The sequence below is a fragment of the Hemicordylus capensis genome, chromosome 2, assembly GCF_027244095.1.
Source record: "Hemicordylus capensis ecotype Gifberg chromosome 2, rHemCap1.1.pri, whole genome shotgun sequence".
In the NCBI taxonomy this organism is placed as follows: Eukaryota; Metazoa; Chordata; class Lepidosauria; order Squamata; family Cordylidae; genus Hemicordylus; species Hemicordylus capensis.
Genome location: NC_069658.1, coordinates 144,787,007 through 144,931,185, shown reverse-complemented (window position 1 = coordinate 144,931,185; position 144,179 = coordinate 144,787,007). Strand labels below are relative to the sequence as shown.

Genomic DNA, 144,179 nt, shown 5'->3' with positions numbered 1-144,179 from the left:
TCACATTATGAAAGGCGGTGATATTGAACAATGGCTAACAACCGGGAAAACTCATCTCATCATGAAAGACCCAGCCAAAGGTGTAGTTCCAAGTAATTATAGACCGATAACCTGCCTGCCAACCATGTTCAAATTATTAACTGGAATAATAGCAGATGAAGTCATGCAACACTTATTAACTAACAAACAGCTTCCAGTTGAACAGAAAGGAAATTGCCCGAACACCAGAGGCACAAAAGACCAGCTGCTGATTGACAAAATGATTTTAGAAAACTGCAAGAAAAGAAAAACCAATCTAAGTGTTGCATGGATTGACTACAAGAAAGCCTTTGATTCATTGCCTCACACATGGATACTAAAATGTTTAGAAACAACTGGTGTCAGCAAAAACATTCAGATATTTATTTAAAAAGCAATGAGCATGTGGAGTACACAGTTAACAATCAATGGCGAGGCACTTGGACAGGTTAGCATTAGAAGAGGCATTTTCCAAGGGGACTCACTATCCCCTCTGTTGTTTGTAATCACCATGACCCTACTTTCACAAATTCTAAACAAAACAGGTGTCAGATACCAAACATCTAAAACATCAAGTCAAATCAACCATCTGCTGTACATGGACGATCTGAAGTTGTGTGGAAAGTCCCAGTCAGAAATCGAATCACTGCTAAACACTGTCCGTATATTTAGTAGTGATATAGCAATGGAGTTTCGACTAAACAAGTGTGCTGCATTAATAATGAACAGAGGGAAAATAAGAAAAACAGAAGGAATAGAACTGCCCAATGGAAGCAAGCTCAAGAACCTGGAAGAGAAAGAACCTTACAAATACTTGGGCATTCTACAGGCTGATAACATCGCACACACTGAAGTTAAAAGAAAAATTGGAAGTGAATACATCAGGAGAGTTAGAAAAATCCTCAAGTCCAAACTCAATGGCGGGAACACCATACAAGCCATAAACACCTGGGCTATACCTGTTATCAGATACACTGCAGAAATAATAGACTGGACCCAGGCAGAGCTAGAGACGCTAGATTGTAAGACCAGCAAAATCATGACCATCAATCATGCTCTGCACCCCCGCAGTGATGTAGATAGGCTATACCTCCCTCGCAGCTCAGGTGGAAGAGGAATGCTGCAAGTCCATCAAACAGTAGAGGAGGAGAAAAGAGGCCTTGAAGAATATATCAAGGACAGTGAAGAAGATGCACTCAAAACTGTCAAGAATGAGAAACTATTCAACACCAATGAAAGAAAGAGGCCTACAAGAAAGAACAAGTCAAGAACCGAGCAGAAAAATGGAGAAATAAGCCCCTGCATGGTCAATATTTGCACAATATAAGTGGAAAATCAGACATCACCAAGACCTGGCAATGGCTTAAGAATGGCAACTTGAAGAAAGAAACAGAGGGTTTAATACTGGCTGCACAAGAACAGGCACTAAGAACAAATGCAATAAGAGCAAAAGTCGAAAAATCCACCACAAACAGCAAGTGCCGCCTTTGTAAAGAAGCAGATGAAACAGTGGACCTCCTGATCAGCTGTTGTAAAAAGATCGCACAGACTGACTACAAACAAAGGCATGAGAAAGTAGCAGGGATGATACACTGGAACATCTGCAAAAAATACAAGCTACCTGTAGGCAAACACTAGTGGGACCATAAAATTGAAAATGTTGAAGGAAATGAAGATGTAAAAATATTATGGGACTTCCGACTACAAACAGACAAACATCTGCCACACAATACACCAGATATAACTGTAGTGGAGAAGAAAGAAAAACAAGTTAAAATAATCGACATAGCAATACCAGGAGATAGCAGAATAGAAGAAAAAGAAATAGAAAAAATCACCAAATACAAAGATCTACAAATTGAAATTGAAAGGCTGTGGCAGAAAAAGACCAAAATAATCCCAGTGGTAATTGGTGCCCTGGGTGCAGTTCCAAAAGACCTTGAAGAGCACCTCAACACCATAGGGGCCACAGAAATCACCATCAGCCAATTACAAAAAGCAGCTTTACTGGGAACAGCCTATATTCTGCGACGATATCTGTAACAATTGACAATAAAATTCAGCCATCCCAGGTCCTTGGGAAGGACTCAATGTCTGGATAAAACAAACCAGTCAATAACACCTATCTGACTGTGTAAACAAGAAATAATAATAATAACAGTAGTAGTAGTAGTTCAGGAGCTGCACACACTCCTCTTGAGTTAAAAATGAGGTTGGAGGCACCAGCAGTGATTGTGTGGTAAGCAGCAACTGGGTCGGGGAGCTCCCTCCCACCTTGTTAAAGACCTGGGTACAGCTGCTGGGTAGGAGGGAGCCCTTCGACCTAGCTGCTGCTTAGCACATGGTCTCTGCTGGTGCCTCTGACCTTGTTTTTAACTCACAATCAGAAAACAAAAGTGCGCCCAGCTCCCAAGCTAGGCATCTCCTACCCTAAAAATAATAGTGTGGATGAACCTAGTTTATGTAAAGAACACTCCAAAGTACTATATAAATGTTAAGTATTATTTTTAATGCCTTAAATAGGGTGCCTTTTACTCACCAAAGGAACTGAATGTATTTTGAAAATGGTGAGGCCTTTGTACCAGGAGATGCTGATGCTTCTCTAGAATGGATTTGGGGGAGGCTTCTTAAAGTTTTTCCTACCCACCAAGTCTGCCGGTTTTGACTGTGTGATGCCTTGTGACAAGGGCAGTCCAAGACATTTTGCCAAAGTGAAGGACAATATGACCTGCTCCCTACATCTCTGGGACAGTGCTCACCATGCTCACGCCATGCTGCCAAGGTGGCAACAGCAAGATGAGCACATACAGAGTGTGACACCAAACCAGGCAATAGTGGCCAGAGCATTCCTAGCTCAAGTCAGGAGAAGGAGAGGAGAGTTGCACTCCAGCAGGACAAGGAGGTGAAAATGAATAACAAGTCCCTGGTGGACAAAGAAGAATGGTTGCAATGAAGGTTGGGGTGGTGCTCATGGTGGCAGGTGCCCAGCACTTGCCGGCCATGGTGATGGTCTTGTGGTAGCAAGCATGACTTGTCCCCTTAGCTAAGCAGGGTCTGCCCTGGTTGCATATGAATGGGAGACTTGATATGTGAGACCTGTAAGATATTCCCCTCAGGGAATGGAGCCACTCTGGGAAGAGCATCTAGATTCCAAGTTCCTTCCCTGGCGGCATCTCCAAGATAGGGCTGAGAGAGATTCCTGCCTGCAACCTTGGAGAAGCCACTGCCAATCTGTATGAAGACAATACTGAGCTAAATAGACCAATGGTCTGACTCAGTATACGGCAGATTCCTATGTTCCTCTCCCACCCTCATGCCTGAGGTGACCGGCTCGCCTTGCCTCATGGAAGGGCTATGCCTGCCTTGTCAACATGTGCTGAGGTAACATTTTCCCTTTGTGATGAAATACTGTGGGTAAATACAGGAGGACCTCAGTATTTGTGGTGGTTCTGTTCTCAGCAAGTACCAAGGATACCGAAACAGTGAAACAGTGAACAGAGGCACCAGAGCAGTGTAAATCTGGGGGTTAGGTTCCTAATGGGCAAAAATGGGGGGGGGACAAAATAAGCCAAGTAAAGTGCCCTACCGTGCTCGGTCGCTCCCCAGCAGTTCAGCAATGCCCCTCCCCCATGATTCAATTCAATTTTTTGGCCAAAAAAGAAAAAAGGCAGTTTTTGTTTTGTTTTATTCTTTTAAAACAAGCCACAAAATGGCTCCTGAGCAGTGTTCCCTCTAACAGGGATTCCAGATATTGTTGACTACAACTCCCAGCATCCTCAGTGGCAATAAATTGAGGATTATGGGAGTTTTATTCAACAACATCTGGGAATCCCTTTTAGAGGGAACACTGCTCCTGAGCAAAAATGGCAACCGGATATTACCTCCAAAGTCATTTCTGGCCACCCCTGATCCACGGATACACAAATTTAAGCCTCCCCCACCCCCTTTTTCACATATACCGAGGCCGGGTGTCAATTACCCAACTACAGATCTGCAAAACTATGGATGCTGGATCCACAAGTAATGAGGTCCTCCTGTATATGTGAAAAGCAATTCAGAATACTGTATAGAATTTGCACAGCTTTTTAATGAATGGCCCAAAACAAGAGCCACAGAACAGATTCCTGCCTGCCTACTTAGCTTATAGATCTTACCTCATAATTCACAGCTTTGCATTCAGACCTAACAAAAAGGGCATATGTTGTGCTGAACTGGCCCCGTAACATTGCCTTAATTGTTGGCATTAAAATCTCATATCTAACAGCCAGACAATGCTAGTTAATAAAAGATGGGAGCTGTCAGAAAGCTGTGCTAAACATGCTTAATGTTCAGATGTGCATCTCAGTGTTTCCTCCGTAACAGTATTTCTTCCAACCTGATGTCACTTAGGAATGAGAAAACAAGAAAATGGTATAATAGTCAAATGAAAATCATGTCCCTAGCAGTGCCCTTCATTTGAAGGTAACAGATGAGGTATTGCCTGTGAAGGTAATAGATTGGTCCACCAGAAAACAAACAAAAAGAGACAAAGCATCTTTTGGAAGCTGCCCAACTACAATTAGCAGAATCACCTAATATAGCTTTTGTAGGACTGTGTACTGTGTACATCAGGCTACAGGTGTGTGTGGGGATGGTCGTATGTCTGAATTAACTCACTTTTTAAAAAAAACAAACCCAGTGCACATAGGAAACTAGCATGTCAGGGAGAAGATGAGGACACACCCTTTTCCTTGATGTGCTAGTTTTCTCTATGCAGGGAGTTGTTTCATCTGTAATAAGAAGGAGCATTTAAGCATGTGATCTAAGTATCTGTAATCTGAAGTGGTATAGGACAGAAAGGACTGCACTCAGGGGTGTAACTCTAATAGGGCAAGGGGAGACAGTTGTCTGGGGGCCCACTGCCTTAGGGCCCCCCCGAGGCAAGTCACATGACTGACTCCCCCAGCCGCACACCCGCCCGGGCTTCCTTCGGTTGTATTCATCCTCCAAAATGGATGTGAGTGTTAAAACCTGGAACTACAAGAACAGCATGTCTTTCTCTAGTACCATTAAATGACTTGCATTGTCCACAATTTACAAAACCTTTTTGAAAATAATTTAGGATGATGTTCTATTGTGGCACATAGTTTATATATATATATATATATATATATATATATATATATATATATATATATATATATATAACTATGCTTTTTGTTACCACTATTCAGCCTCATTTAAGATTTCTTTACTTCATGAGCTGAGCTTCAGTGGTTAGGGGGGCCCATTTTAAAATATTGTCTCTGGGCCCACTCCAACCTTGCTACGCCCCTGACTGCACTATGAGATTGTTCTGTTTTGTGTCATTTTCTCAGAGTGGTGTTAAAAAGCAAGCAGAAGTCTGCACATTTTTTGGAGAGTCCCAGTCTGAGTGAGCCACTTCCATATGGATTTTGGTCCTTGTGTGCTGAGACTGAGAGTATAGACAAGAACTGGGTGCTTGGAGAATGTGCTGATAACTGAGTTAACATGGAAACCTTGGAGGCTATGAAGTAACTGTCTGGATTGCTGATTAGTATGTGGCATAATACTGTCTGCTTTCAAATTGCCTGTTTTTGAGATGGCTTTAGTATTAGAAAAGGTGTTGCCAGAACTGATGTCATTATGTCATTTTGTGGACCCTGGGCAAGAGAGCAGTGCCTACTCCTTGGGACAGCCAGGTGCAGGAACTGCTGAGGACAGTGGATCCCACTTTAATTCAGAACCCGCCATGTTCTGTGATCTCTGAGAACATGAAAATTGTGGCAGACAATAGCCCTATGCAGCTGTTACTGTAAAGATGCTGTATGAAAGTACTGTGTCTAAAATTGAGGTCCTGTCCCAGCCCCATCAGTCATTCATGGCAATGTGCCATTCACGATTAGAGCGGCATTCATCTGAAGAGGCAAACGATGCATCCGTAATGGCAGGCACTTTTGTGACTGAAACGCTTATGACTTTCAAAGCAGCCCCCATGCTTTGCCAACATGTGAGCCAATCAGAAGCAGTGTCAAAATAAAACAAGCAACATTCTAAACCATGAGTTGATGGTCCAACCCAGAGAGAGCACCTACATGTAAAGGAAGGCTAGCAGTTTGAGAAACAAATATGTGTTTTACATAACATGCTCTCTCAAGAACTACCAGTACCAAATTTCTTTAATTGCTGCTGGCATTTCTTGTCAGAGGCAGCCCTTACATGAGGCAGGGTGAGGCAGTCACCTCAGGTGGCAGATTACTGGGGCACCAGCAGAGTGACAAGATGCCCCCTGCTGTTGCCATTGGAGCAGCTCTTAGGACTGATTTGACTCTTACAAACTTTGCAAGGAACACCTTTCCGCACATTCCTGGCAAAGATTGCAAGAAGGATGAGGAGAGAAGAGGAGGCTGCTGGTAACCTTCCCAGCTTCCCATGCACTTTCAAAGCCTGAAAGGGTTGGTTTTGAAAGGGGCCTGACCCCCCACCAGGGGTGAGTGGGGGAAGGCAGCCTTTTTCACCTTGCCTCAGGAGCCACAATACCTTGGGCTCCGCCTGTTTCTTGTGCATGGGCAAGGGGAGCCAACAGTCCCTGGTAGCAGGAGGGAGAGACAAGCACCATAATATCTGTGGCATTCCCAGGTACAGTGGGAGCCAATGCTGATGATGACAGGTTCTGTAGATCTAGAAGATGGTTTTGTAGATTTAGGAGATATGTGAGTATATGTGATAGGTTTCTAGTCTCCATAAAAGAACTAACACTAGAACCCAGAGGCAAGGAAAAGCTTCTAATTATATACAACGGACAAATGCTGTAATCTACTTACATGATATATTGCCATGCCTGGCTAGTAAAACAAGTCAGGCAGCGAAAAATACAAGGAGCTTAGACAAAGGGACATCAAGAAGCTAAAGGACTCAATCAATCCTCTGTTTTTTCAAAACATATGTGGCCTTTTGTTGGTAGCAGGGGTGGGAGCATGGGGGACAGAACCCATGTTACAAATTTGTATGGGGGCCAGAGAGATGATGCCGAGGCTCTGGCAGATTCTCAACTTTGCCAACCTCTAATGTTTGAGCTAGTTACTGCTAATCTCTGTAGCATATTTAACCAATAAAGTTCAGTGAAACCCAATCTTATGCATGCTTGCTTAGAAGTGTCAAAGGTTATGATCAATTGGACTAATATTCGCACAAGTTTGAACAGGATTGCAGCCTTGAAATTCATATTCCGACCAGTTGTCAGCTCAACATTCCTTGTGAGGGAGCTTGCTGCTGGTCGTGTTTTATAGATGGGAGCTTGATGTTGAAGGAGAGTGGCTTGCTCAAGATCATATAGTGAGCCCATTACTGGGTAACACCATTGGCTTTGACATGGTAAAGAGATCTGTCAGAAGCCATAGCAGGACTTTGTATTACTGACGAACACTAGACCTACACAGTTGGTGACACATCAGACTAAACATAGCCCACCAGCCAGTTATGGCATCCCACCAAGGAGTTGATGAACTCCCTACTTTCCCTGCCATATATCTCTGGGACTGAAAACATGGTGGTTGTCAATAACCTTGCAGGCCACAACATGAGGCTAGTGGGCTGCTTTTGGTTAGGCAGTCACAAGCTGAACAGATCTGATGTACCTCAGTGTACACGGCACATTGCTTGGTAACATAAGCAAAATCCTTGCCCTGTAGAGCTTAGGGTTAGAAGTAGGTGGAACAAGAGAGACAAGGCACAAAGGACAAGGCGATAGTAAGAAGGAAAAAATATGAGCAAATGCAAATTATTTGTAGGAATATAGGAAACTGCCTTATACGGAGTCAGACCACTGGTCCATCTAACTCAGTATTGTCTACACTGACTGGTAGTGGCTCTCCCAGCCCTACCTGGGCATGCCAGGGATTGAACCTGGGACCTTCTGCATGCAAGCAAATGCTCTACTCCACTGAGCTACCGCTCAGTAGATATCCCTTAAGGGGAATATCTTACAGCAGACCACACATGTAGCACTCAAATGCAAACCTTGCTTAGCAAAGGGGACAATTCATGCTCACTAGGACAAGAAGAATTCTCCCCTCCCTTAGAATGTCTTGGGTTTCCTTTCAGTTGAGGATGAGGATGGAGTCATTCCAGGGACTATAAAGGGGGGTGGGGGGTGGGGATTTTTACCAACAAAATGGGTGCTCTTTCAGAATATAATAGAGAGCAGAATAGAAACAAAGGAAAAAACACCTTCAAACAAAGCAAGACACAAGGTTTGTTCAAATGGTAGTTAGAAGAGAGAAAGTGTTATGTGGAGAAATTGCTGCAGAAATTATACATGCATAAAGTAGTTCAGACAAAAGATGTGGTGGGGGTGGGGGGAACTGAGGAAGTTGGTAATGAGATAAGGCGCCTTTCACCTCTGGGTCACTGCCTTGAGCACAATCCTGAGTGGGAGAATTGATACAGAGCAGATGCTCAGTGACCTCTACGTCATTAGCTTGTGGCCTTAAGCCATGACCTTGCATTACAGAAGTCAATAGATCTGCTGTTGACCTCCATGACCAAAAGAAAAGACTCCAGTGGGGCCAACATCCACATCATGAACATGGCCATCATTTGCACTTGTGCAGATAGTTAATTTATATAATCCCTGTATGTGTGGCATACATTAACATTGTTTTGAAAAGCTGGATCTGCAGTGTGGTAAACCCATACAGCTTCTTTCAGACTAAACTATACTGATCCATCTCAGTCTTGGACAACCTCTTCAATGGAGCATCACTGTAGCCATATTCAGAAATTATGCTGCACCTGCGTTCAGCTGTCTCTGCACAGGTACCTGTTTTTGTGTGAATGAGGGGCCATGAGGGGTGGGGCCATGAACAGGGCCTGAGATGATGAGTGGAGGGCCCTGGGGTCCGACAGGTACCCCAGCCCCAAGCCATGGAGAGCTTTAAAGGCCAAGACCAGCACCTTGAATCCAGCCTGGAAATGAACTGGCCACCAATGAAGCTGCCACAGGATGGGTGTGACACTCGTGAAGCAACTTGTGCCCATGAGCATCCTTGCAGCAGCATTCTGGATCAGCTGAAGTCTCCGAACCGTCTTCAAGGGCAGCCCCACTTTTGCATTAGTGGGGTAGACTTTTGTGTTAGTCTACCATTTCTGGTATTAAATATAGTATTTTCTGACAAACAAAGGCCATGAGTTCTGGCACTCGATGTTTGTGCCCACGAACTTACTTATACCAAGTTCATTTAGCCTAGTGGGGTCTGCTCTGTTTAGCAGCTACTCACCAAGATCTCAGGCAGAGGAGCTTCTCCGTCTCTGCTACATGAGATCCTTTGCTCAGCTGGAGATGACAGCCAGGAGCTGAAAACTGGACTTACTGTGTTCAAAACATGTGCACTTTCTCTTTCGCCAACATGCAAATGGCTGGTGCGGTCGCTGGCCCTGCTGCTCTTATGCCTAACAGCCAGACTACTGAAATTGTCGTCAGGCATCGTTTTCCAAGGTGCATACTCATTATTTTGTCCCAATCTAAACAGAAGAAGCTGCAAAACCAGTTTGCTGGAGGTGAATGTGTATGCGCTACAAGCAATGATCCCTTTTGCAAACCACCTTCACCTCTCTGGGGGGGAAAAACCTGCCATCTGGTTTCAGCCTGAGTTGGTAAAGCTACAAAGGATGATAGATAGATAGATAGATAGATAGAGAGAGAGAGAGAGAGAGAGAGAGAGAGAGAGAGAGAGGGAGATGCTCCTTTCGACAAGATCTTTCCTATTTACTTCAATGGAGGAGGCAACTCCTTGCATGCATCCTTTGCTGCATGTAGATCTGCCCTCTCCATTAAGGAGAATACAGAAGCCCACACTCTCATGAGCCCCATACATTCATCTGGACTGGGATATCATAATGTACAAGTTTAAGTCAAGGATGGCTTCCCGATGCCACCAGGGACAAGTTTGCTTAGTTAAATCTATGCTGTCTTCCTCCTCCCCTCCCCATACCAGGTTGGAGTGACTGGGCTGGCACGTGCTACTCCTCAAGCAGCTCTTCTAAGGCCTCTGAAGAGTGGCACAGCACCATAGGATAAGGTGAGGGACATGTTTCTGGGCCATGGGGGTGCAGGGGCCACCAGGATGCCCCCTCAACCCTCCAGGGCACCACCTCTGCCCGCCCCCCAGCGCACACCCCATTGCCATCACATGCTGCCGTGTGCACCCCACAAGGCATGCTATGGCAGCCATGCCCCTTCCACCTGCATCAGCATGTCGGTGCAGGGAACACTGCCTGCGCTGGACATGGATGCTTGAGACATCTAGCCAATGAGCACTTTCTTTGCCAGCCTGGCTGTGCTTCTTTCCTTTCCCTTGCAAGCTGGGTTGATGAACGCAGTGCTTGCTTGTTAGGCAAGGTGCACATCCATGCCTGGTACAGGCAACACCCTTTTTGTTGATGTGCTGACACAGGCAGAAGGGATGTGGCCAGTGCAGGGTAGTATGCCCAGCAGGGTGTGTGCAGAGGTGCGTGGAGGGGCGGGGTGGGGCGGGGCGGGGGGGAGGTGCTCACCCTCCCTTCCTGTCCCAGATCCACCCCTAGCTTCCCTGCACCCCTGCCTCTCATTTTTTTATCTGGCAACTACCAAATCAAAGCAGAGCCTCATATCCTGCTTTAGGTTGTGGGGTAGAGTGCCTCCAAGTGAAAAGCCTTCTTAACAAATGCTTGGCCATAGCAGCCCAACAAATATATACAAATGTCTACCCTAAATGTTTCTGAAGGAGAGGGACAGATGGGTACCTGGAACTGATAATAAGATCACATAGATATAGTTTTTGCAGAGTATGTATCAACCTGCTCTTTGGTGTACTGTAGATCACTGAACTCTGCTCATTTCATCTTGTTCACACTGTTGTTATTTCAATAATCCCTCTTGCATTCCAGGTTATCTTTTAAAAGAGGCTCTAAATCTGAAAAGCCATTTAGTGGCAATGGTGTCTTTGACCTGTTTAGTGCTGAGGCTCTAGCGGTACAATTCAGAGCTCATTAACCAAGGCATTAAAATAGCATTAATAAGTGCAATAACTGACTCTTGGATTTTCTCAGTGACTGACTATTCTATTATAGGATTCCTATATTATTCAATGAGAATAGAACCACTGTCTTTAATGGTTCACTTTATGCTAGAAATGGACTAGTATTCCAAGATGCATTTAATTTTTACTGAGTGCTAGAAACATACTAGAGACAGCAGGAATCAGCAGTAGTTAGAATGCTCTTACAGCTTCCTGGGTTTCCCAAAATTTGTGGTTTGAAAGAGACACATCATGTAGGCACAGCATGATGCTTTCACAAAGCCTGCCATGGAATCAGTGAAGCTTTGGCGTCATCCACAGATCTTGGAAGCAATTGGGCCAGCATGGGGACTACATTTTTTCTAACATGGTGGTGATACTACTATTGTACCCAGCCTCCTAATGGTTCAGACTCCCATGCCTGTTTTTATGATGGTTGTTATCATTTCTTGATTAGATTTTTTTTAAACTGTGGGTTGCCTTGCACAATTTTTGAAAGGCAGGAGAGAAATGTATTTAATACATTCATAAATATACGTAAATAATTTTATTTCATGAATTTTATTTAATTAATTTGTGAAAACATAAGAATTGCCTGGCTGGATCAGAGATGCAGGGCTAGTTCATAACTCACCTGATATAGGAATCCTTTAATAGAATAGTCAGTCACTGGGAAAATCCAAGAGTCAGTTATTGCACTTATTAATGCTATTTTAATGCCTTGGTTAATGAGCTCTGAATTGTACCGCTAGAGCCTCAGCACTAAACAGGTCAAATACACCATTGCCACTAAATGGCTTTCCAGATTTAGTGCCTCTTTTTAAAGAAAAATCAGAATGCAAGAAGGTTTATGATCCCCCTTAGTGTGCTAAAGGTGTGGCTTAATGTTTAATCCCCCCTTAGTGTGGTAGAGGAGTGAGCATGTGCATCCCCCTTCAATATACACACAAGTTAACGTATATTTTCAGGGCCTTGCATACATGTGTGTACATGTGTAAACCCCATTCAGCAAACAAAAAGGTGGCGGGCAGGGTGGGGGAGATTGTGCAAATTGGACCTACTCATGTATAGTGTAAAGCACAAAACCCTGATTTTGGTTTATTTATTATTTATTTATATTTGTATACAATCCTTTCTCTCGGGACAAGGATTGTATACAAGAGGGACAATATCATTCCTTGTAGGACTCCACAGGCCAATGGCCACAGCTTGAGCAATAGTCCCCCAATAATGCCTTCTGGATCTGATCCTCCAAGTAGGACTGGAATCAGTCCAAAACCAACCTAACCAGGTGCAGCTTGGAGAGGTGGACCATAGAGATACCATGGTTGGTGGTATTGAAAGCTGCTGAGAAGTCCAGCAAGACCAACAGAGACACATTTCCCAATCTAGTTCCTGATGTAGATTCTCTACTAAGGTGACCAGGGTAGTTTCAGTCCCATTGCCAGGTCAGAAACCAGACTCATCTTATGTATGTGGTGGAAGGGAGCATACACATTGGGGCATAAACTTTGTGGGGTGGGTAGGTGGGGCTCAAGCCCCCGCTGGGATTTCCCGGAAGGGGCAGGCCCCTGCTGGGCTGCCAGGTGGGGACGGCAGGGCTCAAGACCTCCTCCAGATTCCCTGGGGGAGGCAATTCCCCCCCCCACCGGCAAGTAGCATCAGCAAGCTCTCTCATGCTCAAGTTCATCAGTCACTGATGTTCATCAGTGTTCATCAACACTGACTGTGTTGTTCGTCAGTCCTGTGTTGTCTTTGTAGCAACTCAGCAAGTTCTTAGGAGGCATGGCTGCCTCTCAGGGCCCTTTCACTCTATGAGGCTCTCCACAAGAGCAGTGCAGAGAGCCAAGGAGGGTTCTGAGGAGAGAGTGGGCTTGACCCACTCTCCCTACAAACGATCCTGAACCTAGCCTTGGGCAGCTGGATCGGCCGCCCACATGATTACCGGCTCCACCACGGAGCCAGTAGGGCAGTGGAGATCAGGGCCTGCCCGGCCCCCAGAAGTACACAGGGCATTCTGGGGGGACCCCCAACACCAGGAGGATTTTTGCACCTCCTGGTTGGGGGTCCACCTGTGTGTCGCTGCACTGTGGTGCAGAGCCATGCTGCAGCAGCACACTATCACAAAAACGGGGTTAGCGGAGTGCTTGCTCCACTAACCTCATTTAACAGGGGGTCAATTAGGTAAGCTAGCTGCCGGGAGATGCATGGCTGGGCTCCCTTAGCCCAGTTTCAACCGTGCGTGTGAATAGCCTCTATGATTCTCTGATTAGAAGTAGTATAACAAGTAGAAAAACTAGGGGTGCTCTATGCATGCAGGTGCTCTGCCCAGAATGAGCTCATCCCTTAAGGGGAATATCTTACAGTGCTTACATGTAGTATCCCATTCAAATGCAAACCAGGGTCAACCCTCTTGGCAAAGAGGGAAGAATTCATGCTTGCGACCACAAGACCTCGTGTAGCCACCTAATGGAGCAGCAGGAAATGACTTGATTATCAAGCCAGAGGTTGCCGGTTTGAATCCCCTCTGGTCTGTTTCCCAGACTGTGGGAAACACCTATATCAGGCAGCAGCACTATAGGAAGATGCTAAAAGGCATCATCTCATACTGCGTGGGAAATGGCAGTGGTAAACCCCTCCTGTATTCTACCAAAGATGACCACAGCCAGGAGTCGACACCGATTTGATGGCACACTTTACTTTACCACAAGACCTCTCCTCCCATGTGCCCCATGCCCTGCGCCAGGAAAGTGAGAAGTCTATGCCCCTGCATACACATCCTACTCCACCATGCAGTGATGGCTAGGTAACTGTATACCGTCTCACAGTTGGAAAGGAAGAACAAGAAATGAAATGAATGCGGGGGAGAGGAGCATGTGGATGTTTGTGCTGGAGGCAGGGAAGAACTGTGTGTGAGATCTTTCTGGCAGCCCCAGACTCTTCATGTGGTACATTGCGGGAGTGAATCTTGGACTTGCACACTCACCTCTCCTGTGTGCAGAACTGTGAATTTGAATAGGATCTGCACACACAAACACCTATATGAGTAGGCTCTGCTAATGTGGTCTGTTAACCATGGAAAAGGTGTAAACATATCCTCTAAGTAGGTGGGAAAACATCTATTTTGGGCAGCAGCGATACAGGAAGATGTTGAAGGACATCATCTCATACTGCATGGGAGATGGCAATAGTAAACCCCTCCCGTATTCTACCAAAGACAACCACAGGGCTCTGTGGTCACCAGGACTTGACACCGACTCAACGGCACACTTTACCTTTAGGTTCTACTCACAATATCATTTGCATACAAAGGTTGTGGCTTACTGTAAAGGATCCTGGATACACAAGCTCAAGACTGGGTGTGAACTGTCCCTGGGTATCTATGAGGGAGTGAAAGGAGGTCAGGTAATAGGGTAGACAATGAGATCTTGGCAGTGGCTAGCTAGAGACCTATACCAGGCTTTATGTTGCATTATATAATCCTACGTTTCACTTTTGAGATAATACAGCTCAAGGTAAATTGGCCAAAGTTGGATACAAAATGGAAGGTGGCATAGGATGGGTGACTCAGACACAGAATTTGTCAGAGGTGACATACAGCTGAAGTTATTGGGGTTTGTGATTATTTAGCAAAGCGCCAAGGAAGCTACCACTCCAGTTACAGAGTGCAGAGTTTAATTGTTGCAGCTATTTAAGTAACATGCATGGAGATCGCTGTAGAGTCTAAACTAAATTGATTTATTGATGAACTACATTTGAGATAGGAAAGACCTATCCTATCTACATAATGAATAGGTAGGGGGAGAGAGAGATGTTTCCATCTTTTCTCTAAGAGGAAAGGAAGAGGACTGACTCACTACAGGAAGTACCTGAGGAGTCAAAGCAGGGGTCATAGAGCAGAGGCAGGCAGGGACAGGTAAGGAGACCCTCACTAACTACCTCTACTCCCAATGCCCCAAGTGGTCATTAGACTAGTTGGTGCAAAAGGTTGATGCACTGGAACTCAATCTCCAACAGAAGTAGTCAGAGATGGTACACAGGTAAAGCCAAGACAAACACTGGTTAATCTGATATTAATTTTGCCAAGCAAGTTGCAAATGGTAAAATATTTGGTACTTTGGTATCTGAAGAGCTCTTGTGTCAAAAGATATTAGTGACTTGTCTGGAAGAGAGCAACTTTTTGTAGAGATTTGAAACAACAACCAGAGAGCATTTCCATTTCTTCACAGGAGAATCTGACTAGGAGGCACTTCACACGACTGGTGTGAAGCACTAGAGGGGGTTCTGCAGGGAGAGTGGGCTTAGCCCGCTCTCCCTGCAGATGATCAAGAGACAGCCCTGGGCAGCCGGATCGGCTGCCCACAAGACTGCCAGTTCCATCACGGAGCTGGCAGGGGCTGCAGAAATTGGGGGCCATGCAGCCCCTGTAAGTTCCAGGATGCCCCACGCAAGCGCGCGGAGCATCCTGGAGAGACCCCTGAGCCTGGGAGGCTGTTTGCAGCCTCCCGGTTAGGGGTCTACTTGTGTGTCGCTGTGCGTGTGTTACTGCTTGCTCCATTAACCTCGTCTAAGGGGAGAGGTAATTAGTTGGGCTAGCCACCTTGGGAGCACCAGGCGGTGCCTGCGAGCCCGGTGCCTGCGAGCCCGGTGGTTCCCACGATCCCTGGGAAGTGGGCTAAGCTCTCCTAGCCCGCTTTTCCATGATCATGAGAAGAGCTTCTAGAGCTAGCTTTATGAGGCTCCTTTTTCTCTTCAGCTTGGTCAGCTGAACTGAGAAGCAGCTCATTTCCCTTTTTAGTGGAAACTTACTGTACTTTATCTGCGTTCAGAGCCATCGGAACCCTTTTTATTCACTTATTGATAAGCTGATTCTAACTAGAGCTGGAATTTTTAATTGGCTTAAATGGTAGATTAATCAGCTAAAACTTTAGTTGATTAATTTGGTGGAAGAGCATTTTTATGCAGCATGGGCAAACTTTCATTGGTGGTGCTGAAAGTTAAGGGCAACTCTTTAATTTTGGGGGTTATTTTGGATCTGATGTATTACTGTAATGAGAGGTCACTTTTGTTTAAGTTTAAATTGTAAATCATCTCGTATCTCCTTAGTAATATGCCATCCATTACCTCTGTAGGCTCAGAGTATTCTAAATTAAGTAGTCTGACAAATTATGATACTTACTGTAGCTTATGTGATTTATTTCCTCAATTGTGCCCACATTCTCATGACCAGAATGATCACAGTTAAAGAGTTAACCACAATCAGTGGGCCCTGTGTGCTTCTGCAGAGCTTGTGGTAAACCCAGAATTTCTAGGCAATCCCAGTTAAATCACTGTGGTTAATCAGCATTTAACCAGGATCGCTAACCAGATCTTGGTTAAATTTATTATTTATTTATTATTTATTATTAAAACTTTTATACTGCCCTTCCAAAAGGCTCAGGGCGGTTTACATTAAAACACCTTTAAAATCAGTTAATAATTAAAACAAAAATTATAAAGCATAAAACAATGATTAACCATTAAAAACATCATAAAACAACAATTAAATAATCAGAACAATTTAAAAACAAGTATTAAAAAGCTGAGAAAGCCTGGTTGAAGAGATGTGTTTTCAGGTGTTTTCTGAAAATTGCCAGAGATGGGGAGGATCGTATCTCAGCAGGGAGCGCATTCCACAATCTCGGGGCAGCAGCCGAGAAGGCCTGTCTCTGTGTAGCCACCAAACGAGTTGGTGGCAATTGGAGACGGACCTCCTCAAGTGACCTCAACGGCCGGTGGGGCTCATAGCGAAGAAGACGCTCTCTTAAATACCCAGGGCCTAAGCCGTTTAGGGCTTTAAAAGTTATAACTAGCACTTTGTATTTTGCCCGGAAACCTATTGGCAGCCAGTGTAACTCCATCAACAAAGGAGTAATGTGGTCTCTCCGAGATGACCCAGAGACCAACCTGGCTGCTGCATTCTGAACCAACTGAAGTTTCCAGACTACATACAAAGGCAGCCCCATGTAGAGCGCATTACAGAAGTCAAGTCTGGAGGTTACCAACAAATGTACCACTGTTTTGAGGTCATTGATCTCAAGAAACGGGCACAGCTGGCGTATCAGCTGGAGCTGATAGAAAGCACCCCTGGCCACCGCCTCAACCTGAGAAACCAAGGAGAGACGTTGATCCAGAAGTACTCCCAGACTGCGAACGTGTTCCTTTTGGGGAAGTGTGACCCCATCTAGAACAGGTAGATCAAAATCATCTCTAGAGTTCTGACCCCACACAATAAGTACCTCCATCTTATCTGGATTCAGCTTCAGTTTATTCTCCCTCATCCAGCCCATTACTGCTTCCAGGCAGGCATTTAGGAAGGATATGCCAACTCCTGAAGAAGATGACATGGAGAAGTAGATCTGGGTGTCATCAGCATACTAGTAACACCCAGCTCCAAATCCCCTGATGATCTCTCCCAGCGGTTTCATGTAGATGTTAAAAAGCATTGGAGAGAGTATGGAGCCTTGAGGAACACCATACTTAAGCTCAAATTTTGAAGAGCAACAATCTCCAATCGACACCATCTGGAATCTGTCCGAGAGGTAGGAGCGGAACCACTGTAAAACAGTGCCTCCCACCCCCAACCCCCTCAGACGTTCCAGAAGGATACTATGGTCGATAGTATCGAAAGCCAATGAGAGATCCAAGAGGACCAACAGAGTCACACTTCCTCTGTCAATTCCCAGTTGGAGATAATCCATCAGGCCGACCAAGGCAGTCTCCACCCCATAGCCCGCCCGAAAACCAGTTTGAAATGGGTCTAGATAATCAGTTTCCTCCAAGACTGCCTGGAGCTGAGAGGCCACCATCCTCTCAATTACCTTGCCCAGCCATGGGAGATTGGAAACTGGCCTATAATTGCTCAACTCTGAGGGATCTAATGCAGGCTTCTTTAGAAGAGGTCTAATAATTGCCTCCTTAAGACAAGGAGGCATCCTGCCCTCCCTCAGAGAAGCATTTATGATTTCTACCAGGCCACCTACAATAGCCTCCCTGCTAGATAGAATAAGCCATGTTGGACAAGGATCAAGAGGACAAGTGGTAGGCCTCGCCGCTCCAAGCAGCTTGTCCACATCATCAGGAGTCACAAACTGAAATTGATCCAGTCGAATCGTATAAGAGGAGTTGTCGGACACCTCCAGTTCAGACATCAAATTAATTGTGGAGTCTCCATCTAGGTCGGCCTGAATCCGAGAGATTTTGTCTGCGAAAAATTAATTAAACACAACACAGCTGGTAACTGATGCCTCCAAATTCTGGTTCAAGGGAGAGGGAGCAGATACTAGTCCCCTCACAACCCTGAACAACTCCGCCGGACATGAACTCGCAGAGGCAATATGGGCAGAAAAGAACCGCTTCTTTGCCACACATATCGCCTGAGCATAGATCTTTAAATGTGCTCCATGTTGTAATCTGTCGGATTCGAGTTGAGTTTTTCTCCACTTGCGCTCCAGTCGCCTACCTTGCCGCTTCAACCCCCGTAGATCTTCTGTATACCAAGGGGCCAATTCTGAAGCAGGTCGGAGGGGACGCTTAGGAGCAATCGTGTCTACTGCCCTGGTGAGCAAGTTGTTCCAGTTCTCAATCATGGCATCAAGAGGATCACCAGCAGAGCCAACATTAAATCCCTCCAAGGCTTCTTGGAATCCTACCGGATCCAGTAACCTCTTTGGGCGGACCATTCTAATAGGCCCCTCGCCCCTGCGAAAATGGAAAGTGGTTCTAAGTCCAACCTTAACCAGATGGTGGTCCGTCCATGACAACGGGGAGATCGTAGGATTCCCCACCCATGGAACACCACCCTGATCAGAATAAAAGACCAAATCAAGCATGTGACCTGCAATATGTGTCAATCCAGAGACCGGTTGGGATAGGCCCATAGTCGTCATGGCCGCTATGAACTCCTGAGCTGCCCCAGATAAATTGGTCCCAAAATGAACACTGAAGTCCCCCAGCACCAAAAGTCTGGGAGACTCCAATGCAAGTTCCGCGACCAAGTCCGTGAGCTCAGTAAGGGATTCCGCTGGGCAGCAGGGCGATCAGTACACCAACAGAAGTCCCAATCTATCCCTGGTCCCCAAACACAAGTACACACATTCGATATGGTCTGATACCCTAACAGGGACCCTGGTAAGGGAGATGTTATCCTTATAGACCACAGCCACTCCACCTCCCCACCCACATCCCCATTAACTGGTTATGTGTGATTATTCTGGTCCTGAGAACATTGCCTGTTTTATTTTATAGTTTGATGTGTCTTTTTAACAATAATTAAAAAAATTTACATGGCTCTGAGAATTCTTTTACTGAAAGTTGGGTTATAAATTTCACTGAATATTTATTTTATTTGGCAAATGGACCAGCCTGTTACCTGGGAACACCGATCTGAATCCAAGGATGAAGAAAGCTGAAGATCACTATCAAACATTCTGTATTACCTGTCTTACAGGAGTGTTTGTGTGTGCATGCATTACATTGAGAAAATATCTGGCAAGCAAGTTTATACAGCTGACTAGTTCATGAGTCATCCACTTTTAAAGAGCTGCCTATACATTACAAAATGAAATAATAATGTACCCCACAATTCACTGCAACTATGACATACATACTTCCTTCTATACTGGTGAGGTGTACTTATCCTGCTGATCATCTCTAAAGTCCTAACTCATCACACCTACCCATACTTGAAACACTGGATGAAAAAAATTCATATAATATGGAGCTGTTTTCGGGGGGTGGGGAAGCAAAACTACAAAATTACAATTAATCAACAATCAATGTTATAATGCATGCAGAGATTTGGTGTTGTAGCCTTTAAGGTATACTTGGTTAACAGATGCTAATATTGAAGAGAGACGGAGCAGGCAAAAGGCTGACACTGGCTGATCTTACAGAAATCTTACAGAGGAGCAGCACAGGCAGAATGGGCAAGGGAAGAGCTGGAGCCTAGGAAACGAGCAAGTCTTCTAGATCTGAATGGGTCTACTCTTAACCCTAAGCAAAGGTGCAATCCACTGAGAAGATCTCCTGCATAAGCCTTATTATGCAGGCATAAACCCCTCTCTTGTTCTCTTGCCCAGCTCCTATGCATCTCAACGGGGCTTACAGAAGAAAATGTGTAAACCCAATACAGATCCTGAAAGGACATGACATTACAAAGAGGCCGAGAACAGAGACAATGGTAGCATTAAAATGTACAGCCATATATCTATATCTATCTATCTATCTATCTCCAGAATATTCTTAATAACAGTTTGTTACTGTGACCTATCTAGATACACATTACTTCCAGAACACTGGTAGATGAGGTTCTGCAAATCCTGTGGGACATGCAACATATTTCCCTTATTCCCTGTGGTTTACCTGTGCACATTTTCATGCAGAAAAGGCAACCCTGAACACTCCTTTAGCCTACATATCTTCCCAACAACTAGATGTTATGAGGGAAACACAGGGTTTCCAGCCCATATTTCTCTTGTAACACTAATGTTGGAGCTAGGGGCATTTGCAGGGGAGAAATGGCAGGCACAAAGTGGTGTGTAACCCCCTTGCTAACTGATTATCCCGCCCCCCTCCAGCTGGGCTTCAAAACCAGTTGAATCTGGTTGGGAGAAAAACAGCCCGAAGGGTTTTTTTGCAGGGGAGAGTCAGGTGGTGCAGGGTTGGGTTAACCCTCCCATCAACCTGTCCTTCCCTGTGAGTCCTTCCTCCCCATCTTTGGATCTGTATTATTTTAAGAAAAAGAGGGATTGGGACTGTGTATTTGCCAACATCATGCCCAGTGTGGCCCAAGAGCAGCTGCAGGTGATATTGAGTTCAGCTGTTCAATGACAATACACCTCTTTTAGACTTGATCTCTCACAATACTGGTGGGACTTGACCTTATTCTTTTGGAAATATTCCATATTCTCATATTTGATTAAAAAGGAAATATTGCTTTTCTAACATATAATGATAGCTGGTTCCTATTAAATTAGAAGCAGGAGTGGCCTAAGATATTTGGGCACCTGAGGGGAGAAGCAAACCAAATGGCCACCTCACTTTGTCCCCTCCCCAGCCCCACCTCCTAACGCATTACAATGGGGCACATTAAGATGAGGAAAGAAGGCTGCTTGCTTGCAGCCTCTTCTTGTCACCCTGACCACCTTTCAAGGGGCGTTGAGAAGAAGCTGGCGGCAAGCAGCCTCTTCTCCTTAACCCAACATCCAGAGCTATCCCTCTCCCCTGGAATTTAAGGTAGCCCCCAGATTTTGGCTCCTCTACCCAGCTGCTAAATTCCACCCGGATTTACCCAGGGCTAGGAGCAACATGAGGTGGAGGGAAGGAGGGAGGGAGAAGGAAGGATGGATAAATGGACAGCATGAGGGACGGAGGCTGCAATGCAGCAGCAGCAACTTGGGCACATGGAGCCCTTATAAAGCCTTGCAGGGGTTGGATGGAAAGCTCCCAGTCTGAGTCTTGCAAGGCTCTGAAAGGGTACTGCATGAGCAGGAGGAGGAGTTGCCAGCATTGCAATCCCTCCTTGTGGCACCTTTGAAAGGGTCCAATCAGGAGCTTACAAAAAAAAACAACCCTGAAAGATTGATCTCGAAGGCAAAGTGAACTCCCCTTACCTGGTGATGGCAGCCACCCCAGCTCTTTCTCCTCTTCTTCAGTGTGTCCAGCCCATTGCCTGTTCCGAAGCAGAGGGCGGGAAATTTAGAGAGGCAGGAAGTGTATTAAATCACTTCCTGCCACTTGAACAGGTAGAAGACTGGGTGTGACAGGGAGGAAAGAGAAATAGATACTGTGGTGGCTGTTGTGCTGCACGAAAAAAATGTCCTGGGGTTAGTCATGGTTCTGGGTAGGGTGATACAGGTGGAGATGGGGGCAAGTTTGTAGAGGTGACCAATCTTCAAGTGACCAACTTATTTCACCTTATTAGTGGAGTGCCCCAAATTCTCTCACAATTAAGTGATACTTTAGCTGTATTCAGACATTATATTGTACATGTGTCCAGGCATCTGTACACATGTACATGTTTTTGTGTGAATGACTATATTGTGCATTCATTTTAAAAGGGAACCTATCAAATGCAGGGTGCAGACAGGGAGGGTCCTGCCGTATGTGCATTGAACATAATCTGCATTGAATAGGGCTTCCTTCAAAAATCTTAAAATAGTTTCTGTATTGAGACGGATTACACTGGTTAACTGGTTAAAAGTCAGAAAGTAAATGTATTCTTGTCTAGTTAAATCTCACTAAAATGTACTCAGCTAATGAATTCATAGGTTTGACTAAATATGCACCACCAAGAGAAAACAAATGTTAATGTCAGAGAATGTTACATCTTCCAGTATTAAGGCAGTATTCTGGCAGCAGATCAGGGTAATTTAGCAGTCTGTCTCAGCCTAGCCAAACATTTCAGTGTTATGTTCCTAAGCAAAATTAACTGTTTATTCTTCAAGACACCTTTTCTGATTGATTTTGACAGCAGAACAGGACATTGCTGCACTAATTAAACATCTGGGATTATTAACTGAAAATTAATCTTCATGCTCAGACTCTGTATTGGTTGAATGTCTATCCTCAAGAGACCCCAAAGAAACCTCAGTGGACATTCCAAGGATTAGAAATCCCAGGCTCTGAAGGCAACTAATTTGCCTGACAGTCATGACAGTATCTGAAGAATAATCCTAACCAATTAAACAAGCCTAATTTCCAAGGGAAAATAAAAATAGCATAGTTCTCAGTGTCTGGTTCCAAAATCTGCCCCCATAAGCATGCACTGAGAAGCAGCCTCTATATTCAAATTCCCTTACAAACAATCCCTTTGTAGAATGGCAATAATCAACCATCTTGTTTGGCACATCTCCATTTTTCACAATAGTCCTGTGAGGTAGGGAAGGCACATGTTTAGAACTGGGGTGTAACTTTCCTTGATTTTAATGTGGTTTATTTCCAAGCAATCATGCTTAAGAACACTGCAACCTTCCAGTCCCAGTTAGTGAGCTGCACAACTGCCTGGGGATTTGAACTTGGTATGGTATTCCTAAAAGTATTTATATACAGCCCAGTCATGATTATCCATGTTTACTCAGACATAAGTGCTGCTGAGTTCACTGGGACTAACTCTGAGGTAATTGTGCACATGATTGAAGCCATAAGCCCCAATTATTTCAATGGCACTTACTTTAGTACATGTGCTTGACTCTCCCAGATTTGCATATCCAGACACCATTCAGCCCACTGTACCATGTTTCCAGATCCCAAAATTGGTGCAATCAAGGACAAATAATTAACTTTACTTTCGGGGAAAATAGGCAGGATGGGCCCTCCTTTTCAGTGCTTGTCGTCGGCGTGGTGACGGGTTCCTCTGAGCCGACAGCGTGGTTGCCAGAGGTTTCTGGCTTTATAGGGTTGTCCAAAGCATGACAGCCCACGCAGCACAATATATTTTATTCTTTCCCGCTGCCTCGCCCTTCCCTTTTCTTCCGAGGCCTCCCGAGTGCCCCTCATTTTTGTGTGTATTGGATTTCGCAACCCCGGTCTGAAGAGACATAGCAGACTAATGATCGTGCCCCAGCTGAGCTGAGAGCTCAGAGGCACACACACAATGCAACTAACAAGCGGTTCGCCTTGAGAGCAGAAGAGCGATTGCTTGCAATAGATGGCAGAGCTGCTGCTCTTATTATTAGTCTAAGTTGTTGGATGTGAAGCAGAAGCCCAGACAAGATCATGACAGCAGCAAAGGCAAGCTGTGGCCACAACTCCCGCCGTCTCTGAAGCTGCTGCGCGTTGGTAAATAATTGATACCGCGCTCTCTTTCTCTCTCCCCTCTCGCACCGCCTTCATCAGTCAGTCCCCAGCTTTGTCCGGCAGCCCTTTATCCCCCCCCCCCCACTCCTCCCCCGGCCCCGTCCTAACCAGTCCTCAACGCATGATGGATGGAGAGCCAGCCCAAGAGCTCAGCCATCAGCCTCGTGCAATCGCCCAGCCACCCAATCGATCGCCGCACCTCCGAAGAAAGCATTCTCTGGCTTTCGCAGCGGCGCAACCCACAAAACAAAACAAAACGAAACGAAATATGGCTGCACCAAAGAGAAACGTCACACACGCTTTTTCGTCCCTTGAAAAGAAAGGATCTCTTTCGCACCAGACAAAAGAAAGAAAACAAGTTAATGTTCTTTCCACCCATTGTAGGGGGGGACTGCAACTGCAACAAAATATTCTCTCTTCTTCTTGGGAGACAGCTTGCTATAATTCTCTCCCTCAGATCAGAGACCTTGCTTAAGGGGTTGCTTTCCTGGGAGACGCGTAAAGGAGGCCAAAATCGGCAGGAAATGCTTAAAAGACCTCCTAGTAGTTTATGTCCCCTTTCCTCCCCCTCTTCCTGAACTGCCAGGAACAAAGCGGGGGGGAGCGTACAAGGGGAGCGGGGAAGAAATGAGGATGATTCCGTGGTTGGCTTATCTGGTCTGCCCAAGGCAGCGCTTTCCAGTGCTGTTGATCTCTGCACACATTTCACCCCGTGGTCGTCGTAGCCGAGAGAGGTTTCCTGTCTCTGTGGAAACTCGCTCTCTGGATCCCATGTGTCAGACTCAGAGGTGCTCATCCGGGAAAACATTTCTTCCCACCAAAATATCTTAGCCAGGGAAAGACGAGGTCACTGCTCTGTTTTCCAACCGCCTATGAACTAATTGCATACTGGGATAATTTATCGTAAACATGAACGCATATAAAAACACGTGTGCAGTGTATCCATAACTTGACACTCCCCCCCGCCCCCCAGTTATTAGAAACGCAGAGATACAGTTTAAGGGAGCCTTCTCTGTATTCTGCCTCATCTTCAGAGCTGAAATGAAAGGTACGCTTTGCCCTCTTCACGAGTCCGAGAACAGGACGACGACAGTGATCCTCATTTTTGAAATTGTGATCATGCCACTCTGTTGCACCCACACAAGGAGGGAATGTGGGAGTACGAGGCGGACTCTTTTCTTCAGTTTGTGGCTTCCCTTCCTTCTCGCTCCTCCTCGCAACCGAGGAGCATGAAAAAGAGACGAGCTCTTCTGTTCTGTGGTACTTGATAACACAACTCACAGTGCTATAATCTGCATTAATGAATCCGGAACCAGTACTGCCCCTGGTTCCGTTTACACAATCATTAATACGGATAAACATCTTCACACTCCACCCATACTATCAAGTGCAAAAACGGGGACTCCCCATTCTTAGTCATCCTGATTTTTTAAGACGCCAAGATGATTAAGAGGGCGTTAAGGGCCAACGCGGATCCACGTCAGGCCAGGTGATGTTGAATATGCGCCTTCAGCGGTCATTGGCAGAGTTACAGTGCTAAACGATTGCCCTTGTCCAAGCAACACTCATCATCACAAAGCATCCGGAGGCAGGAAGGGGCTTGTTGTGCGGAGTAGGTTTATGAACATAAGCCTCTCTAGGGGATGGCTGGGTAGCAAGGCACCCAGTCACTTCTGAAATCAAGACACGCTTCTTGGCTGGATCCTGCCAGTTCATTTGGAATACAGCCTCAGCGTTGCGGCAACAAAGAGGAGATACAAGGAAAAGGAAGTTTCTAAGGTTGGCGGACAGAAGCTTATTTCCATCCACTGGGACCATCGGTCGCTGCCTGTCTCTGCATGAGTTTCTGTTCCGGGAAAGCTCTGCGCTTCCCCCGCCGCCTGTTCTGCCTCTGCTGGATCCAAGTGGTACGGAAGTGGAAAGGAGAGACCGAGACTGGGCTTGCTCCGAGCCGAGCGCTCCCCCTCTCTCTTGTGTAATTTACGCTACGCTGGTAAGGCCGACGGCTTTGCCGGAGCCGGGAGTGGAGATGGGAGGGACGAAGAAGCAGCCAGCGAAGGGAGTTTCTTTTGGGGGGGTTGTCAAGAGGAAGCTTCAGTAGCAGCAGCGACAAGAAACAACTTCTCTTGCCCCGGAAAGACCAGCACTTAGATCTGGCTTGTGTTGTACAAAACGGAGGGGAGAGAGAGAGGCAGACAGAGAGACGCACAAAGGCGGATTGGATATTACGACTTGCAACCAGACGCACACACTTGTTTTGTCCCTTGTGCGCGCGCCTGAATAGGCTTGCTTCCTTCTCCACCACAGCTTCGCCCTGGATCCGAATCGGGGAGAGGATTTTACAGCTGCTGCCAGTTCTTACTGGGGAAAGGCGGCAGCGGCGGCGGGGAGTGTTTAGAAATACGCTGCGTGGATGCCCTTCGCTTTCCCTTCCCCCTCCAGCACGGCGTGCTGCTGCTTTCGCAGGGAGGCGGTGTGGCTACCAGCTGCTGCTTTTCCTGAGGATACTACCTTTGTTTTCTTCTCTAGTGCACTGAATTTCTACCCCCAGTAACTCCTCCGTTGGTCCGGCTGGGGGGCAAGTAAGGGGCAGCTGCTCCTGGTAGTAAGCGGCTGCCTTCTCTTTCTCTCCCTCCTCCTCCTCTCCCCCCTCCCAGTCCCTTCCCTCTACCCACCCCCGGTGTACTTTGCTCTGCTGCTGCTGCTGCTGCTGCTGCCGCTCCTCCTCTTGAGGAAGTTTCCTCCCCCTCTCCTCCTCCTCTTCTTCTTCCACCACCACTACCGCACTTCCCCATTTTTTTACAGCCTGCCCACCCGCCAACTCCTGAGGTGGGGGAGAGAAGGGCTGTTATTACCATCGCCCCCTGCTCCACAGTGGGGCTGGCTAAGCTGGGCAGAGCCAACCCCCGGCCCCTGAGCGAGGCCGAATGCCGGTGGCCGCCAACTCGCACCCCCGCGCGGTGCAGCAGCCCGACGCCCGCCCCTTCCCTGCCTCCGCCCGCCTCCGGGACCGGGACCCCAACAAGCACCACCACCACCACCAAGGGGCCAGCGGCGCCGAAGAGCGCCCGGAGCCCCAGCGCCACGGCCAGGCCGGCGGTGAGTCGGCGGGTAGGGCAGGCGGTGGTAGAGCGGCAGCTCCTTCCGGCGCCCCTTCGTCGCCCCCTCTGCTCGTTTTCTCGCCGTCTTCCCCGCCGCTGCCTCCTGGCGGGGGTCCTTCCCCGCCACTGGAGCCCCCCAGGACTCGCTCCCGTTCCCGCTCCGGATTCTTCAGCCTCCTCGCCATGAACGGCGGCGCCACCGCCACAGCTGCTGCAGCCGCGCACTTCCAGCCGCCGCCGCCCGCCCCGCCGCATCTCCACGGGCCGAGTCTGCCCGAGCTGGGTGCCCGCAGCCAAGGCAGAGGGAGCCCCGCCGGTCACGGGCACCCGCGAGCCCCGCCAGGAGCCAGGGCGCCCGCGCCAGGTAATGGGGCCCAGACAGGGTTGTTGGGTGAGTGAGGAGGAGATGGGAGTTGGGCGCTGGGGCGGCTTGTGAGGTGGAGACTTTGGTGTGGGGGCACCCTGCTCATGAGAGAGGTCCGTACATCTGGTGGGAAAGGGGGCGATAAAGGGCTGACAGGATGTTGGGGGGGCACTATAATAGGGTGTGAGGGTCCGAGCAAGCGTAAAAAGGGGGGGGGGCTCTGCACGGGTGGAGGAAGAGAGATGCTCAAGGTCTCGATAGCTTCCAGTCCAATTTATCTTTACTTGGAAGCGAAGTCCCGTGGAGTTCAATGAGACGTTACTTCCAAGTGAAGTGTGCGGCTAGGATTGCAGCCTACGAAAGGTGTGTTTAGGGTTGTCCTGTCGCGCTCTGTTCACTACTCGAAGCCTTATGACTGTTTAAACACTCCAAAAGAAGTTTCCAGGCTCCACGTTTCTTGCCAAACGCAGGGCTGTGTTGAAGAGACCGATAAATGTTAAGGAAATTGAACCGGAGACTTGGGAAGACAGAAAATGTGTCTGGGGGGTGGGGGAGCTGAATAAATGAGGGACACGGGGAACTCGCTGAGGACTTTGACAGAGGCTGCTTTTCCTTAATTTTTGTTTTCCAAACCCAGTCCTTTTGGTTTTCCATAAAAGTTGACACATTCCTTAGGACCTCTCCAAGAGCTGTTTAGCCTCAGCAGTGCTCTCTCACTACATGCTCATGTGTGGGGATCTGTACAGTATTTTATCTACTAATGAAGAACATTAAACACACTGCTTACTTTCCTGTAGCGGGGCAGAGAGAGAGGGAAGGCCTTGTGCTTTGGGAGGGGTTTCTTTTAATACTCTGCTCCTGTCACATTGTAGGTCTGTAGTACATGTGCCTCTATTACTTTCTACTGGGAAAGGGGCCTCCTGATTCTTCAATAATAAACTCACATGATTAGGAATCTTTGACTATTAAAACAGTGTTGTCATTTAGAGCTGAAGCTGAAAGATGATCCCTCCGTGAGCACATTGTAGCAGTGTGCACATCGAGATGGGAAAAGTGCCTATCTCTAAAAGAAACGTCTCAACAATTGTAATCTTGAACAAAAGTAGTGAAGGTCTTCTGATAAAAACTGAAACTGTTAATATCCAGAACTGCTGAAACGTTTTAGGTGCACTGGACCAGAAAACCAGGCAACCAATCGAATGTTGTACTTAACAGGATCATGAGATTCAGAGACAGTATTTTTCTCTTGTTCACAAATATCAGAAATTGTGATACTGAAATTAACTAGCTATGCTTGCTGTATAAACTCTGATGCTTGTTTCTTACACATTTGGTCCAATAAGAAAGTATTGTCCTATTGCATGTCCAGAAAATAGTTATTTGCAAGAAATATACAACTGGGGTTTTTTTTGAGACAGTTTACTAAGATTTGTCCATGCCACAGGTAGAACTATGAACTGTGCTGATGATAGACAACTGTAGTTGAGACCCTATCTATTCTTAAATTTGTTAAAGGTCTCTCTTTGCCCTCTTAGTCCATGGCTGAATGTTTTGTTCTTACTATTCTTACTATGGCATGTCAATTTATAACTTACACTATTTTTGACATGAAATTTGTAGACTTGGGGTATTTAAACAATTGCAGGACTTTCAGAATGGAAAATAAATGCAGTAACAAAAAACTTTCAGAATTTTCATGACTAATATGTTTTTAAGGTTAGGATACAACTCTGCATAGTGTGGAATAAATAGATATTTGTAATAAATGAGAAGTGCCGTGGCTTTGTCTTCCTGGAAGTCACGCCCTCTGCCCTGGAAGATGTTACTCCTAATTCCAGAGGGGGGTGTGTGTTTGGGGGGAGGGGACTGACTGTGGTTGCTCAGTAGTGAGTGAAAGGCATTCTGTAAGTCCCCCAAAATACACTCTCCTTTGTGTTGCACTTCTTAGCCTTAATTTTTTAATAATAATAATTAATAATCAGATTTTGGGGTTAAGATTTTGAGGTCAAGATATGAGTTCCATTTCAAAGCAAGTCTCTGCATTAAACTGTAAGTTCAAGCTTTGTTGTCCAGAACAGTTTGATTGTGGGCAGGTGTGCGAGTTATAAATTATTTTTCTAAACACACTAAACTAAATCATGTTAAATAGTCTGTATTTTTGTTTTTAAAAATTGACAGACTTAATGTGTGGTTGGCTTTGAAAATATGGGTCTGTTTTTAAATTCTGCGGAGCTTTTTCTCTCCTTCTCTCTCTTCTAACACACTGTACACTTGCAGTTATCGGGCTGGAATAAACCTGAAAGTTGCCAAGTCTATTTTTCTGTAGGATCCTGTAAGATTGCATATATTGTTGGGATTATTATGTGTCCCAAGTGAAACAGTACTTGAGGGATATAAATTTAATCTTTCAGGGGCAAGCTAGTTTTTGTTGTTCTATGTCTGAGCTGAATTTCAGATAACCATAGAATTGGACAGCTCTCCCCCACCCACCCCCACCTCGTTAGTTTTGTGCCAAGTAGTTGATATTTGATATTGAACATTAGGCCTGTTTCCTGGTGTAAGGGATTATTTACAAGGCTGTCCTATGAGAGAGACTGCTCTTTCCATTCAACTTTAATTTTTGATAAACTAAGATCCACATACTATTAATATTTCTTTAAAAAAATCTCTATTCTAAACATTCTGAAAATATCCCATTTTATGTTGACTATTTAAGAGGTCGTTTAATGGACATGTGAAATAAACAGCAAAATATGTGATACAATTTGGATTATGAAGAGAGCATGCTTTTTAAATGTTTCAATATATATAGTACTTATTTATCTTAAGTTCAAGTGACTGACAGTTCTGAGGCACAGTCAGTAATACTGGTACAGCTACTTTAAAACAAATGGCTTTATTATTTTATATCAGGATGCCATAGCTCAAAGCAGTTTCAGTTTTGCATGTGTGTTAGGGTTAATACTTCAGGTTTGAGGCCATGCTTCATTCACCATGAAGAAATTCAGACAGGCATGTTAACTCACGCACAATCTCATTTTACTTAGCCTTGCTGTATTTGATGGGATTACTCCCAAGTAAGTGTGCATAGGATTACACCTTGGTAGAAAATGATAATGAAACTTCAGTATTCTTCTTGGGCTTGGAGACAAATATTGTACTCAATTACAATTTCATTTCATTTCCTGAAATAAATGGAAGAGGCTTCCAATTAATGATGCCTCTTTAAATCAAGTATAGCTCAGTTGTACATTTTCTGTACCCAACCACATGCCCTTTGGATAATGTATGCTTATCTGCTGTGTATAGGAAAAGTTCATACCTACCTTTTCAACAGTATTTTATTTCTACATTACTTCTGTTTGCATTGCCACTTCTATTGGGGAATCAGCCAATTGGGAATGCATGCATTTTGGCTGGCCTTGTTACCTGGCCCTTATTTATGGTTGCCACTGACCCCATCCCTCCCCCAAGCCCTCTGGCATGTGCAGAGGCATGTATTCTCTCATTTTACACTAGGCATTTGGAAATACTTTAGCAGTGAGAATTTGTCTGGCAAATGCAGAAACTGCTAGAGAATTGGAGAGAAAGGCAGAATATGTCTTGTGCAGCACAAAGTGAGAGACCCTTCCCTTTCTGAGATTTCTTCTGTGATGCATAGTGAACCTGGATGGGGAGGTAGCCACTTTGTTCTGGACAACCAGTCATCAGAAAGAGATTTGTGGTCTTCTCAAGTCACTGCATTTGTGGGCCCCTGAAATCAATGCTGCTGTTCTATCTAACTTGTCCTCCAACTTAGGAGAGGAAAGCTGGTCTTGCTGTAGCAAGCATGATTTGTCCCCTTAGCAATACAGGGTCCACCCTGGTTGCATGTGAATGGGAGACTAGAAGTGTGAGGTTCTTGAGGTTCCAAGTTCCCTCCCTGGCTTCTCCAAGATAGGGCTGAGAGAGATTCCTGCTTGAAACCTTGGAGAAGCCGCTGCCAGTCTGTGAAGACAATGCTGAGCTTGATAGACCAATGGTCTGACTCAGTATATGGCAGCTTCCTGTGTTCCTAAGCAGAAAAATATAGTGTCCATTCTATAATCCCTTGCATTGGATAGGGAGGTATGATTGTTCCCTCTTGTATGGAAGGGTTTTTTCAGATTCTCTTGCAGCTAGAACTCCCTCTTCGACACAGCTGTTAAACGTAAAAGAACTTCTTTACTGAGCAGTCTTCCCCACTTCTTTCTTTTCCCTTTTCTTAAATAAGCAAACAGGTTGGGGCATGGTCCATTAGTGAGTCCTGACCAATACATTACCAAACTATTTTTGCCCAGGAGAGCAGCTGTACCTATACTACTCCTTTCAAATCACTCCTATTGTTTTAAGCAACCCAAAGGAAATGGCAGTAAACTACTTGTGGTCAAGTATAAACTGTACTGTGGTGGCAGCACATCCAGCAATAAACTATTGTATCGTGCTAACGTAAGCATATTCATAGGCAGGGCAGATGAAAATTCATGTCTGGGCTTTCTCAATAATCAAATCAAAATTTTGATTATTTTTAAATCAAATGAGAGAAGAGGTGGTAGCAAGCATGAATTGCCCTCTTTGCAAAGCAGGGTCAGTCCTGGTGTGCATTTGAATGGGAGACTGTGTGTGAGCATTGTAAGATATTCAATCGCTTAGGGGATGTGGCCACACTGGGAAGAGCATCTGTATGCTTTCATGCAGAAGGTTCATAGTTCCCTTCCTGGCATCTCCAAGATAGGGCTGAGAGAGATTCCTGCTTGAAACCTTGGAGAAGCCGCTGCCAGTCTCTGTAGACAATTCTGAGCTAGACAGACCAATGGTCTGACTTAGTATAAGGCAGCTTCCTGTATTCCTATATAATGTTTAAGAGCGCCTTTTAAAACATAATAGGTTTACAATTAAATTTAATATGAATACAAATGTAGAAGCCTATACTCTATAACCTTAGACTGAAAGTGTGACACTTTTTCAGTAGATGAATTTAAGCTCATTTTTTAAATGTAAAAGAGGGGAGTGGGGAGAGAGAAATCTGACTCTTAGGTCAAACCTTATAAATAGAATAGGCCATGTATCTTTTATTATTGTGGGCTTTTTCCTGGACTAAGGAACTGGCAAATCATCTCTGGTGCTAAACTCGGTGATGTCATCCTGAAACATGCCCTGACAATAACCCCCCCCCCGATATTTTATTTCTGTTTTATATCCTTTATCTACCTGAATACTGCTGTGAGTTCATTTCTTTTGGGTATTTGAGTCTACTCACTGCTCTTGATTTCATGGACAAACACTGTTAACTACCAGCTTTTGAGGGGGTGAGGAATACTAGTCACTTAGTCTTCAATTAAGTGATCTTGCTTAGTGTCCCCATAACACTAGGCAGAGAAGGCCAATCAAAAAATTTTTTTTTGCAGTTCCCCCTCCCCCACCCCTTGTTTACGCTAATATAATTTTTTGCTGGAAAAATTCCATTGGTCGGGACTGGCTTCTTTTCAGGTACACTTCTCAAGTCATCAACTAAAGAAGAGATCTCTAAAAGCATAGTTCAAAAAATCTGTTGTCATGTTGGCTGTATGATCCGGGGCGGAGCCACCATTGTGTGAACGCGTTCAAAGAACCAGGGCCACCAAAGCCCACAGGGGGGACATGGCTTGGGCTCCGGAAGAGCCCCAAGTGAACTCTCCCACACCCGCGCTCTGGAGAGCCCTGAGCGAGCTCTCCCTCATCTCTTTCAGGCAGGGTTTGCTGCCTGACAGCCTTTATTTCCATTTCTCTTCCTCCAGCAAGGGAGAGAAAGAGTAATAAACGCTGCCAGGCAGCAAGCGCTGCCTGAAATGGATGGGGGAGAGCTTGCTTGGGCTGTCCTGAGCCCAGGCCACACCCCCTTTGCACGTGACGTCATGTGCACGGGACGTCACTAGAGGGGCTGCCGGACACAGGCCGCCATTTGGCTGGCTCTGCGCCTGGTGTGATCAAATGTTTTGGATTATACTCCTTGAATAGTATAAATAAATAAAAAGGCTCTATTTAGTTACAAACCAATACATTTTCGTATGCAACCAATCATCATGCATGCACGTTCAGGAAATACATGTATGAATTACAATATGTATGAACCTCCAGAGGGATAGCTATGTGTGCTTGCTGTAACAAACGCAATAAAGTCTTGTGGCACCTTAAAGACAGATTTATTATGACATAAGCTTTGTGGGCCAGAGCTCTCTTCATCAGATGCATGGGAAACTTGATTTAAATCAATCCACCCTGCCCATATGCCTGGACTGTCACATGTAGCAAGGATAAAATTAACACTGAAAGTAGCTTTAAACCACATTTTTCCTTTTCAATGTAGTGTAGTCTAATTTTGCTTTGTCTTTTCATGTATCTTGGAGAGGTGGGTGAGCTAGCATGGTCATGGTTTTCTGAACAGTTCTCCATTCATTTAGGCTGCAGACTTATATATAGCTAGCTGAGAGTGAGTCCACAGTGGGACTTGCTTTTGAGTAAACACACACAGAAGGCTGTTAGTATGTGATACTAATACATTGAAATTGGAGGGTACATAGGTAGGTTTAGAACTGGAGTGTTAGTAGTATTTACTAGAATAAAGAGTGTGCAGATTCTTTTTGTATTTAGAGTTGCTAAGGGCCACAATTCACAGTTTTCAGTATTCCCTGAGGCTGAATGGCCAGATAAGCATTGACTTAGGGCACAATAGGACTATGCCATGTACAGTATACAACAGTTTTGATTAGGAGATATGTGTGCCTGCTCAGAATGTATATTTTATCTCAACTTAGGCTTTTCCTCTCCAAGCAAAATGAATGCCTGTGGTATTAAGCTAGGCTAATCCAAGGATAGTTCAGTCAAGTAAAAAAGATGGGAGTTGTTTCTTCTCTGTCTCTTTATTTGTCAATTGACAAAAATAAAAACTCGAGCATTAATATAATGTCGAGGTATAAAATATAGAGGTTTTCAGTTTCAAAAAGCAAAAGCAGTAGCAAATACCTCAAAAGCAAGCTTCAGAATAAAAATCTATCTTCCTCTCAGAGGGCTTGCTGGAAAAAGCTGATGAAGTTGACTTCTCTGTCCCAGATGTCTTCAAACCTGTTTCAGTATCCACTCAAGATGTTTCCCTTCTCTGACCAACACACTGTTTTAGGCATTAGTTAAAGGATTTTCCACTCTTCCCTGTTCTTAGTTCAAAACAAATGCCAGGTGGAAATGATTTCATTTTTTTGACTAGGGGGCACAGGTGAAGGCCATGCACAGAATGCAAAACAACTAGTGCTGCTCTCAGCAAAAATCTTGCATAAAAATACACAAGATGGCTCTTCTCAGGTTTGCCTCCAACTTCTTTTTAGTCTTTTGAAAGTAAACATCTGCCAAATTTACCTAATATATGGACATAACCGTGTGCACTCTGTGCTTAATGCATATTGTCATACAAGACAGAGTTAAAGTTTCTTAATGAAACTTATTCTTAACATTTTTAAACTGCTTGTCTTTAAAATCTAGTATGAGTGAGATCATAGTATGGGACTATCACATTCTCACATTAGAGAATCATTGTGGCTTAGCAAGTAGTGTGAATGTTGATTGGGGAAATCAGAGTTCAGATCCCTGGTCATGAATATTCTGTGTGGCCTTGTGCAAGTCATCCTCTGTAAATCTATGAAATGGGACCACTAAGTATCTTAATTTACAGGATTTGTGTAAAGATTAGTAAGGTGATTGCTTTTAAAACACTTCACCCAGACCACTTAAGGAACTGTAAAAACAAAACAAAACAAAACAAAACCTGTAAGCTTGTTAAAAATGCTTTTTGGGGAACAAAACTAGATTTTTGGATTTTCACCAGTATAACCTTAACAAAAATATGTGCCCTTTATACTATGTCTGTTTACTCCCGTCCCCAGTAAACATAAGTCTATAGTCTTTGTCATTGGGTTGGCTACAAGACATTGAGATGAGAAACTGCTTAACAGCTGACATCTTTCATACAGGAAATTGATCTTAAGAGTCACACCAAGGAAAAACAAGAGGAAAGCACTTTGCCTGTATAGCCATATCTGTATCTTGTAAGAGGATGTTGTGGGGGCGGGAGGGGGGCGCGTGGCGTTGGCAAGGAGCAGGTCTGCACAGTTTGTGATCTACCAAGCCAAAGATGACCCATGTACTGTGGGGCCTGCAAAGTGTTTGTCAAACCCACTTAATTTTTGCAGCCCTAGACAGGCAGGAAAAGCAGAAGGTTTAGCAGGCCTGTGGTGAGCCACCATACATGAGTGGTATGTGTTACATTTGACTTGGTGGATCACAAGTTATGCAGGCCTGAGCATGAGACAAGGTTCTCAGTTTGTAGGAGACAGTGTGATTGTAGTGGAAAGTTTTAGTTGGTGTATGTTTTAATGCATAAAGAGTCTTTCTGCAGATTTATTATGGGGAGAGCAGTCCTATAAATCCTGAAAGTGTTGAATGTGTTTGTGTTCAGGGTGCTATTGTGCTTCAGTAGCTCTGGATTCTTCTCAGGTAGTTTTTTGGTCTATTTCAGTAACTGTGTCCAGATGGATTGCAACTGCATAGTCTTGAGTATTGTTTGACCTTACCTCCCCCTCCCTGCAACTGGTCCCAAAAGATATAGGACTATACATAACCTGCTGAAAAGCTTGTATTCACTAAGGCTTTAATATCAAAGAGCTTCTCATAACACTATCTTCCTAAACATCTACTTCAGTTTGAAAGTGTTCAGCCTGAAGGATCTACACTTCTGTTTGAGTATCCAAAAACAATGTGAAGGTTATAAACCATCTAACATGCAATGAATTAAAAGATACTGGAGTTCATAGCAATCTTTACAGATGCAGCACATTTTAAATAATGTGACTCTTTGATTGATACAATATATTTGTTAGAAATCCTTTTGAAGCAGAGCATTTCATTCTCCTTTGTAATTGAAAAGCAGGTACTGTGATGACTTTATAGAAATAATGATCTTGAGTTTGACATCTGCAATAGTGTGGGTTTCTGATGTGTTGACCAGCATCATGATCTTTTTAAACATAAAATACAACATTATTTTATTAATGTATTGTGAGTAAATACATAGTGCCTGGGCAATTTTAAAGGAATTGTGATTTTTTTTGCGGGGGTGGGGGTTAGATGAAAACTGATCTTCTGTCTTCAGAGAGCATCTAGTTTTAATCCTTAGTCTGAAGGATTAATTAGCTTAGTCTGAAACCAAGCCTTAGTGGGAACTCGTGCAACAGAGAGCTCACCATATTTGAGCATAAATGAGCAGCAATAAGTTACTTGGTACCAACCAGTACCAAAGAACATTTATTTTGAAGCTTTTGAGTTGATTAGTATAAAAGACATTGAGATTCACAAAAGTCTTGCTAATTGTGCTTGCAAACAGCAAGAACTGACATCCAGAAGCATGCCATATATGAAAGTTTCCATTTATGTAGCTACTAAGAGCTAGGGGTGTGCATGAACCGATTTGGAGGCCCTTTTATGGACCTCGGAACTGGTTCGAAAATCTGGTGGTTTGGCCAGTTAAAAGGTTGAGGGGATAGCTTTAAGGACTGGGGAGGATGATCTTACCCCCCCCCCCAATCGCATCTCCCCTGCCAGCGCTCTGTTAAAAATGGTCCAGCAGCATACCTCCTTGCCGCCTCGGTGCACGTCAGACCGGGAGCATGTGCATACCACGTACTTCTAGGGTGCTTTCAGTCGGGCACCGGGGCATCAAGGAGGTTTGCTGCTGCCCCGTGGGACAGTGTTTTAACACAGTGCCGGTGGGGGAAATGTGAAGTGGGGGGGGGAAGAGCACCTACCCAATCCTTAAAGCTATCCCCTCCCACATTTGAACTGGCAGTTGTCAGTTACGTGCACATCCCTTTTACTAATGTGGTATAGTGGATAAAGTGTTGGACTTGGCCTGGGTAAAGGTGGGTTCATGGATGTCACTGACTGATGTATGCTGAGAGACTGACTGGTCTCAACTTACTTCATGGATTTTGTTGTAGGAACACAAGAGGAGCTCTGTATACCCAGAGCTTGTTGGAGGGTGAGATGCAAACTCTTTGAGTAGATGTCAGGCTTTCATAGGACCAGTTCATCCATGCATGTTCATCTCTTAATGACTGCAGGCACATTAAACAGAACCTTTGTATATCCCAAATGCTGGTGATAACCAGTGGGGGATGTAATGTTGCTTTCATGCTTGCTCTGTGAGTTTCTCAGCTGGACTAAATAGACACATCATTTGATCCAGCTTGGTTCTTATCAGTGTTCCCTCAAACAGGGATTCTCAGGTGTTGTTGACTACAACTTCCAGAATCCCCAAGCGAAAGTCATTGCAGCTGGGGATTCTGGGAGTTGTAGTCAACATCATCTGGGAATCCCTGTTAGAGGGAACACTGGTTCTTATGTCCCTGCTTACCAAGCATGTGTTAATGTTTAGTCACAGATGGAACTTTCACATGTGCTTCACATGTCACCTCCAAACACAGTGCTTTTCAAGAGATTCTGTTCACTCATTTTGCTGTGAGAAATCAAGTGGTGCATGTATGAACCAGTCCATTACCTTGATTGGCAGCTTCTCTGTCATTGGTTTGGGCAGAAAACATCTACCAGTATTGGGTAAGGATTGGGATAATACTAGGCCAAGGTATGCCATGCTGCCTCTTAAGCAAAAACAAAACACTTCAGGATGAAAGTTGGCAAATGGTTGAAATAATTCAAAAGCTCACCTCGTGTATTGCTAATGATGTTACCAGTTTAGGGAGCACACTTCTGCAAATGAAATCCCATGTCTGAGACGTCAGGCTTTCGACAGATGTAACATAAATTGCACTGTTAAACTAGCTGTGTCTATGAATAATAATCTGCAGACAGAAGAGTATTTTATAATTGAGGGGAAGATCTATTTCTGTATGGTATATTAAATATGAAATATTGGAGAATGTGAGGAAATTGTTCATTTCACTCTGTGTATACTGCGATCTTCCTCCTTGAAATATCAGATCGCTGAAATTGTGGGAGAAGTTAGTCTAGCAAGGGCATGTCAGTCTGCAGTTTCTGTTGATTTAAATGTATCCATTAGCTTTCTGAATCAGCCCTAGGGCAGTTAATGTACCAGTGTCCCCTCATGTACTGCTGTGTTCTGAGGTACAGAATTGAACATCTGTATAGCTAGAGTCCATCTGGATATGGCATAAGGTCAGTAGTTCTGTGGCTAGAAATTTAGACACACATGATTCGGTGGTGCTTCTATCTGCCACAACCTCTTTCTTTTGACTGAGGCCTAACAGTAGATTTACTTCCATCTTAAAGGAAACGGCTACTGTAATATACATATAAAATCATGCTCATCTTCTTATCTTATTTGTAACATTTAAAATTGTGTGGTATGAAGGCAATACACTTAAAACATATTGAAGTGGCAATATGAGGCACACCTGGATAGACTTCACTGAAATTCCTAAGACCTAATTACAAGTAATCCGGACATTTTGACTGCCATGCAGTTAGCTCATACAGCTAATCAGCCACTTGTCTGCAGTCAGCAAGAAGTATCTCTAGGTGACCAGAAAAGGGAGGTGTTTTTTTTAACTGGACTGAAATTTACTTGTAGGCTGTCTGTACCTCGGATTACTGTACTAAAGTATGAATGGGCATGTAGGCCAGTGACGGTTCTTATGAGCTGCTAGTTTGCTGTTATAATGTTTGCAATGCTGAGTAATCCACACTCAGTAATTACTGAGTAATCCACACTTGTTCACTGCCTCTTGGTACATAGCAAAATATCAGTAGTGCAGATGTGGATAGAGACCCTTGGTTGGAAACACTTTTGCACTGCTAAGCATTGCTCTCCTGGCCTTAATCTTGACTTACTTGGCCACACTTCATTTGGAACTGCCCTGTGATATCCAGTGGCAGAGTTGGGTGATTTACCAAGTGAAAAATTTGTGTTGGTGGTGTGAGATGGGGCATTGGTTTAAAATATAGCAATAGCACTTACATTTATATACCGCTCTATAGCCGGAGCTCTCTAAGCGGTTTACAATGATTTAGCATATTGCCCCCAACATTCTGGGTACTCATTTTACCAACCTCAGAAGGATGGAAGGCTGAGTCAACCTTGAGCCCCTGGTCAGGTTCCAACTTGTAACCTTCTGGTTACAGGGCGGCAGTTTTACCACTGCGCCACCAGGGGCTGGTGGTAAAGCCTGTTGACTAAAAATTGGATCAAGAAGAGGTAATAAAAGAGAGTTTGGTATAATGAAAGAAGTGACGTTTGTTTCCACTGATTCACTCATATTTTCCCTGATACCAAAAAGGTTGAGTGTGGAATTGGCCATATGATGCTGGTAATTTGCACTTGAGTGCACATAGTAGCAATGTGGTCATTGCTCACAGAATAAGAAGAAAAATAGAATAAAGGAAGGCCGGGGAAAAGAACATAAGATGAGGGATTGTTATGTGTCAGTTCTGAGAACCAAAGGCATGAGAAGCTCCATGGGAGAATGGTTTCTGTGAGCAGGGAGCCCCTGTGCCAAGGAGGGGTGTGTGACATTAAGTACTGATAGTTTCATGGACGTGGTCTCAGCAAAATAGTTAAAATATGGTTTTCAAAGCGTAATCTCAATGTGGCACATCCATGAAATAAAAATGCAGAGTGTCACAGGTAAAACCATTGTCTAAACTATTCTGATCTTTGTAGATATAGACATGTCACAGCATCTAAATATCCCTTCCAAGGCCTTCATTGCTACCCTACCAAGTGCTGGTCTGCGGCGTATTTCTTGACTGCTGGATCCTAAATGCAGAAGCTATCCACCTCTTCAATGTCTTCATTGTCAGTTCTGAGGCTGGTTGCTGTACCTGTTCTTATTAGTTTAGTCTTCTTTACATTTAATTGTAGTCCTATTTTTTTCACTGTACTCCTTGACTTTCATTGCTAGAGTTTGCCGATCATCCTCATTCTCCGTTAGGCCTCAGGTAGCAGATGATTTAAGAAAAAACCACAAATACTTGAATTCAAGGTGGCTGGCAGATAAAATTTTGAGACATTTCTTCTTTCCCCTGGTGGCGCAGTGGTAAAGCTGCCGCTCTGTAACCAGAAGGTTACAAGTTCGATCCTGACCAGGGGCTCAAGGTTGACTCAGCCTTCCACCCTTCTGAGGTTGGTAAAATGAGTACCCAGAATGTTGGGGGCAATATGCTAAATCATTGTAAACCGCTTAGAGAGCTCTGGCTATAAAGCGGTATATAAATGTAAGTGCTATTGCTATTGCTATTTCTCTTACACACAGGTGGGCATGTGTCCTGTTAGACTGTATTTAGTTGCAAAAGGTCAATCTAATAGTATATACATTCAAATGACTAACTCTAATATTATGGCCGGGTTCAGGCGAAATATGAAACCAAGGTCTGTTCACCTTTGGTTTTGCTAGCTGCATTTTGGAACCTGGGGAAATGGAGTTAAAGGATAAAATGGACCCATGATTTCCCTCCCCTAACTCCATTCATCGCCTTCGGTTTGTAGTGAGTTACTCTGCCGTAAACTGTATTTTGGTGGTGCCTTCATCACGTCTGGACCAGGAGTACAGTTAGCCTTTCCCTCAAACTGGAGTTGAGGGAGGAAGCATGATAGAAGAGGTTATACTTGCTTATCCATCCATAAGGCTATATTTGCTTATCCATTAAGCACATCCAGAGGGCAGCCCTTTGGAGGCTAAAGGTTCATGGAGAAGTGCTGTAGGAATCGTCCTAATAAGTATGAGTAAGGAGTAACATCTGTCCCCTAAAATGAATTGGTCCATGTTCTTTTAAAAAAAAACACAAACCCTGCATTTCTTTTGTAAGAGAATTACATTATAGTACCTTTGTCCAAAAAGATCAAAGGGTGAACATGTTTGCACGTCTAATTATTAATTTTATTTCAGTATTTTGCATAAATGACACAAGGTATTCAAACCTTGTTCAAAATCATGCTGTTTGAACCTCTATACAAACTTGTCAAAGGAGCTAAAATGAGAAGACAGCTCCCTCTTAAGTTGAGAGTGAAGGATGGATCCACACAATCAGTATGACATTCAGAACTATTCTGGGGAATCTTATCAGAGAAATCACAACATTAGAACTATTCTTTTTGGAGGAAAATGAAATTAAGGAAGTATATAAGCAAATGATGGCTTGAGTAGTAGAACCGCTCTGGAACCAGGCTTGTTGTGGTCTGCTCAGATGAATAACCTTGTTTCTCAAGTGTGGCTCAGGGGAAACCATTTGTGTGAGTTTGCAATCAGAGATGCAGGGGCAGCTTCTCCCATGAAGCCCGGTAAGGCAGTGATCTTACAACTAATGAGCCACAGGGTGGACACCCCACCACAGATGTCAGCTTGCTTGCTTCCACCGCCCCTACTTTAACCCTGCTGCCACCACCCACCCCACTTCTGGTCTCCGCTTTCACTCCAGCGCTGCCTCCTTCATTGGCCCTGACACTGCCCACGCCCCTTCCCCCTTGCCACCAGTCTCGGTTGCTGGAGCTTGCCATGCTGCTGTCTATCTGCAGGACATGAGGCAGTGTTGAGCATGCTCTCAGAAATGCCGTCGGGACTCTCCTCTGCACTGCTGCATCAACCTCAACTCTCCACCCTCTTGCTGTCTCATCCCTGCAACCGGGGCTGACTTAAGAGAGTTCTGGTGGGTCCTAGGGCAAATTAGCCAGTGTGGGGCCCCCTTTCAGCTAACTGTAATGGCATTAATAAAGTGTGCAGGGCCCCTCCAAAGACTGGGGCCCTGGGTGGTAACCCTGCTTGCCCTTCCCTAAGAACAGCCCTGCCTGTAATACCAAACTTACTCGCTTTGTACAGCACTGACTGGTTTGGGCCATGTGGTGTTATGAACCTACTTCTCCCTCTTTAAAAATGGATTATGTTTAAAGGTGACAGGTGAACAGTTAACTGAGTGCATGTTCAGATGGTGCTTTTAAAAAAAACAAAGATTGACAGTCCAACTTTCTCCAGGTAGGGAGAAAGATAAGACTGATACCTGAATCAGCATTTGAATTGCTGGTATTGTATGTATGTGTGTCAGTTACTTTTGAAGGTGGAAAGGAGCTGGGCTTACCCTGTAGGATTCAGCTGCAACCCTTGGTTTAATGTTTCATCTGTACGCAGCCTTTGAAAGCATAATTTGAATTACAAAGTAACTGTTTTCCCATTTTCGCACCTATCCTTTGTTCTTGTGTTTATAGACAGAGCTGAAATTTCACTTGGATTCTACACTGGTTTTTTGTCTCTATTATCCACTGTAGATATATTTGACTGAGGTTGCTCTTTCTTGCTTTAAAAAAAATCTGGGTTTTATTGCATGACAAACTTCCATTTGATTGGTGGAACAGTCATTCTGTAGCTAATACCAGAGTTCTTAGACACCTGGGTCTGAGTGCTGTCCAGTGGCTGGACAGGCAGCAAGTACCTGGAGCAAAAAGAATGGTGTGCAGATAGGTAGCAGCAGCAGAATATGTGAGGAAACAGTTTGATGGTGCACAGGGAGAACACTGCAGTTTCCTAAAACAGTAAGCTACAAAGACTGAGAGTGTGCAGCACACCTTGAAGCTATACTGCTGGCCATACTGCAACACTGGTTCTCTAGAACTGGTTCCCAGGACCTGGAGGATTCTTGTTTGTAGTACCTGTTTCTCAGCTTGAACTGCCTGCAGTTCCCATTTTCAGCCATGGGAGTTTAAGGAATTGGTGCTTGACAGAGGTGCCACATTTGTGGCTATAACCAGAATGTGTGAAAGTAGCAGTCACATCGCATGCATCTCACTCCCACCCTCCCCCGCTGCTTCCAAATATCTTTCTACAGTTGTCTTATATTCAAGTTCTTCCTGCGTTATTTCTCCTTTTTGTTCTGCCCCCTTTCTGGGGCTGTTTATCATCAGCCTAACTAGCGCTTGGATATACCTTTGCTGGGCATTTTCCAGATTATGCGCTGTAACAGTTTCGTAACGTGTTCACTAAGTGCCCCTCCATTTTGTCCATGTTATGACATCGGTGTCATTACGTTGTCAGCAGGGTACTGTTTATATTCCCCATGCCCTGTTTTGGATTTAATTGTTCCATTATTGCCCTGTAATGTGGCAAAAATATGTTAGGAAAGTAGCTGTATTTTTCCATTTTAGAGAGGCTTGTCATGTTATTTATGCTTGCAGTGTGTTGCAGTATGGTCAGTTATTGTCATAATAATTTTAGTATTGGTTGGTTGTGGTGGGGGAAGAGACGGGGTGGGCAAGAGGCTCCATTCCATCCCTTTCCCTGCCAAAAGCACTTTTCTGAAGTGCTTCCCTGGCACTTTTCTGAAGAGGAAGCCCATCAAACTAAATCACTTACTTTCATGCCATCCCAATTTTAATAGCACAGTGTGAGGATTGGTTGATTTTACAGTCCCTCTCCGATCCGTCCATGAAATAATTTTGCCAGACTGATTTTGCTCTCTTTCCAGAGGGCTCCTTGGGTGGGGGGGCTGCCTGTCCTCCCTTTTGTGTGCTCTTCATCCCCTTGCAAAGCTGCTGCTTTTCTGGAGCCCCTCTGCCAGCCAGGCTCTGTCAGGGAGAGGGAGCGGTGGTGGTGGTGGCAGCCCAGGTTAGGGAAGGCCTTTTGCGGGTCCAAGAGCCCTGAAACTCTCGGAAATCAGGGGCCGGCAAGAGGGCCATCTGAGATTATCTAACCGGATGGGATGTAACTGGATGGGAGAGGCGGGTCTGTAGGTAGACAGGCACCAAGCCCCGCAAGGCTCTGAAGGTCAGAACCAGGACCTTAAATTGAACTTGGAAGCGAATAGGCAACCAGTGCAATGACTGCAGGAGAGGTGTCACCCTGTCATATTTTCTGGCACCCATGAGTAGGCGAGCCGCTGCATTCTGGACCCACTGCAGCTTCCTGATCGTCCTCAAAGGTAACCCTAGATAGAGAGCGTTTCAATAATCTAAGCGGGAGATAACAAGGGCATGGGTCACTGTCATTAATCCCTGCTGATCAAGGTAGGGGAGTAATTGGTGAACCAGATGAAGCTAGGCTAAAGCACTTCTGGCTGCAGCCTCCACCTGCTGTTCAAGCAGGAGGGGTGAGTCCAAAAGGACCCTCAAATCCCAAACAAGCTCCTTAGGGGGCAGCACCACCCCATCTAAAACAAGGTTCACATCCAGCTTTTGGTCGGTAGGAGGGCTGAATAAAAGTAATTCAGTCTGAGCTTGTTTTGGTTCATCCAGACCTTAACAGCTTCCATGCATCAAGTAAGCACAGAAACAGCATCCCCAGAATGGTCTGGGATGGCGATATACAGCTGAGTATCATCAGCGTATTGATGAAATCCCACCCCAAACTGGGAAATGACCTGACCCAGCGGCTTCATATAGATGTTAAAGAGGACAGGGGCAAGAACTGAACCCTGTGGAACTCCATAAAGGAGTGGCCATGGGTCAGAGCATCTGTCCTCAATGCAGACCGACTGGACACGCCCGCTAAGGTAAGGTATTGCCCATCACTGCAGTGGTTTTTCCAAGCAGGGAGTGTCCATATTCCACCTCTGGAACACATTCACTGGCCCCTCCTCCTCCTCAGTTTCAGGTCAGTCGGGTTGCAGAGAGGAGGGGTCGCTGATGCAACAGACCTAATTTTTTTTTTTTTTTTTTTAAACAACTCAGCGCACTTGTGCAAATCCGCCAGCAGAGGGGAACACCATTCCAAAACAGTGCCTTTCATCACTGATTGTTTGCACAAGCAGAGATAAAATTAAAAAAAGAAATCCAATGGTGGAGAAGGAGGGAGGAGGTCGAGAGAGGGGAGGTGAACACTTCTTCATTGAGGGAGAGCAATCTGAAGATGTGGGGCGGGGGGGAGGGATTGGGCTGCCTGGAAGGAGGTGTGGTCTCTGTGCCCCACCCCCCACAAGCAAGAGTCTGGAACTTGCAGTTGAAGGCCTTCCCTAACCCGGGCTACCACCACCACCACCACCACCGCTCCCTCTCCCTGACAGAGCCTGGCTGGCAGAGGGGCTCCAGAAAAGCAGCAGCTTTGCAAGGGGATGAAGGGCACACAGAAGGGAGGACAGGCAGCCCCCCCACCCAAGGAGCCCTCTGGAAAGAGAGCAAAATCAGTCTGGCAAAATTATTTCATGGACGGATCGGAGAGAGCGAAAGGGCCTTTTCAGTTGCTGCCCCATTTCTTTGGAACTCTCTTCCCCTCCAGATTCATTTAGTCCCTTCCTTACTGGTCTTCAGATCTCTATTGGAGACTTTTCTTTTTCGCCAGACTTTTGCCCTGTAGTTTACCTATTTGTTTTTTGTTAGTCACTTTAGTTTTTAATTTAGAATGTAGTTTTTAATGTTGTCTTGTATGCATGTTTTTGTGCACTGCCTGGAGTCTTCAGAGTGGGAGGTATATTAAATGTTTCAAATAAATAAATAAATAAGGACAGGCAAAACCTTGTCATGTTGCATATAATACTGCCTGAGAATAATTGCGGTTTCAAACTGCTGCCTCATTGCGTTACACTTTGCAACACTTTAAGCATCACAGATCTTGTATTCTGGAAAATGCCCTGGAAGCCTTGGTTAGCATAGGGACATATGGATGTAGAAAGCTTGGTCAGAAATCTTCCTTAGCAGTTGAGCTATAGTGTTTCCTGTTTAATTATTGGCCTGTAATTTCAAACTCGGTCAAGCTTTGGGCCTCATTTGCAGTTGGCTGGGAAATCTCCAAGGGTAAAGGTCTTGGGTTTGAGTTTGACATTGTGTCAGTTCAGTAAGGCAAGATTTGTTATTTTACATCTGTTCTTTTCTTGTCTGCATGCAAGCATGAGAAGTTATTGCAGTCTTGCTTTGAGCTGCTTCTCATTGCATTCCTGTGACTAAAGCTGTAGTGTGGGTGGGTTTATACAAGTGTCTGGTTGCTCACGAGTCAGACACGGGGATCCAAACCCAAGTCACTTCCAACATCTCTGCATACTCATGCCTGACTAACAAATTTAGAACAGCTTTATCCTAGCTTCTTGCACAAAGCAGCTTGTACACACTGGAGTGTAATTAATTTCCATGTCATAATTTTTAGTTACTTGGTTGCCTGCTAACTTGGCAAAGAGGCACCTTTTAAACATGGTGATTCTCTTTATTGAGCAGGGGGAGAGTAACTGGCCCGATCCACCCCCCAGCACAGTACCTCCAGTGACTGTGCTGGTGTCTATCTTGTGTTTCTTTTTAGATTGTGAGCCCTTTGGGGACAGGGATCCATCTTATTTATTTATTATTTCTCTGTGTAAACTGCCCTGAGCCATTTTTGGAAGGGCAGTATAGGAAATAAATAAATAAATAAATTTATGTTGACACGAAGGTTTGTTTATATTAGTGAACATCAGCAAGGCTATCCCTTCCCTCATTTCTGTTTTTATTTCTGTTTTTCAGTTCTGTTTTTATTTTTAATAATTTTTGATACTATGTGTTAAACTGGAGAGGAGAGCTGGTCTTGTGGTAGCAAGCATAACTTGTCCCCATAGCTAAGCAGGGTCTGCCCTGGTTGCATATGAATGGGAGACTTGATGTGTGAGCACTGCAAGATATTCCCCTCAGGGGATGAAGCCGATCTGGGAACAGCAGAAGGTTTCAAGTTCCCTCCCTGGCATCTTCAAGCTAGGACAAGATTTATTTATTTTTTATGACAAGATTTTTTTTATTGAACCAACAAACTACCAAAGGATACAGTACGTTGCCAAAGCACAATTATATACAAAGTGGTTGTTTGTACATGATATATCTACAAAGATTTACACACAAGGATTTGCAAACCCACAAGGTTATGAAGTATATGCAGGTAGTACTGTAACTCGGGGGTGGGGGATTTCAAGGCACATCACGTAATCCGGGGGGGGGGGTTACGTCCGACGTCCATTTCCACAATTTGTCCCATTGCTGTTTAGAAGAGATACTCTTGTCTTTTTGCACATAACCATACAAACTTTTCCAGAAGAGATTTACTGTTTCATCTGCGTGAACCTCTTGGTCGCGTCTTCCCTCCCTATTCCTATGCACGAGCATTGCATAAATGACATACAAGTTTACTAACCTGATTACGAGAAGGGGAACGTTCCAATTCCCTAGTATGAGGGCACCCGTTCCGTCCCGTTTCCTTGAAGGTTTCTTTCTGGGACGTCGAAAGGAGGTTCTATCGCTCAAACCCGAGGTTAGTTCTTCCCAAGTCTGTTTTTCCAAATCAGGCCACTCTAACAGCTTCCTTACTCCCTGCCACACTCTTTTGGCTACCACACACTCTTTTAAGAAATGTGAGTGGGTTTCCCTGAATGTTTTACCTAGCTCACTAGCTTTCTGTTTGCAGGTGATTTTAGGGCACTCTTGCTGGTCTCTGGGAGCCATGGCTTAGCTGCATTAAGTGGTAGTACTTGATGGTATAAGCGCCACCTTGTTTCCCATAAATGGAAAGGGACTTCTTTCTCCTTAAAGAGAGCGATAGGGTGATCGGGTTGCAACAAGTACTGTGAAGTGCGGTGTTTGTAGCGTTTACGTTCTAAATCAGGTTTTAAGAAACCCACTTCTAGAATCTCTCCATAAATTGTTTTCCTTAGCTGCTTAACTGAGGAGGATCCTTTAAATAGATCTGGTTCAACCTTCCATTTTTTAAGTGTGAATAACAAATCTCTCAAGTAGTCCGGGTGTTCTCTTTTTAATACTTGTGTGATATTACCATTGAAAGATCTTTCCCCCCACCATGCTATGCCTCATGCTGACTTGCGCCAACGCAGAGCGAAAAGCGAGACCCAGGTTTTTTGCAGGAGGTTGGACATATTATGGACATTCACGAAAATCCAGTTTCCAAAATTGTAGGACATGAATTCAGTTACAAAATAGGGTTGCAGGGCAGGTAGCAATAGCACTTACATTTATATACCGCTTTATAGCCGGAGCTCTCTAAGCGGTTTACAATGATTTAGTATATTGCCCCCAACATTCTGGGTACTCATTTTACCGACCTCGGAAGGATGGAAGGCTGAGTCAACCTTGAGCCCCTGGTCAGGATTGAACTTGTAACCTTCTGGTTACAGGGCGGCAGTTTTACCACTGCGCCACCAGGGGCTCAGGTAGGGCTAGGCTTCCCCGCTCAACCTCCTTAAATGCTACCGCACGGGCCAAAGGGAAGGACGCTGTGTGCCATACTAGACGGAAGATCTGGCTTTCAACTCTCCGAAGGAGATCGAGCAGGGGAGGATAGACTACCGCCAGGTTAGGCACCAGGGGTATCAGGTAAGTCCGGATGTAAACCGCTTTCTGGTACATGGCAAGGCTCCATTTTTTCCACATGGTGATTTGAAGCATTACTTTTTCTTCCCAATCTGTCCAGTTTCCCCCCTAGACTTTTTCCTTAATCCCATATTCAATCCCCAAAATGTTTACTGTATCTAACCACTTCAGTTTGGTCTCTGGGGCCCCTTTGCTTTTACATTTAGAGATGGGTAGGCATGAGAGTTGCTGGCATCCGGGGTCCATTTTAACAAATACACTTTTGTCAGCATTTAATTCTGAGCCCGAGATCTTGCCATATTCCCAGAAGAGGTCTAGTATTACAGAGATTTCATTTTCATTCGATAACAATAATGTAACATCATCGGCATGAGCTACAAATTTTACCCTAAACTCAGTATGCGGTTCTGAGTGGACAGGTGGTTCGGCTATCCCATCACTCTCCCTCCTCCTCCCTCCTGGGAAGATCTCGCAGGGCGTAGGGATAGAGAATGAGAGTCCTTGCAGATGGGGTTCTCTCTGAATCCTGATCAGGATCGGATCCAGGGCAAAAACATAAAGATAGGGCTGAGAGAGATTCCTGCCTGCAACCTTGGAGAAGCCACTGCCAGTCTGTGAAGACGATACTGAGCTAGATAGACCAATGGTCTGACTCAGTATATGGCAGCTTTCTATGTTCCAAACTCCTTTTGTGCTCAAGAACCTATCTAGACTACTTTGGCTTTCCTTCCTTTTTTCTTTTTCTTTTTAGCAGTCTGGCTGTCTTCCCAGCCTACTTCCTCCTCTTTCTCCCTACCCCCCTCCAAAATATCTGTGATGTGTGGGTGGATGCTGTATTATTGATCAGAGATTTCTGGGAATATTGCATAATGTCTAAAATGTGATGTGGGCATTTGGGAGCATGTGGGGACCATGGCTGTACTCTCATGCAAGCACAGTCTGTGAACACCAAAGCTTCCATTGGAAAATAGTTCAAGTAGCTACTGCTATTTTTTAAAAAAATTATTATTATAAAGTTCTGAAAGGGTTGCTGTGATGGTGGCAATGCATGTGCAGTGTGGAGGTGCTCAGTTCTCATACATAGTACACCTACCTGAGTGCTGTTCACATGCAGCCCCAAGTGCTTGTGCAGGAGCTGCCACAAGTGTGAATCAAGCTAAAGAGGGAGTTTCTAATCCAGGTCTCTTCCTGATGTACCAGTTTTCTACATGCATGCAGTGTTTCTGGTTTTGGTGTGGATGTTGTTGTTGTTGTTGTTGCGGGGGGAGCATTTAAACCTGAAATATGTAGTCTAAGCAGGCTGGCACCAGGTAACTATTTTGAATGTGTGTATTGCCTCTACCAGCAGTGTGAATTGAATACCATCCATGCTCCTTTTTGTGAAGATGAAAACTATGTATGTGTGTTTTTCCCCAAGCAGTCTTGCAAAATTGTGAGTAGAAACCAAAAGGCAGGGTGACACGTAAGTAATGAATATGCCATTACCCAGCCAGGAGAGCATAACTGCTGGAGGACTGGTGATGTTTCAGGAGGATCCCAGTATGACAAGCAGCAAAGTACTTAATTCTAGATACACTGAAACTATTGTAGAGTCTGTTCATTGCCATGTGACTCAGTAAGATTAGTTGTAACAATATGAACTTCATAAACTGCTTTGATCAATTCAGATTATTACTTACCGTTCTCAATGGGATTACTCGCGGGTTACTTATTCTCAGTAGGGCTACTCATGCGTAATTTAGTTTGGATGTCAGCTGGGTTTTTTGTAATAGTTCAAAAATGCCTGTGAAACATGCATCAGTACATCTGGTGTGGAGTTCTATATGAAACTGAAGTTTATATAAACATCTTAACATGACTGGCATTGCTTATTTGGATTAATGTGGATTCAAGGAGGTAGTAGGTAAGAAGAGAAGAGACTGTAAAATTCCTTCCTTCCCCGCCCCCTGATCAGAAGTAACTTCTGAAACTAAAGATGGGGTGGGTAGGTAGTAAGAGTTTAATCCTTTAAAAGTATGGAGCTGAATGCATTTGTCATTTCTTTCTTTAATTTCACCTTTGCTTCAGGTGAAGTTAGATTTCTGCTTTAAGGGTTGGTGGCAGTTGTAACATTTTGTCAGAAAATTAAATGGCAACAAAAATACTTCTTGAGCGTAGATTTGTATTTTCTTCCTCATGTGTCTGCCTCTTCTGACACATTGTTTTAAGCTTCTGTACTGACCTTTTTTCTTGACAATGTAAATTACTTGAGAGAATTCAGGTTTAGTGGCAACATGAAGGAGATAGGGCTAAACAAAGGTTCCATTGCATCAAAGAAGGTTAATAGGATTCTAGAATGCATCAAAAGCTGTATTATCAGAAAGACATTGGAAAATCATTACACTCTTGTGCAGAACTCTGGAGAGGCTTCTGTCACGGGCTATAGCTCCTGGCTTGGGGAGATTCAACCCTCATAGGAATGGACAGAATTAGAAGATGATTATGAGTTACTGCACTGGTGGGCTATTCAGAGTGTCTCAGTTACAGCCCTTGAAAAACCTGAAGAATTTTGACCTGAAGAGATTGGGAGTCTCTCGTTGCTAAAAGGCCTAACTCTTAAATGCTCACGCTATTTTTTCTTTCTTTACAAGAACACCAGCTGGAAGTTGTATATTAGCACCAGGAAGAGAGAATAGCTGAAGTGTGGTGGCTTAGCTTTAACACCTACATTGAGAAGAGATACATATGTCTTCTTGTGGTGAAGGTGGCATCATCAGTGAGACTTAAAAAAAGAAACTACCAATGTGCTGTGGTATAAACTACAGATTCTCCCTCTTAGCTAACTTTTCCACCTATCTCTAGTGATTTGTCTTTAGAATTAGGAATGGATCCTAATGATAGATTGCCTGCAGCAGCATCTTTGCTTCCTCTTTGTCTCACTTCATTTGTGCACCATCCATTGCCTGTCTTCTTTTGTGAATTACCGATTACCTGTCCTGGAGTGGGGGTGTTACTAACGGACTGCACTGGTGTGGTTCAGCTTTTACGTGCATCATTTGCATTGAAGAAGAATATGGCTGAGACCTGTCAGTGAGTCCTGAATATTGTCAGCAACATGCTGGGCTTCCAGAACACTGATTTCAGCACTGACGAGGATGCTAAAATGGTGGCGAATGTCTGGAAAAGCAATACTGGTAGTTGACATCAATTGCACAGCCAGTAGAGGGAGTAGTGCATTTTAAGTAAGGCTTGCAAACTTTTCAGCTAAAGGAATATGTGCTTATAGTTTGCAGCTATATTTAGTCTTTTCTTTTCCCTGCCCCTCTTCGTTTTAAATGAAAAGGAGAGACTTTAAAGGGGAGGAATGTAGGCCACCCACGTACAGAAAGTGGCTTTATTAGTTGTGTGAACTGGACAATACACAGAACTTTGCTTCCCCCACACACAGACTAATAAAGCAGTTGAAATATTTAATGTGTGTATCGAAGCCAGCTCTGCTTTTTACTCAAAAACATCTCAATTCAGTGTTCTGCCCTCTTTGAGAAGGGTCATGTAAGCCTATAGGCTCTTTAAATTATCAAGTACAATACTGCTTAATGTTGTTCATGTAGAAATGGGATGACTGGGACAAACTTAATCAGAAATAACCATGACCCTTATCATAGCTTTTTTTTGGTGACTTTTCACCACTGAACTCTCTAAAGGGTTTTCAGAAATGAGAGTCCAAGGCATAATAGCTAGCAGATCAGGAACCAATAAATCTACACATTGTGGATTACATGGATTGGAAAGCAAGAATTTTATGTGCTACGAACCTTTACTGCTGTATTTAAATACATGACTTTTCTATCTAAGTGCTAGTCTTTTCTTTTAAATGTTTGAATGTGTGTGGAATAAAAAACAACCAGCAATCTTACTTGTATGTTAGACTGTATTTTGAGGCCTATAAATTGGAGTGAAATTTGAAGTAGCTAACCTGTAATGTGCACCGCCCAGAATCTTCGGAGTGGGCGGTATATTAAATGTTTCTAATAAATAAACAATGTTTCAGGAACAATTTTTTTAAAAGTCCAAATGGAACATGTTCTTGTAAGGCTGAAGATGGAATGTAGTTTAAGACTGCATCTTTTCCTATGTTGTATACAAGTTTTGTTGGTCAGTTTTTTCTCTGTGATCAAGCAACAAGAAGTATATTTTGAAGTATATTTTGGAATATATACTTCAATTCTTATGCAAATCTTGTTTATCAAACTCAGAATGAGTATGCAGATTGTGAGCACAGATTCCATTCTTCCGACTGCCTTCAATTTTCTGAATCCACCCCTCCACCCGCAGCATCCCCCAGCTGTAATGGGCAAGAGCAACAGATAGGTAGAGCAAAATGGGCACATAGTTTTCAGAAAGAGGCGTGTTTACCACGACTCTGTAGCATGGATGGAATAGTATAGTGTTTAATCTTCTTGCTGTGCTGCTCTTTAAAGTTATGTAAACAGTGGATATAATCTGTTTTTATGGGAGAAAAGAGGCAAAAAGTCTAATCTTTACACAGCTCTCCTGTAGTCTAGCTGCAGAGTTCACTTAGTATAGATCTTTTTTGGTCTTGGGACATAACCCTTGGACTTAGCACTTCAAAACTACCACAGGGGACGAAAAGCAAAGGGTAGTGAGCTGAATGAAAGATTGATATCAATAGGTCATAGGGCCATTGTTTTGCTCAAAGACTGCTTTAAGTATGCATTTACATTTCTGTTGAATATTCACTAAGTAGTTCCCCCTACTATTATGTATGTGTTGCTAGCATCCTGATGCTTTGAAAGAAGGGTTAAAGGTTCAAAACATGAGCAGTTGATGATAAATTTCAGCTTCTTAGGACAAGATTTTTTTATAGGACAAGATTTTTTTTTTATTGAACCAACAAACTACCAAAGCATACAGTACGTTGCCAAAGCACAATTATATACAAAGTGGTTGTTTGTAGCTTCTTAGGGGTCTGGGGTTTCCTTTCCTTACATCTGTTTCCATTGATCCACTTGCTGCTAGAAAGAAATGCCTTCTAGTAGATGGGAGCAACTTGGTTCCCCAAAATGCAGCCATCTCGGAGTCACTCTACAGATTAATGGTAGCTAGTCAAACAAAATGATGTGGAAGACCTCTGAAAAGGACCTCACTTTTTGATGTTAGTGTGAATAGCATCTACTAGGGATGAAGTTTGGATTGGGACCTGCTGTGAGGGGTGCCAACTTTTTCCCTTGCTCCATTTTTCTCATCAAAATCCCTCTAATTGTCCCATGTGGCAAAATATGCAGGTATCTGCATGGAACAAATTTAACCTTTCCATGCATTGTTTTCTAAATTAAACTTCCCTTCCCCTAGTGTTGTAGTCCTGATCCAAATCCTTCCTGCCACACATCTAAGAATTACAGGAGACCCTATTCGCAGTTGTTGTGCACCATGCCTAGTCCAGCTCTTAACAGATGAGAATAAAAGAAGAAAACAGAAAAGTGAAGGTGGTGTGAAACTTCCATCTAGATTGATATATTCTTGAAGTATGTTGTAAACTTTATAGGGCACTTTGAAATTCTTCATGGCCTCTAGGTGTTTGCTGACCACTGTTATTAGTGAAATATAGTATTGATGAAGTCTTGCTTGCTGCTTCCTTTCTTTAATCTTGTAATGTTAAACACAGGGGCATAACTACCATTAGGCAAGGGGAGGCGGCTGCCTGGGGGCCCCCATGCCTCGAGCCCCCCCCCCCCGAGGCAAGTCACATGTGAAGTGTGTGTGTGTATCAGCGAGGGGCCCATTTTAAAATGTTGTCTCTGGGCCCACTCCAGCCTCGTTACGCCCCTGGTTAAACATCATGAAAAGAACATTATATCAGCAGGTTTAACCAAAGATCTCGTGGTGTAACTAATAACACTTAGCCCTTGTATAGCACTTTTGAGTATTCAGAGCATTTCACATGTGCTGCATTGTTATCGTTACTACAACTGTGTAAGGTAGTAAGTAAGTAACTATCTTCATATTGTAGCGGGTGGTGGCTACGGCTGAAAGGGAGTTGCTTGCCTAAGACCATCTAGTGCATTTATGGCAGAGGTGAGATTTGAATTGGGAACTTACCGATTTCATATCTTGGCCCGTATGCTACACCAGCTCTTGATTCTCTCTCTACGCGCTGCACCTCCCCGTTTCAGTTATGTATCCACTTTAAAGTCACATAAGCTGGGCCCCCAAGGACTTGCATCATGTCAGCCTCCTTTCTCTCTGAAATAAATTGTATGGGGTAGAAAACTGAGAGTGGGGAGAATGGTGAAGGCAGACCCCAACCATAACTGTACAGTGTGGAGAGGACTGAAGCTTCCCCCTGCAACACATTATCGTGCATCTGAGCACAGTAGGGCTTGGGGGCAGGTTTTGGGTCTCACTGCACACCAGTTTGCTTAGTCAGCTCCCAACCTGAGCAGTACAATATGAAGGGAGTTATCACCCATGCTGGAGAATCTACGGCTGGATGTCTTCTGTGGAAAAAGTCATATGCCTGGGTTTTGGTTTTTTAAAAATAAAAAATGCATATTGAGATTTTTCAAAATTAATTAATTGTACCAATTTCCAGATTTAAACTTTTAAAGCATATATGATCTCATTAGTCATATAAATTTAATGACTTAGACAGGTACAGCTGGAGAGTTTATGTTCAAACAAGACAGGATTGGGAAACATTTGTTCTTTTACCCTAAGTTTTGAATTACTGAGGAATTCTAAAGAGCTATAAGAACTAGCTCCAGTCAGTGATGCATAGTTGGCTCTTAGAAGAGTGTGTTCTACTAAGCTCTGAACATTCATGTTCGTTCTGCATTTTTTGACAAACTCTCTATTGTATTTCCATTATATCCCACTCTATCCCAAAGGGTCAGGATAGCTTCAACAGTATTTAAATATGTCCTCTTCCTAAGCCTCTCAGTACAGCTAGCTCTTCCAGTCCCTGTCCCTTGACAGCTTTTTTTTAAAAAAATAGTCCTTTCAGTTTCCTTTTGTCCAGCTACAAAATCTCCCATTCCTTCCTGGCTGATATTACAATTTGTGCCTGTATAGCTGCTTTCCTTCTCACCAAAAGTATCCTTCCACCCCAAAACAATTGGAAGAAGAGGAAATGGAGAATAGGATGTCAGCTTTGCTCCCAAGCTGCAACATGGCAACATCTAGAATAATGGATTCGGGGGTGGGGGGTCCCCCCCAGGCAGGATGGAGAGTGCCAGCTGTAGCCTCCCCTTCCTTGCTAGCCTCAATTTACAGTACCAACAGATGGTAGCTAGAAGCTTGATCACTGGCTTTTGAAGGACACTCCCCGCCCTCATCTCATTACTTCTAAAGCACTATTTCTTAAGGAGTCAACATCTGAAACGGAAGAAAGGCTATGAGGAAGTAATGTTATGTTTAATGCCTCATGTCACAATACCAAATTAAAACTATTGTGTTGGTTGTTGGAGAGATGGCTTGTGTGTTTGACTTTAAACATTGCCCTGCCCTTTGTGTGTCTTAAATTTGCTCTTAACAGAGTTTTGCCACTTAATTTGTAATTGAATGTGAGCATTGCTGACAGGCATGGTCAAAGTTGGGTGCTTCTGGGTGACTTAACTCAGTTGTTTTGAGGCTCCTTCTGTGTTGCATAGTATGGCTGTGACATGCATGATACATCCTTCTGTACTGGGCAAACATACTTGCTAAGAGGTGGTTCTTTCCCTTTTGGCTTAAGCATATGAAGAATATTCCGGAAAACCTCACTTTGTCAAACTTTATAGTGTCTTTCTTTGCTTTATCTCTAATGGAAGCAAGTGGAATCACAAGGGAGTGAACATAAGAGCCCCACTGGATGACCAAAGGTCCATCTTACCAGCATCCTGTTTCACAAAATGGCCAACCAGTTGCTCCAGAACCCAGGAGCAGAGCATGAAGGTAATGCCCCTCCCCTGCTGCTTGTCCCCCAGACAACTGCTATTTCAAAGTATGCTGCCACTGCCATTTAGCTATTATGGTTATTGTGTCCGACCTATTGTGTCTGAATGTGTGCAATCCCCTGTGGCAGCAACTTCTGTAAGTTTACTTAGGCCAACTGTGAAGAAGTACTACCTGGCTGGTTTGTCCTGAGTCAATTGCCAATCAGTTTCACTGAGTGACCTTGAGTTCTGGTACCATGAAACACAGAGAGAAAACTCTTATCAGTTTTGCCATTAGTAGTGTCATAAACCTTTATCATGTCCCCCCTGCTTTACTTCTCTCTTTTTTCTAATCCAGAAAGCCTTAAACACATAAGCCTTTTATAGTAGCAGAAGTGCTCAAACCCTTGAATCACTTTGGTTCCAGCTTTCTGCCCCTTTCCCAGCTCTATAGTACCCTTCGTGAGATGGGGCTACCAGAGTTGCACACACTATTCTAAATTTTTTATTTTATTTATTGATTAAAACATTTTTATACCGCCCAAAACGTACGTCTTTGGGCGGTTTACAACAGAATAAAACCAAAGTAAAACATTAGTTAAGACAAAAATGAAAAAAATAACACATTACAACAATTTAAATTTTTTTAAAGAATATTTTAAAATAGCATTAAAACAATATTAATTAAAAGCCTGGGTGAAAAGATGCATCTTTAAAGACTTTTTAAAAGCTGTCAGTGATGGGGAGGCTCTTATTTCACTAGGGAGCGCATTCCAAAGCCTTGGGGTAGCAGTGGAGAAGGCCCGTCCCTGAGTGGCCACCAGACAGGCTGGTGGCAGCTGCAGACGGACCTCTCTAGCAGATCTCAGTGGGCGGTGGGGTTCATGACGAAGAAGGCGTTCTCTTAAATGCAACCACATTATAAGTTGATTGACATGTATTGCTGTACTCAGTTTTTTAAAATGTCCAATCCCTTTCCTCATAATTCCTAGTATGGAATTTGCGCTCTTCACTGTCACCACACATTATGCTGATGTTTTCATTGAGCTATCCTCCGTGACCTTGTCTCCTTTTTCCTGGTATGATCCTCATGTCATACTTCCTTGGAATATATATGTGGAAGTGCAGCGGGGACGAGCTTGCCTAGAGTGCCAGAGGCTGTTAGTTCAAATCCCCGCCAGTGTGCTTCCCAGACTGTGCCTAGTAAATACATTTGTACTAGTCACCTATATTGGGCAGCAGCGATATAGGGAGGTACTGAAAGGCACCATCTCATACTGCGTGGGAGGAGGCACTGGTAAACCACTCCTGTATTCTACCAAGAAAATAACATGTGTAATATGTTAGTTAGGAGTCAACACCGACTCAATGGCACAATCTTTCCTTTATATATGAATAGTTGGGGGTTTTTTTGGTCCAGATGCATTGCTTTTATACTGGCTTAAATTGAACCTCACTTGCTCCAGTTCCCACAGTCTGGAGATATCCTTTTGGGGCTTCACACAATTGACTTAGCTTTTACCACCCTGAGTAATTTTGGTGTCCTCTGCAAACTTGGTTACCTCACTCCCCACCTTGACTCCCATTCATTCATAAATGTTAAATAGCATTACTCCCAATACAGATCCTTGTATTAAATCCCCTCTTTTGTGAGAACTGCCCATTTACCTTACCCTCTGCTTTCTGTTCTTTAAGCAGTCACTGATACATAAGACCTATTGTCTAAGCCTGTACTTTTAAGTTTACTTGGGAGCCTTCTGTCTTTCAAAATATTTTTGGAAGCCCGTGAAGAAATGAGTGAATATATGAAGAGGTGGTATTTCTTGCTCCAGGTTCATTGCTTCTGACTATATATAAAGAACTAGTAAGTATAGTGTAGTCACTAAAAAGTTAATGGGAAATAGATAGAGCCAGGGCTTCCCCCCTGTATTGCCAGGGAAACCCTGTATGGAATGTTGCAGGAGGTGAGGACAGTTAGGTTGTGTTATGAGAAGGGTGAGTTGGGGTCATGGTGTCTGCCTACCAAGAGGAGACATCAGGAGAAGATACTGTAGTATCCTTCTCTTCAAGAGAAAAGAGCTGTTTTGGAGTTAAGCTCTTGTTAGAGAGAAACAGGTTTAGCCTTACCTAGCTCTGTGGCAGAGTGGAATGGCTTATCTCCGTTAAGTGGTAAACAAAAGAATTCAGTTAGGAACCGAGGACATTTAAGCTCACATACACAGGGAATGTTATGAGGAGAGTAAATTCGCCTTAGCACTTCAGGCAGAAGTATAGAGAGAAGGGGAATTTGGTCTGTTCATAATTTGAAGAAAGTGCTTAAACTAAAAGCAGAAAGGAATAAAGTAAACAACATAGACTGTTAAAGCCATCCTCTGAAACATCAAGTAAAACATAACCCAGTAATGTTCAAGTGTATCTTCTATAAGAAATCCTTAAATATTTTTTAGATTGTGAGCCCTTTGGGGACAGGGAGCCATTTTATTTATATTTATGTAAACTGCTTTGGAAACTTTTGTCGAAAAGTGGTATATAAAGATTTGTCTTATTTGTATTGTAACCACTAAGCATATCAGCCACTGTCAAGTTGTCTGTTTCAATGTTATACCTGCAACCAAGTTAAGCACAAATACTCTGAAACATTGAATCACACTTTTAAATAAAAAGTTTAATATTGTTTTTATATAAGGTATGGTGAAGTTTCTTTCCTATCTATACCTATACACTTAGCCCTTACTATAAGCTACCAAAAACATCTGGGACTTTTACACACACATGGCTTTTAGTTTGCATCTCCTCTGGAATGGAGGGTACAAGTTTACATATCAGCTGGATCTACCCCAAAGTTGCAGCAGGCTATCAGGGACCAATTTACACATGGTCCTGGTTTACCCTGAATTAGGGCTGCATATTCTCGCTTAGCCTGAATTATGTCCAGGGTAAAAAAATCTTCTATTTGCAGCAACTTTTTTTTAAAAAAAAAACACATATGAGTTTTATGGTATGCCCCAGTGCTTTTCTGCAATGTGTGGAGGGGGCCACTGCCAATAAATGGTCTTTTTTCAAAATCCGCACTTCCTTGTTTTGTGTGTGTTATTTGCTGCGTGGATTTGCGGAACGCTGAGAGTCAGCAGAGGGCGCTGCTTGGCAGCTTGTCTTGCCGGTCTTCCACAAGGAAGGGGAGTTTGATAGCTGTGTTCCTTATGGTTTGCTACCTGTGATCAATCATGCAGCTTTGACAGTGTTTAGCTAGAAGGGAGCATGGGCAAAATAAAGCCAGCCACACATGCTTTCTCTGGCAATGGGAAGGCAGTGTTGTGGTGTAGGGAGCATAACTTCTGCAGGTAGATTTTGGGCAGGGAGAGATCACATTTGCTTCTGGTTGTAGAAAACCTCTTCCAGGCTTGGCTCAGAGAAAAGTGTTGGCAGGTGGTTGGTGAAGGGGAATTGCAGTCGCAAAAGGACCACAAAATGAAGTTTAAAATAGAAAAAAATCCCCCCACATCACCATGAGTCAGTAAGAGGAGTGAAGGGGCACCCTGAAAATTACCCCCTGACACTGAGCCCCTCAAATTGCAAAAAAAAAACAAAACAAAAAAACCCCCCAAAATTGGCAAAAGATCTCACCAAACTGCAGATACTTGGGTCACAGTTGGCGAGACCTGCCACAATTTTCCAGGTGTGGATATTAAAACTGCCATTGGGAAACCTGCGGTTGGCGAGGGATCTATCTGCTGTATCTGTCTGCTTCTTCTGTTGTGAGGACTGATGCAAAGAACTCACTCAGGTTCTCTCTCCCCATTTTCCTTCTGGAATCCTTTCACACCAAAGGTATAGAAATTTGCCAAGAAGAATAATTTTAGATGGGAATCATTTGTGAGGGGAAGTTATAAATTTGATGATGATCCTGTTTTCTGTACTTCTGAAAAGTATATTTTCAAGGGAGATCCATGAAATGAGGATAATTTTTCAATGTGTCCTTATATATAAATTTGGAACACACCTAAACTATGAGGATGTATTGGGGTTTTTTTCCTTTTCGTAAATATGTGCTTGGAATACAGATTGCATAATTCTTGTACAGTTTTGTAAGCCCAACAATTGTATCTGTTAAAATCTGGCTTGAGTCAGTGTGAGCTTTTTTGCCAAAATTCCTATCCTAAAGAGCCAAGTTTCTGATGGTAGTACTCATTTTGTGAAACTTGACAGTAACAATTCTAGTCAAAGCAGTTTACAGTTTAATTACTGCTGTGATATGTCTTATATCCCTGTTGCCAACATTATGAAATAACAGTTTCCTGTTAATATTGGAAGAGTTTCCCATCATGAGAATTTCTAATATAAAAATAAAACAGGCTAAAACATTGGCAAATAGACAAGTTACAATCTGTACATGTAGAGATACTCAGACTTGCCATTGCTTTGCATAGCTTCTAAATGCTGGATAAAATTGCTTTGGGATCCACTACCCTTTCCTCCAGTAATGCCCGGAAGAAATGTATAGTGGCAAATGCAGGCAAACAGGGCCGGTAGCTTAAAATTCAAGCCACATACTTTGCATGGAAAAAATCCTACGTTCACCCACCATTTCAAATTTAAAGATTAAAGCATGTCTGAAAAACATCTCCACTGCTGAATCTTTGGAGAACCTCTACCAGTCAGAGCAGACAGTACTGAGATAGACCAATGGTCTGACTTGGGATAAGGCAGTTTCATATTCTCAGTCCACTTCTGACCTCTTAAGTGAGTTTAATAGTGTTGAGTATTGCATTGGTGCTGGCCGCAAGTTTAACTCGGGTTTGTCATTAAATTAATGGCAGCGGTACTTGTCAAAACAGGGCTTCTTCAACACAAATCCTGGGGTTTTTATTGACCGGTGGAGATCTTCAGTGAACCCATGGCACTTCAGTGGCATGTTGCACAAACTGCTGACCATCTTCAGAGCTAAGAATTGATGCCATAATAGGACAGTCTAGGGATGTGCATGGAACTGCAGCAGAGAGGCTCGAAGGAGGCAGGGGTGCTGCTTTAAGAGCGGGGGAGGGTGCATTTACCCTTCCCACTGATCCCCCCCGGCATCTGTTTTTGTAAAAGCTCATCGGGGTGGCAGCGTACCTCCCTGCTGCCCCGTTGCCCCCATTGTCCGGATATAACCTGAAGTCCCCAATATGCCTGCGCATGCCGGCAAGGGCGCATGCAGGTGCTGGTGCATGTAGGCACATGGGGGACTTCCGGTTATATCTGGACAATGGATATAACTGATATAACTAACCGGACAACTGATGAACTCTTACGAAAACGGCGGGGGGTGGGGTGGCGGGAGGGGTAAGTGCATCCTACCTCACTCTTAAAGCGAGACACACAGACACCCCTGCTGCTGGACCAGCGGAACTGCTGGTTCTTTGAACTGGTTCTGTGCACATCCCTAGGACAGATCTATCAGTGTTGCTACTACATGCCCCAAAGCCAAATAACTGATTTTTAACTCTGGCTCGAAAACAGAACAATACATGATGAAAATAGCATTGCTGTTTAAAAATGTTGTTGTGACATTATAACCATATAAAGCCTACAAAATGATGATAATCAAATCAATATCTAATATGTTTTAAACATACAGTTTTCTCTTTGGAAAAGTTGCCCAGTTGAACTGAGATTTATTCAGGTTGGTATTAGCTTGGCATTTAAAGTATTTTTGCACCCAGTGGTTTCTGCCTTCAGGCTCTATATTGGACTGTTTGGGGTATGTTTGTTCATTGCTAAAGAACAATGTTTAGTGCTATGACAATGTTTGACGTGGTTTCCAAACTGTTATGGGGAAGGAGTCTGGTATGTGGGGATCCCTGAGGCAACATGTGCAACATAATTCAGATCCACATGAATGTGAACACAACAGAAGACTGTGTGTTCAAATGCTGTACTCATGGAATCCCCTCCCCCACTCCTCCCACCCACCTTTTCCATGCTCTTTCCCAACAGGTGACTTAGCTGTCAGAGCTCAAATGTGTATCGTTAGGGGTAGCAAAGGCCTCCATAAGCACTGCTTCCATGCTTTTCATGGGTAGGTAGTCTCACTAGAAACTATACCACATTTGCTTCTAAAATAAGTTTGACTCTATTCATGTGCACCTGCATTCTGATGTAAACTATAAATTTAGTGTAAAATAAACATTTCAAGAGTGGAGGTGTAATCCTCCCCCCAGCTTTACGAGTGAGTGAGTGAGTGTGTAATTTTGCCTGGCGTGTTAACAGTAATTAAGGTCTTTGAACAAGTCCAAGGTATAAAACTAAAAGTACTGATCTATGGAAGTACTGATCTAGAAATCTTAATGGAAGCTGGAATTCCTGATTTTTATTTTCCTTCCTAACTACCCACCTGTGCCTTTTGGCATTGTCAGCTGCAGGAAGCTCATTTCTTCTTATAACCATTGGATGACATCCCGACTAATGCTCTGCCAGTGCAAAGCTCCGTCCCATCTTTGCTTGTTTTCTTTGAATTCCCTCCTGTCACCACCAGTACTGCATCTTGAGTTATTGCTGAGGATCCCTTTATCCTTGGTAATGGCTTGTTTGGCAGCTTTGGAGGCTGCAGCAATGAGGAGGCTGCAGCAATGAGGAGGTGATGAGGAAAATGGCTTCCACTTGCACAAAAGCTCAAGTGCCACTTGGAATGCTAGCCCTGAAATCTGGGGGTACATCTACACTACAAATATGTATGTGTTCTCATGCCTTCACCCAAAACCTTCTGGAAATTGTTGTTTTGAGGATGCTGAGAATTCTGCTAGAACAGAGGTTCCAAACCTGGGTGCTCCAGATGTTGCTGAACGACAACTCATAATGACTTGTAGTTGGGGATGATGGGAGTTGTCGTTGAGCAACATCTAGAGCACCACAGGTTGGGAAAGCTAAGATCCTTAGCTCCCCATGTGACAGAACTATAGTTCCCAGGATTCCTTGGGCAAAGGGAGTGACTGTTAAACCACTTTGTGTCACAAAACACCTTATTTCTCCACCAGTGTCTACTTTCTAGGTCTCCAGTGACATCTAAGGCAGCTTTATCAAAAATACCGCACATCACTGTTAACTCTGTGCTAGTTTTATTGGTTCACTTTCATTCCTTTATGATAGTAATTACATGCCCTAATCAGGGCAGTATGTTTCCTTGATAAAGAAGAAACAGGACATCATATAGGATATTTGAAGAAACTGGATACCTGTCTTTCACAGAAAATACAAACTATACCAGTTGCTAGTATACAACCTAATGGTTCCTCCCTGTGTTAGACTTGTGATTTTTGACTTATAATCTTCTGCAGTTTTCTGTCTTCTACCTTGCAGTGTGTGGGTGGCTTTGAATTGAATTTGTGCACAAATGCATGCATTTGATAAATGAAAATATTAACACCAAAGCTTGTGATAACTTAACATTTGGAATCCTGCCCCTGGCGAACTATTACTAGAATAAGTCCCACTTCCCAGTAGTTTGATGCCAAATAGTATAATTTTCAGGAAGCTGTGGAATAAATTAACTTTGCTTGGATGACTGATAACATTCCTTTTATATTTACAATTGTACAGACCACATAATTCATGTGTGTGTGATTCATGAAAAGGTAGCTGGCTCTTATGAGCAAACAAAGCACTATGATTGATTTGGCTTGGGCATTGTTCTACAAATACAGAGAGAGGGCAGCCAGATGGCACAAGTTTAAGGTCTTGGCTAGGTTTGACCCTTGGGGGCTGCTTGCAAGTGTCACACTTAATGAGTGCATTTCAGAATGGAGCTAGAGAGTCACTTTGTGAATAGTTCATTCAGCAGAATACTGGGATGAAAGTCCTAAAACTGGAGCAAAGTGTATAGGAAATAGAACATTTGTATTAACTAAAAACTTGTTAAAGGAGGGTATACCTGCAGACTTAAGAAATTCAGCTGTGCAGAGATTTGGAGTAGGATGTTGGCACTGCAATTAATGAGAAAGGATCTTCTGTAGAAGGATGTAGTCTTAAACTGATGAGAGACTTGGGGGGGGGAAGGGGAACGATGAGTCAGTTGGGCTTTAGAAAATGTTACGAAAGAAACTTGTACCATAGGTACATGTAAGCAAGCAGGGTGGTAAGTTTGTAGAGGCGTGTGTATATGTATATATATATATATAGTGTGTGTGTGTGTGTGTGTGTGTATATATATGAGAAAAGTATACGCTGAGCCTGAATATTGGCCTTTATGAAAAAAAAAAGTCTGAGACAGATGCTCACTAATTGGAGCGAGACCAAGACAGACAGGCAGAGTGAAAGTTAATTTATGTTTGACAGGCCATGAAATAACTTTTTCATTTTGGCCCTGGTATGTCAGTCTGACTGACTATTAATGTGAATTGCTGCACTAAGCACTTCCATTTACCATAAGATTTTGAAGACTGGCAACAAAATGCTACTTAATTTTGTTCAGCATTCGGCAGTGCATACTTCCATTTTAGGGTGCAAGCCACCTTGTGAGTTTGATCCAGCTGAAGTCTTTTGGTGAAGAACTTCTGAAATTTGGCCTTAAATATCCTGCAAGAATTATGAACAAGGCACCTTCAAAACATATGTGTGCTTATCAATGATTTTGTGTCTTGGAAGCTTTAGGATGACCTCAGCCTTTAAAATGACAAATCTATGTTGAAGCAGTGATGGTGGAATGTTTCCCATAATGGAAAATTTCCTGCAAGTTTTTGTTTTCTGCTGAAAAGCTTCCATTTCTAAACATTAACTCATAATTAACTAGTAACATAATAACTAGATGTAAAATTAACTAGTAAAACAATGTATGGCTACAATATTGGTCAAAATGGGCAGTAAAGTGTAACCTTTTTTCCATGATGACTATAGAGAGTTCAAGGTATGTTTGGCTGTTGGACAAACTTCTAGGCTATTTATACTGCATGTAAAATGAGCACTGTACTCTTTTGGTTTTGTTTACTAAAATATGTCAACTGTGCAAAATCAGATCCCAGTCTATTTAAGACCTCAGAAAAATTTTCTGCCTCTAAAATGTTATGGGGAAACCCACATCACTTGTTGTGGGTTTTTGCATTTCTGTGCTTGAAGAAATAACTGAAGCAAAAATTCATCAAACAAGTGTGTCTAAAAATAAATTGGGGTTTTTGTCCAGAATCTTTACATTTAAGATGTTTTAACATAAAACATTGTGAATCTTCACACAATTGATGTACAATAGGTTAGACAAATCAAAATATTGATTTGAGGGAACTGTTTGGTGCAACTTAAGGTTTTAGACAATAAAACCAGCTTGTTTAGTTAGCATTCCTGTGAAAATCTGACAGATGCCCTAGATCAGAGGTGGACAAGCTTGGCCCTCCTGCTGATGTTGAACTACATCTCCCATCTTTCCCAACCAGAATAATTAATTAATTTATTAAATGACTGGGGAGATGGGAATTGTAGTTCAACAGTAGCAGGAGGGCCAAATTTGCCCACCCTGTTCCTAGATACTGATAGTGATGGTATCGGAGGTGAGTTCACAGGTCAAAGAAAAAAAAAATGCATGAATTGGAAACACATCTCCTGTATAAAGCATACCAGCTGTTTGGATTGCAAACTAAATGCAACAGACTTTCAACATAGGATTTTCAAGTACATCATGTAGTGGCCTTAATCAATGGAACATGTGGAGCATTAACTTTGAAGGTGAAACTACACATTCTTTAAGATCCGAAGTAAACTTGCAGGCAAAAATTGACTACAGGGAACAAGAACATCTGGTTGCTTGCCTGGTATTTTTATTCTCTGAGACCAATATGGCAATAACTATGCCAACTGCTATGTAATGAAAGTAACAACCAAAGAGTTGGCAGTTTACAATTAATTGCTCCATTTACTGGAAAACTCCTCTTAACAGCCTTATAGGTTTTATTTTGCTTGGCTACAAGAGGTGTAGATGGACAACAGGCTGGAATTTCCTAAGTAGGATTGACAGAGAGGCAAGTGTTATAATGTGATAGGGAGAAACAGCACAAAGTGTGGCCTACTTTGAAGAATGCTGTAAATGCACAGGGGAAGTGGCATATTCTAGTTTAGAAGGTAGCATCCATTAATGTTTCAATTCTGTACGTGGCATTAGATTCAGTACTTCTTCCTTGGGGACTACAAATGTCCAGTTGCAGCCTGTATTTTACTCTAATTCCAAGTGCACTTCCAATGATGTCAGTGGGAACTGACCAGCTCTCTTCTACTGGGGTTGGTATCTTGTTGTGTAGTGTTTTATTGCAGAAACCATGTCTTGATAGGCTTTGAAAGCCAAATGTTCTGTTATGGCTGTAGTAAGATTAATCACTGTCACAAAGGGTTGATGCTGTGGCTCTGCATTCTTGTCCTAGGCAAGAATATTGGTGAACTGGTGCTTAAGAGTTGTGTGACTTCTTAAAAGCATTGATCAAAAGTCTCGCTCCTTGACAGAAGTTTTTTTAAAATACACAAGAAATGAATGAAGAGTATATATGAACCCTATGTCCCCGCCCCCAATCTAAAATATTGAAATTGATTTTATTCTGAGATTTGAGATCTCATTTTTTAAATATGAAATGTAAGGAAATGTGTTTAAAAGTTTAAAAGTTCCCATTTTAGCATGGCTTTCCCAACAATTCTTTAAACCAGGGCTGCACAACTTTGGCCCTCCAGCTGTTTGGAATACGACTCCAATCATATATAGCCACAGTGGACAGTAGTCAGGAATTTCCAAAGAAATTCATGTCAGTATTTTGGAAGAAGGTGTTTTTGCAGTTGGAGGAATACCCAGCCCAGTTCTTCATCTGTATCAACACACAACCACATTATCTCCCTGCTGCACAAATGCTCACCCATTCCTCTACTTTTGCACTCTCCCAGAATCCTTTGGGCATTGGTACCAGTGTTCTCTCTAATTTTTTTCATCTGTGTACAGAATGAGATTTGTTCTGGTTGGCAATATCAAGGCAGTGTGTGCACACAAGCATTCAGGGTGGGGCCTTCTCGATTCAACGAGCGAGGTCTAAAATTAACTGAGCAGACATTAAAAATGTGTGAGCATGCACACACCTTAGAGGGAATACTGATTGGTACTGCTTTGCCTTATTTCTCATTTCTATTCATACACTTGGCCCAAAGTCCTCCGTGAAAATGAGTTTTGCTTATGCAGCAATTCTACCTTCCCACCACACTTTGGGAAGATTGTAGCTTGTTTCCTGAATTGCGTTGGCTTGCTCTTGTGGAATCAGAAAGCCTCCGAGCTAATATTATGACCTGCTAGAATGGAGGCCTGTTGTCTTGATAAATAACAAAAATTGCAGTTTCCTGTTTTGCTGTGCATATCACAGTGACAGATTTTGTCTGGACCACTTAGTCAGAATACTACTTTATTAGAAGAAGCTCCTCTCTAGGCTTTATAACAGTGTTTGAGGTAAGGGGAAGATTAATCGAATCACAGGAAATAGTTCTGGCAACTTCTTATTTTGCTAGTATTATGAGTGGCAGTTGTTTAAAGTTTGAAATGTCATGTGGAAAAAATAATTGTCAAAGGACAGATGAGCAGAAAAAGTTGATAAACCAGGAGTGCATTTTTTTTAAACACAGAAGCTGTTAATAGAAGACATTGATGTGACTTTCATATGGGTTATATAATGGCGTATGACTGGTTTAGTTGTGTACAACAGCAACAATACAAATATGTTTTTTCACCTTATATAGAGAGAGGTAGAGTAATTTGTTTAAAAGTTGGGGCATTAAAATAAAATTTTCATACATCCAAGGGAATTTAGCTTTCTCAAACAGGAATTGCTCGTGCTGTATAGTAAGCTGTTCTTGAAAACAGAAGTAAGTTTCCAACGGAGTTTGTGATATGAAATGGGGGTTGGTCTGTTCAAAGCAAAGTGAAGACTCTTAACAGTGGTGTGCAAGCACTTGGACATATTGAAAGTAGTTCTTTGGGTCCTAGCTCTAGACTTCTCCCCCCTCAAACACACCCTGTAACAGATTTCAGCCTTTGTCTCAGAGTAGCTCACATGAGGGGGGAAATCCTGAATCATTCCTGGTGAGCTTCCTGGCTGGGTTTCTTGTAAAACTAATCTATATTTCCGGTAGAATTAAAATGCTGCCACCACCACCCCTCTTACTGACATAGCTTGAACCTCCCTGGGTTTGGGGTGGAATCCCAGGGAAAACTCTTTATTTTGCTGTTGGATAAGTACAAAAACCTATGTAGGCTGACACAGAATGAGAAAACTGATAGCTGCTGAGCACTTGAGGATGCTTTTGCACCAGATAAATCCTTTTTCTTGAGTTAAAAAACAACTCTGAGAGGCTTGTAAAAAGAAAAGAACAAAAAAAGCTTTATTCAATTACTACAGACTGCTTCTGTCTGAAGCTTTTAGGTTTTAAATACACTCAAATATTTAGTAGGTTAAAAAATAGGTTGTCTTAGTCTGCAGTTTCAGGTTGCCTTCAGGCACACTTAAAAGTTTAGAGTCTGTTGCAATGCCTTAGTTACATTGAGCATAGGCTAGTGTATCTTATTTTAATTACATTGCAGGTAAATAATAATAGAACAGTATCAGGAATATGCAAAGCGCACACACAAAGAAAAATAAGTTTCTAATGCAAAATCTGACTAACAAACTATGCTGAATCCCCTTTTCCTTGAAAACTCACCCAACATCTGATGAGAATCAAGCTTCCTGGAATCCTGTCTCTCAAGGATCTGCAGTTATTATATGAGAGAAACCTCTATGCTGGCTTTGACCATGAGGGAGCAAAAACCCCATGCCCTTCACTAAATCTATCTGCACCCACTTCTTCAGCACAGACCATCCTTCTTCTTCCCAGAATTCCTGACAACTGCTCTCTAGGTCCCACCCACCTGGCGTGGGTGGGACCTAGATTGGCTGCCCTGGAGTTCACCAGCCTATTAGTCGAGACAAGGGTTCACTCCCTGTTAACTCTTTAGAGGGAGGGGAGGCTGGATCACTACACGCACTCACATTTAAAGCTGCACCTTTTACATCTTGCTTATGCTGTTCTTAAAGAGGCAGTTCTGAAAAGCTTATATGTTGATCCTTACTGGATAATACTTGTTTTGCAGCTGTATGTAACACAGCCTTGACTGCCCCTTTTCCCTATCTTTCCCCACAATAACTGCTTTGATCTCTGCAAGTGTGTTAGACCCTGTGTTTAAGAAAACTGGTCTGGAGCTTTATAAGGGGGAAAGCAGCTTGGCCGAGCCAATTTGGACTGGAAAAATGGCCAACAGGAAAATAATTGCTCCCCTTCCCCCCTACTATTGCTTCATTCCTGATTGACCCCTCCCAAAGCCACATGGGGGTTGAATAAGAGGAAGACATAATACACATCTGAATATAGTGTCTAATCCTTAACCAGAGATCATGTTGGGAGTTGGAAGCTTCAGATATAACAGAAAATGATGGAAGCATGCAGTTTTCTTTAATGCTGAAAACCCTTTTCTGCTGTACTAGAAAAAAGGGATGACTGTTTTCTCCTATGGACTTCTTCTATAGTACATTAAAATTTTGCAACAGATTATATAATTATTTCAAAGGCAGTGTTCCCTCAAACAGGGATTCCCAGATATTGTTGACTACAACTCCCAGAATCCCCACACAAAAGCCATTGCAGTTGGGGATTCTGGGAGTTGTAGTCAATATCTGGTAATCCCTGTTAGCGAGAACACTGTTCAAAGGATCTCCTTACCATGACTAGATAGATAGATATTCCTGAAATACATATGGGAAAAGGGTATTTCCTAATACTGAGATGGCCCAACTGGTGGCCTGCTATCCAAACTTGGCTGTTAAAATGACTTCATCTAGTTCCTGGTGGCCTACCAAATTTTAATCAGGGTGTGATAAAATTGTGAGAGTCTCTACTTGAATCTTTAATCTGGACATTCTCAAATGTATGTGTCCCCTACTCTGCTTATTCCAAATCTGGTGTTGGCAGCCCTATTACAATGGGAGTTAAGTGGCAGCGTGCTTCCACATACAATTCTGTAAGCACTTCATGCTTTGTGAGCAGAAAATCAGGTAAGAGTAGGCTCTCGAATTCTCTGTGAATTTTAGCTGACAGTTCTGTACAATCATGTTTGTTGCTATGATAACAAATATAGTTGTCACTGTTGTTGCTGATATAAGTTGGAATGGATGGTGAAAGAAAACTTGACGTTTGAAGCCAAGTGGATTGGTACAGAAATGGCAATATCTTGTGGCACTTTAATGACAGATTTATTGTGGCATAGGTCTTTGTGTACCAGAGCTCACTTCATCAGCTACAGGAACTGGTGGAACTTTCTATATGGTGGGTAGGTTCACAATCAGCACCAAGTTCGGAAGCTGAGAACAGAATTGCAAATGAAAAGCACACTAAAATTGTGATAAGTTTTTCATTTCCAGCAAACACTCAGAGCAATATCTAACTTGTTTTGTTTAGCTGGAAAGGTTGGAAGTGTTTCCATAAAACATTGTGTATTAATTTTTAACCTACTTTCCAGTAGGCTTATGAGATTAACTGGCATTCTGTGTCTTTATGTGTGTCCCCATCAACTTCTCAATGCCTGGACCAGTATGAACCAAATGGGGTACAGTTGCAGGGACACCTCAAATGCATAGTTTGTGATGTCATCCACCCCAATTATTGAATTCAAGAACATTTGAGGTGCAAGTGGGCTAACTTGTAAACTGCCTAACTGGTTTGAACCAAATTTAGTCCGCTTGTAGGGATAGTGAAAGAAACGTAGGCAGATTAGTTCTTACTAGAACAACTTGTTAACTTTGTGTAAGTATTCCAATAAAATACTTTCCACGTGAGCTTTGAATTTGTTTGTATATAACATTTAAATTGCATTAAATGTGCTATATTGATTTTTTTTCAAAGAAAATATTGCCTTTCAAATACTTGTGGCTATTAAGGAAATTTTTGAGGTAACTATCCCTGAAGTTGTGCAAACTTCAGGGACATATTTTGGTGACACACTGTGGGCTTGAGAAGGAAGATTGGCTAGTCGCCCCTTTCCACATTCAAGTGACAGCACAACAGTAATCTGGAACTTGCAGTGCTGCATTTATGCAATGCCAGTCTGTATGTTAGCCAACAGAATTCTAGGAATGGAAACATTTCCACTTAAACAATAAAAGTTTGGGAAATTTTTCCACGCCACATCTCTGATAGCAAGAAGAATGACATCATGAGCTTCAATACACTTAACCTGTTTGTAAAGGTGCTTCTAAACAGTGCAGAGAATGGAACCTGCAAATGAGTGTTTATGGGGATTCAGTACAAAATTTTCTATTCCCCCCCCCACACACACACACACTCCAGTCAGTGCTCACCTTTTGCTGATCTGGTATGAACCTGTAAAACTCTCTATGAGGAACTGCCCCAGGAGGCAAAGACCATTGTAGTGCTGTATGTGTAAAATCCACTTGTTTGAAAATCCAACTGTGTGTCATTCTGTCTGCACATGGAAAGGCTGCAAGTCAAGAAGAAGGTATTGGGGTCTCTCTTACTGGAGTCTGAGTGAAACTAAGTATAAGTTGCTTTGTGTACATATGTGCTGAATGCTTGCCTGTCTACCTGAAAAAATCTTCTTTAAGAAACCTGCAGAATTAGATACATTAAAATACTGTAGTATTGTCATTCTAAGGGTAGTTTTTAAAAAGTGAATAATAGTTTAAAATAATATTGTTAAACATCATTTCTCATCTCCAAAGCATGGTTTCAAGGAAATCCTGGTTAGCTCTACAATAATTAACCCCAGTGCAGGTGCCATGATTAACTATGTTTGTGCTGTTGTGGGCTTAGTGTGATTTGGAGATAGCTATCCCTAGAGACTGAACCAGATTCCCATTCCCACCCTTTAGAAACAGCTGTGAAAGACACAAGTGTAGGAGACCATGTGATAAGCATAAAATGCATATGAATTAGGTTGTCTATAATTTAGATGTGTCCTGTCGAGTGGCTTTGTCTAAATGGGAGTAATTGAGTGAGTTGGGGGTGGGGGGGAAGCAAGAAGAAATAATATTGCAAGACTGTGCCAGAGAAAACAGCTTCAACAATATCAGTAGAAGACTGCTCTCTAAGGTGCAAGGAGCTTGCTTTGGTTGTAAGGGTAGACAGTTTCCTGAAGCCTTCATGTAAAAAAAAAAGAAAGAAATCAAAGCCTCACCTTTGTGTTAATTTATATAAAATGTGGAACTGATCTGAAAAGAGAGAGTGGCCAAGATCCAAAGAACCTGGAAACTAGGCTTCCTATGTTCAAAGGAGCGTGGGGCTTCATTTTCTCAAACTGCAGCCACACCCCAACACACACCCCATCACACACAAAGTGAACTGAGGGCAACTTGTGGCCTGGCATAGAAACGGACTTTTCATAGAAGATGAAGGCAAAAATCCTACTGGATGTGTGCAAATGCCTGGGCTCACTTGAAGTAGTTGATTGTATGCCAGCCAGTGTATTTTGTGCAGCCATGACAAGAACTGTGTCCCAGTAGCTGTGGTAAAGCCAGCTATTTAGCCTGTGGAGTGTCTTGGGCCTCAAATAATGTGTATTGGCTAGAGTCCATGAGTGAACAGCATCCAGAGGCCAAGTACTGTGTAGGGCTCAGCATGTTTTTTCTGAATGCAGAATAGTGGCTTCATAACAGAACACTGTGTTTTCCATACTTCATGCTGATCAGGGAGGGAAGTGGGGGTGGAAGAACTGTAAGACTGGGAAGAAAAGTGTGTGCAGCTCCAAACCAAGAGAATTCCTGTGGCACAGTGGGACTAGTAGTAATCGCTGAGGAACCTTCTACAAACTGTAGTTTCAGCTTCATCGTCCACAGTGACATTTTAAGGGTATGGGTGGAGAAGTGGATGAAGGAACTCACTTTGAGCCCCGTGTTGCTTTTTCTCTCTTATAGCTTTGGCTCTAAGCTATTTGGTTTTCAAACTAAAAGCAGCTGAAGGAGGCAAAAATGCAGAGCGAGAGGGACAATATTTTATCTGCCTTTTGGATGTTCAGTGTGCTGGCCATGCACACTTCTAGTTGCACAGAATTCTTGTTCAGGTATAAGGGTTTTTTTTAAAAAGAAAGAGCACTTTTTAATGAATACTTCTATTTAGAGAATTTGTAACTTGAAAGTTTGTGCTTCCAGCATTTTAACAGTAGCTGGTCTAATAAGAAAGATTTAATACCTCTGTAATATAGTATAGCATTCGGGGAAACCAGCATGGATACAAACACTTTGTTACCAATCCCTCCCTTCCTTAGTTGAATGTGCTCCTATAAATATGGAAATCAAGATACTTTATTTTAGATAACAACTTGGTAAGGGGGCATTTAGAGTACTAATCCAGTAAGAAGAAGGTGTGCCATTGATTGGCTGTCTGTAAATATTAGCCAGGCCTCCTGATATGTGTACCTGCAAGTTCTCATGTTTGTGACTTGGCTTGGGGTTTGACATCCTATAACACTGTGTGGTTTTCAAAGCTGCTGTGTAGCTCAGCATGCATCTTCAAGGTGTGAACATATACATGCAGTTTCAAAACTGGGTGAGGTTTTGAAACTGCATAGGTCACGTTGCAGAGAATAGCGTGCTCAAGTATTAAGATTCTATGTTGGTACAATAACATTTTTTATTAGCATGCTATTCTGCCGTGGTTATCTTTAGTTCCACTGGATGGGATGCCTAACTCACAAGTATTGTATAATTAAAAATTGTCTACTATAGCCTCTCCGGCATATGATGCATTTTCAATATAGGCCTCAGTGCTTCCTGCCTCAGACTGATTTTATCTAAAAGTGTGGCTTGCATATTACCAGCTTAGTCATTTTGGAGGGTATCTTTTTATATCTTAAAAAAACTATAAAATAATGCTACCCCTCAATAAATGCATATACCTGTGTATGTACACACACAGCCATCAGCAGGGACTCCAATTGCATTCTGTTGCAAAGTTGATGGCTTTAGTATATCTTTTTATAGTAGGCTTTTACACCAGTTTATATAAAAATACTTTGGGAATATTTTGATTTTTATTCTCTGATAAACTTCTCTCAGTGCAACAACTTCTTGTTAGCTGAAGAACGGAGACCCTTTCCCACTTTGTTACAGAAACCCCTTTGAAAGCGACATGTTAGAAATGTGAGAATAGACCTTATCAAAAAGTTTCAAGGGAGGGGAAATGGCAGAATTGTGCTTTTTGGCTCTGTCTACACTAAACAACTACATTGAGATTGACAATGAAGAAAATTCCGGTGGTAATAGCAGCTGGAGCTCACATGAGGCGTGTTTCTCTTGTTATATTTTATCACTCTCTTCCTTGAACCTTAGCCTTACAACAACCTTGTGAGATAGGTTAGATAGATAGACAGACAGACAGACTTGCCTAAAGTCACCCAATGAGCCTTTGTAAGCTGAAAAAAATTTTAAACTTGGGTTTCCAACATCCTGTCAAAATGCTAACCACTGCATCACAGTCTCTTGACCGATACTTGTATAAATCTTGTTGGAACTGCAAATATTAAGTTCATGAAAACTGGAAAAAATGTATTAAACTGGAAAAAATGTATTAACACATAGTAAGTAAATGTCTGCTCCAGAATCCTAAAGGTGCCATTCAGACTTGGTTTTATATATATGTTGTGTTCAAATATATTGTCTCTCTACTTTCCTTGCAGGTGGTGTTGGTGCTTCCTTCCAGTGCCAGCTGATTCATCAGGACCACATTTGCACTGATGACAGTGATAAGGTAAGTGAATTCAGTGGGGATGTGTGAGCTGGCCATTTGGCTGGCTCATTCTAGGCTCAGCTGAACCAGGTCCTGTCTGGTTTGGCCATCGAGCCAGCTCAGGGGCTATATTTGTAAAGGGGAATCTGGCTAGGATCCTCCTTGACAAGTAAGAAGACTAAGAGGGGGGGATGATGAAAGGGAAATATTTTGCCTTTTTACCAATGGTGGCTGTGGTAGCATCAGAGGCTGGGCCTTCTCCAACCGCCCCTCCAGCCTCCCCCCAACCCCCCAAGAAAAGAAATTGTTATAATGTATTAGTCTATTTGTTTGGGGTTTTTTAAACGGTTACATTTCTAAGTGGAACCTGTTGGCACCCACCAGATAATAATGCATGATTGCTTCTGTACAAAGGATTTTTATTCCTCTCCCAAAGTCCAGTGCTCATACAATTTGGTTTCTTTTGACTAATAGTAAAGTATGAGTGCAATGCTGGGGATGGGGGAAGGTTGTTTCTACTGTAAATTCCTTGTATTTCAAGAATGGAACTAAATGTTTACACAAAAGATTGTGTGAACTAATTTAGTGTTTGAAGCTCCAAAGAGCTGAAGATATTTATGCCAGGGTACAGTGAAAAGCATGCATTCATTTGTATGCAGACATACTCTTCTCCTAGGTTATATGAAATGTGGTGATGCTTCAAAGCTCTCAAAGTCCTTTTTCAATAGTGGTGCCTAAACTGGTGAGGGATTACAGGCTGGGAGTTTCCTGCAATTCTGTGAGGTGGTAGCAAAAGTGTAACATGTACTATGTCCTGAATTCAACTTTGTGAGAATCTCAGCTTTCATTTTGAAATGCAAGTTTCTAACTCCTATGGGCTGTGAAGATATGCTTGAAAGTGTGTGTGTTTAATGCCTGCTGAAATCTTAGAAGCTGGAGAGAGGATTGGTTAAGTTTTCCAGTTATTGGGTATTCAGAGCCTTGTATGGCTCCTTGCCCTTCCCAGTGACTAGCAAAAACAGCCTAGATCATGCATCATCATCATCGTCATCATCGTCATCATCATCGTCATCATCATCATTATTATTATTATTATTTCTTGTTTACACAGTCAGACAGGTGTTATTGACTGGTTTGTTTTATCCAGACATTGAGTCCTTCCCAAGGACCTGGGATGCCAGAATTTTATTGTCAATGGTTATAGATATCGTCGCAGAAGATAGGCTGTTCCCAGTAAAGCTGCTTTTTGTAATTGGCTGATGGTGATTTCTGTGGCCCCTATGGTGTTGAGGTGCTCTTCAAGGTCTTTTGGAACTGCACCCAGGGCGCCAATTACCACTGGGATTATTTGGGTCTTCTTCTGCCACAGCCTTTCAATTTCAATTTGTAGATCTTTGTGTTTGGTGACTTTTTCTATTTCTTTTTCTTCTATTCTGCTATCCCCTGGTATTGCTATGTTGATTATTTTGACTTGTTTTTCTTTCTTCTCTACTACAGTGATATCTAGTGTATTGTGTGGCAGATGTTTGTCTGTTTGTAGTCGGAAGTCCCATAATATTTTTACATCTTCATTTTCTACCACTTTTTCAATTTTATGGTCCACCAATTTTTGGCTACAGGTAGCTTGTATTTTTTTGCAGATGTTCCAGTGTATCATCCCTGCTACCTTGTCATGCCTTTGTTTGTAGTCAGTCTGTGCGATCTTTTTACAACAGCTGATTAGGTGGTCCACTGTTTCATCTGCTTCTTTACAAAGGCGGCACTTGCTGTTTGTTGTGGATTTTTCGACATTTGCTCTTATTGCATTTGTTCTTAGTGCCTGTTCTTGCGCAGCCAGTATTAAACCCTCTGTTTCTTTCTTCAAGTTGCCATTCTTAAGCCATTGTCAGGTCTTGGTGATGTCTGATTTTCCACTTATACTGTGCAAATATTGACCATGCAGGGGCTTATTTTTCCATTTTTCTGCTCGGTTCTTGACTTGTTCTTTCTTGTAGGCCTGCTTTCTTTCATTGGTGTTGAATAATTTCACGTTATTGACCATTTGAAGTGCATCTTCTTCACTGTCCTTGATATATTCTTCAAGACCTCTTTTCTCCTCCTCTACTGTTTGATGGACTTGCAGCATTCCTCTTCCACCTGAGCTGCGAGGGAGGTATAGCCTATTGACATCACTGCGGGGGTGCAGAGCATGATTGATGGTCATGATTTTCCTGGTCTTATGATCCAGCGTCTCTAGCTCTGCCTGGGTCCAGTCTATTATTCCTGCAGTGTATCTGATAACAGGTATAGCCCAGGTGTTTATGGCTTGTATGGTGTTCTCGCCATTGAGTTTGGACTTGAGGATTTTTCTAACTCTCCTGATGTATTCACTTCCCATTTTTCTTTTAACTTCAGTGTGTGTGATGTTATCAGCCTGGAGAATGCCCAAGTATTTGTAATGTTCTTTCTCTTCCAGGTTCTTGATCTTGCTTCCATTGGGCAGTTCTGTTCCTTCTGTTTTTGTTATTATCCCTCTGTTCATTATTAATGCAGAACACTTGTCTTGTCAAAACTCCATTGCTATATCGCTACTGAATATACGGACAGTGTTTAGCAGTGATTCGATTTCTGACTGGGACTTTGCATACAACTTCATATGGTTGATTTGACTTGATGTTTTAGATGTTTGGTATCCGAGGCCTGTTTTGTTTAGTATTTGTGAAAGTGGGGTCATGGTGATTACAAACAACAGAGGGGATAGTGAGTCCCCTTGGAAAATGCCTCTTCTAATGCTAACCTGTCCAAGTGTCTCGCCATTGATTGTTAACTGTGTACTCCACATGCTCATTGCTTTTTTTATAAATATCTGAATATTTTTGCTGACACCAGTTGTTTCTAAACATTTTAGTATCCATGTGTGAGGCAATGAATCAAAGGCTTTCTTGTAGTCAATCCATGCAACACTTAGATTGTTTTTTCTTCTCTTGCAGTTTTCTAAAATCATTTTGTCAATCAGCAGCTGGTCTTTTGTGCCTCTGGTGTTCGGGCAATTTCCTTTCTGTTCAACTGGAAGCTGTTTGTTAGTTAAGTGTTGCATCACTTCATCTGCTATTATTCCAGTTAATAATTTGAACATGGTTGGCAGGCAGGTTATTGGTCTATAATTACTTGGAACTGCACCTTTTGCTGGGTCTTTCATGATGAGATGAGTTTTCCCAGTTGTTAGCCATTGTTCAATATCACCGCCTTGCAAAATGTGATTGAACTGTTTTGATGGTTGTTTATGAAGGCTTGTTAGGTGTTTAAGCCAAAAGCCATGCAGTTCATCGTCGCCTGGCGCAGTCCAATTTTTAATTTTCTTTGCTCTTTCACTTATTAATTCTGGTGTTGTTATTAGATCTTGCATTTGTTGGTTACATTTTTTGACCTCTTTCATCCGGCCTGCTTTTTTATTATAATCTATTGGATTGTCCCATAATTTCCCCCAGAATTGCACTGTTTCTTCTTTATTTGGTGTTTCTATGTTTCTTGCAGTTTCTCCTTCTATGCTTTGGTAGAAATGTCTCTGATTCGACTGGAATTGGAGATTCTGCCTGTGTTGTGTAATTCTGGCTTCATATCTGCTAATCTTCTTTGACACTGCTGTTATTTGCTGCTTTATTATTTCCAGGACTTCTCTAATTTTCCTTGACTCTAGGTGGTATTTTTGGATCAGATACTGTTTGGTGTTTTCATTCTTCAGCTTCTTGTCTTCCATATCTTTCAATTTACTAGCATCTGATCTAAGCCTGGAGATTTTATTTTCTAATCTAATCTTCCATTTAGGTGATGTACTACTTTCTTTTTTACAGGTCCACTGATCTTATATCCGAGCTCTTGTGTTGTTATTGTTGCTGCACTGTACATTATTTGGTTTGTTTCTTGCAAATTATTGGTTGTTATTTCTGCAAGTGCGGCATTGACATCTTTTAATGCCTGAGCAAGTTGTTTTTTGGCACCTGTTTTTAGAGCTGGAAGTCGAACCCTGGTGGTGGTTTGGTTCATGTGCTCAGTTATTTTTTGCTTTAGCTCTTGTTGCTTTTCTGTTAAACGGCATTTGGGTTTTTGAGGTGAAGGCAAAGGGGAGGTTGCCTGGTTTTGACTTTGAAACAGTTCAGCAACAGTGGCATCCTCGATTTCCTCCACCTCCTCCACCTGCGCCTGAGCAACTTCTTCAATTGGTGGTAATTCTTCTTCCATATCTTGAGCCTGTGTTGCTCTTTGCAGTTCTTCCAGCTCAACTCCTGTGAATATTTTATTTCTTATTATGAATCTTCTCTGGTCTGCTAGCCTTTGTTCTGTGATTTCTGTATCTGGATGCTTCTCTTTCCAAATTTGGTACATTCTTTTTAAATAACCTCTTCTAGTTGGACTAGACTTGTAATAGCAGATCATTATTTCCTTGTTGGCATTTTTTGTATATTTTTTTCCGGTTAAGCGCCGTTTCTTCCAGTAACCTAGCAGTCTCCAGCCCTGGTTGCTCAGCTGAAGATCCTGAGTCCTGTTGCCCACTTGCCACCAGATGTCCAGGGGCTATAGCACCTGGCGCGGTCCTTGCTGACCCGGGCAACGACTGATCCAGTATAGATTTATTAAAGTTACGTCTCACCATATTGTTGATGGGAGAGGCACTCTTTGTCTGACTCCTCTGGTGAGACCTGTCCAGTATGGTTGGACCTCTGGCATAGCTCTCACCTTCCTCAGAGCACACAAGCCCCACAACCACGCCAAGGTAGTGCCTCACTGGTGGTATTATTATTATTATTATTATTATTATTATTATTATTATATTTATATCCATGCAAAATGGAATAGAATGCTAGAATTATTCAAATAGGGGAGAAATTTAAATTTGTATAATAAAATTGCACAACTTGGATTTGCCAGTGCGCAGAGCCAATCTTCTTCCCATTGCATTTTACTAGGCACTTGGCTAGAAGTCACACCTCCCCACCCTTTCCTTTTAGCCTGCTTCATAACACAGAACATATGAATGGTTGCTTGCAATGCAACCTCTTGGGCAAAACTTCATGTGATAAGCTGGATTTTTAATGTGCCAGCAAAGCACCCCAGATATCATTAAAATATACACTATGGGGGAGTGTTTAGCACAAACTACTTGCCGTGTGGTGTTACTTTCACATATTGTAAGTTGCCATCCACACATGGGTTGGCTGTATGTACAGGAGATCCTATTTTTCACGGGTTCTCCTTTCACAGTTTCAGCTATTAATGGTTGAACTATATATACCTAGTTTCTATTATCGCGGGGTCGTGAATGCCAAAACCGCAGTAATAGAAACCTTGTGCCTAAGTGAATGATGGGGTTAGGTTCTTCAGTACTAGCCTCTCAAGGTTTCAGTGATAGAGGTTTTTGGCATTTGCAGTGGTAGCTGAGAATGTAACCCCTGTGAAAAATGAGAGTCTCCTGTTTTGTTGTAGGCTTTTCTCTCCTAATGTATCCTACTTACAGTAGTTTCTAGAACAAATTCCATGGCTTCCTGATTCTCACAGGAAAAAAGAGGGAAACTTTCATAGACTAGTTAATTGATTTGCCCAGGAGAAAATGTCAGACTTTTTTGCTGCTTGTCATGGCTGGGAAAAGGAAGGGTTGTGTACATAGATTCTATCCCCACCCCCACCGCAAAGGGCCCAAGACAAGACGCTTCTCAGCCTCACCCAACTCCCTCTGCTTTTTAAAAGAAAGGTACTTGCTTTCCGTCCTCCTCTATTTACCTGTTCAACTGATTGAGAGGCTTCTCGCTCAGGTGTTTTAAAAAGGTTCTTAGCCACTCATCTATTCTAGGCATGGGAAGAACATTCTTGCTGCTGATCAACAGACTTTAGAGGAAGCACTAGTTACCTTTGTTCTTTTCTGGATCTTCTGAAGGAAGGATAAAGTGTCTGTGTGTTCAGGTTGCGGGGTGGTGGTGGTAGTCCAGAAATTATTATAATAAAAATAGTCTGTGTGGTTGAAGGATCTGAGCCAGAGTTTTTCTAGCCAGTTGTAAATGAGGGGAAATGATTAAATGGCTCTTAATTGCAAGGATAAAATATGACTTTAGAGTACTCCAGGTGTGTGAGTGTGAGAAATGGCTTCTTGAGCACTTTGGTGCTTTTAAGTCTCCAGCTGCTTGAACTTGATTTTCAAATATGCATTATTGCACCTCTTTATTTTAGGAGTAGAGAAAATAGCATTGGTCCTTCATTGGTTGGTGAAGGTGATCTTGTGTTTTCCTTGGAAGAGGGTGTTGCATATAGCTCTACTTGCTCTTATGTAGCATCTGTCAAAAAATGTCACTGTTTGTCCAAGGTATAGAATGAGAAATGAATAGGGAATTTGTTCCTTCATTAGTGTGCAATGCAACTATTGTGCAAAATATTCACTCCTGTGAAGAGGATGAAAAGGATCATGGAAACATTTCTTCTTGTCTCTCTTCACTATTGCCATGCTCTGTAGTGTTAGTGATAGCTTGGTCTTCCAGTTCTGTTCTGTAGTATTTGTATTAAGCTTTGATTATCAGGCCTCTCTCTCGACTCTTTTTCATTTCCAAAATCATTCTGACAGATGATACTCTCTGATATTTTGATATAAACACTGCACATGCTCTGGTTAATTTTTTTTAATTTTTTTTTTATTCTGTGTGTTCTCAAAGGGCTTATTTTTCTGTTGATGAGATGTTACAACCATTTACAGCATGGAATTTACTGAAAGACCATTAATAATCTTGATTCTTGATACAAAATGCCTGCTTTAATTATGGGATTACGTAGGGCCTGGCTTCTCTCAAGGAGTTATGAACTCTGACACCTTTTAAAGCTGCATCTCTAAAGCTGGCAGTATTTTAACTTGGAAAACAGCAATGCACAGTATTTCAGTCAAGATCTTGGAAGTCTTATTCTTCTATGAATATCTAGATTAGTGTGGGGTCTTTTTGTAATATTCATAAGGAGCAGATCAGTGACTGAAAGTGCTATTGAGTTCATTGCCTTCAGTTCCAATTTTTGGAAGAGAGGCTGTAAATAGCTCAAATAAATAAATCAGCACTGCCCAAGGATTAAAACAAATGCATTTGATTCACTTTGTGACATTGAACTTAGTGAAGTGCACAATTAGTGTGATTTAAGAAATCGTACAAACAGGCCTCTAGTAATCGTGCAGGAATTCTGCCTACCCCCCTTACATTCTTGTTGTGATTTGGTATCATTCCTAATATTGTAGAATGTGATGATGAAGAGGGGGGGATTTTGTGTACCTTCTGCTCCCATACATAGGGAAGAATACCTGAGTGCCTGAAAAGGTGAGATGGAAGGCTTGGGAAAATTAGCTCCTCTCTCTTAACTGTAGCTTCCGGCGCTGTACAGTATATCTCCACTTGACTTAAGTATTCTGACATTTCAGTACAGTGTATAACTGAACTGTTATTGCCCCATAAAATAACTTGGGCCCTGTAAATGAAAAGACTTTTGTGTGTGTCTTTTAAAAAATTTAAATGAATTATCTGTGTCAAAGAGCCAGGTTTGATTGCCTTCTGCTTTCTGGAAGGTAAAGAAATCACAAAAATACTCCATACTAATGTTCCCTTGAGGTGAGAAGAAATGGGAAATGTTTTAATAAGGCTAACAAAACTGTGTGTGTGTGTGTGTGCACGCGTTTATTTTACTTTAGGCAGTGGTACATTCTGAACATGAAGTGTGAAGTTTTTCCCGTGTAAAAAAAGGAATATATGTAGTTGCTGATCTGATTATTCTGCAATAATGCAGATATGTTGACTGCAGATAAGGGCAAAATCCACACTTCCCCAACCCAGTGGTTCCCAGTCTATGTTCTTGGTAACCTTGGGGCTTCTTAGATGCTCGTTAAAAATTCCTCAATGAGATGATCAGAAACAGATGACAAGCTTTCCAGACAAGACAGTTTGCCCTTCATCAATCTTTCCCAGCACTCCGCAACATTAGGCGAGTGGGGTCTGTTCATAGGAGGGTGGTGCTGAGGCCTGAAAGGCCTGGTTAGTGCATCATGTCAACTGCATGTGCAACCTAGGGGCCAAACTACATATTACATTAAATGTGTAGTCTGGCCTTGCTTGTTTGTATTATTTATTTATTATTATTTTCTTATTTATTTATTATTTAAAATATTTTTATACCGCCCAAAACTCACGTCTCTGGGTGGTTTACAACAAAGTATAAACAGAAAAGTAGAACACTAGTTAAAACAAAAAACAAAAAATTCAAAACATTACAATTTTAAAAATTTTAAATATTTTTAAAGCATTAAAACCATTAAAACAATATTTAATTAAAAGCCTGGGTGAACAGATGCATCCTTAAAGACTTTTTAAAAGCTGTCAGAGATGGGGAGGCTCTTATTTCACTAGGGAGTGCATTCCAAAGCCTCGAGGCGGCAGCAGAGAAAGCCCGTCCCCGAGTAGCCACCAGTCGAGCTGGTGGCAACTGCAGACAGGCCTCTCCTGATGATCTCAATGGGTGGTAGGGTTCATGACAAAGAAGATGTTCTCTTAAGTACCCAGGGCCCAAGCCATTTAGGGCTTTAAAGGTTATAACCAATACATTGTATTTTGCACAGAAACATATCGGTAGCCAGTGTAGCTCCTTCAATATGGGAGGAATATGGTCTCTCCAAGATGACCCAGAGACCAACCTGGCTGCTGCATTCTGGACCAACCGTAGTTTCCGGACTACATACAAAGGCAGCCCCACATAGAGTGCATTGCAGTAATCCAGTCTGGAGGTTACCAGCAGATATACCACTGTTTTGAGGTCATTCATCTCAAGAAACGGACGCAGCTGGTGTATCAGCCATAGCTTTGTATCATTCAAAAATTACATGGTAGCTCTGCCCCATCATCAGGATCGGGACTGTGGTGTGTAGGGGTGGCCATTTAACTCTTTTAGGCCACAGTCCCATCAAACAATGCAGCCCCAAAGTTAATTTTTAGCAGCAAGAGGGAGGCTTCCATTTGCACAAATGGATCGCCTTCAGAAGCCATCTTACTTATTTATGTATGTATTATGTCTCTATGTATACCACTTTGGAAGCTTTTGTTGAAAAGCGGTATATAAATATTTGTTGTCATGGTTGTAGAAGCGTGATTTTCATCAGGACCATAGCACTGTGAAAAACACCTGAACGCTGCCACCCTGATTAACTCACCGTAGCTGCTATTTAACGTTTTAAAAATGCAAATGTGCACGTAGGGCCAAACTACACATCTAATATAAAATGTAGTTCAGTCATAGAATGTGCCCCAGAAACTTCTCAGTAATACACAAGGGTTTTGTGGCAGATACTTAAAAGATTCCTTACCAGACAAGTCAGTATAGAAAGTGAAGTAAATTCCTTTTGCTTTCTCCACCTAAGGTATATAATCACACTCTGTGTATTGTTATGTGCTCCTCACTTTGCCGAGCAGTGAGACGTTCCAGAGAAAACACTACCAGGGTTTGGCTTCCTTTGGAAAAGAGATCACTGGAGGCTTATGGCATCTTTGTAATATTTTGTTTGCTCACAAATACACAAGTGGAGCATGGGGAGGTAAACAACTGCATATGCGCTCCTACAATATAGCAGGTCTGCCACCTCACATCAAATACCCAAGCAGAGTCCCTGCATCTCAAGGTGCCTTCATGTCTCTCTGTGTTTCTCTGTTCTCAAACTGCTGTTCCTCTTTACACTCACACCTTACACCAGCCCTTTCCTTAGCTTGGGGTGGAGGAGGAAGAGGGTTGCCGCCGCCAAACATTGGTAATACTCTAGTGATTTCCAAATATCTCCCAACCATCATTAAGGAAAGATCACCCAGGAAATCCTGGTCTATTAAAACCAGTAATCTCCTCTACAAAAGAATATTTGGCCTTCAGCTGTAAAAATATTTTTACACGTCCCTTATCTGCTTCTTGCTACATTCTTTGGAGTGGATTATTATTTTGGTTCTGTCAGATGCCTTGCTGATCTTGCTTTGTTCCCTAGTTATTAATAGTAAACTTGAAAATATGTGTTTAAAAAAGAAACTTATTTCTTTAGGCAGTGTTTTGTGATTGGTTATATAATTTTCTCAGGACCATTCTGGGAGAACATATTGCTTATCTTTCCCTTGGGATGTAAATACTCAGCAGATATGGAGATGGGGGGGTGGGCGGGGGGAAGTGACAATATTTATTATTAGCTTCTCTTTGTTGCCATCTGAATACCTTATCACTCTCGCATTTCATAGGTAGCAAGCTAAGATGCCCTTTTCAAATTGTTTATGACCAGGACCTTTCCAAATTAAGGCCCCTTTTCTGTGGGTATTGTGTTGCTCTTTCTCTTTCATCAGACTTCACTAATATTTACCTTACTAAGCAACATCCCTATCCTCATGAAATCATAGACTTGGAAAGGACCTTGGAGGTCTAGTCTAACCCTCTGCTCAATGCAGGAGGAGACTGCTACAGCATTCCATACAGATGGCTGCCCAGCCTGTCGGAAAACCTCTAGAGAAAGGGAACCCACCACTGCATGATGCTGATTTATCAGTGTCCTCCTTTAAAATGCAGTGCCCCAAACTGGACAATATTCTAAGTGAAACCTGAGCAGCAGTCTAGAGTAGAGCTATTACTTCTCATCATCTGGATGCTATTAACGCAGCCCAAGATTGGGGGTTCTGTTAAGCAGCCCAAGATTGCATTGGCTTTTTAAAAAAAACCTGCTGCATCATGTTCCTGGCTCATATCCTATATAATAAAATGGTTGGGTACCTGCATCCGTGTCTTTTTCGGGTGTTCTGTGCATGCGTGGTATGCGCATGCGCAGAACATGGCGAGAGAGACACGGAGCAGGCGCCGGGCGCCATGTTGGGTGGGTGGAGGAGAAGCGAAGCTGCGGGCCAAGGAGAAGCGGCGGCCGCCGATGACGGGCGGGGGGAGGAGCAGCGGCAGGCCGAGGAGAAGTGGCCGCCGCTGGGCAGGCGGGCCGAGTACAAGCAGCCGCCGCCGGACGGCCAGGAGAAGCTAGGAGGCGGCGGGGGAAGCCGGGCGAGGCGGCAGCGGCCCCGGCTGGAGGAGGCGGTGGGCCCGGGCGGAAGGAGGCGGCGGGGGAGGGCGGAGAAGGCAGTGGGCCCGGGGGAAGCCGGCCCGGGGGAAGCCGGAGGAGGTGGCGGGCTGGCGCCCAACATTGGGCTCCGCGGCGGCAGGGAGACCGGGCCTGATGGCGGCGGCGGGCGCACTTGGCCCCGCCGAAAACGGGGGGGGGGGAGAAAGTTAGCTGGCCCCAAAGGTCTACTAGCGCCCGTTAATTTAACGGGCTGAAAGTTACTAGTGGTCCAATAAAACATCAAGATCCTTTTCAGATATGTTGTTGTCCATTCTATACCCATTCCATACTTGCACATTTGATGTTTCTTACCTAACAGCATGAGGCAGAGATAAACTTGGTGTATGTGGCAGATCTTTTTTATATTGAACACAGCACAGTGAAAATAGGAAAAGATTAGAGTATGACACTCTTTACATGAATGTTGTAGACACCAGCCAATAGGTGTTTGAGGTTCAAATGCCACTGTAGAACTGTGTTTTGGGGTGGATTTGTTTGTTTTTGGTCCCAGCATTTTTACTTTTTGGACACAAGTCAGGGTTTCTCTCAACATGGACTAGTAGTTTGAGTGCTGGTAAACAGCAGTCTCCCCCCCCACCCACCCACCCACCCCCGTCCCCATTGGAAGTGTCTGCTGGGATGACGTTGTTTGGCTTGTTCAATGAAGGCTGTTCAAACACACGCTTGCCTGATAAACTTCAGCATCTGGAAGATGCCTAACATAAGTGTTTCTGAAAGAATTAACTGCTTTTTAAAAATCACAAGAAAAAACATACATTAGACTGGTGTTCAATTGAGAAGAAATCTGCCCTGAGTTTTTCATGCCACTGTCACAATTAAACAGTGTCTGGTCTTGATCAGCTTCTGGTCTTTCCCAGTATATGTTATCCATTACAACTTCTTTCCACCTGAACTAATATAGCAGCTTGTGGTTCCCATGGTGACTGGCAGTGGTATTAGATAACGCCATGCTCTGTAGCAGCTGCCAGCAAAAGCCAGGCTGCTACCCTGGTATTTTTGACTTGCACTCTGCTCCTAGCACTGGCTGCTATGATTAGGTGTGCTTTACATTGCATGTTTCAACAATGGCACTAAATGCTCCCTTTTTTCAGATATAAAACATAGTTTTGGGCTACATGTGTACCTAGCTGCAGCTTTCTGTCTCTTTGTGGAAGTATAGTCACAATTTTGAACCCGAGTTCAAATCCCCATTCAGCCATGATACTAGCTGGGTGACTCTGGGCCAGTCACTTCTCTCTCAGCCTAACCTACTTCACAGGGTTGTTGTGAGGAGAAACCTAAGTATGTAGTACACTGCTCTGGGCTCCTTGGAGGAAGAGCGGGATATAAAATGTTAAAAATAAATAATTTTTTTTTTGATACCCTGGTGAGTTGAGTGAATCTCAATCTCTCCCCCTCACCTCAGTATTTTCCTAATGTATATGATTATTATAAACCTGTTTGTCCCCAATTCAAGATGCAAACTGAATGAATTAGGTTCTGTTTGGAATAAGTTCAGCTATATAGTGAGCAGATCTAAGTGCTCATTCTTTTGACCTATGCTAACTACATACAATTACATTCTATAATGGTTGAGGTAGAGAAACTACCTTGGCTGGTGTTAACTCTGTGTTTGTGTGTGTGTGTGAGAGGGGGGGGAGGCATGTTCTCAGGATCTGGTCCATGAACTGAGTAACTTCTAGATTTTTAGCTCTAATACAGTCTCTGTACACATCCTCTATAATAAAAGGCTTGGGTGTCCGCCCGTATCTCTGCACCCGTGTCTTTCTTGGCCATTCTGGGCATGCGCGGAGCACATGCCCAGAACGTCCAAGAAAGATACGGCCGCAGGCACCAGGTGGCCATGTTGGGTCCCGGTTTGGACCTCCAAGCGTTGGAAGTGGCGGCGAAGCAGCAGCAGGAGGCAGCGGCGACTGGGGCCGATGCCGGCCGCGGCGGGGCGACAGGGCCTGATGGCGGTGGCGGCGGCCGCAACGGGACAACGGGGAAGCGATGGCGGCGGCGAATGGGGCCCATGGCCGCGGCGGGGCAACGGTTGGTGGTTGCGGAGCCGGCCCGGCAGCAGATGGGCAGCCCGCAGTGGGCCCCAATGCCAGGGGCAGAAGGTGGGAATGGGGGGAGCCGTGGCTGTCCGGCAGCCGGCCGCAACGATGGACAAGCGGCGGCAGCGGCCACAGCAGGCCGCGTGGCATGGGGGGCCTGCCGCAGCCGGCATCGGACCCAGTCGCCGCCTCCTGCTGCTGCTTCGCCGCCGCTTCCAAAATTAACTGTTTGCTGCCCAGGAGGAGGAGCAGCGGGCTCGTCAGAAGAAGATTTAAAAATGCAGGGGGGAGGGGCAAGAGGGAGTGGGGCAGGGGGGAGGAGAGGGGAAAAACGTAACCAAACTTGTGCCCGTTATTTTAACGGGCTTAAAAATACTAGTGTATCTATAAGCATGTAGTTATTAACATGTTAAACTGAACACATAGCAGTACACTTCCTGTCTTTCCCTTTATTTGCAAGGGTCTGTACCCAGGTTCACATTTATAATTAACACATATAATTATTCACATGCAAACATGTACATGTCTGACACCTGTACACACAACATATAAATAGAACAGAACATGAATGTTTTCTAGAAATGGCCAGTGTTGGTTGGTTGTCCCAGTAGTACATCCTAAAATTGGAGTCTAGCACCTAGTGATGCTAAACAACTGTACAAACTTCTCCCACACTCATTGTTGAGATCTTCATGAACTGCAGTCTTTGGGGCATTGCCACCATGTTCAGCTTCATTCTCCCCACCCCGTTTTTTTGGGGGGGGGGCGGTTTGCATTGACATTCAACCTTATGAAGAGTTCAGACTCAAAAGTTTGCTGCTCACAACATTGAGCAGTGATGACATGAGTCATTTTGGTATTAGCAGACTCTGGGTTTATTTTATTTTAAGTATGTCTGTGTAAACTGTTTTGGGAACTTCTGTTGAAAAGCAGTATATAAATGTTCATTGTATTCGTATTCATTTTGCCCCCAGACAACAAAAACTTTCTCCTTCATTGATCATAATTTGATATTTTCTCAGTATGAATTTACATCTCTATTTCTTATGGATACTCCAGTACTGTGAGCTTAAGCTAAGTAGTTTGCACAGCTGCTACTGAAGCAAAATCCTGTGCTTGGGAACTGGGGCACAGCTGACTATTTCTGTGCTGCTCCCAACAAAATACCTATCTCATTCCTGCAGTTGCCTTTGCAGCTTTGCACTTGTGCAGCTATTCTCAAGGATAGGGTCCCCTTTAGAAAGGTTACTCTTGATGGTACCCTTCTACTGTCTATTTCTTACTTTTCTAAACTCATGCACTCCTTTGGACAGTGATGTTACTTAAGTGTCGGGGCACATGGGGTTATATTATATTATATATGAGCTTGCACAGTTATACAAATCTCTAGAGGGGTTGTTTTTTTAAAGTGTTTTTATTTGGTAAAGCAGAGAGAGAGAGAGATTTTTTTTTTTACCTGTAGCCCCTTTGGGGGGCTTCCTAAAGGCTGTGGGGTTTTTTTTGCAAAGGTTCCCCCTCCCCCCACTGGTCTCTAGGGCCTCGCAAGGACCATTTGAGCATGTGCAGTGGCCATTTTAAAAAATAATCTTTTTTTTTTTTAATGGGCACTGAAAACAAAATGGCCAGCGCACATGCTCAAATGGCTTCTGCAGGGCCTGGCATGACCTAGGGCCTCACAGAGGCCATTTGAGCATGCATGGTGGCCATTTTGTTTTTGGAGCCATTTTTTTTAATTTTTTAATTTTACAAAATGGTGCCCCTTTCAAGTGGTGCCCGGGGCACATGCCCTGCCTGCCCCACCCTAGATACGCCCCTGGTGCTGAGCCAGTTCTCACTATGCCTGAAAAACAGCATATAGTTGTCAGATATGACCTATAGCATCTTCTCTGGGTGTGTCAGACACAAAAATTGTCCACTCTTCACCTCATGGCTGTGGAAAAAAGTCTTTTTCTTTAAAGGACACTTGGTTTAAAGGAAACCTGGTTAAGTTTCTCAAAGCAAAACTCTTCCTCCTAAACTGTAGTGTTGGACTCAGTGGCTAATTTGGGTCCAGCTAATGGGGAAGTTAAACCACCTAATGGCACAGCGGGGAAGTGACTTGCCTAGGGAGCAAGAGGTTGTTGGTTTGAATCCCTGCTGGTATGTTTCCCAGACTTTGGGAAACACCTATATTGGGCAGCAGCGATATAGGAAGGTGCTGAAAGGCATAATCTCACACCGCGCGGGAGGAGGTGATGGTAAATCCCTCCTGTATTCTACCACAAAAGCCACATGCCTCTGTGGTCTCCAGGAGTCGACTCATGATCTGAATGGGGAAGTTAGCTTTGAAACTGATGTTGCCAGGTCTGAGTGCAAAAGGGCAGTACTGTAGTCTCTTTTTTCCCCCTCCCTGTCATACTGGGCCAGAGATTATCCTTAACAGTCACTACTTTGGCTATATATTTATCGGTCAGTGGCCTAAATAGGCTGGCAGGACTTTGGGTGTGAAGGAACAATGGATGTGAGAGAGACTCTCTAGGGTAAATTTGCAGTTTCCAGATTATAACAATTTAGCACCACCCATGTACATGGCACTCTTATGATTACTCAAACATGCTCTCATGATCATGTTGGGCCAGTTTCAATGTCTTGATGAGCTGGTGTGTAAGAACATATCCAAAAAGGCTCCTCTATCCTCTGTTTAAATCTGATGAAGTGGCTGCATGGTAACAGCTCTATCGTCCCAAAACTGTTGGTATGCATTTCTGAATTTCAGCATGGCTACCTTAGACAGACAGATAATTAAAACTCTGTGCTCACATGTTATTTTGGAAATGTAATGGTGAAGGTATGTCTAGATAGGACAGTCTGACAGGACTTGACTGAAAGGCATCATCTCATACTGTGCAGGAGATGGCAATGGTAAATGCCAGCTGTATTCTATCAAAGAAAACTACAGGGCTCTGTGGGTCCCAGGAGTCGACACCAACTTGATGGCACAACTTTATTTTTACTTTACTTTAAATGACAAAACATGCCTCTTTTTCAAAGACAGTAGTACTGTGGCTATCTTTAGAGATTATACAACTGTCCCCACCGCACAGTATATTCCACAGAATATCCTTGTCCTGTGTTTCAGGTACGACTGACTATGCTAGCTTGGGCTACCATTGAACGTGGTGATTTGGCAAAATTACATCCATAGTTACTTTTGTTCTTAAAAAGGTGTGGTTTGTGTGCTGGGAGGAGAGCTGGTCTTGTGGTAGCAAGCATGACTTGTCCCCATAGCTAAGCAGGGTCTGCCCTGGTTGCATCTGAATGGGAGACTTGATGTGTGCGCACTGCAAGATATTCCCCTCAGGGGATGGAGCTGCTCTGGGAAGAGCATCTAAGTTCCAAGTTCCCTCCCTGGCAGCATCTCCAAGATAGGGCGGAGAGATTCCTGCCTGCAACCTTGGAGAAGCCGCTGCCAGTCTGTGAAGACAATACTGAGCTAGATAGACCAATGGTCTGACTCAGTATATGGCAGTTTCCTATGTGCGCTCACCATTGATTTAGTCTAAAGGTACTTATCTACATCCAAGAGGAATTTGTACAAATAGCTTCAAGAAAGAAGATAAAGTGGCAGTATTCCTTATAGTTAAGCATACACTGTTGCATATGAAATGGCCTGAGAATGATCCGTTAGTATGATCTTTTTTTTAACCTACTATGTTGAACTGCAGTCTGATGGCTGTAAGGCCCACCCTCAGAACCGTACCCTCGTGTATTCTTAAATTTAAATTTTATATTGATCACTTTAAAATAATAGTTGCAGCTTCTGAGAGGTAAACTGAAGGCAGTAGTGGCTCCTGTTTCCTCCTGTAGGCACTGCGTGAGTCTCGGCATAGGCGCTACGGGGGGGGCGAACTCAGCCTGCGATGCTAAACTGAGCTCCCCACTTTACTTATACATTTCGTTTCCGACATCGTCGACCAGTCCTCCCAAGCAAGGCGTGTAGGAACCAGCTACTCTAGCTGCTAGCCTTGAACAGCAGTGCTCAGGGGTATACTGCCTTTGAACGGGGAGGTTTATTTTCTCTAGGAGAGGCTACTTAATGCCTGTTCAGTAGGGCGTATCCAAAGGGCCGGGGTTGGAGAACGCTTGGCAGCAGCGACCAATTGGGTCTGAAAACGAGTCTTGGTCCCGCCCCTCCTCGAGGAGAGCGGCCCTGAAGGGGCGTTCTGTGAGCACGTGCGCAGGCGTCGCAGGCAACGGAGCGCTTTGAAAAAGCGGCTTTCAGCGGGCGCATGCCGTCATCGCCACCCTGCATCATCTCGCTGACGTAAAGGAGCCCCGCCCTCTGTGGTGGTCGCCGCGTAACGGAGCTAAAACAAAGGAAGGATCCTTTGGTGGGCGGGGGCAGGAGGCGGCGGAGGAGGGGTGCCTGGAAGAGAGGAAAAGGAGGCGGAGTCTGAGGGTTCTCGGGCCATCAGGCTGGCTTGGCAACGCCGATTGGTAAGCCAGGAAGTCAGTTACGGTGACGTCGTTGTTTCCCTGCTGGCTGAATGGTGGGTGGAGGGGTTCCCTTAGGGAGGGGGCGGGGCCAGAGCATCATGGAGAGTGGCGGAGGTAGTGGTCGTCGTAGATGCTGGCGGCCCCCGCGGGAGGAGAAGGCTTGGGGAACATCGGAGGAGGCGCGGTCGGGCGCTCATTGAGCGGGACGGCGCGGTGTGGTCGGGCCCCTTTTCCTCCTTGTGATGGGCGGATGGAGTCGCGCTGACGCTCCCGGAAGCCATTGCAGGGGGCGGAGGAGGAGGAGGAGGTGGCGGCCGTGTGTAAAACCTGGGCCTGTTGGCACGAGCACTGGCCGTCGTCCCCGAGCAGGAGTGGTTTCCCCCCGACTCTGCTCAGGTTGGTACCTGGACGGGGAGGGGGAGATCTGGGGCCCTTCATCGCCCTGCCCTCCCATTCCCTTCCTACCTACCTTCCTTCCTTCCTCCCTTACAGATAACAAATTGCCAGGGCTGGTTGGGTGGGGTGGTCGGTCTCTGTTTTGGGAGACGGTCCCGGCTGTTTGGCCGCCTGGGAGGGGCTGCATACAAGACTCCTCTCCCTTCTCAGTGGCGTTTTCCCGCCCGATGTAGAGGAAGGGGGTCTCCAGAGCTCTCGCCGAGCCACTTCGTTTCAGAGTTGGGGGAGGGTTGGCCCTCAAATGTAAAATTGCAATAGAAAAACAACAGCAAAAGCAGGATGTGCTTTATCGGGGATTCCAGGATGAGGAAGGAAGTTTGGGTCCTGTTGAAAGGGGTGACGCTGGGCGGGGGATGTATTCACTTTTCTTCAAAGAAGCCAAAAGGGTATGTTGAAGATCTCCCCTTTTCTCTCATCTCCCTTGATCCTGTGTTATTGATTATGTTTTATAGAGGGTGTGTATAGATTATAACCTGACCCTTCGCCTTCAACTAGCTTGTTGTTTCCCTTTGTTTAGTAACCTCACTGTGCATAGTGATTTATCAAGCAACATAAACAAAACAAATAGTTCTCTGTCCTGTAGAATATTCAGTCTAAATCTTGAGAATGGGAGAGGCAAACTTCAGGGGGATGAATCCACACAAATACTTTTGTTTTGGCTTCCTTTCAGTTGGAGATGAAGTCAAAGTTAAAACTAGAGGCTTCTAATTGCTTAGAAGTTAGCTGGTCTTCATTCTCTCCTCCCATTGCCTTTTTAAAACTTGTAATCTTTACTGTAAATTGACTAAGTAATACAACTGATTTATTTTACTGAAAGGTCCTGTAAAGAGGGTGCAGAAATTAAACCAAAACCATTTAAGTGATCTGCCATGGTGTACCTTTTTAAAACACCTTATAGCAATTTTCTTTATTCACTGAATAATACTTAAAGGATACCTGCAAAACATTCCTAATATGGTTCCATTTAGAATCTTGTCAATACTGCAGGATATCCTGTAGAAATGTGTATGTCATCTTAGTTAGTGGGGTTTTCTTTAACACTCCCAAAGTTGTGACTGCTGTTCTCAAATACTTTGAGAATGTATGTAAAAATAATAATGGGAACAATCTTTGTGAAGAACTATGGATTTCATAGTCATTCTAATTTGTACTTTTGCTTTAGTACCAGTTTTAGTGCAGGTTCAAAATGCATTTATACATTGTTCTTCTGAAATAGGTGGAGTGGACAGAGAGAAAACATTGGAAGGGAGAGGAAAAAGTATTCAGTGAAGAATGAAAAGAAAGGTTGGTGTGACAGGAGTGTAAGGAATTGTATGACAGTGTCTGCACGGATTATGGAAAAGTTATACAATTTCTTTAATTGCATACTTGCCAGTTTTCCTGAAGACACATTGCATACGTGTGTAAAAAAATTAGGTTACTTTTCAAAAGTTAGGTATGACTAGTTTAGGTGGCACTCATGTAGATGAAATCTTGGATTTTGCATTTTGAAAAACACTAAATATAAACAAAAACTAATACGTGTGTGTCTGTGTGTATTCTCATGCCTACCACTTGATGATAAACTGTACAGTAAGCTCATATTACCACTACTTCTTCATATAGCAAGATATGCTGCATCTGTTCAATAATGCATCTTCTTTGAATCATTTAAAATATATCGTCTTTGAATCATTTAAAATATATATTATAGTGTTCTACCCTACAAAGAGTTTTGGTCACTTAATATACTTTGTCTGAAAACATTTGAAATTGCAGCCACACAAGGAAAAAGTATTGTACATGAAGCAACAAGCAGCTTTCATGGCTATATATCTGAGTTTTCCAAAAGGTTTCCCATCCAGATTCTGGCTAAGCAAGAATTGCTTAGTAGTAGACAATTGGACATGAGGCACTTTCATGTGAGTTATAAGATAGTTTGAGAGAGCGAGTGTAATTTCTTTTCTGATCTCTAGGCAGCTTTCCATTTCATGCACACATCTTTGCACACAAAAAGTACTGCTTTTGAGATACTGTTAGTAAAAGTATATGCCTACATAAAGGCTCATGTATCCAGCTACATCAGTGGAAGAAGAGAATTGGTGCAAGCAACCTGTTTGTTTGTTTGTATTTTAACATATTTTTATACTGCCCATGTAAAAATATGCTACGTCTCTGTTGCAGCACCTGAGCCAATCAAAAAACATCTTTGGGACCCAAAGCGATGATGTGTACTGTGTTCAGGTGGCTGCAGCAGAGGAGCTCATAAACCTGGCAGTGTTTTGGTAGCAGAAGGTGAACGCCTGGATTCCAGACCCTTACTTGTAAAAGAATATTCTCCAATGTATTAAATGCGATGAGTAGTCTCACCTATTCTATATCATGCAGGAGAATATTCTTTTTCTAGCTGCCTTACACTGGCATTGCCATGTATGTGAACAGTAGTTACTGGGGGCTACATGAGATGCACAATTTTCTATATCCCATATTTTCTTTAAAAGTTTTTAATTATTGAGCTTAATGTAAAACATATAATATTAAGTTGGAAACTTCTGTTGCAGTTCTTCTCCTATACAGCTTTTCAAACCTTAAGCATCTAGTTTACTTAAGCTTTTCTACAAGCTGTGGAAAAGCCTCAAATCAGAAAATATATTGCTTTAGGAGTCAGAATTCACTAGTGTATTGTATTGACAATAAGACAATAAGTAAGAGCTCTAGAAAAAACTTCTACTAAAACATTTACAGTACTTCTAGTAAAAGATGTACAATACACAAAACGTAGAGAAAAGCATGCAACATCTAAATAGAATTGATTGCACAGGCTTTATTAAAAAAATAATTCAAGAAGTTGGTCCTTAATTTAGAGTCTTGCCCATAGCTCCACAGCTTCTCACAAGCTGTCCAATGAGGTGTCTGAAAACTTCATCCACAACAACTAGACTTGTCAAGATGTGTGTGAACTGCACAGATCTGACCTACCTTAGACCAGAAAACTAGCAATGTTGGGTGGGGTTGGGGGGTGGGATTTAACCCATATTAAATGGGTTACCATATTAAATGGGTTACCATATTAAATGGGTTACCATATTAAATGGGTTAAATGGGTTAAATTGTAAACTGCCAAGAGACTCAAGTTTTGGGTGGTGTAGATATATTTTGAATAAATAAATGTGTGGAGTATAATAGAGCAAAGCGTCAAAACAGTCAACAGCTCTCACTTAGATAATCTAACATAGCATTTCTCGGTCAATTTGAATTATGCAGAGACAATTGGAGAGTGAATTATTTGAAGGGAAGCGGATTCTTGCATTGTGAAACATTCTTAAAGTGAGGCCTTATTTTGTCACACAACTCAACTTTCCCACATTAGCTATAAGTGATACCAGACCATTGTAGCAGCCAGTCTAATATGTCTAGAACAGTGGTTCTTAACGTGGGGTCTGCAAGAAGTTGCTGAGATACAACTCCCAGCATCCCTGAGCTGGGGATCCTGGTAGTTGTAGTTCCTCAATATCTGGCGGACCTCACATTAAGAACCACTGCTCTGGAGAATCATTAAGTTTCCAGTGGAGTAATATAAGCCATGATAGAACTCCTCAATAGCCTACTTGGGTAAGTGAGACAAACCCCAAACAGTATCAAAACTTCCTCAAATGGCATTTGTAAATGAGGTATAATATCCTTTTACCCAAGACAAAGGTGTTATAATCTAAAACGTCTTGCCAAAAAGAGATAACCAATGGTTTCTATGCTATATTTGACCAGAAAGCCTTTACTAGTGTTGCATTTACAGTTACAAGACTATTAAATACTTAGAGGAAAGACAGACTGTTGCTCAGTATGATTTATATTGGCCTTAATCGGATTCCTTAAAATGACATGGTGGGTGTTTTTAAAAATCGAGGCAATCTAAATTGCTTGCGGGGGGAGGGGGGATCAATCCAGAACATTTATTTAAATCAGTTTCTCCATTGTAATGTAATTCTTGGGAAAGTGTGTGTGCTAGTTTGGTGCTATAACAATTTAAACATTGGTTTGCAACTAATTAGAACATTTATACAACTTAGAGGTATTACCCAAAATATTTGAGCATATTGTCCACATGCCTTTTGAACAAAAGAATTATCTGCTTCGAGGGAAAGTAGGCAATTCTATGATTTTACAAGGATGCTAAGTAACATGTGCTGTAGGGCAGCAGCACTCTGTCATAAGTGCTCTGTGAATGCAGGTCTGTGTGATGTGATGCACAGGGGCCCAGGCCGTGTTCCAACCGTGTGCATTCTCTTGCACAATGTCAGCCATCGTCACACAGAGATGACACCTCAGATTTGTTCTAATTTATGTCGAATCCATGTACATTTTATTAACAACTTTAATACATTTGGAACAGAGACTTAGATGAAAAGAGTCTGAATGAGTTTACAGTGCACCAGCATAAAATTGTAACTTGTGTTCTTTATTGATTTTTAGTTTAATACTGGAATACTGAACTGTAGATGCCCCTTTCAAAGTGTATGCTGAGAAAAGGAAGTGGAAGTTGTGATTAAGGATTTCTAGGACTAGCAGTAAATTGGATGGGGCGGGGGAGAGGGGAGGTCCCCTGACAGAGAGTGACATTGCTTGTCTGCATTGGATGGCTGAAGAAAGCAGGGGAAGTTCTTACTGCTTTTCTGCTGCTGCTCTCTTTCTGCTGGGATTGCTGCTTTTTAGAACTAGAACTTTTTGAAAGTCACCTCAAACAGTGGGAGAGATAAAATCACAAGTGTATAGGGACAGGAGCATAAAAAGGGTAGGAAGGAGGGAAGCTGTAGGCAGAAGTTGAAGTGTGCTGTATAGCATTTGTGCCTTCAAGCATGACTTAGCTGCACTTTACATCTTAAGAAGCATGCACTTGATTGTTTTTCGTTGTAGATCTCTTCTTAAATATGTAGAATTCTAAAATTATCTTTATTTGAAATTCAGACACTTATGGATAGCACGTTGATGATAAAGCACACAGTAACATATCCCTTCCAAGCAGTTCAGTGTTCCCTCATTATTCCTTCCATAGTATTCCTTCTTATTCATCACAAGGCTGGGTGGTGGGTGGGGAACCTGGGCTGCTAAAAATATATTTAAGAATCTCTCCTCTACATATTCCTTTTCCATGTCAATGCTAATAATCACTTTGTAACTACTTCAGTGTAACATCACTGCTCGATAATGCCTGACCTTATTTTCGAGATGAATCTCACAGTTATCAGAGTAGGTGGTAAGTGTGCAAAACATATGTCTTAGTAGTTTTAAAAGGGTTAGCTTAAAGAGTTTAGTCAGAAGTTCCAGCCACGTTTGCTTCGGCAGGATTTATGTTGAAGTGGTGAACTAAACTTCATTAATGTGCATGGCGCCTAGAATAGACTAGGATATTCCTAGGTAGTTATTGAATAAAATCTATTTGTCCCAGGCAATCCTGTTTCTCTTCTAAGTATGTTACTTGTAAAGGGGATAAAGAGAAGCCATTTGTTTATTTCCTCCCATCCTACAATGTCTCTATGTCCAGTAACTTTGCCATGTGTCCATTATCTGGCTCCTAAATTTTTGGGTTGGTTCCTAGAATTTTTTTTTTTTAAGTTATCAAGGCCTGTGCTACATCCACCCAATAATGAAATATTGTGGTCTTTTTATAAATGTGTACATTTTGGGATAAAGTCTCTGTTTCCTAAATTCTAGTAACCAAAGGTTTTATTACTGGGTTCTTTGTGATCCCATCTGCTGAGTCTGACTACTGTTTGAACTGTTTCTGTTCATTCAGCTGAAGTAAATGTTGCTCCCATGTAGCAGTGTCTTTAAATAACTACTTTATCACAACTGACATACAAAACTAGATAGAAGGAAAATGTTATTCCTACATATGTAACACATTTGATGTAGATAAACACACCTGTTCTGGTCATACAAATACATTATATTTATTATAGTTAAATGTAGCTGGTGGCATACCATCACTTTTTCAGGTCGGTAATGTTGGATAAGGGGCCAGGAAGAGGGGGGGAATGATAATATGTATTTGCTTTATTGTGTGCAGTGCTGGTTTAAAATCTGCATTCAGTGGGGGAGTTGCAGCTTGTTTGAAAATGAGAAGATGAATGGTAAACACAGCTGTTCTGAATGCAGTTTTCCTTATGCATAAACTTCATGTAGTTTTTCTTAGTAGTAAAAGACCAAATCAAAATGTGTGGATTAGTATGGTTCAGAATGTGTGCATTTGAAGAGATCTTGTTTATTAATACATAATATTTGAAATGTTGGCTCTTGTTCTGTAGCAAAGCAAATGTAAGTTCACAAAATGTTAGTCTAGAAACAAGTGAAATTCTATTTTGCTTACTACATCTGAAAAATTTACCAATAGAATATTTAAACATTTAGCTCCAGATTGGGGAGAAGTTGTAGGTGTCCAACTTCTTTTGCTTCTCAGCTTTCCGATCTTCCCCCTGCTTAAAATACTGCATGTTCTTTTTTTCCCCTTGAACTGGAAAAATGGGAGAATTCCAACTAATGTAAAATAAAATATATATACTTGTTTCTGCATTATTGAAATTGTTTTTTAAAAAGAAAAATATATTTCAAAGACTTGATTGATTGTGTTCGTGTTGGAATTTGTATTTAAAAGGAATTAATTCAACCTCCTTGCTGACATGCAGATTCAATTGCAATTCAGTTGGAAGAACATTTCAAATTGCTATTCTGAAGTTCTTAGAAGCTGCATTAGTGTGGGAGTTCTTCCAGATGTGCTTGCATGTTTTGGATATTAGTATCTTGTCTTGAATATAAAGACTTTCTGAAACCATAACCAGAGTGATTAGAACTTTGCTTTCTTCATTATTAATGCTGCTGTTGTGCTGAGCATATTTATTTAATACTTTTAGCCACGTTTCCACTTGGAAGAACCTCCAAAGTAATGCACAATATTAAAATAGCACAAAAAATACACAAGTTTTTTTTTAAATCCAAATAAGTGGAAACTCTGTGTATATTATTAATTTTAGTTTGTGTGTTATATTGTTTTTATTTTGTGTTATGTATTTTAACCTGTGATTTTAATGTTAGCATCTGTACACCACCTAGAGATTTACATATCAGGTGGTATAAAATATGATAAATAAATTATATATTTATATCATATATTTTGAAGAGGCCCTCACCTCCTAATTGATTTATCTGTATGGGCTTGACTGACATGAAACTCCCAGACCAAACCATGAAAGATAGAAACATGCTGTTTTTGCAGATAGATTCCAGACCTTGCCCAGACAATTAAAAAATAAAATAAAATCCAAAACCCTTGAAAAATGCATTACTTTCCTGGAAAATTTGGGGAAACTGTTCCATCAGACAGCATGGGGAATGAGACCTCATAAAGCTAGGAGAAGACTAGAGTCACAGTGACTTAGGGTGTTAATATGCTTGCAAACTGAAAACCCTTTTATTAGTATAAAGATAAACTCCAAACAACCAAAACAGCAATGTCAAAACATTAGAACAATGGCTGACATTCAACACAGGCTGACATGGGCAGTTCTGAACTGCCTGCACTGCTGTGGGAATATAAATTAATGTCCTCAGTGTTGCTGAACAGCGCTGTTCTGCGGCTGCTTAAAATTGTGCAATCACAGTTGCAATGCTACATCCATTAGTGTTACGCAACTGTTATTGTGCAATTTTAAATTTAAATGGAACAGCTTTGTTCTGCAGCACCACAGGTGTTGTGTTAGACACCCACAGTAGCATAGGTGTTACAGAACCAACTGCACTGAATGGCAGCCAGTGTAATTTCTTCCCCAGTTAACTATTATAAACCAAAGGCCCAGTGAAATATAGTATTTCAAAAATATCAGAAAACCTGTAATGTTGGGGGGGGGGTCCACATGGACTTCTTGGGACAGGGAGTCCCAAAGCCTTGGTGATGAAGGCTCTATCTGTTGTCCTTCCCAAAGGTATAATAGAACATGGAGGAGGGTCTCGCTTGAATATCTCAACAGGTTGGCAGATACATGTGCAGGAGAAAGTTGTTTAGCTTCCCTCGCACCAAGCTTTTTGGGGCTCTAAAGCTAGTCAGCACTTTAGATTGGACTTGGAAACAAACTGGGAGTCAGTACTGTTGGAACAGTAAAGGAATTGAGTGACTCATATCACAAACTCCCAACAACAGTTTGGCTGCAAGTTCTGCACCCGTTGTAGTTCCTAGCCATGACTGTTGTCTGCCCATTCCGGAGCAGTGATGGGTCTAAGAGTACTCCTAAGCTATGCACTGGGTCCTTAAAGGGTAGTGCAACCCCATCTGAAATAGGCTGTATACTTAACTCTGGTTTGGTTTTCCTACTGAAAGCCAAGCACTTCTGTCTTAGGTTAAATCTCAACCCACATCTGCTCCATCAGAGGACTCACTTGGCCCACATCTAGTTCATCAGACTCCAGGCAGTAGTTCAGAAACTCCACTGGCTTCTTAGGTTCTTTGATGTGGTCTCTGCCTTTTACACCAATGGGCTTTGCGCATGCATAAAGACCAGGTCAAAAACTACCAAGCTTCTATCCCTGATCTTTGGCAGGAGCCCCGCCCCCATCTCTACATGTGGCTGCGCCTCTCATCCCTTCAGTCTTTTGTCATCCGTGGTACAGTTGACTTCGTCAGTTCTACTGGGCTTCAAAAGGAGATGTGAACAGGATGGAAAGTTTATTTTACTTCTGTTTGAAAGTTTGCCCCCGTTATCCCTTATCACTTAATTTGCTTCAGGTAGTTGCATTTCTTCCCTACTGTTCCTTTATTCGGGCTCCCCCCCCCCCCCCCCCGCACACACCTTTTTTGTGTTTCCACTTTCATCGGGCAGGACGCTAAAGCCTCGGGCCATTTCTGTGCTATATGCTAGGCACAACAAATTTTAAAAAGTGTATCGGCTGTACAACAAAACTGCCATCCCCTCTCTCTCTCTCTCTCTCTCTCTCTCTCTCACTCTCTCACACACACACACACATAGCGCAAGTGCTTGCTCTGCCTTGGTGAAGCACACATAGTAGCAGCCTGGTCTATGTCAGAAATTGACTAGGCAAGTGAGGAAGAATAGAGCTTCGAGGATTTGCTCTGTTGTGTGGGAACAAGCATTCATGCCTTGCAGGACTTGTCAGAGCAAAACAGTCCTATATTGTCAGGCAAAATAGCCCTTACTATGGGATCGGTGAGTCCAAAGAAGAAGAAGCTTAAGAAAAAGCAGGCTACCACTTCCGCTGAGCAGCCTGTCAAAAGTGTTCCTAAAAAGAGCAAGGCAGGAGAAGCCCCAGCCGATGTTTCGGCTCCAAAGAAAAAGAAAAAGCTCCCTCCCCCACAAGTGCCTTATTCTCCCGATCGCCCAGTTCCAAGAGCCTCAGAGGAAGAGAGAGTGGACCTGGTGCCAGCAGTCACCCATCTTGTCCGTGCTCACTGGGAGGAGATGAACAGGATGAAGGAGATCAGAAGGCGGAGCCTTACTACCCCTTCTCAGACGCAGAGGACTATATGGCTTTGCCCTGGCCTGGCCGGGAGCTGTTCTTTTTATTATCACTCCTGTTATGCTCATGCCTCCCTTTGGAATAGGGAATTCCGACTCCATGATTGTGACTTCCCCGCAGAGCGCCACAATGCTCATGGATGGGCTGATCCTGTTTATGGAATAAATACGTCTTTGGGCTCGAGGGCAGGGCTAGCAGGAGCAGGGCAACACTCCTGGACCCCAGGGTCATCACAACCCAGGCAAATAGACAATTACTATAATTCCCAATGGGACAGAATGCACTGGTCTACCTATGCCCCCTCGATTCAGAGATGGCAGGGAGAAATGGTATGATTGGGGCCACTTGGACTGTTATGGCAATTTGCATCATAGCCCTGACAGCTTTCAGTCCCAGGCACAGTCCTGATCCCCACACTGCCCTTCTCCATGCCACCTGTCTTCTACTATGTAAAGTAAGACTTGCGGGCCACCCAAGTCTGATACTCTCCAACCTAAGAACCCGCAACCAGTGGCAGCAACATTACTGACAGAGAATGACAGCCATTCAGACAGAAAGTCAGGAGCAGTTTTTCCTGCTTTTCCAGAGGAAACAGCTGCTGACCCAGAACAAGAAAAAGATGAGCCAGAGACGAAGAGTGAGGATCGGGTGAGGAGGATCCACAAACCCCAGCATCTCTGGCTTTCTCGGTTCAGGACCACGTGGCAGACGTTAAACCTCTCTCACCTTTGGAAGATTTGACACTATATTCAGCTTATGTTTCGCAAATGGCTGCTGCCCTGGGTATCCACCTGGAAAATGCAGCAAAAGGGGGGAGTCCAAACGGAGGAGAATGTTTCTGCTTTTCTTCAGAACCACCCCACGCCAAACTCAATTGTTGTAGAGGCTACTTTGAATAAGACACGTGGTCATGCTACTTCTGACCCAGGTGATGAGGGATGTAAATTAGATAATTTTAGAAGACTATATTTGTCGTCCACGTTGCACTTAAACATCATGAACTATCAAGCTTACAATGCACGTTACAACCACTTCTTGTGGGAAAAGATTGCTCCTTTCATTGACTGACTTCCACAAGATAAGGAGGAGCCCGCAAAGGTTTCTTAAAAGAAGTGGCGCAATTGGCCAAACAGAAGCTGTATTCTGCCTGCCACTCTGTGGAATGTGTGGCTAAGGTGATTGGAGAGCAAACAGATGAAACTTTGCAAAAGATGAGGAGTACAGACAGATGAATGTCCTATGTTGCCAACCCCAACAAGCAGCAAATGCAATATAAATGGTTGTTTTTTCGTTCACCTAGATCAACTTTGCAACAATCCTCTTCGGATCGTTCCTTTCGACCCAACAATAAGAAGTTTCAGTCTCGGCCCAAGTTTTCTTACCAACAGGGAAAGGCTGGCCCACAGAAGCAGAGGCAACTCAGGTTCCATAAGAAATAATGATTCTTCCTTGGTCACATTCAGCACTTGCTTGGCCCCTTACCTGGCAAACTAGGATGCAATAACATCAGATCAATGGGTGCTGACGATTATTCGCCTTGGCTATGCGTTGGAATTCGTCACCAAATTGCCCTTTTCAAGCATCATCCACACACCTTCCACTCCTGCTCTAGAAGATACAGAATGTAACCAATTCAAGAATTCCAGGGCTTTACTCCCAGGTATTTCACAGTCCCTAAACTGGCCGGCAGCCTCTGTCCGATTTTGGATCTCAGTAACCTCAACAGGTTCGTAACTTATAAGTGTTTTTGGATGCGTTGCATCCCCACAATTCTATCGCTGCTGGAAAGGAATCCATGGCTAGTCTCTCTAGACCTTCGTGTTATCATATATCCGTTTGATCTCAACATTGCAGATTCCTCAGGTTCACTATCTGCAGAGAGACTTATCAGTTCAAAGCAGTTCCCTTTGATCTCACTTTGGCTCCCAGGGTTTTTACAAAATGTCTGGCTTCAGTAGTAGTGTACCTTCAACAGCAAGGTCTACAGTATTTCCCATTTTGGGATGATAGCAGCAGACTCCCCTAGGCAGGCCCTGAGCGCTTTGAATCTTGCTATACAAACCCTGGAATCCTTAGGTCTACAAATAAACTACAAAAAAAATCTCAAATGTTTCCCACAAGGCAAATCCAGTTTATAGGTTTGATGTTTGATACTCGCCTAGTGTGTGTTTGCCTACCTCAGTGCATTTACAATATAACGAACCTGGCAGACAAGGTACAGAGCCAAACCACAGTAAGGATGAATGTTGTGCAACATCGGTTGGGTCATATGGCAGCTACAACCTACGTTCTACCCTATGCGTGCATGAGAATGAGGGTTCTATAGAAGTGGTATTTAGATGTTTTCAATACACTTAGGGACTCAACACGTATGTCCTTACAGACCCAGACTATGCCCGTCAAGATGTCGCCTGGTGGGAGAACCCAAGTCACCTGAGTAGATGGCCCCATTCCATCCTCCACTGCCCACTTAAGCTATTACAACAGATGTCTTGGAGACAGGCTGGGGAGCACCCACAGGCACGCAGACATCAGTGGGCACTGGACTCGGAAAGAAGGCACGAAACACTTAAACTATCTAGAGTTGCTTACAATATTTTATGCCCTCAAAGGTTTCCTCTCTCTAGTATGGGGACAACCTGTTACCATTCAAACAGACAACACCACAGTCAAGACCTACATGAATCAACAAGGTGGCATAGGCTCCAGTTCTCTCCTTTGGCTGGCGTTGGAATTGTGGCACTGGTGTGTGCAGCAACAGGTGACTCCTCATGCAGTCCACATTCAAGGGAAAGGAACTTATAGGCAGACAGTCTGAGCAGGGCCAACACTATCTCTCACGAATGGGAGTTGGACCGCAGGATACTTTCAAGCAACTTCAGCTGGTGGGGGCACCCATTAGTAGATTTTTTTGCGACGGAATATAGTTCCCACTGTGCCTGATACTGCTACAGAGCAGGGGTAGGAGCAGGTTCCTTGAGAGATGCATTCAGAATGAGTTGTCATTATGTTTACCTTTTTCCACCAAATCCTGTTTCTTCCCAGGGTATTATGGAAGATTTGGAAAGAGTAGGCAACTTGCATCCTGGTGGCACCATGGTGGCTGAGGAGACCCTGGTTTCCCAGGCTATGCAAGATGATGTTGGACTTCAAACACCTGCCACCACTGTTGCATCTCATGTCACAAGCAGGTGGCCGAGTGCCTCACCCAGATGTGCAATCACTGCATCTCACAGTATGGAAGATCCTGACTCTTTCCCATTAAAGCTAAGGGAAATTCTGCAGACAGCACGAAAGCCTGCAACAGTAAAGCCATACGTGCATAAATGGACAGGTTTTTATACCTTCACTTCACAGCAAGGCTTTGATGTTTCTTCATTGAGTGTTACTGATATTTGTACTTTTTTACATTTGAAATGTTCTGGTTTGGAGTTATCCTCATTGAAGGTTCATCTCACAGCTATAGTGGCTCATTCCCCTAAAACCATGCCTTCCTGGTTTCAGCATACAGTAGTAAAGCATTTCCTCAGGGGCCTTTCTCATGCTCTACCTGATGATCCAGTGGGGGGCCCCTCATGGGATTTAACTTTGGTCTTGGGTTGCCTTCTACACCTCCTCCCCCTTTGAACCATTGGCTAAGTTACTCAGTTACTCATTTGGAAGGTGGCTTTCCTGGTAGTCATTCCCTACTCCCGTAGGGTTGGAGATCTACGAGTGCTGCGTATAAGCACACCTTACTTGACTTTCCATGATGACAGGATGCTTCATCCAGACATTCCGTTTTTGCCTAAAATAGTCTAGGCCTTTCATAGGTCGCAGCCCCATACTCTGCCTGTATTCTTCAAAAATCCAAGCCTCTTGCAAGTGGTTATGATATCTGCCTAGGTAATTGCCCTGTCCCAGGGGCCAACCAGCTTTCAACAGAATCACTGTTCATAGTGACTGACACTCTGACTCCCGAACTGCATTTGTAACAAGGGACTTTGCTGCAGGGAACATGAGTGGAGCTCATGTGCAACTCCAGTCCTTCTACATGCGCACTGTTGCACAAATGATAAACACCCCTGTTCTGCACACACTCTGGAAGTGAACTGGAAGAAAGAGAAACATGTTGCTTTGGGTCAGCAATGTGTCTACTCCAGTGTTCTCTCTAGTTTTTTTTCATCTGTGTGCAGAATGAATTTTGTTCTGGGTGGCAGTATCAAAGCAGTGTGCGTGCACGTGCATTCAGAATGGGGCCTTCCTGATTCAACCTGAGCAGGATCTAAAATTAACTGCGCGGACATCAAAAAACGCCTTAGCGGGAACACTGGTCTTCTCTTCCAGATCACTTTCGGAGTGTAGGCATACTGTGGGGATGTTTCTGCCACTTGTACAACAGTGTGGATATAGAGGGATTGGGGGGAGTTGCATGTGAGTTTAAGTCTTGTCCTGACAGTCTCTCATTACACATGGATTTCAGAAGTCAGGATGTCAGCTAATGATAGGAAAAAGGAAATCGGAAATCCAACAGTCTACAGAGGAAGATCATCTTTATGGATCCTTCATTCCTGTGGAGCTCAGGAGTCCCAATACACCCTGCCCCTGCCACTTCTTCTTTTTTTTTTTTTTGAGTGAGTGAGTGAAAGAAAGAGCGAGAGAGAGTGTACATGTGCGCGCACTCTCATTTTGACACTCCTCAGCCCTGTCGATTTTAATGAACTTAGAGAGTGCCTTCTACATGATCCCCACCGCACATTAAGGTAATTTGAGGAGGTCCATCACCAGCTACTACCGGTATGTCTGGTAGCAACTCAATGGTGGGCCTTCTCTGTAGCTGCTCCTGGACTGTGGAATGCACTCCCTGTAGAAATCTGTAATCTGAATTCATTATTGGCCTTTAGGAGAGCCCTTAAGACCTATCTGTTTGGCCTGGTCTTCCAGAGTTTTAAAACTGTGTTAAGTGTTAAATGTGAGAGCTAGCGTGGTGTTGTTGCTAGAGTGCTGGACTAGGATCGGGGAGACCAGAGTTCAAATCCCCATTCAGCCATGATACTAGTTGGGTGACTCTGGGCCAGTCACTTCTCTCTCAGCCTAATCTACTTCACAGGGTTGTTGTGAGGAGAAACCTAAGTATGTAGTACACCGCTCTGGGCTCTTTGGAGGAAGAGCGGGATATAAAATTTAATAATAATAATTAATAATAATTAATAATAATTAATAATAATAAAAATGTTTTCATTGTTAATTGGCTTTATGTTGGTCTTATAGTTTTTGATTTTAATTAAACCACCCGGAGCTATTTTTGGAAGGGTGGTATAGAAATCAAATAAATAAATTGATTGATTTAAACATATGTTTAATTCTCCCATTGTAATTCATGGAACTTTAATCTGCTTAACTGTAGACAAACATGGGGCATGATCAACTAAATGTGGTGGCGTGCACTAACCTTATTACCTTATCTGATTGTAGGAAGAAAAGTCTCTAGTTTAATGTAATTATTTATGTACTTGACATAATCTCCCCCATACTGAAATATAGATTTTTCCTTTAGTGTACTTAAGCATTGTTAATAGTATGATACTTTTTTAGGACTTGGCTGTTTGGTAATATACTGTGCTCAGGCACAGTATAAATTAAAATACTAAATGGTATAGTGCTTTGCAACCCAGAGAGGGAGTGAGAGGGGAATTGTCATGGACATCAGGAAATGATTGAGTCCATGGTTCCTGTTTGAAGTATCATTGTGGTATGAGATTTAATTTTGGTTCAATTTGAATTTGTAAAAAAACAAAATACATGGTGAGATGTGGGCTGTTTCACATGTTTAATTTTTAAAGTGGGAAATTTTATGCAGTTTAGCTTGAGTACGCTACTTCAGATGAGAGCAGCTTGTGTGAAAGCACATGTTCCCTGATGCATGGTAGCTTTTCAGATTTCACATAGACCTCTGTTTTTCCTCACACGAGTTCCCTAAATAAGGCATTTAAAAGTTAGTGCTTTACTACCTCAAAAGTAAATATCTGAGGCTGCAATCCTAAGTATACTTTCTGGTCACAAGTCGTGCTGAATGTAATAGGACTTAACTTCCAAATAAAAATGCATAGGCTTGGGTTGTACTAAGTTTCTGCAACTTCACTGATATGTTAGGTAAAGCTTGAGAAAGTTACTTATATGAGATTTGATTACATAAGAAAACCTTGGCCTATCTCTTAGTGACTCAAACTTAAGTAGAGTTTTTGGATATCCAACTTTATTACTAAACTGCAGATACATTTATACTTACTACAGATCACTAATCTTACCACCTTAGAATAATCAATCAACATTAAAAGATGTAATTGCTTTAGTAAATATGAACATATTATAATCTTACAATTCTGAAAAGCATTTATTAGTATTATCTATATTACATTTAGATTTCCAGTAATCAACAAAGGAATGCCACTCAGTATAAAACAGGTAACGGAGTTTAAGCTGCATTTGTCTTGTGTGTAAAACATGATTTTAAAAATAATATTTTGATGTTCAGAACATAGTGACCTAAAACCATTCTAAGAGTTGGGCATGGGGAATACTTCTGTGTGCATGGAAGAAAGGGGAGATTTTTGGTGATCTTCTCCCCCCACCCCTGTAGCTGTCTGTACCTTCTGAAGATGTGCTCCTGGGGGTCCTGTAACCCTTGGGTGTACTTTCAGGAAGCCCAGGTAGCTGCAAAGGGAAGGAGAGGATCGCCAAAAATCACTCCTCCCCTCCAAGCACAACGCTTACTTTTGATGTAGGCCGATTCCTTTAATGGCAAGCATGAATGTTAAATTTTGACATTCATTTTTGTGGCTGAATTATGTGGCAAGGTAATGACTCCAAGTGGTGATGAGTACCATTTGGTGAAATCTGTGGCCAGGATGCAAAGAGGCTCACCAGAGAGACTTGCATTATCCCAGTGGCATTTCTGGCTTGGTTTTCCTTTGAACAGCTGACCCCCACCCCCCATGCTGTATCACAAACTGCTTTTGAAACTCCCCTCAAAAGCCCCCTTTTGGCCCATAAACGAGTTGTATAGTTCTTTAGATCATTTTTGTCTTTCCAAACCTCATAAGCTGTCCTTGTATTTGAAGTATGTCTCTTGAAGCTAAAATTATATGATTATAATTATATAATTGATTATAAATGTTATAATTACTTTTGAAAAGAGATTTTGCACTCAAGTTGCCATGGGTTTCAGGAATCCCTATATACTGCTCAACAACCGTGCTACTTGGACCAAAATGTCTTTCCTCTCTCAATTCCTCCTCCTTCCTAGCTTTCCAGACCTCAAAGCCATTTATTGCACTTTTAGTCATTATATGAAGCAGTTTTCACAAAACTAGTTCCTAAAAAAAAAGCTCGCAGGGGGAGAAAATTTTTGCACAGACTTTCCTAGTTCAGATACAGTCAAATGACCAGCATTCCCCCAGCTTTTAAAATTCAAATGCAGATATATATTATATAGGGCCTTTGACTAAGTGTTGGGCTGTCTAAATATTCTATTTTCAGCCGTTGATTTATATTTTCATCTAATGTGTGATTTTATGTTTGTCTGGCAGACTCTAGATAGTTGGAAAGGAGGAATTTTAGATTTAACAAAAACACACGTTTAGAATGTTGAGTCGCATTGTCGTACCAATCTGTTTTAGTTACTGCTCGCACTGTGGGAGCTGCAACTGTCTTGAATTCAGCTATCCGTATATAAAACTGGGATGCTATGTCACAGGGTTATTGTGTGTTCTACCACATGTCACAGGGTTATTGTGTGCTCTTCCCTGAAGTCTTTCCTGGGCCATAAGGCAGAGCCAGCGTGGTGTAGTGGCTAGAGTGTTGGACTAGGACCGGGGAGACCCGAGTTCAAATCCCCATTCAGCCATGATACTTGCTGGGTGACTCTGGGACAGTGACTTCTCTCTCAGCCTAACCTACTTCACAGGGTTGTTGTGAAAGAGAAACTCAAGTATGTAGTACACCGCTCCGGGCTCCTTGGAGGAAGAGCGGGATATACATGTAAAAATAAAAATAATGGATTTGTGTTTTCTGCTGTCACTTCACCACCACTGCCCTGTCCTCACTACTCTTTTATCAGTCTTGTCATTTTAAACTTTGTGCAGCCATGGTGCTCTGAATGGGACAGTCTCATTTCTCTGTTGGTGACACCACAAATCCTGCTGGTCACTTCCAGTTGTGGCATAACCAGTGTATTGTGGCATAACCCGTAGCTGAAATATCTGGTTGGAGTGAGGATTGTTGCCATCTTCTTTCCCCCTTTCTTTGGCCTTTTCTGCCATTTTGGAGCTGCTGTGAAGAAGAGACATCAGTCAAGGGCCATGCTTAAACCTGATAACCCAGGGCATGATGAAGCATTCTTCTCCCCCCCCCCCCCCGCCCCATTTAATTATTATCTGCTACCAGGTAACCTGGTATGGTGGCCATTTTGGGTTAAATATTAGAGCTTAATAAACATTAGGGTTAATAAGAATATTATTATATCAGGGTTAATAAGAATGTATCAGAGAAAGGAAAATGATCTGCCTCCGATTTTAGAGATATGTTTGTGCTACAAATCAAATACAGTTGTGAATAGAAAGACTATTTCACACCCCCACTCTGTTGTTTACATTCTCAAACTGATTTGGGATGAGAATGTATTATAGATAAACCCACAGCAGAATTCCACTTGTACATTTGTCTGTTTCCCTTTAAATTATCCTTGCCCCAAGTTGCTTTTTGAACTTCAAGCTTAGAAAGATTTTGAACATGTAGAAATGGCAAAACTACTGTGACATGTACTATGAATATTAGGTTTACGTAGAAAAACACATAAGTAAGATAACTAAAAAGAAGCACAAGTTAGATACCAGCAACAGCCACTGGGGGGATGCTGGGCTGGGATTAGATAGGGACATTTGCTCTCCCCCTGCTAAATGTAAGAGAGCCACCACTTTAGGTGTCTCTTTGTTCAAGTAGCAGGGGTAAAACACAATGTGTGCACGTACATGCACACACACACACCCCTCTGCTCCTTGGGTCAGCATCAGTCTTGTATTGGCTGACTTAAAGCTCATTCATCTCATGTGCCTCTTCAGAACTAAATTCTTCTGGATCCTGGGACCAAATGCACTTCTAACATGCAAGTAATAAGTTGTTGGTTCAAGTTCTGTATTCCTATATATTTAGGCACTTTGAATTTGGAACCTGTTGGTGGGGGGTGTCAAGTATTGTAAGTGCATAGATGCCTTTTCTTAATCTTTGAGCAAAAATACTGTTTGAAGGAGCAGTTCAGTTTTGACATCTGTACAGAGCTAGAAAATGCTTGGGCATCCAGGAACTTGAAATATTATTTGAGTTCTGTCAGAGACATTTTTTCTCAGAAGCAATAGCACAAGAGTGGCCAACCTGAGGCTCTCCAGCTATTTTTAGACTTTGATTGATTAAGTGCCGTCAAGTCAGTGTCGACTCTTGGCGACCACATAGATTCTCAAAGTCCAGCTTTCACATCCATAGACTGTCACTAGAAAAACCATGGTCTGAGTGATTCTAATCTTTGTAGGTATAGACACGTAACAGCATCTAAATATCCTTTCCAGTGCCTTCACTGCAACCCTACCAAGTGCTAATCGGCGACTTTACTGTTGATGGTCGATCCTAAAAGGCAGAAGCTATCCACCATTTCAGTGTCTTCATTATCAATTCTGAGGCTGGTTGCTGTACCCATTGCCATTAGTTTAGTCGTCTTGACATTTAGTCATAGTCCAATTTTTTCACTGTGCTCCTTGACTTTCATTACTAGAGCTTGCAGATCATCCACATTATCAGCTCTCAGAGTGGTGTCATCAGCGTAGCACAGGCTATTGATGTTTCTTCCTCCAACTTTTAAAACCACACTCTTTTTTTCTCCAGTCCAGCTTCTCTCAGTATATATTCAGCATATAAATTGAATAAAGAGGGAGAAAGTATACAGCCTTGTCTTACTCCTTTGCCAATCTGGAACCAGTCTGTTTCACCTTGTTTTGTCTGGACTGTGGCTTCCTGTCCTGTGTACTGGTTTCTCATGAGAACAGTGAGATGTTCTGGGACGCCCATTTTCCTAAGGATATTCCACAATTTGACATGGTCGACTCACTCAAAGGCTTTTTTGTAGTCAATAAAGCACATATAGACTACTTTTAGGTATTCTTTGGGTTTCTCAATTATCCAGCGTGCATCGGCAATGATGTCTCTTGTTCCTCAGCCTTTTCTGAAACCAGCTTGAACATCCAGCATTTCCCTTTCCACGTAGGGCTCTAATCTGCGATGGATGATCCTGAGCATTATTTTGCTAGCATGTAAAATTAAGGATATTGTGTGATGGTTTTTGCAATCTGTACAGTCTCCTTTCTTTTGTATGAACACGTAGACTAATCCCTGCCAATCTGTTGGCCACTGTTGTTCTCCAAATTTGCTGGAATAATTTGGTTAGTCTTGACTGATTCTTCTTCTGTCACCTGCCATATTTCTGAAGCTATTCCATCAATTCCAGTAGCCTTCCAACTTGGTAATGACTGGAGTGCTGATCTAACTTCATTTTCCCATACTAGAGGTTCTTGCAAGTAGAGAATATCTTCTAGAATATCTTGGATGTTGATGTCCCTGCGGTACAAGTAGTCAGTATACTCCTTCCTTCTCTGTTTGATCTTCTCTGAATCGGTCACTATCTGTCCTTTTTTATCTCTTAACATACCATTTGGAGGTTGGAACCTCCTCCTGAGTTCAGAGATAGTTTGGAAAACTTGCCTTGTTTTTCCATTTCTGTTTCCATACTCAAGGTCTTTACATATGTCATTGTAGTGATGCTCCTTGTCTCTTCTAACAGCTTTCTGAAATTCCCTGTTAAGTTCGTTCCTGAGGTCTTTATCTTTCTTGACTTTGGCTTCTTTCCTCTTCTTGGCAATTTCCACCATCTGTTCTGTCATCCATTTTGCTTTCTTCTGTTTCTTGGTCTTTGGCAGTACTTCCCAGCATACTTCGCTCATTCCTCCCAGGAACACCCCACCCGCCACAATGAGGCAGCATAGCAGGACTGGGGCGGTGTGTGTGTGGGGGGGGTGATATTAGACTACAATTCCCATAAATTGTGACTGGGGGTCATGGGAGTTGTAAGTGTAGTTGATGTAGGGTGGCTTTCTGTGAATGAAATGGAATGGGAGAACCCAGAACCTCAGCAAAGCCAATGGAGGGGCCTGGTTCTCTTCTCTTCCCCTCTGCTGCAGCTAGGGAGTTTTTCTTCCTCTCCCAATTTTTATCCATATCCTATTCACCTCTTCTTTTAAAAGCTAATGCTGCTGCTAAATGTGATCCCATCATAGATCAGGGCACAGCCCACTTGTGACACTTAGCCCAACAGTTGAAGACAAACAAGATATGATCAGTGTTCCCTTTAAGATTTGTGTGCACTCACATGGTTTTTGATGTGAGCTCAGTCAATTTTAGATTCTGCTCAGGTTGAACCAGGAATGTCCCACTCCATATGCATGTGTGCACACACTGCCTTGATACTGCCGCCCAGGAAAAAAAACTTGTTCCGCACACAGATGAAAAAAAATAGAACTCTGCATATGACCAGTTATAGCAACATTCCAGGTCATCATTGTCTATAAGAAAATACTTAGCATTTGTAAAGTGCTTCTTTTTAAAGGTTGCATTGGTTTTCTAGGGACCACTTCTTACAGATAAAAGAAACTCTGTTTAGTTGCATACTTTTCAAATACTCTGTGTTTACCAACTTCTTTTATCCCAAGGCACAGGCACATCTATATATATATATATATATATATATATATATATAGGGAGGGAGGGATTGTAGGAGACCAACTCATAGGACAGATGAATAATGAACTCCCATCTATTACTGTTGTAATGAAATAACTAGACAGTTAATTTCTAGTGGTGCTTCTTGGAAAACATGTATTGCCTAGCTCACATTCTTAATAGGTGCTGATCTGGAATACCTATCACTTGTGGATTGATTTGTGTATTACATCAATACAGAGTGAAGACAGCCCAAGTCCCAAGAGACAGCGCCTTTCTCATTCAGTCTTTGACTACGCAGCAGCATCACCAGCCCCATCACCGCCAATGCGACCATGGGAGATGACATCAAATAGGCAGCCTCCTTCAGCTCGAGCAAGCCAACATCACTTCTCAGGGGAAAGATGCAACACACCTGCACGCAACAGGAGGAGGCAAGGATTTGAGCATGGTTTATTTGAGCAAGTCTTCCTGAGTGGAGGATTGCAGCTCTATATCTGTTAAGCTAGGAATTTTAAAAACTGCTTCTGAGGTGACAAATTAATTATTAAGAGTTAATTAAATAGGTGTTTGGAAGGCTGTGGTGTGGTTACTCCTGTTACACGTTACTATGGGTGCTGCTTGAGGAATCTGCTAGAAACATTGCATCTTGTACTGCTGTTGATGCATTTGGGGTACCGTGTGCTATCCTTTTGCAGAGAGCATCTATTGAACAACTTCCATTTAGTGCTTGTAACCTTTTCACTCTGCTTTTGACTAACCAGAGTTAGAGATCTACTTTTTAAAAAATATATATATTATTCCATCTTTCTCCAAGGAGCTCAGGATGGGATGAATGAAGTGCTTCCTCTCCTCCCCACTTCACACTGTATGTGAATAAAACCTTTTTCTATATTATTATTTCCAGCCCTCCTGTCAGACGGCAGAGAGCAAGACGAGATAGATTGTCTAGACATAATTCCATTAGTCAAGATGAAAACTACCATCTTCCCTATGGACAGCAACAAGCAATAGAAGAACCCCGAGCCTTCCACCCTCCGAATGTATCTCCCCGTATGTTGCACCCAGCTGCTCATCCGCCACAGCAGAATGCAGTGATGGTTGACATTCATGAACAGGTATGAGAAACAAGGCAGACATAGAACTGTGTTGTATGTCTCAGTGACTAGCTTGAAGCACTCTTTTTTTCTGATTTAAAATTAGGAAGCATGCTTTACTCTTGCACCTAAAATGTGTAAATTTACTAAAATTTTGTTCTAGAATGAGTAAGAGTAAGAACCGCTCGGCTATTCTCGGAGAAGCCACCCCCTATGTCTCTGTGCAAGTCACTATTCTGGGTGCATACCTCAGTGAGGACAAGTAACTCTACTGTCCCTCTGGACTGAAATAATGGAATGATCCAGTCACATTGGTTGCACAGATGAGGCAGAATTGGACACCCAAAGGAGGTGGATTGGAAAGAGGCAAGGCCAGAGCAGTGGAGCATCATGGGTTGCTGTGCTTCATGCCTCCTGTGAATGGTACTTTAGGCCCAAATTCTTCTCATAGCATACTAGGGTCGAGAGGACACAGTATTTCTAAAGTTTAAGATAAATCATGACACTTATTGCTTGTTCTTTCAATATGTTAAATGTGACAGGTATATTAATGATTCAAATTTAAATATAATATAACATAACATAACATAATATAAGGTGGGGGGGGGGCAGCTAGGAATTAATTTAGCCCAAATCCTACTAGTTCACAAGTCAGCCCAACATGAGGCTTTCAGATTTTAGAAACAGAAGTTTGGCTTTTGGTTTGCAGGTTTAGCAATTATATGGTTTGGTGTTCTGTGTGGTGCCGCCAATCCTGATATTTGACTGCTAAATGTGCTCAGAGTAGAATGCTTGTAAACTGTGTGGACGCTGAGGAAGGTGCATTGTATTATACATCACGTATTGATGGGCTGCATTACCATGAGGCAGATTTATACTGCTGTGGGACTGCAGTGGCCACTTAGTTTTTCAGATGCAATTCAGAGTGATTACTTAATGTATGTATTAGCAGTGTGTCCCCTAGATATTTATTTATTTATTTAATGCATTTTTATACCACCCTAACCCAAGGTCTCAGGTGATACTTAAGAGATCACCACCCTTACAGTGTTCTTCACAGTCCCTCTTTATTAAGGGTATAACATGTTGGATACAAAGACTGGAGTAAGAACTTACAGAAAGCTATTTTGTAAGTTTAAAGTAGTCCCATCTCTGAATATTCAAGAGTAGCATCCAGACACTTCTTGTAAGGACTTAGAATTTGATTTTTTGGGTCGTTGCAGTTAAATTGAAATCTATTATACTTAAATATTATTATTATTATTATTATTATTATTATTATTATTATTATTATTATTATTATTATTTCTTGTTTACACAGTCAGACAGGTGTTATTGACTGGTTTGTTTTATCCAGACATCGAGTCCTTCCCAAGGACCTGGGATGCCAGAATTTTATTGTCAATGGTTATAGATATCATCGCAGAATATAGGCTGTTCCCAGTAAAGCTGCTTTTTGCAATTGGCTGATGGTGATTTCTGTGGCCCCTATGGTGTTGAGGTGCTCTTCAAGGTCTTTTGGAACTGCACCCAGGGCGCCAATTACCACTGGGAGTATTTGGGTCTTTTTCTGTCACAGCCTTTCAATTTCAATTTGTAGATCTTTGTATTTGGTGATTTTTTTCTATTTCTTTTTCTTCTATTCTGCTATCCCCTGGTATTGCTATGTTGATTATTTTGACTTGTTTTTCTTTCTTCTTGACTACAGTGATATCTGGTGTATTGTGTGGCAGATGTTTGTCTGTTTGTAGTCGGAAGTCCCATAATATTTTTACATCTTCATTTTCTTCAACTTTTTCAATTTTATGGTCCACCAATGTTTGGCTACAGGTAGCTTGTATTTTTTGCAGATGTTCCAGTGTATCATCCCTGCTACCTTGTCATGCCTTTGTTTGTAGTCAGTCTGTGCGTTCTTTTTACAACAGCTGATTAGGTGGTCCACTGTTTCATCTGCTTCTTTACAAAGGCGGCACTTGCTGTTTGTTGTGGATTTTTCGACTTTGGCTCTTATTGCATTTGTTCTTAGTGCCTGTTCTTGTGCAGCCAGTATTCAACCCTCTGTTTCTTTCTTCAAGTAACCATTTTTAAGCCATTGCCAGGTCTTGGTGATGTCTGATTTTCCACTTATATTGTGCAAATATTGACCATGGAGTCACCATATTTCCATATTTCCAGGACTTCTCTAATTCTCCTTGACTCTAGGTGGTATTTTTGGATCAGATACTGTTTGGTGTGTTCATTCTTCAACTTCTTGTCTTTCATATCTTTCAATTTACTAGCATCTGATCTAAGCCTGGAGATTTTATTTTCTAATCTAATCTTCCATTTAGGTGATGTACTGCTTTCTTGTTTTACATATCCACTGATCTTATATCCGAGCTCTTGTGGTGGTGTTATTGTTGCTGCACTGTACATTAGTTGGTTTGTTTCTTGTAAATTATTGGTTGTTATTTCTGCAAGTGCAGCATTGACATCTTTTAATGCCTGAGCGAGTTGTTTTTTGGCAACTGTTTTTAGAGCTGGAAGTCAAACCCTGGTGGTTGTTTGGTTCATGTGCTCAGTTATTTTTTGCTTTAGTTCTTGTTGCTTTTCTGTTAAACGGCATTCGGGTTTTTGAGGTGAAGGCAAAGGGGCAGTTGCCTGGTTTTGATTTTGGAACAGTTCAGTAACAGTGGCATCCTCAATTTCCAACAGCTCCTCCACCTGTGCCTGAGCAACTTCTTCAGTTGGTGGTAATTCTTCTTCCATATCTTGAGCCTGTGTTGCTCTTTGCAGTTCTTCCAGCTCAACTCCTGTGAATACTTTATTTCTTATTATGTATCTTCTCTGGTCTGCTAGCCTTTGTTCTGTTATTTCTGTATCTGGATGCTTCTCTTTCCAAATTTGGTACATTCTTTTAAAATAACCTCTTCTAGTTGGACTAGACTTGTAATAGCAGATCATTATTTCCTTGTTGGCATTTTTCGTATATTTTTTTCCGGTTAAGCGACGTTTCTTCCAGTAACCTTGCAGTCTCCAGCCCTGGTTGCTTAACTGAAGATCCTGAGTCCTGTTGCCCACTTGCCACCAGATGTCCAGGGACTATAGCACCTGGCGCGGTCCTTGCTGACCCGGGCAATGACCGATCCAGTATAGATTTATTAAAGTTACGTCTCACCATATTGTTGATGGGAGAGGCACTCCTTGTCTGGCTCCTCTGGTGAGACCTGTCCAGTATGGTTGGACCTCTGGCATAGCTCTCACCTTCCTCAGAGCACACAAGCCCCACAACCACGCCAAGGTAGTGCCTCACTGGGGGTATTATTATTATTATTATTATTATTATTATTATTACATTTATATTCCGCTTTTCCTCCAAGGAGCCCAGAGTGGTGTACTACATACTTGAGTTTCTCTTTCACAACAACCCTGTGAAGTAGGTTAGGCTGAGAGAGAAGTGACTGGCCCAGAGTCACCCAGCTAGTTTCATGGCTGAATGGGGATTTGAACTTGGTTCTCCCCGGTCCTAGTCCAGCACTCTAACCACTACACCACGCACACATTATTATATTTTGTTAATACATTGTCATTGAGCCTGGGTATCTAGTAGACAAGATACATAGACAAATAAAAATGAACAATGCTTACACCATGGAATCTATTACCAACCGGGCTACTCTGGGTAGGGGAGGGTAGAATCATGCTCTTGGGTTTCAAAATGAATTTACACATAGGAGTCTTGGCAAGGAAGCTGAATCAGGATAAATCTAGGGCCAGTGAGTGGGTCAGCTTTGGTGATCAAAATAACTTGTGAGATCCTGCCTCAGTACAAAGGTTTGAATGTCATGAAAATCTGCCTCACAGTCTCTTTTGGGACCAGAGAAGGAGAGGGTGTTGGCCTCATTAAGAGCATTCATTTCCTACTCGTCTTCTCCCTTCCTCCTTGCAGACTGCCCTGTTGTTGTCCAGCCGAGAAATTCAATAAAGTGTTTACATGGAGTCCAAGTTAGGTTTTTCAATCTCTGAAATTTGTTCAGGACAAACACCTTATTGCTTGTCATAATACCATGACAGGTTTGGAGTATTGGGCTTGCTCTTATTTTAAAAAGCACAATTGCAAGAATAGCTTGGTAGTGGTGTATGGTTGATGTTTTACCCAACCCCCCCCCCCAAAAAAACCAAAACAAAACAAAACCCACCTTGAATTTTAAAAGCAGATTTTTATTTGAGAAGACTTAGGAGTCCAGTCCCACAGAGTAACTTAACATAACACCCTGGTGGATTGCATGGAATCATTTCCTTCCTGCAGGAAAAGCAGTGGGTTTGAGAAGGTCTTGGGAAACTGAGATGTGGCACTGTGTACAGGTAACCTGAAACCTATTCTAATATGTATTAACATGCTGCTTCCTCTGAATCCTGTTCAGAGATGCCTCCAGTTGAAACATAGCCAGCAGGAGAAATTTGGCGCTATAGCATAATTGGCAGAAGGAGAAAATTGGAGAGCTGCTGCTAATTGGGTGTGATTTCTGCAGGGTTGGGGACAAAGGGGCCTTGACTCCTGCCAGTGCTTATTGACTGACTTGGTAATGGAATAAAAAAGATAGACTGTGGTATACAAAAAGGTGGTATTGACTTCATGGAATGCATTGCAATATTTAACTGCAGTCAAGAAGTAAGTGATCAGCTGACAAATTTTGACTGTTCGTCTTGACCAGCAATCCAGTCATAGAGTAGTGCATCTGTGGAAAGCCAAGATTTAGTCCTTTCAAGTGCTTTTGTGCCTTTAATTTTGAAAAGCCTATCTTTTTGTGGCAACGTCTGAAATACTTTATGCTATAAAGGATTAGCATATTTCTGAGCTTGCCAACTGAGCAGACTTGATGAAAGTGCTTTTTCCTTTCCTTCACAGATCCACCAGGGCACAGTCCCAGTTTCATACACTGTTACTACCGTGGCCCCACATGGGATTCCACTTTGCACAGGCCAGCACATACCAGCTTGCAATACACAGCAAGTCCCAGGGTGTTCTGTAGTTTTTAGTGGACAGCATCTTCCTGTCTGCAGTGTGCCTCCCCCGGTAAGTAGTTCTCTAATCTTACATTTGAAAGTAAATCGTGAAAATAACATTGTAACATCATAAGCCCTGATGTTAAAGGAGTGTACTTGGAGTCTAATTCTTTGAAAGTTTACTTGGGGCTAAGTCACGCAGCTATAATTAAAAATGGATGGGATCTATGTTGAGAGTTAGACATAGACCAGAGAGAGTTGACTGTGAATAGGATTGCACCCTTTGTATAAGAATCTTCACTGAAGGTTGAATGAGTGTGTATTCCACAAACAGTATGTGGTGTTCTCTCCATACACATCTTGAGAGTTAAGGTGGTTTATGTCCAGCTCACAACATAAATCCTATCCATTTTTAATTACAGCGTTTTAGGATCTTTTGGGAAGGAGAGAGAGAGACTTTCTCATGACTGACTAGCTGCTGTTCTAAAGCTCAACTAAAAGACCTATTCATATTTAAGACAGCCTGGCCAGATGTTTCCATAAAATTTGCCTATTTGTTGTGGTGGTCTTTATTGTGTATTCAGTATCACAAGATATTATCCAGGAAGGTTAATTATTTGACAAGGGTCTGTAGAGTTTTACTGAAATTTATGTATTGCATCGTATTTTGATGGTTATAAAGGTATTCATTCAAAAAATCACTTATTTACATAGGGTAACGTCCACAGTGGTGCTTGTGGGAGGGGCACTCCCTCTTTCCCCTGCTTGTGGGCTTCCCTGACGTGCCTGGTGGGCAACTGTATGAGACAGGATGCTGGACTGGATCAGCAAAGGATCCATCTAGCAGGGCTTTTCTCATGACCTTTTGTGGCTGTAGTGCTCTGCAGAGTTGCACTACCACCAGCTTTAGAGTCACCTCCCAAATGCATGTTGAGCACAGAGTTTCCCATTTGCTCCTATATAGGGTTGTGCAACAGGTTGTGCTACTGCAATAACGAGTCTGGAATAGATGAATTTTTTTGTGTAATAACCATTGCACTATATCCTTAAGCTAGTGTAATAGCATTTACCCTAGCAAAAGATTAATCTGGATGCTAACCATAATTTTGTTCTCTCAGAAGAGATTAAACACTGCATGAATTGGAGGGGTTGCAGAATAAGAATTCTGAAATAGTCATGCTGGAGCAAAATTCTACTCCCACGATTCTGTACTTATACTTAAGAAGTATAACACCTACATACAGAAGCAGTCACAATCTACTTTAGATAAGTAATAATATTCAAACCCTTTTAAAAAAGACTGTTTCCAAGATGATATGAGGGTCAAGGGAACAATATTTGCTTAGTAAGTTAAATTATGCTTTGTTCTATTCTGATACCTTTTATGAAAGTTAAAACCATCTAAATATTATTTGTTGCGTAAGATTGACTGTTTCGTCATTGTTTTTTGCAGATGCTTCAGGCATGTTCTGTTCAGCACTTGCCAGTTCCATATGCAGCATTCCCACCCCTTATTTCTAGTGATCCATTTCTTTTGCATCCTCCGCATCTCTCTCCACATCATGCTCCACACCTGCCACCTCCAGGTCAATTTGTTCCCTTCCAAACACAACAGTCGCGGTCGGTAGGTTGCAATTTTAAAAATTCTCTCTTCTCTAGTAGTTGGTAGTGAAATGTTGGATTTAAGTTAGCGTGCTTTGGTTGGCTATCTGAAAGAGGAGCTGAGCATATTCAGCCAAAAACCTTGTGAGGGTTTGCAGTGGCAACAGAAGTATAGTAGTTTATGACCTGCAAAATGTTAGCTAGGCATTTGAAGTTTTAACTGCTTTATTTTCCAATCTGCTATTAAAGTAGAAGAAATTGAAATTACCTGTATTACTCCAGCAGTGGTTTTGAAGCACATTGTTTTTTTTTTTTTTTTGTTTTTGTTTTTTTTTTGGAACTTGCTCTCTTTTGGGCTCATCTCACAGGGAAAATGAGACGAGGCCATGTTTATGAGGAGAAAGTGGGTGTCCACAATTGTTTGCATGCTGATGAACATGGCTGCTGTCTCAGCATCATGGTTTACTGCTATTCTGGAACATGTTTGAGAGCCAGTGTTATATAGTGGTTAGTGTTTGGGTTCAGCCTGGGGAGACACCCATTCAGCCATGGAGCTCACTGGATGACTGTCTCAGCCTAATCTATCACAGAGGGTGGTTGGGAAGAGCCATGTGCATCACCCTAGAGGAATGGTGGAATATAAATGCAATAAGTAGATAATAGGATACTGAGCTGTAGCAGAATTGGAATCTATGGAGCTGCTTCTCTGTATTTCACAACTGTTAAAAATGCTGACTAAGGAACCTTTGGAAAGTGACAAATCTTTTGCCAGAGTACACTGGATGAAGCATGCCTGAAATGCAAATCAGGAGAAGGATGAACAATATATGACTTCACCTGCTAACTAGACATTGTGGACATTTATATTGCAGTTCATGCAAAAACACTCTGGGCAGGATCCAAACTAAATTGGTCATTAACTTCAGTGATGCTTTGTCATGCCTGATTAGTCCGGATGTTTCCCAGTATTTATACTCAAAAAGGCAAAACAATCCAATTGCAATTTGTTAAACGGCACATGTTCTGTATCGGACTAGGATTTTTAAAAGTAGGGAAAATCCTTAATTTCAGGCAACATATGCATTTTTTAAAACATTGTTTCCATCCAATTATTTTAAAAAAAGAAAAACTGTGCCCATGCGGCTTTATTAACATCTTTGTACTATCTACTTGATTAGCTTAAGTGTATTTTTCTGACAAATAGCATCTGTAATAACTCTTCTCAAATGTTAAATATAGCCCGTTTTCTTCCATAGCCTCTTCAAAGGATAGAAAATGAAGTAGAGCTGCTTGGAGACCACCTTCCTGTGGGGGGTTTTACCTATCCACCTTCTGCCCATCCGCCAACATTGCCTCCCTCTGCCCCTCTCCAGTTCTTAGCACACGACCCTTTACACCAGGAGGTGTCATTTGGAGTAGTAAGTGGAGATTTTCAGCATTGTGCTGTGATTCATTATGCAAACGCTTCTTACAAACTCTATATCTAGTATGTAATCTGCATCCATATTTTAGAAGCACCTTTCTGAGAATTAAGTGGATCAAGATTTGTAACTGTATAAGCTATTCCCATGGGATTGGGTCAGGTTATCCAACAGTTTAGCAGCTCCTGGAAGTCAGGAATTGAATTGTTGTCAAGTCAAGATGCACTGTGACAAATTCTTCTGAAATCTTAAAAAGCCTGGTTTTTGCAGTGCCAGACTGGACTAACTTCATTTTTATAGCTTTTCAGACTATTGATGCACTTTTTTTTTGCTTGATTCAGCCTTATCCACCCTTTATGCCTCGAAGACTCACAGGACGCAGCCGATATCGATCCCAACAGCCAATACCACCTCCCCCATACCATCCCAGCCTACTGCCATATGTGCTGTAAGTCTCTTTATAGTCTACCTTATGGAGCCATTTGCTTGAAAACACAGGTGTTCAGTTGCCCCCCAAAGAGCTCACATTCTGTTTCAGTAGAAATGGCTTAGGGGAGTGATGGGTATCTGTCATTGAGCACTTTCTAACTTAAATGAAGGGCACAGTCCCCTGGGAATCCTAAAAGAATTGAAAATAAAGATATTTTTAAATAGATATTTCTAAAACTGAATTTAAACAATATCAAGTCTAACTTTGTTATATATGTTTATGCTTCAAGAGATGCAGAATGTGTGCAAAATAGCAGTCTTGCTTTGGTGCAAAATAGCACTAAGTTTTTGCTTTTGCTCTTTTGCTTTGGTGCAAAATAGCAGAGTCTGTTTTAATGTAGATATGTAACACAGTGAATTGCATGACTTAGGATTTGAGTAGAACTGAATTTGAAATTAAGTTCTTGACCAGATACGTGCATGCGAGAGACTCACTCACACTCTGACTGATCCAGGTTTTATTTAATTTTTTTAATCTTCAGGCAGAGATCCAAAATCAGCAGCTTTGAGTAAAGTGGTTTTTACTAGTCCTGTTGCTTACTTGCTCCTTCCCCAGATCAATGCTTCCAGTGCCACCTGCAGTTGGACCCGCCTTCAGTTTTGAGTTGGATGTAGAAGATGGTGAGGTGGAAAACTATGAGGTTGGTTAATATTATACAAATATGTGAGGAAGCATATACTTCACTTACGTTGCTTAATTTAAAAATATATTTTTCTAAACCTGCTGCCATTAGATTTAAAAATTGGGGACTGCTGGCTTTATAAACTAGCAAAATGCATTTTTGTGCAATAAAGGTTTCTCAATAGCTGCTTACAATTTTTTTTGTGGGAGGCGGGGTATACCTAGGTTGAAAGATATAAATCATGCAAATTTGCATTATTTCTCATTTTGGATAATTCAGATTTTACTGGTCAGCCTTAATCATGTGATATGAAAAGTTAAAGGGCGGGGGGAGCTTAAACAGGTGGTTTTTTTAAAGGTGAATTTATTCCACAGGCATTACTAAACTTGGCAGAAAGGCTGGGAGAGGCCAAACCAAGAGGACTGACAAAAGCAGATATTGAACAACTTCCATCTTACAGGTTCAACCCAAACAATCACCAGTCAGAACAGACTCTGTAAGTACTACTTCACTTTGTTGTAGCTTAACTTTGAAACCACTTGACCCTGATTATATGGAGCCTAGAACAGCAAGTTACTATATGTAATCACTTCAAAAAAAGCAAAATATTGCCCATTTCAGATATTTAATCTGAAGTAGAGGGATTTTTAAAATTAAGTGTAGGATTTATTTATTTTTAATTAAGAGCTGGGAAGTTCATTGAGCATCTGCTTTGCATGCAGAAGGTCCCACTCCCTGGCATCTCCAGGTTAACTCCCGTTCTGCTGGTGTCTCATTGGAACTGCAGACCTGGTGTAAGCACACCACTTGCATAATAATCAGCCCTTATTTCTTCTAGCAGGACATTATTTTCTCTCTCTCAACAGCTCCCCCATGCCACTTCACTGTCGTGGTTTAGTGGTTAGAGTGCTGGACTAGGACCGAGGAGACCCGAGTTCAAATCCCCATTCAGCCATGAAACTAGCTGGGTGACTCTGGGCCAGTCACTTCTCTCTCAGCCTAACCTACTTCACAGGGTTGTTGTGAAAGAGAAACTTAAGTATGTAGTACACCGCTCTGGGCTCCTTGGAGGGAGAGCGGGATATAAATGTAAAAATAATAATAATAATAATCGAAACTTTAATTCGGGTTGCAGTGTGGCATAGGATGCTTCTTTTCAAAGAAATTAAGAGCCCTTGTAGATAAATAGAAACAAGGAACTCGGTGCTCTTCATATACATTGTTCCTTTTCAGAGGGTCTTGCAAAGTATCCAGTAGAAATTTGCATCTTTAAACGCTTAGTTAAGTAGTTTTCAGTTTCATGTGAGAACCTTAACAATTAAAAAAATAATAATTGGGGTTGTCAATACTTTGATTTCTCAACCCCATTCATGAAATTTCTGGACATGGAAAATACCAAGTAACACATCAATTTTGTCTGGTGAAGTGTTGTAGTGGAATGATTGGGGGGGTGGGGGTGGGCAGTACGCAGGAACATAGGAAGCAGCTATATACTGAGTCAGACCATTGGTCCATTTAGCTCAGTATTGTATACACAGACTGGCAGCAGCTTCTCCAAGGTTGCAGGCAGGAATCTCTCTCAGCCCTATCTTGGAGATGCCAGGGAGGGAACTTGGAGCCTTCTGCATGCAGCTGCTCTTCTCAGACTGGCTCCATCCTCTGAGGGGAATATGAGTGTTCACACATGTAGTCTCCCAGGGTGGACCCTGCTTAATAAAGGAGACAATTCATGCTTGCTAGCACAAGCCCAGCTCTGCAGCATTCTCCTTCAGGTATTAAACCCAGGTATGAGGTGGTGCTTCATTTGTCGGCTGGGAGTGCAAGGTGTTCCCCTCTCCTGTCCAGTCAGCCCTTTGTTTAAGCACTGACTGACTGGGGGCTTCTTTCCCTGCCTCGATCCCAGCCAAGCAGAGAAAGATGCACCCAGCCAGGCAGCGTTTGAACGAAGCGCTGACAGGAGCATCAGGTGAGGGTCAGACCCTCACCTGATCCTGGCCATGCCACCCTGCTTCAATGTCAGATGCAGGAAGTGTATCCAACACCGGAAGAGGGGGTGCGTTCAGACCCTCTCCTGATTGTTTCCAGTCAATCCTTTCTCTACCTCATGAGGCAGAGAAAGGAGCCCCCAGCCAGCACTTGAATGAAGCACTGACTGGAAACGATCCGGATCTGAGCGCACCATCTTCTTCTACACTTTCTGCATCTGATGTTGACACAAAGGGTGTGGTTAGGATGTGTGCACTAGTGCGTGCCCATGTCATTGGGCTAGGGGCCGCCAGCAGGAGCTTGTCCCCTGGCCATCGGTGAGCTTCCCACACCCCTGAGGCGTGCGCTGGCTAGCTATGCCTTCTGGCACCAGTGTGCTCCATAGCTACTTCCCCTGCTCTCACTGAGTTCAGTGCTTGTCTGCAGAGGCAACCGAGGGAGAAGGTCTCTCCATGACCTGGAATACTGCATGGCCAGCATTCCAAACGACAGGGGAAGAGGCTCCCTGAGAAGTACTGCACCCAAGGAGAAGAGAGGATATGGCTATGAGTTCAGTAAAATCTGAAAAGAGCTTGTGTCCTCTGATGTAGTGAATACTAGCTCTTAGCACACGTCACTGATAGCGATAAATCATTTGACTTTACCAATTCAAAAGTAATCTGAGAATCAGGCCTTGGCCTAGAAATACCACTGCCCCTTAACAGCCATGGAAGAACCTGATATCCAGCCTAAGCTACTCAGTAGTAATCCAAAGGATTTACTTAATCTCAGTAGGACTGCTTAGAGTAATTTAATCAGGTGTCGTCTTGGCTGCCAAACATTTGCTGCTTTCTTTCCTTTTGTAAAACACTCCTTTTTTAATGTCTATAAAGCATTATCAAGCAAGGTTAAGTGGTTTATAATCTTGACTTCTGGGAGAAGCAAAGAAGGGAAACTTGCCTTCTTGGTAGAACTGGTATTGTGCTGACGCTAAAAGTATGAGCTGTGAACCAGGCGGTCTGCAGTTCAAATTTCAGCGTAGCTATGAACTCAGTCTTGCGTTCTCTCCATTCTCTCTCTCTTTTTTAACATTTTATATCCCGCTCTTCCTCCAAGGAGCCCAGAGCGATGTACTACATACTTAAATTTCTCCTCACAACAACCCTGTGAAGTAGGTTAGGCTGAGAGAGAAGTGACTGGCCCAGAGTCACCCAGCAAGTCTCATGGCTGAATGGGGATTTGAACTCGGCTCTCCCCGGTCCTAGTCCAGCACTCTAACCACTACACCACGCTGGCTCTCCTCCTGCAATGTGGTGATAATACTCACCTGTTTTACAGGGCTGAAGTAAGGATTGCTGAGAGAGTGCATATTGGGTACTGACAGATGGTAGATTGGGATGTGCAGTTGATCAGGAGTTTCTGACTCTTAGTTAAATTGTCCTGTCATGGCTGTCCTTTCCTCCCAACCTTGGTTTCCCTCACCTGTACTAATTGGTTGCCTTTGATTTAAAATGACTAGCAGTACTTCACAAAGTTTGTGTTTGAATCCCTGATTTGGAATCTCTATTGATGGGCAATAACTACTTTAAAAGTAGCTTGACTACCTAAAAAATAATTTTAACTGCGTTTTAGCAAATAATTATATAACTGCTTTGAAATAAAGTGTGTTCAACTACTTTTTCATAACCACTCCTCCCAGGTTGAAAATTAAGATGTGTGTTTTTTTTTTAATAGATCAAGCAAACTGTTTAGAGATTTTAAGATAGATAGGCTTGCAAATAGTAAATTCTATGCAGACTTTCCCTTTCTTCTGATGCAATTGGTGCCAGGTAGAACTGCTAGACTATTCTGTGTGCAGCCAGTCCCTTAGAAATACTACACAGCAAACATGCTGTTACATTGGCTATAAGAATGGAGTCGGCCCATGGGATGCCACACCACTCATTAGTAATTGCAGGCATGTTTGTATTCTTCTTAGTGACTGATTTGGTTTTTATTTCATTTTTATCCCCTCTTTTGTCCAAGGAACTCAAAGTGGTGTACATTATCCCCCATTTTAGCTTCACTATAACCCTATAAGGGTTAGACTGAAAGGGAGTGACTGACTAAGGTCACTTAGTGAGCTGCATGGCTGAATTGGGGATTTGAAGCTGGGTATCTCAAGTCCTAATCTCTAACCATTGTGCTGCAATGGTATTTATACAGAGTTCTTCTGGTCTCTATGCATCACACTTGGGTTTGTGTCTGCACAGAGCCAATCTCCAGATTCTTCTAGAGCTTTACTATATAAGGAAAAAAAGAGGGGAAACTGCTCCCTCTAGCTGATATCTCACCTCATCCGCCACCTTCTGCTTTACTGCCCGTTTGTTGACAGAATTTGTGTTTAATTAGCAAATATTTCACCTTGGCTGTAATTTTTGTTTGTTCCACCTTTCTGTCCCCTCATATTTCTAACTAGTTCATTTTGCATCTTTATTTACTCTCTTGCGCCTTCTCCTTTCCCCTTCCCTGGTCTCTCATGGCCACAAAAGTGACTGTCAAACATTGTTCTCAATGCTCCTCTAAACTACCCTTTTCAGACGGTCACTCTTTATGCTTAGCCTGCTTTAGGGGAGTCACATCGTACTGACTCCTGTCAGGTTTGCCAGGGTTTCACGAAAGCCCGCTGTAATTGGGCCGTTCATCTCCATTCGCTTCTTTGGGAAAGAGCTCTTTTAGCGAGCTCCTTTGTTACTGAAAGGCCTGTTACTGGCCCACTAATCTTCCCTCGTACTGGGGATTTAGGGCATGAGGCTAACCCCAATGCACCTTCGTGCCCACCCATGCCTCTGGCACATGCCCTGATGGCCATACTGCCTTCCTAGATACCTAGGAACCGGCCTTCCTTGCTGGTACCGAAGGCTCCTCTGCTGCTGCACCCTGAGCCTTCGGTCACAACTGCGTTGGCTCTTTCCACTCATCTCCCCTCAATGAGGCTAGTGACTCCCAGATAGTGGGTGGAGCCCATGACACCACTGTAGAGGAAAGATCTCGTGAGACCCAAGAAGAGGGCAGAGCTTCCCGCGGCACTGGCAGGGAAGCCTAGTAAGGCAGTGAAGCAACCTGCTGCTCCTGTGACGCCGATGTCTGCCGCACCAGTGAAGAAGGTGCCCTCGGTACCAAACAAAAAGTAGTCCAAGGTACCGACACCATCCCTCCCTCCCCGCAGAGCAGCAGCAGGAAATGAAAAAGAAGCACAGGCACCTGACACCTGTAGTTCCTCAGGCGTTTGCTCTCCCTGCTCCTATACAACCTATTGCAGCAGGCTTGCATCATTCTGATTATGACTCCCCAGTCCCTGCGGCAGACCCACTGAGCGCACATATGAGCATTCATGGGTCAAAAAGTAGGAGCCCTAGTTCCCAGATGGAAGAGTCACAGGAGCTATCCTCGGGACAGATCTTACTCCCCCCAAAAGACACTTTCCAAAATATTATGGACTCTCTTCTTCTCCCAAAGACTATTATTCTTCCCATGGGGGAGATGAGCCTGATTACTACTATGATGGACCCGTTAGTACTATCGGAATTCTAGATGGCTCTATGCACCACCTTGCTGTGACTCTTATTCCTCTGAGCCTCACTGTTCTTCTCGTTGATACCTGCCACACTACTTCCTCGCGGACAGAGGCTGCTGTGACTTTAATCATAATAGGGATACACACTACGCATCACACCAATCTTGTAGACCTCGCCACAGATCTATATCCAGATCTAGGTCATGTTCTAAATTCCGATGTAGAACCCAATCTCACTCGAAGACCCATCACAAATCTCCAGGCTGTATGGCACCAGAACGCTCAGAACAGAAGTCACCAGTACGCAATGATGCACCAGCTGCTCTGCAGCCGGCACTATCTCAGCCACCCGCTGTACTAGGTCCTGACCAGCCAGTTCCAAGGCCTCTACTGCTTTTTCCCTCACCAGAGAAACCAGGACAAAGATGCCAACTTGGCCACCTCTGGATGGGAAGATTTCCCAGTGGACTATGATAATGACTCCAACCACAGAGGATGGCATGCAAGATCAAGCTGAGGACCCCTTGCCTTAGTAATCAAAGCATTGTGCAGAACAGCTGATGCGTAAGGCCTCTGTTGGGTCTGGCAGTTGACCAGCAAACATCTCTATTGGAGGACCCCATATATGAACTTATTCAAATGGAGTCTCACATCCCAGTGGCACTTCCTCTGATATCCACTCCTGCCCAAGTGGTTAGGGCGTCATGGGAAAAACCAGCTTCAAGTTTCTGAAACCTCCAAGAAGCTGGAGAATATGCACAGAATCCATCCAAAGGACACGGCTTTTCTATCTAAACATCCCGTGCCAAACTTGGTGGTAGTTGAATCCATCCAGTCGTGAAACAAGTATTGCCTTTTGAACACACTAGCTGACAGAGTGGGAAGAAACTATCTAGGCAAAAAACTTTACAGCCAGCCATTTAATCTACATGGCAAACCACCAAGCCTGCTGGGCATGTTACCAACAGTACATTTTGGAGAAGCTCGCATCATTCCTTCAGCAACTCCAAGAAGACCAGAAAGATGCTGCTATGGTCTTCCTGAATGAAGGTCTGCATGTTGCCAAATAGCAGCTACACTTCTCCAGGCATTGTGCCCTAAGCTCTTGCCTGTGGGCTTCCCAGAGGCATCTAGCTGGCCACTGTGCAAAACTGGATGCTGGACCAGATGGGCCTTGGGTCTGATCCAGAAGGGCTGTTCTTATGGGTCCCGCTCCATGGCTTTGGCAGTTTCTTTGAGGAGACACGTGTGGCTAACATCATCCTCCCTACTGCAGGAAGCCAGGGCATGCATTGAGGACTATCTTTTGATGAGGAGGTCCTTTTTGGCTAGAAAACTGATGACATCCTTGAAAGGGACCAGGAGCTGTGAACCACTGCGAGGTTGATGGGTTTCTCACAGTCTTCCACGTCTACCTTGACTGCTGCAAGAAGGAAACACTGGCCCTGTTACTTGCAGCCCAGGCAATCATCGTACCACTCAGGTGATTCCTTTCATCAGCAGTAACCAACTGAAACACCAGCTTGAGACCTTGGTCTGCTCTTAAGCCCAAGATAGCCTACTCCAAGAGACAATGATGCCACTATAAGGCTTGCTATATCTGCATTTTACCACGCCCGAGCTTCTATAATATCTGATACTTGGGTCTTGCCATTGTGCGAAATGGATACAAAATAGAATTCCAGTCCCTACTCCCCTACTCTGAAATCTGTACCATGGCCGTGTCACATCTCATGGAAGAAGTCCCTCATTTGGAAAGGGGCCATTCAGAGAGTACACCACAACGAACACATAGGTTTCTACTCCTGCTACTTTACAGTCCCCAGAAGAGACAGAGGACTAAGACCCATCCACGACTGAGGTGCATGAATCGTTTTGTCACCTGCAGGAGATTTTGTATGGTCACCATCCCTGCTATTCTTCACTTTCTCTTTCCAGGAGCTTGGTTTGCTCCCATAGATTATTTCCACTTATTATATGTGTCCATACACTTATTTCCAAATCTCCATAGTGCCACACCATCGCAAATACCGAAGATTCCGCATGGGTTGCTAAACTTAAGAATCTTCTGTCCTCCCTTTCGGGCTGGCATGTGCCCCACACATATTTACAAAATGCATGTCTTTTGCAGCAGTGCATCTCCAGCTTCAGGGCATCACGGTTTCCCTACTCATAGACGATTGGCTTCTTGTAGCCTCAACAAGGACCCAATAGTTACAGCACATAGAATTATATCTTCGGCTTCTCAGCTCCCTCGGCCTAAAAATAAAGTACAAAAATTTTAAACTCACACCAGCTCAATCCATAGTGTTTCTGGGCATAGTATTAGAAAAATTTCTCACCTCTCTTCCAGAACAACGAATTTGATCACTTCAACAAGTGGCTCACCTCTTCTGCACCACTCGATGACACACCATTAAGTTAATGTAGCGCCTGTTCGGCCTGATGGCCTCATCAATGTCTTACCTCTTACCTGCCTTCATATGAGGACATTGGTTGCGGTTCCTGGACAATTGCAAGCTCCAGAAACACTCTCAGCGCAGTGTGCAGAGGGCAGTCTCTTGGTGGACGAAGATCTCAAACCTCACCCAAGGGATGTCTTTCTGAAGACCTCCACCCAATCTCAGGTTGGGGAGCACACTGGAAGGACCTAGTAAGTCGCAGGGACTTGGTTACAAAAGGAGCAAAATCATATCAATTGCCTGGAAACTTTGGCAGTGTTCAGGGCACTCAAGACTTTCCGCCATAGGATAACAGGTAAACTTGTATTCCTGCTCATGAACAATACTATGGGCAGGTTGTACTTGAATTGGCAGAGAGGCATGGCATCCTGATTTCTGCTCTGTCTGACAATGCACCTTTGTCTGTGGTGCCTAGACTGGAAGATATGGCCATTAGCAGTATACATCCAAGGAAAAATCAACTCTCTAGCAGATGCCTTGAGCCGGCAGAACTTCCTCTCCCACAAATGGAAGTTGAATTGCGGCATAGTGTACATGGTCTTTTGGATGTGGGAAACGCCCTGTTTAGATCTGTTGGTGTCCTCCTAGAACAGTCAGTGCACCAAATTCTGTAGCAGAGCAGAAGCAGACATGAGATCAGAGAGATATGCCTTCCTCCAGCACTGGGACATGCAACTTCTGTACATGTTTCCACCAATTTCCCCTAATTCTGGGGGTCCTCCAGAAAATCATCTTGAACACAGCTTAGTGCATTCTAATCGCTCTGTGGTACCCCAGGCAACCCTGGTTCACCATGCTCCTCCTGCTATCGCAAGGGTCTTACCTGTGTCGTCTTCCCATTCCGTACCTGTTAACGGGGGACCAGGGATGCAGTTTTCACCTGGATATCAAGTTTCTTCATCTCACCGCCTGGAAAATAGGGGCATGACCCCATTTGACAGCTGCAAGAAAACCACACAGAAGTCTTATGTTGCCAAGTGGAAATGCTTCTTGAAGTTTTATGGAGACCAGAGCTGCTACTCCTAGTGACGCTTCTCTTTTGCTGATATTTGATTACCTCTTGACTCTAAAAGATAGTGGTTTATCACACTCCTCATTGCATGTCCACTTGACGGCAGTAGCTCAAAGGCATTCTATGCCTGGTTTGTTTTTCCACAAGCTTGTTAACAAGTTCCTTAAGAGCGTGCTTCATATGTTCCTGCCTGCTCCTCAATATTCTCCCCACTGGAATTTACTGTTCTTAGTTGATGAAACCTCTCTGGTTACTTGTAATCTTAAATTGTTGTCTTTAAAAATGATTTTCCTTATTGCAGTCACTTTGGCCAGGAGAGTAAGTGAACTCAGAGTGCTATGTTTGGATATGCCATACCAACAGGTTGCATTGGGGAGGTAGGGTGGGTCGTGTGAATGCACAGAAGACCACTCAAAGAACTACAGTTACAGGTCAGAAACCTACCTTTGTTCTTTGTGGTCTTGGTGCATTACACTTGAGACAATAGTGAGCAATCTTACCTGGATGGGGGTGCAGTCGCACAGAGAAAATAAATAAATGTATGTATGTATGTATCTCTCCCCCCCCTCCATATATATAGAGAGAGGGGGGGGGAATGTAAGACAGATGCACCAAAGGATGCTTGAGATCTGGAGTGGACATCCAGTGCGTAATGCTGTATGAAGGTGATTGGACGGGACCATACTGTGGCCCTACAGACATCAGTCAAAGAAAGTAGAAAGCTACCGAAATTGCCACTGCTTGTATAGAATGTGTTCAGATAGGAGCAGGTAAGGGCTCAGAAGCTAGTTGATAAGCCAGAGAGATGGTCTCCTTGACCCACGAAGCAATTCTTTGGGATGAAACAGGAAAGCCCCAGGAGTGAACAAACAGGGACTTTGACTTATGAAATAGTTGTGTCCCATCTACGTAGACTGCTAGGGTTCTCCTAATATCCAAGGATTGGTAAGTATGTTCCTCTTCCATGCTAGGTGAGGGGAATAAAGTAGGCAGTGAAATGTTCTGTGCCAGGTGAAATTTGGACACTACCTTAGGCAAAAAGGAGATATCAGGCTGTAGAACTTTGTCTTTGTGAAAAATATAGCTTTTGCTACTTATGGTTCAGGTATGCAGTGGTCGCTCAGACTGAGGTGAGCTATCAGTTAGAGGGAGCCATTTTTCTGCACTTTTCCCCTTATATGGTAACGTTCTAGAAAAATCCAGAGATTGACTCTGCACAAATACAAACCCACGTGTGAATGCACAGAAGACCACTCAAAGTACAGTTACAGGTAAGAAACCTGCCTTTTTCAATATAATTATTTAAATGACGGTGGTTGTAAGTAAGTATTGTTACCATAAATTACTTTTGGTAGAAGTAAACTGCATAGTCTGAACTGCTTTTCATGTAGTAGTTGCAATTACTTTTCAACTACATGAAAATTAGTAGTACTAAAAGTACTTAAACCATTACTCATCACTGTTAGTAATTCAGATGTAGATTTGTACTTGTACATGCAGGTTTTCCCAGTATGTCATGAACTTCAGTAGGTGATTGACTCATCCCACTGAGGCACTGTTTTGCACCTGGCTGCAGTTGATGGACCTTGCGGTGCTAATAAAACAAAGTAAAGTAGGTCCTACAGATCAGAAGCCTGCCCACCTCCCCTGTATCTGAAGTTCTTGGAGCCCTCAAAGCATTGTATAAATAGTGTTGGGAGAAAAATTTTGTCTCTGGATTGGGGTTGTGAATGACTTGCTATATCTACTTGTATGCAGCAGTGCAGTAAACATGCAGTCTTTTTTTTTTTTTTTTTAAGCAGCGGCAGTAAATCTGGCATTACTTTGGTGTTTAAACCTCACATAAGATATTTTGTTAAATATTCTATCATCTCTTTTCTAGGTGTGTAGTGTGTATGTGTGATTTCGAGTCGAGGCAACTACTTCGAGTCTTACCATGTAACCATGAGTTCCATGCCAAGTGTGTTGACAAATGGCTTAAGGTAATGATCTTTTTTATGTATATAAAGAACTGTAATAACATAATATTTGTACAGCTGTACCTCATTATCCGTGGGGGTTCCGTTCCCAAATATTATCTGTGGGTTTGTTACCTGCAGTAATGAGACATTGAGTCTATGGGATCATGGGGGTTTGGTTCCTGTACTTGTATTGAAAAGCCCAGAAGGTGCTAAAAACGGGCCAGATGAAATGCCCTACTGTGCTCCGCAGGCCTTTGGGAGTCCCAGGATTCCCCCTGCCTCCCAGGAATTCTGTGAAAAATCAGTTTTTGTTTAGTTTTAACAAATGAGCCATAAAATGGCTTCCAAGTTCAAAATGTTCACCGGATATTACCTCTGAGGTCACTTCCGGACACCTCCGGCCCGCGGATATGTAAGATTAACGCCTTATCTGCAGTTTCTTTTTAATGTATCCCGAAGTCAGGTGTTAATCACTCGATTGTGGATACATGAAACTGCAGATGTCGGGTCCGCGTATAGGGAGGTCCACCTGTATTGTATTCTATCACTACTACATCAAGAAAGTGATATTTACTTTTGTAGTAATATTTCTCAATATAGCTGTATTTTTAAAAAATCTATATGCATGAGACTTGTGCACTGTCCATCAGTTTTGCTTATAGATACTTAGGATGGGGTTTTTGTTGTTAAAAAGGCAGAGAAAGCCTTGGAGTGTGAGTGTGTGTATATATATAGATGGAGGGAGAGGGAGATCCCCAAAATATGTTTGATAATTTGTAGCTGTATAAAATAAGTGTTCTCTTAATCCAAATTAGAAGCAAACAATATGATGACAGAACAAATGTACACAAGATGCAAATTATGGAAGTATAACTGATGTAGAAAACTAATCATAAATTTCAGAAATGTACTTGTTTCACTGCAGTGATAAATACTAGAACATAAAAATTGCAGAAACTACTAATGCTTGTACTATTAAACCTCATTCTTGATTATAAGTGTTTTATGTTTGTCAATTTTGTGAATTTTCTGCAGCTCAGAAATATTACCACTAGATGCCACCATTTCCCTGTAAATTAATGGATTTTGCATGGCACTGAAAGAGCTTCAATGGATAGAGAACTGTAATTACAATGACTACTGTTGGGAATTGTTTTTGTGTCAGTTTTATAGACCATTTCCTTGCATTTGAGATGCACTATGTTTTTTGAAGAGTCCAAAGATAAAAATGTACATTTGACAACTGTAGAACACAGTTCAAGAAATTTAGCCATAATGGCATACAGTTTTCTTTCCAAAAGCCCCATTGTAACTATGTATGGAAGTACACTTGAAAACGAGCACCTCTTGACTTCTGTTGTAACTACTTTGTGTTCTCACGTAGAAGTGTTCTGTATCGCTTATGTGTTTGAGCATACTTACAGAGGGTTTTTTCACATCACACAAAAATTGAGTATGTTGCCCCAGTGGCTCTACTGTATATACAGTGATTAAAACCTGATAGCAATACTTAAAATGTTAATTTATAAACTAGACAGTGTACACATTAGCAGCTCTCATGGGATCCTGGTAGAACTTGAAATGGATTTAGCTGTAAATGTTTCCTGGAACACCTTGAAATATTTGGGTCATTTTTGTGCTCTTTTAAAGAGAACGTAAGGCATTTGCCTTGTTTTTAAAATTCATAATCAGATGAGCATGGAGATGCGTAATGACTGACAGCTGAACATGTGAACTGGTTTAAATGAAAAGCATTGTGTTTTTTAGTTGGATGGCTATGAAAGCTGTGATTGCTCAGTCTGTAGTGGCTTATTCACACATTAAACCATCCCTTGGAGCTACAGTCAGTGAGTGGTGAACAGGCATATGGCAATTGGCTTATAATCTTGTTCTCCTGCTTTATATTTATATACTGCCCTAGGGTCTTAGAATGAAGGGCGGTATAGAAATACAAATAAAAAAATAAAACGTATGCTGGTATTAAAAAGTAATATGTAGTAAAACCAACAATCCATTAAAGATCATTTCAGTTAATACTAACACAGAAATACATTATTGCCTCATATGATTTGATATCATTGTCAGAAGTCCTTCTATAGAGTGCTTAGGAGCTGCTTTCAAAGCTACAGCTGCATTGAAACATTGTATTAGGTTTTAGGGAAGCTGTTACAGAACTGTTCTTTCTCTTGTGATTACTTAAACCCTCTGCTTTTAAAGCGGAATGAAAAGGATAGCAAAGTTTCAGTTTTGTTTTTCCCCATTGTTGAAAGTCACATGACTGGCCTTGTGGAGAGATCTTTGGGCTAATTTCATGGGAATGATAACATCCAAGGTATGATCCAGCTAAAGTTAAGCAACTGAGTCCCATTACTTTAATTGAAATCCTATCATTCAAGTCTCTTTCCCCTTTCCTGCTTGGCTTCATTATTTTTTTGTTCACGTGCTGGGGGCAAAGTTTCAGTGTAGTGAGTTTAAAAAAAAAAATAATGCTGCATTCTTGTTCCGCTGTGTTTTGTACATGGAGATGTTTCTTGGCTCTAGCAATTCAATAAAATCTGATTTTTATTTTCTAGGCAAATCGTACCTGCCCCATCTGCAGAGCTGATGCTTCAGAAGTGCATCGTGATTCAGAATGACCAGTCTAAGAGCACAATTCTACTTTGGGTGTTCCTAGTCACATGTGTATATATATATGAACTCTCCATTGAACTTAACCCGTGTGGCTTCCAGCCTTCCCTTTACACAAAAAGGGTCAATGGACCTTCCTTTGCACTGTGTGATTTAATCAACTATAAAGCTTATAATTAGTCTTCACAATTATGGGATTGTTATACTAACTGTGTGATTGGAACTCCAAAGATTTTTTTTTTCTTTTAGCTTAATTTCGTGTGTGCACTAACATTCCCTGGTTTTTGTGTGATCATTCCGACTGTTGCTGCAGGATTACAGTGGAACGTGATCTTCTAGCATGTGCTTTTATATATATATAAATATATATATTAAAAAAATGGTAGCTCCAAACAATATAGCAATCTACCTTTATATAGAGCCTTCAGATACTGTGAGTGGGAATAAACAGTGCGGGTGGGTGCGTTGATCGCAGGGTGTCTGTGTGTATGCGGGTGCGCAAGTGCTTGGATGGAAGTGTGTGAGAGGACTTATATACCAGCATGTACTGAGGATGTATGTGTGTAGTATTAATTATGCTGCAATGTATAATCTTGTGTGTTATTTAAACAGTACTAGTACTGTACACTGGTTTCTTTCTTTGCGTTTGCAGTTGCACACTGAATGCTAAGGGTGCAGCAATTATAGGCATTTAATATTTCATCCCCACCATGTATTTAATAGTAGTATAAAAAGGCCTTTTTACTTTTATTCATGCGGCAATTATTCTTCCCATTATTTGGAGATCATGCCTTTCGTTATAGAGCATGATTCTTCCGTTCTAACGATAAATACTTAATTAGCCTCATTTTAGGCTACCAGAATTTCCAAGTTTTAAAGCTTGTAGCTCATAACTAACTTTATAAGGGGCTGCAGCATTGCACAGTCAGATAGCAATATTAAAATTCTCAACTGATTAGTGAAAGTTGATGCTGTCCTCTCTTCCTTTAAATTCTTCCAGCCAACATTGGGTTTTTTTATCAGTTGAACTTTGAAACTGGATTTTTATTTGAGATACAGAAGATGTCATTTTGTTTCCATTTTTTGTAGAAATGGAAACTGAGAGTATCTTTTGAGAGTCTTGGGCAAATACGTCTTGCATTGTTAGCCATATACCTGCTAAATATGTCGTTTAGCTTACAAACACTGGCATTAATTCACATTCCTTGTCCTGTACAAGCAAACTTATGTACCATTTTTAAAAAAAACATAAAGTGGGGTTTGTTTGTAAAGCCTTCAACCTCATGAACAAAATGAAAGCACTTTCTTAGGAGTAGGATGTGTGGTTTCCCTCACCCCAGCCATGGTACCCTGTTTAATACTTTCTTTGTTTTACTGCCCGGCAAAAACATCCTAGGATACAGTTTCTAGCTAGCCCTACGTCTTAGTAGGTTTTTGTATGATGTTGAGGCATCCTCATTGTCATATGGTAGTATGAAGAATATTCATCTTCAGGAATGGGCTGGTATATGAAATCAAGGAAAACACAATAAATGCTGTGAATCTGGAGTTGACCTCCTTTCAACTGCCTTCTGAATAACATCATATTGCTGGGAGGGGGGAAGGTTGGCATCACTTAACATTTCAGACTGTTAGCAATTTTACATCCCCCCCCCCCCCACGGCTACAATATTTCTCCAATTGATGCACATTTTATTTTTGGATCTTTTTACTTTTCTACACTTTAAGCACCAGAAGTTTGGATTGCAACAGCACAAGCGCTGCAGCTAGCAATATTGCTGCAACCTGCTGCCAGTCAGCTTTAAGTTCCTTCTGTGTCCTTTCTGATGCTTCTGTATGCTGCTATGTGTTAAGTCTGTCTCTTCCTCCTGAACAGTGTTCTCTGTGCTGGATTGCCTCCTTGCTGAAGGCTCTGCTGACCAATCGCAGCTTGTGGTTCTGCAAAATTAAAAAGCACAATTTCCTCTTCTCATTTCAGATCTTGTTGCCCTTTGTTCAGTAGTTTTAGTCTGTCCTTAGTGTTTAATACTTAAGGCTAATGAAGCAGATGGAGCAGTGTAACATACTGTGTGTGACAGATTTACAACCGTTACCATTTCCCCTTCAGTGTGCTCTGATGAATTGTTGCGTTTAAAACAGGTTAAATTGCACATAGTAAACTTTATTTTTTTAAGCAAAACAAAATCATGGGCTGGGAGGTGGGGATAAGTGTATGCCACACGCGTTTTACAATACTTCGGGTCTTTTTTATATTGCTGGACAAAAAAACTTTTTTTTACTTGTACAAATCTAACCATAACACTACTCATGCAGTGTCCCAAGTTGTCAAAGCATAGAAAAACAGCACTTTCTCTAACAGATAAAAATGCATAATTGACAAGGCACATAATACCTACTTATGAGAGGAAGGTGTCCTTAGCTCAAAACCTGGATCCATCTTGCAGTGTAGCGTCTTGGTGGGAGGGGTTGGGTGGCAGTAGGGACTAATTTGGTAATATACTGAACTTAATTGTTGCACTCCTGTGGCTGATCTTTGAATGACTTTTGTTTGCATGGGACTCTTGCAGAAGTGTGCAGATTTGCTTCCTGTGGTTAAGTGTGTATAAGCGCACACATGCATGTGGTCTGAACCAGCTCAGGCTGGCTGCAATGGAATCCTTAAGCTGTTGCTGCTGGCAGAAGAGGGGAAGGGGATTCATGCTCAGCTGTTAACTGCCATGTGTTATGCACATTTGTGTGTCTAATGCCACAGCCCTCAATGGTGCCTGAGCACTCGGTTATGTTGAGTAGCCTTTTCCCCTTGTCCCTGCCTCACCCGCTAAAGGAAGAAGAAAAAAGTTGGCTTTATCATGTTGGCACTGCTGGGTTTTCTTTTGCATGAATTGTCAACTTAATTGACCTTTTCCTAGCTTTTTTTGGTTCTAAAAATGGGTATATAGGCCATCTCTGAGGTCTCACTTTGTAGCTTTCTTTACAGATTATTTTGTGCAAAGTAATTTCTTTTGTATAGAGTTTTTTTGTACAGTCTCCAGAATGTGATATTTGTTGCAGCTGTTAACATTTACACCTCTTGTAATATTTGGGATCTACCAACTCTTTATTTTGCTTTCCAAAAACAGGTTACAAACTCAGTTACTGTTAGGCCTTTCTAAGAGAACTGTGGTTCTCTCTTTCCCTGTGCCCTCCTTTGGTACCTTCAGTTACCTCATTTTGCTATTTTTATGTTGCAAACGTCTAATTGTGAAAGCTTATGGATTTTGTTAGAATCATATTGGTCAAGTGTTTTCTTTAAAACCATACTCCATTGTATCATTTAACATGTAGTTTTAAATGTATTATAAATATCTGTAACCAAATCATTTGAAGGCTTGATAAATTTTTAACAAAATTTGTACATTTTTATGAGAGTTACTAGTAATGCTTTACTAAGTAGTGCAATGAATTTTTATTTTTAATCCCTGTGCCCAATTTTGGAGTTGAGAGGGTTGTTCAGTAATAAATGTATGATGTACACTTATACAAGTTTGTGTTGCTTCTTCTAACACAAGCACAGTGTTAGCTCTCCTGTGACCTATTTATTGTTCAGGACCCTGAAATTCTGTTAACTGGCATGTATACATAATTTGCCATTTTATTTCTCATATTTATATATTGCCTATGTGCATCTCCAGGCAGTGTACACAATTTAAAACACAATACACATATAAAACAGAGTGAAAATAATTAAACAGTTTAAAATTAATTTCGGTTAAAGGCCTAAGAGAACAGATGTGTCTTGAGGGTCTTCCTAAAAGCAAGCAGAAGGAAAGGCTCTTATTTTGACAGCCCTTAAGAACAGCCCTGCTGGATCAGGCCCAAGGCCCATCTAGTCCAGCATCCTGTTTCTCACAGTGGCCCACCAGATGCCGCTGGAAGCCACAGGCAGGAGTTGAGGGCATGCCCTCTCTCCTGCCGTTACTCCCCTGCAACTGGTTCTCAGAGCCATCCTGCCTTTTGAGACTGGAGGTGGCCCACAGCCCTCCGACTAGTAGCCATTGATAGACCTCTCCTCCATGAAGTTATCCAAACCCCTCTTAAAGCCATCCAGGTTGTTGGCTGTCACTGTGTCCTGTGACAGAGAGTTCCACAAGTGGATCACGCGTTGTGTGAAAAAGTACTTCCGTTTGTTGGTTCTAGACCTCCTGGCAATCAATTTCATGGAGTGACCCCTGGTTCTAATGTTGTGTGAGAGGGAAAAGAATCTCTCTCTCTCCAAATTCTCCAAACCTTGCATGATTTTATAGACCTCTATCAGGTCTCTCCGCAGTCATCTTTTTTTCTAAGCTAAAAAGCCCCAGGTGTTGTAGTCTTGCCTCATAAGGAAGGTGCTCTAGGCCCCTGATCATCCTGACTGCCCTCTTCTGTACCTTCTCCAGTTCAAGAATGTCCTTTTTAAGATGTTGTGACCAGAATTGTATGCACTACTCCAAGTGTGGTCGCACCATAGTTTTGTATAACGGCATTATAATGTTAGCCGTTTTATTTTCAATCCCCTTTCTAATGATCCCTAGCATTGAATTTGCCTGTTTCACAGCTGCCACACATTGAGTCGACACTTTCAATGAGCTGTCCACCACGACCCCAAGATCCCTTTCCTGGTCAGTCACCGACAGCTCGGATCCTCTCAATGTGCATCACTTAACACTTGCCAACATGAACTGCATTTGCCATTTTATTGCCCACTCCCCCAGTTTGGAGATAGCCTTTTGGAGCTGCTCACAATCTGTTTTGGATTTCACTACCCGGAAGAGAGCAGTTCCATCCCCTGAGGGGAATATCTTACAGTGCTCACACATCAAGTCTCCCATTCATATGCAACAAGGGCAGACCCTGCTTAGCTAAGGGGACAAGTCATGCTTGCTACAAGACCAGCTCTCCTAAGTACAAAGGCAGCCCCATGTAGAGTGCATTACAGTAGTTAAGCCTGGAGGTTACTAGCATATGCACCACTGTTCTAAAGTCAATTATCTCCAGAAATGGACGTAGCTGATGGATCAGCCAAAGTTGATATAAAGTACTCCTGGCCACTGCCTCAACCTGAGAAACCAGAGAGAGCTTTGGATCTAGGAGCACTCCCAAGCTATTTTGCTAATTTTCCTGCGGGAGTGTAACCCCATCCGGAACAGGTAGATCACCATTTGTTGGGTTCGAGTCAGGGCCTCTGTCTTATTTGGATTCAACTTCAGTTTGTTATCCATCATCCAGCCCATGACTGCCTCCAGGCAGGCATTTAGGAAAGTTATGCCAAAGGAGAAACAGACCTGGGTGTCATCAGCATATTGATAACACTCATGAGGATCTCTCCCAGTGGTTTCATGTAAATGGTATGGAGTGTTGTGGAACTCCATACAGTGATACTCACTTTGCAGAGCAGCAGTCTCCAAGGGACAACAATCTGGAATCTACCAGAGAGGTAGGAATTGGACCACTGTAAAATGAAGTCACCTAATCCCACCTCTCTCAGGCGACCAAAAGTATACCATGGTCAATGGTATCGAAAGCCTCAGAGGGATCCAAAAGGATCAGCAGAGTCACACTCCCTCTGTCAGTAGCCAATTG

General features: G+C 42.7%; 1 protein-coding gene across 8 annotated transcripts; it reads left to right on the top strand.

The window, feature by feature from the left end:
• The first annotated feature begins 25,468 nt into the window (after nucleotides 1-25,468).
• Nucleotides 25,469-142,103, top strand: RNF38 (ring finger protein 38). Of its 8 annotated transcripts, XM_053297109.1 has the most exons (13): nucleotides 25,469-27,377; nucleotides 75,325-75,395; nucleotides 115,020-115,213; nucleotides 115,687-115,897; nucleotides 120,765-120,932; nucleotides 122,316-122,486; nucleotides 123,721-123,882; nucleotides 124,227-124,333; nucleotides 124,931-125,015; nucleotides 125,372-125,493; nucleotides 135,875-135,974; nucleotides 136,989-137,077; nucleotides 138,527-142,103. In XM_053297109.1, the coding sequence occupies exons 1-12, from the start codon at nucleotides 26,840-26,842 to the stop codon at nucleotides 137,031-137,033; spliced, it is 1,974 nt and encodes a 657-aa protein (XP_053153084.1). In that variant the 5' UTR covers nucleotides 25,469-26,839; the 3' UTR covers nucleotides 137,034-137,077; nucleotides 138,527-142,103. The 8 variants fall into 8 exon arrangements, with proteins under 8 accessions (XP_053153084.1, XP_053153083.1, XP_053153090.1 ...); XM_053297108.1 differs by lacking the exon at nucleotides 136,989-137,077 and having other exon boundaries at nucleotides 25,472-27,377; XM_053297112.1 differs by lacking the exons at nucleotides 25,469-27,377; nucleotides 75,325-75,395; nucleotides 136,989-137,077 and adding exons at nucleotides 92,821-93,026; nucleotides 94,699-94,766.
• The last annotated feature ends 2,076 nt before the right edge of the window (nucleotides 142,104-144,179 follow it).

Excerpts from the sequence above, each read along its gene's own strand:
- RNF38 (XM_053297108.1), top strand. The coding sequence starts at position 26,840 with ATGCCGGTGGCCGCCAACTCGCACCCCCGCGCGGTGCAGCAGCCCGAC. Across the intron at positions 125,016-125,371 it reads GTGAGGTGGAAAACTATGAG|GCATTACTAAACTTGGCAGA; the intron begins GTTGGTTAATAT and ends TTTATTCCACAG. Across the intron at positions 125,494-135,874 it reads CACCAGTCAGAACAGACTCT|GTGTGTAGTGTGTATGTGTG; the intron begins GTAAGTACTACT and ends TCTCTTTTCTAG.